At 35.8% G+C, this 141,375-nt stretch overlaps 12 protein-coding genes and 1 pseudogene across 12 annotated transcripts; 8 read left to right on the plus strand and 5 right to left on the minus strand.

The window, feature by feature from the left end:
- Positions 1-2,717: 2,717 nt before the first annotated feature.
- Positions 2,718-3,674, minus strand: LOC112542288 (olfactory receptor 14A16-like). Its single transcript, XM_025174784.2, has one exon. It carries the CDS (start codon positions 3,672-3,674, stop codon positions 2,718-2,720), a length of 957 nt encoding a protein of 318 aa, XP_025030552.1.
- A 3,747-nt stretch (positions 3,675-7,421) lies between these two features.
- Positions 7,422-8,018, minus strand: LOC148215543 (olfactory receptor 14J1-like; annotated as a pseudogene).
- Positions 8,019-14,133: 6,115 nt separating this feature from the next.
- LOC148215544 (olfactory receptor 14A2-like) lies at positions 14,134-15,054 on the plus strand. Its single transcript, XM_088142944.1, has one exon. The coding sequence runs from the start codon at positions 14,137-14,139 to the stop codon at positions 15,052-15,054; it is 918 nt and encodes a 305-aa protein (XP_087999070.1). The 5' UTR covers positions 14,134-14,136.
- Positions 15,055-18,141: 3,087 nt separating this feature from the next.
- Positions 18,142-19,059, minus strand: LOC112543302 (olfactory receptor 14C36-like). Its single transcript, XM_025177543.2, has one exon. The coding sequence runs from the start codon at positions 19,057-19,059 to the stop codon at positions 18,142-18,144; it is 918 nt and encodes a 305-aa protein (XP_025033311.2).
- Positions 19,060-29,750: 10,691 nt separating this feature from the next.
- On the minus strand, positions 29,751-30,668 carry LOC148215545 (olfactory receptor 14J1-like). Its single transcript, XM_088142945.1, has one exon. The coding sequence runs from the start codon at positions 30,666-30,668 to the stop codon at positions 29,751-29,753; it is 918 nt and encodes a 305-aa protein (XP_087999071.1).
- A 10,818-nt stretch (positions 30,669-41,486) lies between these two features.
- LOC148215546 (olfactory receptor 14A16-like) lies at positions 41,487-42,422 on the minus strand. The gene has a single exon (XM_088142946.1). It carries the CDS (start codon positions 42,420-42,422, stop codon positions 41,487-41,489), a length of 936 nt encoding a protein of 311 aa, XP_087999072.1.
- A 20,113-nt stretch (positions 42,423-62,535) lies between these two features.
- On the plus strand, positions 62,536-63,522 carry LOC148215547 (olfactory receptor 14I1-like). Its single transcript, XM_088142947.1, has one exon. It carries the CDS (start codon positions 62,536-62,538, stop codon positions 63,520-63,522), a length of 987 nt encoding a protein of 328 aa, XP_087999073.1.
- A 4,701-nt stretch (positions 63,523-68,223) lies between these two features.
- Positions 68,224-69,180, plus strand: LOC148215548 (olfactory receptor 14A16-like). The gene has a single exon (XM_088142948.1). The coding sequence runs from the start codon at positions 68,224-68,226 to the stop codon at positions 69,178-69,180; it is 957 nt and encodes a 318-aa protein (XP_087999074.1).
- A 6,540-nt stretch (positions 69,181-75,720) lies between these two features.
- LOC148215549 (olfactory receptor 14C36-like) lies at positions 75,721-76,683 on the plus strand. Its single transcript, XM_088142950.1, has one exon. The coding sequence runs from the start codon at positions 75,724-75,726 to the stop codon at positions 76,681-76,683; it is 960 nt and encodes a 319-aa protein (XP_087999076.1). The 5' UTR covers positions 75,721-75,723.
- A 10,116-nt stretch (positions 76,684-86,799) lies between these two features.
- Positions 86,800-87,732, plus strand: LOC148215550 (olfactory receptor 14A16-like). The gene has a single exon (XM_088142951.1). It carries the CDS (start codon positions 86,800-86,802, stop codon positions 87,730-87,732), a length of 933 nt encoding a protein of 310 aa, XP_087999077.1.
- A 7,235-nt stretch (positions 87,733-94,967) lies between these two features.
- Positions 94,968-95,900, plus strand: LOC148215551 (olfactory receptor 14I1-like). The gene has a single exon (XM_088142952.1). The coding sequence runs from the start codon at positions 94,968-94,970 to the stop codon at positions 95,898-95,900; it is 933 nt and encodes a 310-aa protein (XP_087999078.1).
- A 4,645-nt stretch (positions 95,901-100,545) lies between these two features.
- On the plus strand, positions 100,546-103,241 carry LOC148215552 (olfactory receptor 14I1-like). Its single transcript, XM_088142954.1, has 2 exons — positions 100,546-100,558; positions 102,238-103,241. The coding sequence occupies exons 1-2, from the start codon at positions 100,546-100,548 to the stop codon at positions 103,239-103,241; spliced, it is 1,017 nt and encodes a 338-aa protein (XP_087999080.1).
- A 24,175-nt stretch (positions 103,242-127,416) lies between these two features.
- Positions 127,417-128,376, plus strand: LOC148215553 (olfactory receptor 14I1-like). Its single transcript, XM_088142955.1, has one exon. The coding sequence runs from the start codon at positions 127,417-127,419 to the stop codon at positions 128,374-128,376; it is 960 nt and encodes a 319-aa protein (XP_087999081.1).
- The last annotated feature ends 12,999 nt before the right edge of the window (positions 128,377-141,375 follow it).

Raw genomic sequence — 141,375 nt, forward strand, 5'->3', positions numbered from 1 at the left:
ATGGCTGCATGGATGAAGGGCTATGTGAATTCATTGTCATTATTATTCTGGTCTTCCTATCCAGAGCTTCTACCTCAGTCAGTCTGCAGATTATTCTTTTTTTTTTTTCCAGAGGAGAAAGGAAACATTGTGGTTTGCTTTTGCTTAGGAGAGTTGTTAATCCAATCATGGATTCTGCTTCAGACAAAAATCCCCAAAATTCCACATATTGGAATTTGTAATTCTTTTGCACCTCCATACAAGTAGCTTGTACTATGTACAAAGCACATTGGTGACATTATCATTATTATTTTCAAATTCAGTGAATATGATATGTGAGAAATACTTTTTAAAAAAGTTGTTCAAGTGTGTGACAAACCGTGCAAGAGGTGGTCTTTCATATCAAAAGTGTAATAAATAGATTTTATTTTTTGCCCAAGATAGGTTGATAGAATAAAGTAATATCACATTCCAAATCATTTAAGAATGCACCTATGTGTTACATTTGAAAGTGCTCAAAGAGTTCAAAACATCTATTGTGTAATGCATTCTGAAAATATTCCTCATGCTTTGCATGACTGGATTTCACATAGAAAGAAGAATAGCATATATCCAAGGGCATCCATGGGGAAGGGTGAGTTAAGTCTTCCCCCATTAGATTGGCTCTGGACTTGTTGCCCTTCATAAGCCTTGAAGCCAGGGCTAAATCACCAGGAATCAGGGTTGGAACATTTGGCAGAACCCGTGAGATGGTTATGTTGGTGGCTATTTGTAGTTTTATCTCACCTGCTGAATATGTATTTATTGCTGTGTATATTACACTGGGTTTTATCTGTTTTCAGTTGCCAATATCATGAGATTGGCAGCCATCTATCTATCTATCTATCTATCTATCTATCTATCTATCTATCTATCTATCTATCTTATCTATCTGGATCTGGATCTGGATCTGGATCTGGATCTGGATCTGGATCTGGATCTGGATCTGGATCTATCTATCCAGCCAGCCAGCCAGCCAGCCAGCCAGCCAGCCAGCCAGCCATGAGCTCATGATTGAAGCCCCAACCCTTTCTTTTCTTTTCTTTTTTTTTAAAGGAAAACCATGTTTGAATAATATTCAAATAAGTTTGGGATATCTACTTTACTTTTTTCTGAGGTACATATTTCCTGACCTGCTATTAGGAGCTTAAAAAGTCATACTTTGGATTGGACATGGAAAGAAGCATCTTGAAGCATTCAGCCATTGAAGTCTGATTTAACCTTCTTGAGATGTAATCAAATTGGATTCTAACCTTTGTTCATTGGCTGACATGCGTCAAGAGCAAACACTATTAGACTTTAGAGATAAATATGGCTTTGTGTTAATGATTTATGTAACAGGAGACAGAGCTTCAGTTTCAGAATAATAATGTGCAGCCATCTGGATCTGAAGGGTGGGAATATATTATTTGTGATACACTTGTTCATTTATGTAGCCCCTGTTGGGGGGAAAAAACTCTTAAAAACTTTATAAAATAGAGAAAGAGTTATAACCTATCTCAATTCATTCCCATTTTGTTTTCTTTCCTGGGGGGGGGGGAACTTGTGAGGGACAGAGGTAAATTCCCATAAATAACTAAAATAAGCTTCCTAAATTAAGATAATATGAGTGTATTGGAGGGTGGGGATGTATAGGAGCAAAGCCAGGCAAATACACACAGAGCTAACAAGTGAAGACAGTGCTGTTAATTACTATACAAATGTAGTGCAAGGTGGATGTATAAAACTTTATGTATATAAATGTTTATATATAAAAATATTTGTCTCTCTGTGTATAGGGAGACTAAGCATAAATATGCACTCTAATACCTAACTTAACTTAATATTTAGAATTTGATTAAATGATTTAAATTTGTTTATTTATTAAACAAATTTATATGCCCACCCAACTCACACATCTGGATGGCTTACAGAATTAAAACCCATAATACAAACCAATAAAACCACCCCCACTTCCCTGGTGGCAACAACACACTCAGACCAACCATTTGATCAGTTCCATATCATCCTGGGGTCCTCAGGCCCACTGACAAACCCACTTCCTCAAGGGCTCCCAGAAAAGTATAAAAATGTCTACTACTTTGTTTACAATACAAAAAAAGTTTCACAGCTAGTTTCTTCCTTCATCTTTACTTATCAACAGACTTAGTGATGCTAACAGATTCTCTTCTTAATACTCTCTTGACCAGTTGTCCAGTGCCTGAGCCATGTGGAATTTGGTCTACCACCATCTAGAATCCAGGGCTGCATATGCTCTTTTCTGCACACTCTTCTTTTGCTTCAGTTGTTGTAGGAATCTTCCTGCTTCTTCTCACTGGCCATGGTTCCTTTGGTTTCTGGCTCCCCCAGCCATGGCTTCCTCTGCTCCATGTCTTGTCCATTCACCTCTCACTCCAGCAGCATCTCTTGTCAAACCTAGGAGACTCCCACCCTCCCTTTTTATTTACTTGTTGTGGCTTCTTTTACAGTTCTCTTTTTTGAATCCTGCATGCCAGCTTGTAGGTGATTCTAAGGAATTTTAAACTTTGTTTCCCGTTCTCTGTAAGTACCTAGGTGCCACATAGGTGCATTCTAAGCTGGGCCACTGGAAAGAGGGGGGGGGGAGTTGACCTTGACAGTTGCATGCAACATTCTTTCTGTTTCAGGACAGTTCATCCTTCCACACAGTATGAAACTGTGGGATGGTCTTCACATTATGCCTAAATCTCCATATGTCTGCTCCTACTCTTGTCAACTGAAATAAGAGTCTTCAGACCAAAAAGTCGTGAAAGAGCAACGTTGATGTCCTTGTTTCTCAAGCTGTATATTAAAGGATTTAACATGGGTGGAACAATGGCATACATTATTGTAATCGCAAAATCAAAGTGTGATGGTGCATCAGATGGAGTCCTCAGGTAAGCAAATGAAGAAGTAAACAAGAATAAAGAGAAAACTGTAAGGTGAGGGAAGCAAGTGGAGAAGGCCTTTTTCCTTCCCTGAACAGAAGGGATTTTTGAAACAGCAATGAAGATCTGTATGTAAGTAACAATGATGAAGGCAAAACAACCAAATGCTAATGTAAAACTAAATACTATACCTCCAATTTCAATTACATATGAATCTGAGCAGGCCAGCTTAAGTAACTGTGGGACTTCACAGTAAAACTGATTGATCACATTAGAGCAGAAAGAAGTAGTAAAAGTTCCAATAGTGTTTAATACAGCATTGAGAAAGCTGGCACTCCACACGCTGCCAATCATTTGGGTGCAAGCCTTCCTGTTCATTATCATTTCATATCGTAAAGGATTGCAAATGGCAACAAACCGATCATACGACATGACAGTAAGAAGAGAAATATCAGAGTCTGCAAAGAAGACAAACAAGAGGACTTGAGCAACACATCCAGAATAAGAAATATGTTGTGTATTAATAATGGAATTGATAATAGACTTGGGGACAATGAGTGAAACAGAGCCAATGTCTTGTAGGGCTAAGTTCACCAGGAAGAAGTACATGGGAGTGTGAAGATGGGAGTCAAAAGCAACTGCAGAGATAATGAGAACATTCCCTGTTATTGTCATTAAATACAGAATCAGAAATATAGCTGTGTACATAACCTTTAGTTCCCAAATCTTTGAGAATTCCAGTAGAAGAAACACAGATGTGTCATTATCCATTGTTTGGTCACAAATATCAGAACCCTAGAAGAAAAGGGAGATCTGTTAAAATATTTCTCTTGAAGACATTTGAATAGCAAATTCAATATGTTCAGTGAAGATTAAACTAAAACATAATTTTCCAAATATCTACAAACAGTTCCAAATATAAACATCCTTTCCTTACCACTTCAGTTGTCTTACATTAATTTAAAGTTTAGAAGTGCTGTGTCAATCACTTCTATCTAACAGTAATCATGCCTCATGTCAGCGCTTATGGTCTTGAATTCAAAGACAGTCGAGAATCTCATTTCTGTTTCTTTTAAATAATAAGATAATTGCAAATTTATGCATAGGTAGTATGGAAAAAGTCAAAATTTCAGCGGTGAGAAAACGAAAACTAACAAAGGCAGATGGCTTTGAATCTTTAGTTGCTGAGAATTTGGATTGGAATTTCAGTAGTGCAACCATGTCAGTGTTTCTGAATTAGGAATGCCATCCCTTTACCCCTCCCCCTTTCCTTCCTTAACAGCCACCTGGCAGAGCCATATAATGTGCTCCCCTCCAGCTCCATTTGGTTTATTTCTGGAAAGAATTTGCAGCAAAATATACAATTTTCTTCAGAAACCCAAAAGAAAGAATTGGAGATTTTGAAAGAATGAAAAGAGAAATCTTCAAATGTATCCTGAAGGGAAGGTTTAGGTCTCAAATGACATGGCTTGAATGTTTGTGAATTCTGCCATATTCAGAATTACAACCTCTAATTTTTTCTATTAATTCCCTTACCTTAATAGCTGTAGGAGCAAATTAATTCTGTCCATGTTGTGGCTAGCTGCATGAAATTAATTAGTCACATCATCTTAATCATCTTAACATTTCTCTGTAAATGGCCTTGAGAAAAGACTTCAGAGAGAGAAAAATAATGTTTTTGTTTGCCTGCATCTGAACCATATGATAATCAAACAGATTTAAAATAATCTGTAGGAGTCAGTTTTAATATAATCTATACCCCAGTGGAGTTCCTACTGCACAGAACAGAAAATAACTCTAAAGAGAACACAGATGTAATTTTAGTTTACATGAATTTGACTTCTCTACAATTTGAACTCACTAATGCAGCTTGTAGATGAGAAATGTAAAAATATAATGAGACCTGAATATGTCCCCCCAGCACCCCAAAATGGAGGGACAGTAGAAAGGCCTGAATTGAGGGAAGGGAAGGGGAGAAATGTTTTCTGCATTGAACAGCCCTGAAATGTGGAGGCCACTCATTCCATTCCAACAGTTTCTTTTGCTTGTCACATCAACAATGCAAATAAGTAGATTTATTTAGCAAGAATTAGAGAAGGGAGAGGAAGAGAAAAAAAAATGAGAGAAATAAATAAATTGCTAAATGGATGGATATATAGATAGCCTTAGAATATGAGTATGTGAATGTGAAAGGTGGCAAAAATGGAAAAGACATTGGTTTACCCTCCTCTTCAAATCTAATTTTAGGTTATTAGGTGTTCATTTTCATCTGTTCCTGGAAGCTCTTTTATTCCTCCTCTAAAACTTATTGTTGTATATGTATTTTCCACCTATAAATATTGGTTTAAAAAGGTTTTCTGTATCAGAATAGTTTTACCAGCTCTTCTCTGTCTCGTCAGAGACTTGCTTAGCTCCCAGGTGTCCTGCACAGCAGATCAAAATGAGCTCTAGGGCCTTTTTTTCCCTTTCTTTCCCTTTGTTTTTGCTTTAGTTTTCCTAATTAACATAATAAGCTAATAAGCATTAGAATTCATGTAATTAAGGAGATTGTTATGCAAACTAATAAGCCTAGTATCTATCCAATTCAGGATACTATTCAGGATACTATTATATCATTCTAAAGGCCAAGAGATCTCTTGGCATTATGATCTAAGCAGTGAGATCTTCTCCAGATTTTACTGAGAGAAACACAAATGCAGATGTGGCTTTGCAAGGCCATTCCAGGAAATGCTGGAGAAGGGTGGAGGCCTCACTTCAGTTATATGAATGATGGGCTTTAAAAAGATTGCCCCAAACTTATAAGATGCATCTCCCTCCAATTAATTTTAAAAACTGGGGGGGGGGGGGCAGAATGCATATCCAAGTCAGTCTGCAGAGTCACCCCCCACCCCCAGCGGAGAAAGGAAACACTGTAGTTTGCTTTGGCTCATGGCAAGATTTTATCCAACTCATGGATCCTGCTTAAGATGAAATCCCCAAAATTCCTCTTCAGATTCCCCTTTATATATCTACCAAATTACATTGTACTGAGCAGAAATTACCTTGCTGGCAGATCATTTTTCAACCTCAGTTAGCATAATATGTGAGAAATCTACAAAGATTCTTTTTTAGGAGAATAAGAAACTCTGCAAGACATACAATTCCAAGGGAAAGTTTTATTGAATAGATTTCCCCTCCCCCAAAACTTCATAGAATATTCTGAAGAAGTAAGATGTTCACATTTAAACTCATTTAAGAACAAATCTATATGTTACAACTGAGAACTATCAAAGATTTTAAAACATCCACAATTCCTTCTAAAACTCTTTTAGAAGACTAAATATTCAAACAACTACTATCTTCCAAATGTATTCAAACAGGAATGATTCCTTTTGATACAATGTTTCAAACAACAAAACAAGCCAAGACACTTTTTTTCTGAAGAAAACAAAGTAACTGTTTAAATCATTGTCATCCTCATCCTCACCAAAATGATCCAAACAGAAATGTGTTACAATGTCCAAAGTAAAAATATTCAGCTAGTATTTAGTAGCTGAGAGGAAAAAAAGGAGGAGGCAGAAAGAGAGGGGCTATGAGAATACCCTTTAGAATGATTTTCTTTTTAATTTTTTGTTTTGCTTTTTGAAAAAAAATCTTTAAAAAATCTTTTATAACTATTATTTACATATGCATGTGTATCTCCTTTCTCCTTTTTGCTTTTTTGGTTCTTTGTATGTTTTACTTAACTATTAAAAATATGTTTTAAAAAATACTAAAAACTTCAATAGATTTTAGATTACAACTTTTTCAACAAGAAAAAGTTCAGATATGATTCCAATGCATTTATATAGAAAAGGCCTGAGTATATGGTTATGTTGTTGAAGATGCAGTGAAAATAATGCTTTATTTAAATATATGATTTCACAATGTCTGACAAATGTTCCATTTGGAAAAGAGGTTTTTATGTCCTTTAACTCAACTTTGAGATTCAATATTTTCAGATGCAGATATAATATTTTGGAGTTTATTCCTATCACATGGGAGGTGATACCAGATAAAGAAAGTGGATTTTATGTAAATGTAAAACTAAAAAAAAAAAAAAAAAAAGGATTGTTCAGCATTGGAAAGATAAGCATATGGCTTCCACTATTTAGTGGCCTGCAGAATTGATCAATATAAATTAACTATGGATGGCTGTAACAAATTATGATTTCCATCCATTGAAGTGTTCACAGACCAACTTCATATGTCTGTGAATATGTACCCTATATGGGTTTTTTTTTTTGCTTGTTTGTCCCCCCCCTTTTTTTTTAGCTTTTCTCCCCTTCTTTTATCATTCTTTATCATCTTTTCCTTTGTTTTTTTAAAATGTTTAGTTAATTAAAAAGTTACGATAATAAAAACAATAAAGTAAATAAAGTAAAATATTGACAAATAGGACACTATTCTTATCCTTTTTTTTTTTTTTTAAAGAACTTTCAAAATTAAGTTAAACATGTGAGATGGAATTCACACTAGTCTTTCTCTTTGGTTTTATTTTCAAAATGTGTTTCTACTCTTTCCCATTGATAAAAATGACCTCAGATCAAAAAGCCTTGAAATATCAACTTTGATGTCCTTGTTTCTCAGGCTATAGATTAATGGATTCAACATAGGTGGAATAATGGAATACATTACTGTAAATATGAAATCAAAGTGTGATGGTGTGTCAGATGGCCTCCTTAGATAAGCAAAGGAAACAGTAAACAAAAAAACAAAAAATGGATAAGATAATGAGGTGTGGTAGGCAAGTGAAGAAAATCTTTTTATTTCCACTGACAGAAGGAATTCTCAGAATGGCAAGGAAGATCTCCACATAAGTAAGAACAATAAAGACAAAACAACCAAATGTTATTGTGATAATAAATACTACAACTCCAGTTTCAGTTACATATAAATCTGAGCAAGCAATCTTAAGTAAATGTGGGATTTCACAAGAAAACTCATGGATAATATTAAAGCATAAATAGTGTTTAATACAGCAACAAGAAAGCTGGCAATCCATATGCTACCGACCATTTGGGTGCAAACCTCCTTGTTTGTTATCATTTCATAATGTAAAGGATTGCAAATGGCAACATACCGATCATATGCCATGACAGTAAGAAGAGAAATATCAGAGTCTACAAAGAATAGAAACAAAAGGTCTCGAGTTACACATTCAGAATAAGAAATCTACCGTATGTTCATAAATGAATTGTTAATGGACTTGGGAACAATGACTAAAACCAAACCAAAGTTCTGCAGGGCTAAATTCATTAGGAAGAGCTACAATTTTTACTTCATAATTTTAAGAATATTTTTTTCTAGCCCCTACTAAAGTTTTGTAATATCTGGATGCTTCCCCCCCCCCCAACAATGCATTCCTCAAAGAGAGATGGATGTCAAGCAATCATAAGAAGTTAAAACTGAACAAAAAGCAGTAGGTACTGCTATGGTAGAAATGAAGAAGGAACGAAATGAGACAGAGCCAAGAGAGGAAAGGGTCAAAAGATAATGGCAAAATAAAAGAGGATAAAGAAAATACCTATTTCACATTGTAAAGGGTTGCAAATGGCAACATACCGATCATAGGCCATGACAGTAAAGAAGGAAATATCAGAGTCTACAAAGAATACAAATAAAAGTACTTTGTTACACATTCAGCATAAGAAATATTCCTTATGTCCATAATTGAATTAAAAACAGCTTTGGGTATAATACCTGAAACAGAATCTTATGTTATCTTTTGTTTATTTTCAACGCCAAAACTTTCCAACAATAAGTTTTCTTAAAATTAAGTACAAAATCATCTGCTCTATATTTATACATTTAAAACAGTCCATTAAAAAAAAAATCTTTCAAATCCATTTGGCCCCTTAACTGTCACCAATCAGCATTCTTAACTCCCTTTTGCTGTTTCCAAAAATTAAGATTTTTCTTTTTAATCTTTAAACTTACTTAAATCTTCTTTCTTCCAGGATAGAAGGAAATTCTCCCGATGTACAGAAACTTGCCTTTCAGAAGGTTTTTAATTTCCAAGTAAATCATTAATAAGCCATTTCTGATGGTAATTAAAAGAGGAAGTAAAAGCAAATCTAGGGTCTTTTTGGAGGCTCTGAGCTGTGGCTTGGGCTCAGTGTTTCCCGCAACTCCCAGAGTGCTCAACCTGCTGCAGTTATCTAAAAAGCTTTCAAATTAACATGTGTTTGAAAGCTCAGTTAATGTATCAGGCCCTTATTCATGAGAAACTGAAATATCATATATCCTATCCTATCCTATCCTATCCTATCCTATCCTATCCTATCCTATCCTATCCTATCCTATTATTATAATGTGGTCTACATGGGGCTGCCTTTGAGGACCACCCACAAGCTTCAACTGGTCCAGAATGCAGTGGCAGAGGCAGTGATGGGCTTGCCTCGTGAGCCACACTTGTTGCCAGTTTGGATCCAGGAGTGATTCAAGGTGTTGGTCACTCCCTCTAAAGCCTTACATGGCATAGGGCCTGATACCTGAACTGACAGGTGACTCAGCTGAGTTGTAGTGCTCTTTGGTCTGAAGTGTACAGAACAGAGCACTGTGGTATGGTCAATTTAAGCAGCTAGTTATTTGAGGTGTCAGCACTGTTACCATTGTGGATGGTAACAAAAGGAACACAGCAGAAACATACTGAAGTCTAAGGAGCAATGCAGGGCCAGAACAATGTAATGTGTTCTTGCTTGTGAGTGGAGTGGCATTGCTTATCTGGATTTGGGGCAGGAAGACCAAAGCAAGGTGGAATATATCAGGGTTACTTGTACTGTTCGATATTACTCCCAATGATTTCCAGCCTTTCTAAATCTTGATCAACCTCGGTATTGCTTTACCTTTGCCGTTAAATAAGGAAGTCATATCTGAAAAATAAGGATGTAAAGACAGTGTGCATGTTCAAAGAGATGGGCTGTGATCACACAGTTTGAAGTTGTCATCTTGGTGTTTTACATGCACACACACTCATGCACACACATACAATAACACCTGGGTGAGATCCATTCATTTGAGGATGGATTCTCAGCAGCAAATGCAATAAAAAAACAGAAGATCTAATTTTTCTGGGTTTAGGCCACAGAAAAACCTACTAAGTTTGCTCATGATTTTAGAAAGAAAAGCAGAACTATAGTACACTTGAACTTGATTTTAAAGAGGCAAACAATTCATTGAACAGCTATAACACAAATTTAGATCAAATATTCAGTTTAGATCAGTGTTGCTCAAACCTGGCAACTTTAAGATGTGTGGACTTCAACTCCCAGAATTCTCCAGACAGCCAAGTTTGAGAAACACTGATTTAGATAAACATAATTATATTGTCAAGAGAGTTCTTTAGCATTAAAAGTATAATCACTAAAATAAAAGACAAATAAATTTTTGCAATTGAAAAATAGCTTTTTAATGTTCTAAGTAAGAAGAGATGACTTTTCCTGCCTCCTACTGTGGTGTTCATTAATATTTCATTGGGAATTGCCTGTTACGTGGTAAAGGTCAGTAAGAGAAATGAGCAATGAACATGAACAATGATGATCAGAACAAGGCCCATGACTTCATCCCATTTCAGAGCATATTACTAAAGTTAATTTTGCCAGTTAGATCTAGCCCTGAAGAATAATGAAGAAAATGTTTGTTTTAATCATATATGGTTCTGCTTTAATGTTTCTTCATTTGAAGTAGAAGAAATAAGAGTCCTTGAAGCATGATTCTATCCTATATCTACATGCACACACAGAGACAAAATATGAGAACCCCATAAATGAGTGTGTGTGTGTGAGAGAGAGAGATTGTTTAGTTCTTATTTTTAACATTTTTGACATTTTTGTTTCTTTTTTATTTCTATTTAATTAAATAAAAATAAATTAAAGAAACAATGGCAACATTTTTATTTAAAGATGCAGAGATGTGAGGTCTATGGTACAGAACTAGGGAAGATAAAATTCCTACCTTAACTTTAGGTGGAAGCTCATTAAATTTCTTCATAATTCAGGGAACCAGAAGGGGAGGGGGGAAACAGTACATTGGACATACAACAGGATCTGTACTTTATAGAAGACGAAGAAAGCATTTTTAGAATTATTTCCAGTTACTTTATCAGCAGTGTTTATATGTTTGTGTGTATGTGTATTCTGAGAAGCATAGAGTGAGTTGTATAAACTCTGCCTTTGAACATATGCCTCTAAGGGAAGAGAAAGGGGGACCTAAAGAGAGTTGTCAATAACATATACCATGTTGCTGTCCAACTGCCACTCCCATAAGGATGTATTGGGGAAATTGCAGGGAATATTTCAGTCAGTTTCCTATGGACACAATAATACAGTTTTGAAAATTATCCTGCTAAAGACATATTTGTACATACAAGAACCAGGCTTCCTTTGAATTGATAAGCCTTTACTTCTGTTGATGCCAGATATAATCCCCAGAATTTTCACTTCACTTCTACTGGAATTTCTTTCATAAAAATATATCTTTACACTATAGATAGTGCATAGAAAATACATAGCTGACATTAAACTCAGCTTTTCTAAAAAAAACTCAGACCACAAATGTGAAAAACATACGTACAGAGAACAATTAAAAAGGTAAAAGCCCCTGAATAACAGAATGCCAGGTAACAGAAACAAAGTATTCCCCAAGTTTTTAAAAAATGAAGAACCATTTCTAATCAGCTCTGAAGGACTCTTGGGAACTGAAGATGTTTCTAAGAAGTCAAAGCAGACATGATGAAACTTGCTTCAGATGCAGCGAATCCTTCAAATCCCACATTGATTGGAGGAAGCAGCATGAATAATGTGACAATTTTCAAAGGAAGAATAACAATGCTTCAGTGAACAGAAAGGCATGTGCTGAATTACCTAAAGCAACACTGAACTGGAATTGCAAATATCCTTGAGTGAAATTTACAAGGAAAGTAAGTAAATATCTTCATCATTTATTATCTTTATGTATTTATTATCTGAGACTTTGACCATTCATCTTTTATTTGTTATATCTTTCCAAGTATTCTGCTAAATAATAAAGTCAAGTCCTATTCATAATAATGGCCTAGGTGTGTGGTAACTTGCAAAATGCTTTTTCTACACACCACTGCATCACAATATAATGGAGCTGGTCAGTACAATGAACAAGATTGTTGCTACTGTCCCGTCAGATTTTATGACTGCATTGCACACCAGATCAATGGCCGCAGAGGTGGCTGCTTCTTGGTCTAAGAAATACATATAAGATTTGATAAATTACATAATTTGGCAGCTTTTGAATACGTTGTTCCTAAAATAAGAATCTCCGTTTACATGTATCATATCATACTTAGAGTTACAGGTAAAATTGAACTATTAAAATGCATCTTTTGTAAATTGTTGTGGTACAAGGTAAGACTACTACCAGGAAACTATGCTGGTCAGAAACCGAAATAAAATTCCTGAATGATTGCATGAATGCAGTGAGAATGGATTACTTAAGAAACTTGCGTGGTAAGTAGGAGACAACTATGAACAGCTGATGAATAAATATGGACTGAATATAAAGTGGAGAGACTAGTAGATGTGCGTTGGTATGGAGACAATGAATGAAGATCGAATTGCCAAACGAATGAAGAAGATGTGAATGGGCAAGAGAATGGTGAACAAGCAGAAAGTTGTGGCTGGATGGAACTGATGAGATCCTCAAAAATAGAGAGGTGAGAAGCTTAACTAAAACAAGCAACAACAATAAAGACAGTGTAAAAATGATGTGTAATGGAAGTAGCAATTGTTTATAAGGTTAAAAATATAAGAAGTATAGTGAATCTAAGTTCAGTGAGATTTCCTTTTTTTTTTTTTCCTCTCATGCCTTAGTTTATTTTGCTGACTACTTCTCATTCTTCTTCTGTGCTTTGCATAACACAACATAACACTGTTTACCAAGAATGGGAATAGCAAGATTGCTATGCATGTACATATGTAGATTTAATACATGCCAACTGATCTTTGAAACTCTCAGTTATGCAGAATATTGTGGTATATAACTGTTTGTCCATCAATGTCAAAAGAAAAACTTCTGGTCTTAATTGTATCTTAATCTTTAAAATCCTCTGAATCATTTTCTCTATTTGAATCCAAAATTTTCTAGCTTTTTTACATGTCCACCAAGTATGATAAAATGTCCCTTCTTGTTGTTCACATTTCCAACACAAATTTGAGATGCCTTTATACATTCTAGACAATTTCTCTAATGACATATACCAATGGTACATCATTTTATAAAAAATCTCTTTATAATTATAACAGAGTGTAAATTTCAACCCTTTCAACCACATATTTTCCCGTTATTCCATCTGTATATTATAACCAAAAATGTTAACCCACTTTATCATACTTTCTTTCACTTCTTCTTCTTCTGTTTCAAATTTCAATAAAAGTTTATTCAATTTATCAATTACATGTTCATCATTTGTACACAATTCTATTTAAATAAGAAAAACATTGACATGTTACCCAGATATTTTACTTTCTTCTCTATCTTAAAAGTCATTTTATTCATCAATTCTGTTTGAACTATTTTCATATTTTTTGTGAACATCTTCATCTTCTGTTTATTAATCTTGAAACCTGTTAATGCAACAATTTCTTTTATTTTGCCCATTAATATTTCCATTTCCTTTAAAGGATCTTTGGGTTTTAAGGGCTGATAGGAATAGACTAATTTGATTTTTGTGGTGCTGCTACATTTCAGATGTTCACCAAGTAGGTACTGTGAGCCAATAAAAGAACAAATGGACAAGTGGAAAAATTGCCCAACTTAATTCTTCTATCATGGTGATGAAATGGTGATTTCTTTCAGTGTCAAACTTGGACTAATATTTTATTTATATGTAGTAATATATGATATTTAAATATTATTTATATATAATATCTAAATATTTTTAAGATATCTAAAATATTTTTAATATTAAAAAACACATTAGTCCACTGTCACCTTGTTCAGAAATCTCCCTTATGAAAATATTATAGCCAAATAAATTGACAGAGTGGAAATTTCCAGTGACTGAAATACTGTTCATTTATCAAGAAGATAAAACTGATTTAAACATCAACCTTTCTCCTAGCCTGGATTTTTCATCTCATTAGTCAACATAAATTAAATTATTCAATGTAAGAGCTTTGTATTAACAGAGCAATCAATTTCTACTAATCCCGTTTGCTCTTCTTCCCACAGAGAGCACAGAATGCCAAATCTTACATCCAACTCTGGGTTCCTACTTCTGGAATTTTCTCAAGTTCGAGAGTTACAGATCTTACACTTCTTCCTATTTCTAGCCGTATACCTGATCACCCTGCTGGGGAATGTTTTCACCATCATTTTGATTATCCTTGACCATCATCTGCACACACCAATGTACTTCTTCTTAATGAACTTAGCAATGATTGATATAGGTTCCATTTCAGCCATTGTACCCAAATCCATGCTGAATTCACTCATGAACCAGAGTTTCATTTCTTATTCTGAATGTGCCATTCAAGTTTTCCTTTTCTTTTTCTTTGATGCATCTGAAATCTTTCTCTTAACAGTAATGGCATATGACCGTCATGTTGCTATTTGCAATCCATTACAATATGAAGCAATAATGAACAATGGAGCCTGCATTGAAATGGCAGCCATTGTGTGGGTAGCTGGTTTTCTTCATGGCATATTGCACACCAGTGGCACATTTTCAACAACTTTCTGTTCAAATAAAGTTGACCAATTTTTCTGTGAAATCCCCAAGCTACTGAAACTTTCTTGCTCTGACCTATACCTAGTAGAAATTGTTCTTCTTGTAGTGAGTTCTAGCCTAGGGATGGGATGCTGTATCTTCATCATTACAAGTTATGTGTGGATCTTCAGAGCTGTACTTCAAATCCCTTCTGTACAGGGACGGCAAAAGGCCCTCTCCACTTGCCTCCCACACCTCATTGTTGTCTCGCTGCTCGTTTGCATTGCTTTTTTTGTCTATGCCAGACCTCCCAGCAATAGTTCATCTGATTTAGACTTAGCTCTTGCCATGATGTATGCGATTATTCCTCCTATGATGAATCCATTTATTTACAGCATTAGAAATAAAGAATTTCAGAATGCCTTGTGTAAGTTCTTAAATCGTAGGTAACGTTTCGACATTCTTTCTAGGTTTATTCCAAAATTACTGGGAATGTAGGGGTTTTTTTTCCAAACAGACCTCCTCCCTGCATTATACGTATATTTCATAGTTTGTTTTGAAAGATAATTACTATTGTTTGTAGGTATAGTCAGTGTATTCTGGACACTAATAAAACTCAATATTAATTCCACTTAATCTGCAAAATGAGAAAAAAAGAAAGGAGAATGGAATGGAATGGGAGGGGAGGGGAGGGGAGGGGAATGGAAGAGAAGAGAAGAGAAGAGAAGAGAAGAGAAGAGAAGAGAAGAGAAGAGAATAGAAGAGAAGAGAAGAGAAGAGAAGAGAAGAGAAAAGAAGAGAAGAGAAGAGAAGAGAAGAACTTGGGGACATATTTTGTTTTGTCGGCCACGTTATTTTCCATGGAATTTTATTTCATTTTTTTATTTATTAGTTTCACATTTGCATACTTCCAAAAGTTGAATATTGAAAAAAATAAAATGAAATAATATAATACTCCAATATTTATTTTAAAGGATGCTACAATATACTTGGGGTAGGGCCAAGGGCAGGGAGAAGAGATTTTAAAAACAGTGTATGATCTTTTGTCAAAATGCAGTGGTGGATCTGGTCAAGTTGTATGTTCATTTGTTTTTCCTTATGCATCAAAATCAATCTGGCCAATCATTTAGAAAAAGAAGTAACATAGGAAAAGAATCCTATCCCACTAGTTTGGTTCAGTAGATGAGTTTTAACTTTAGACGGAAAACCAAAAGAAGGTACCAGAAAATCTTCAGAAATGGTATGTCAGCTTCTTTAATAATATTTCGCAATTGTTGTTTGTGGGGGCTGGGGGAAGTGTCAACACAGACAAGATGATGGGCTATGCTAGCACAATCTAAGTCCCAGACCCTTTGCATATGTGTGTGACGTCCACTCACTGGCAAGGCACTCTTTTCCCTTGCTTCAGCCTTCCTTAGAGAAGAAAAACAAATGCCACAAGATAAAAGCAAAATGAAGATTGATATTTAGTGTAATGAAAATCCACCAAAGAGGAAAAACTCACTGTCCTGGTTAGGTCTTTGTGATTTTCACTTTTCTGAATCTCATCCAATGAGGTTAGAATAGAAGAAGAGAAAGGTTTACCCCTCTAAGGGTAAGGTAGAAATTCACGGACATTGAGAAGCCAGCCAGAAAAGGCTTTGAGTTTGTGGTTGCAAAATAGGATAACATCTTTAGTTCACATTTAAAATCACATAAACTGACTTTCTTTTCTGGAGAATGCCTAGTGAAATATTTCACTGTGAGTATGGACTTTACTTCTGAAGGCTTGCCCAACTGAAGATCTGCTCATCCACTGAAGCACAAATCAACCTGATGTACAGTACTTTTCACCTTGTCACGTTTCACTGAGTTATAAAAGTAAGCACAGAACTATGTACTTCCTGAGATTGAACAAAAGTCATTCCTATCAGCTCATGTGGAGAAGTATAGTAGAAAAGTTAGATGAACTGTGTGGAATGGAAAATTCCCAGATCCTTGAGGATGAAAGATAATCCTCCACATATTGTCAAGTGTTTATTCAAGTGCTGAAGTAACTGAAATTGAAGCCACCATTAGGGAGTCAACCCATCCAAAATATGTGAGCAAAACTCCACAATATGGCAACCCCCCCTTCCCCCCCCCCAAGGTATATTTTGTGAAGAGGTGAGAGAGAAACAACCCTGAAATTCATTTCATTGGCTCCTGTCAAAGCCTGCTGAAAAGCAAGAACCGGACTCTCAAATATAATGAGAAGTATTGTGTGTAGGCTACTTACACTTAGGTTCTTGGCTAATTTTGGGGGGATGGCTTGCAGAACATTCATGGGCATTAGTTGCTGCTGTTGATGGGCTGCATATCTGTAGTGGGATTGGCTGCAGCTATGTAGTTTGCAAGGAATCCAAGGCCCCCAAAGACTCACTGTAATTCCTTTCACAACCTGTTTCATCTCCAACTTCTTATTCTGTGCTGTAGTCTTTTTGGCCTTAGATAATCTTGCTATACTAGTAACAGCAAGGAGACTCTACCAGCCATTTTTTTCCTGGGTCTACAGATGATGGCATAAGAGCACCATTCTACCCAAGGTTTTGACTTCTGCTTGCTAGGTGGCTGAAGCAGATTTCCATGTCACCTGGAGCTATAGAGAGCTTGACAGTAAAGACAAAGTCCAACTTAGAGCGTGCATATTGAAAGACATCTCAGTAGTGGTTGAATGCTGCAGGAAGATATGTCATGTACAAAGCTGAATCTTTAACATTTGTAAGCCATTGGTTTGGGGCATCAAATTTAGTCCCTTCTGCCATGATATTGCTGTGGGCCTGGGAATAAGCACCAAGAACATACAAACATAAACCTGGATTGATTAATTTAGTTTCTTGACTTTGGGATGTGTGTTCTGATTTCTCAAGGATAAACATAGGCCATGTCGGGATCATCAGAAAAAATTAAACACTAATTGCTTTCTGAATTTGATGTGAACAACATATTTTACCATTGCCAACAATGAAGACAATACCGCACATCATACAATTGAAAAGCAGCAGGTACAGCAAGAAAAATAGAATAAAAGTAAGAACTGCAAGACTACTTAAGAAATTACAGCTGTATTAGCAGCAAACATAACTGCACACAAATAAAGTAAGATAAAAACACTTCATTTTAAGACACATTCTACTTATCTAAAATGTAACAATAAATGTCACTTTAGTTTGGTACAACTTTACATAGGTTTGTCTGGATATGTTGTCATTCCTCAGAACATGTGAAGAGGGGCTTACAAAAAACCACCAGTGTCATGTTCAGTCCAAAGAACTCCCCGAGACAGTGCAGATACAGTTCTGTTGCGTTTATTAGCTTCCACCTCAAGACAGAAATCTCTTCAGACTGAATCTGACTTCCCAAGCCAGTAAGCCAAAATACTGTGAATTCCTTAGGGTGGTGCCAGTCTTATCTTCTTAAACTTCCCACACTCCTGTTGGGGGCTAAGGGAATGCTTATCTCCTCAAGCGTGGCCTTCATCCAACTATTCCTTCACAACCAGGAACAGTTAGCTATTTTCTACAAAAAGTTCCCCACTTTTAATAGTTTTGACAGGGCAAACCTGATGTCCTTGTTTCTCATACTATAGATGATGGGATTCAATAGAGGTGGGATAAAGCAATACAGTACAGTTGTTGCTAAATCCAGTATGCTGGAGGGTGGCTTCATATATGCAATGAGTGCAGTTATAAGGAATATGGAAACAACAGTAAGATGGGGCAAGCAAGTGGAGAAGACTTTTTTCCTTCCTTCCTTGGAGGGAATTTTTATCACAGTAGTGAAGATAGACACATAAGAAATCAGGATAAAGAAAAAACAACCTGTGCCTAAGACACAAATGACCACAATTAGTTTAATTTCATGTTGGTTTAAGCCTGTACAGGTGAGTTTAAGTAACTCTGGAATTTCACAGAAAAACTGATTGATCGTGTTGGAACAAAAAGGAGCTGCAAAGGTAAAACAGGTGTTCAACAATGCGTTAAGTAGGCTGCTGACCCATACAGCAAGAATCATGTAAATGCAGGTTTGTTTGTTCATTATTCTTTCATAGAGTAATGGATTGCAAACGGCAACATAGCGATCATATGCCATGACTGTGAGGATCCAAAAATCACATCCCATAAAAAAAGCAACAAAGAAAACTTGAAAAACACATCCAAAATAAGAAATGTGTTTTGTGCTCATGAGTATATTGGCCATGGATTTAGGAACAATGACGGAAATGGCACCAAGGTCTTGTATGGCCAAGTTCATCAGGAAGAAGTACATGGGAATATGCAGATGTTGGTCGAAAAGTATTGCAGAGATGATAATGAGATTCCCTGTCAGAATTGCCAAATATAATACAATGAAAACAAAGAAGTAAAGCATCTGCAGTTCTTGTACCTCTGAGAAGTCAAAAAGCATAAAATCAGATATAGTGGATTGATTATCCATGTTTTACAATATGGCACATGATGTTTCTAGGAAAAAAAAAAAAAAAGAACAGAAGGATGGTTATTTTATCTGGATTCATCCTAAAACATTCTTTTAGGTGTTTGTCTTTAAGGAGAACACACACACACACACACACACACAGAAACACATGTATGTATGTATGTATGTATGTATGTATGTATGTATGTATATATGAATCAGTTTCATCCTAAACTGTTAGATCTCCCATTCATTTTTGGATTTTTGGATTTGATCTGTGTATATTTACTAGTTTCCATTTCTTTAAATTTTCAAGAAAAGACAAGTGGTGTTAATGGTGAAGCACATTATGCTAGTTCTTGGTGTCATTTCTGCCAAATTTCAATAGTACATTTTAGAGGATTTCCCCCCTCTCATATTAAATGCAAGTACATCCATCCATTTCCCTTGTAACTGAAGGGAACTGTATTCTTCAATCTCTATTCATTTTTTAAAATGAGTCTTTCCAAACAATGGAAATAGTGTGTTTCATTTGGAAATCTATAAACCTTAACATTAGCAAAATCCCATCCCTTTCTGAGGTTTAAGATAAGATGATTTTCTATTTATGTGTGGCTTTTTAATACATATTTTGTAAATATTTTTGCCACAAAATTAAGGTTTTTCAAGTTAAGGAGAATCACATTGTTTAAGAAATATATAGTAACATTTTTTAATTATTTTATTTGATACCAAGCATCATTGCAAGGGCATTTTGGGGAGAATTAGAAAGGCTGGGAGCCATTTCTCCACTGCCCTGCAAGAACAAAAGTGCTTTAAAAAGATCCTTGTATTATTTCCACATGTTTGATTTTGGTGTTATTATTAAACTTTAGGAATCAAGATAAAATTTCAGATAAAAACTCACACCCCAAAATAAAATGAATAGCAAGTTCTCCTTCCCTCCCCATACTGAAAGCATTAATTTTCACAGCAAGCCACATGTTACAGCAATAAATAAACTTGATTATATAACTTCTAGTGATGACATGATGAGGTAGATGTCACCGAAGGAGTGGGGACCGCATAATGGCCGAAATCGGTGGCCAGAGGATGGCTTCTGGTCAGCAAAATCTCTCCGGAAAAAGGAAAGATTGTGGGATCACCCAGATATATTCTGGACAGGTACTACTTGTGGACAGACAGCAGGAATCAGGATTTGAGTGGTTGGCTGGTGAGTTTTTATCTTCTTAAAAAAGAAGATAAAAACTAATACAGACTAATATAAAATAAACAAGAAAAGAGGGAAAGCAAAGAGAAAGCAAAAAGTGCAAGAAAAAAAAAAGTAGAAAAAAAAAAGATACAAAGCAGGGCTTCCAATATTCTTCACAGCAGTTATAAGTACAATTATATTTTAACCTCTGTAAAGTTACATCATAATATTCTTCTTCTATAAGCTATCCTGTCTAATCATCAAAACCATAAATCACAAGTTCATTTTTTTTTATTTTTATGCAAAAAATCCATAAGAGGTTTCCAGTCACCAATAAATGTAGATAGTGTCAGGATCTGTGCAAGTTAGAAATTTAAGCTTAATTAAATTTAGTCTAGTAATGTATAGTTGACAGGGTTAAATGTTATAACTCTTAATTGGAGGCCTGGTTGCTTGTTCCTGCCATCAAAGTTAGGAGTGAAGGGGGGAGGAAGCTTCCAAGCCAGGTTCTCCCTTATCTCTGCAGAGGCGCCCACAAGGTCAAGCAACCGTGAGACCAGGAGAAAGGCACCAGGAATTTCAAGTGGGAAAAGAAAGTGTGGGGGCGGGAAGGGCTTAAAAGGGAAGGTTTTGCTTAGCAATGCTTAGACTCAACAACCTATAGATGCTGTACATTTCTCTCAATAAAGAAATCTTTAATGGAACTAATTAGAGTCCAGAGGATTTACTTGAACTTTGGGAATGAGTGTGCAGACTCTGACAGATAGTGTCTTTTGTCTAATCAAAGAAGTTAGTTTATCCTTCTCAGCAAAATCTGTCAGTTTCACCAACCATTCTTCCATAGTGGATAGTGTTGAATCTTTCCACCTCTGTGCATGTAATAATCTCACCACAGTAATCATATATTGAAATTATCTTCAATGGATTTTTTTCTGTTTATCCATTCGTCCTAAAGGGAAAAGTTCTGGCTTCAATTAAATATTAATCTTTAAAATCCTCTGTACCAAAGTATGTATTTGAATCCAAGTTTTTTTAGCTATTTACTATTTTTCAAATATTAAGAACTTTGAAACAGCAAGTTTGATTACATTCACTGGATGAGTTTCCTACAATCTTCAATTAAAGAAGCTTTTAAATACAAGTTTAAGGACTTGGCAATTTTGGGGAATAAATGGCAGAAGGGTGATTGGAGTGTTGTTTTTTGTAAGTTATAATGGACTAAGAGTCTAGATGGATTTTAAATGGGTTTTTTGAAATTATTTGAAATAATCCTTCCCATGGAAAACAGCTGATGTTTAAAATTCTGGGCGGGGGGGGGGGGACATGATAGGATGGGATTTTGAAGACCAGACTCTAGAAGGGAGCTAGAAGGAAGTAAAGGTTATAATTAAAGAAGAAGACCACCTATTCAACTTGTTAACACAGAATGGAGCAAAATACCTTAACATTGGATATTGTGGAGGATATCTGTGAACAATGGACTCAGAAGTTAATTTTAAGAATGTCTGTCATCATAGATAGACTGTGTGTGAATAATGTTATGGAAGAGGAACATGTTCTACTGGATAAGATGGAAATAGATTGGAACATGGATTTAAAAATGATTGATTACAAGAATGATCTTGAAAAATGATGAAGTACTGGAAATATAAATGAAACTGTTTTATTAAATAAAAAGGACATACAAATATCAAACCAGGAAACTGACTTGGATAATATTCCTATATTGAATTTACAAAGGAGACCTGTTAAAGTTTTGAAAGACTTGTTGAGAAGTGACAAAGGAAAAAGAAAAAAAAAAGAAAGAAAAGAAATCAAGTTTTAGGACATTATTTGAAGGGATTAAAGACTAGGATTAATAAAAATAAAGGGAAGGAATATAAAGTTGGCTTATTTGATCAGTGTTAAACTAGATATTGTTATTTTTGGTAACCCTTAATGGACTTTTGTTGACCAGGACTGAACAAGGAGGTTTTAAGGATTTGTCTATAGATAAGAGATGTGTTATGGGATGAAGTGTTTATTGTATTCTAAGAGAAAGTGACAAGTTGTTAACATTGTTTATACCTGTTGTGATGAAGGGGGGAATTACTTTTTTATATTTTCTTTTCTTTATTATATTCTTATTTTTTCTTTCTATTCTTCCTTTTCTATTATTCTCCTTTCTTTCTATTCTTCCTTTTCTATTATTCTCCTTTCTTTCTTTCTTTCTTTCTTTCTTTCTTTCTTTCTTTCTTTCTTTCTTTCTTTCTTTCTTTCTTCCTTTCTTCTTTCTTTGTCTATCCAAGATTGTTTATCCATTGATTTTCACAACAAGCCTGAAATGGTTCATTATAGTAATAAGTAAGCTTGATAAATAAATAAATAAATAAATAAATAAATAAATAAATAAATAAAAGTGCATCTCCTCATAATAAATACAGTTGTAAGAATTCAGAAGGGGCTCTATGCAACGCTTTTTAAAAAACGAGTAAATTTATTTAATAAATTTTAAAATATAAAAGCTTAATTAAATACACATTTTTCCCATTTTGAAACAATCAAAAATTTCATATGGATTTGACTCAGGTGTGTTTTCAATGACCAATTCTTCATAGTTTAAAGACTATTGACTCATTTTTAATTACTTATTATAAGTCAACTATTCAGTGACTGGAGGAAGTATTTGTTTATGTATTTACTTGTTTACTTATATTCTTACTTATTTGATATGATGGCCAATAAAATATATAGTTAAAAGATCCCTGCCCCCACCCCAAACGCATAGTTTCAGTTTATCAGAATAAGTAACTTGTAAATCTCCTCCATGGAACATTAATTTGTAGGAGCTTCAATGTCAAAATTAGCTTCACATTTGAAAATAAAACAAAATTGATAAAAACAGTTATATTTACTTCAAAATTCCTGGATTACATTTTCACAAATGGGCTTGTACCACAACCAACGTTCAAATGTCTCCCAGCTTAAGGTTATAACATACAAGTTGATTCATGATTTGTTAAATAAGGACATAATTTTCAGTTTAAGCAGATATTATTATAAATTTAATTTTGGTTTATACTTGATAGTATATTGGCAACCAAATTTTTTTATTGCACTTTAATTCTAATACTAATTTGAAGTTTTAAACTTTGAAAATAATTCTCTTGTTGCTTCTCTATATTTATATAAATTAACACAAATACACAAAGAGAGAAAGAGAGAGAGCAATATAACAGAGGTAAATACATTCCTAAGTATACATTTATGTTCATTGTCTGAGGAAGCCAGTAATAGCTGTACTGCTCATTCAATAAATATATAGAAAACTTACACACTTCCTTCTCAAACAGGTTTCTTTTGAGTCTGATGCAGTTTCAGTTCCCAGCATTAAGTGCTCATCTGATCAGAAATGATGTTGCTAAAATCTCTCGGACAATAAGAGTTAAGAAAATGAAATGAATTTATTAATATCTCTCCTTGTCTCTCTGGTGATTTCTACTCATCCAACAGGGCTTTAGTTTGTCTAAATCATGTAACAGGGTTCAAACCTCAAGCAAATTCTAAAATTTTAAAAAAATGTTTCTGCTTCTATAATGAAGATATAATTTCTGTGTGTGGTCCCATGATGACAATAAGGAATTAATAACAATCACAGCATACTATTTCTCTGTCTTCGAAAATGTCTTGGAAAATGTCCAAGATTCAATTCAGCTCTAACTTTTAACAAATAACAAGAACAAACCTGCTAAATGTCATTTTAAACTATTAAAGAAAAAGCTATAGACATTAGAACACAAAACTAATAGACAAAAAAGAAAAAGGCAACAAAAACTAACACTAAAATAATAAAATAGAAAAAAAAATGTATTTCAAATTTTCAGAAAGACATTATTATTATTGTTGTTGTATTAAAATGCATTTTAAAGAACGTATTAAATCTAAACCATACAAAATTACATTGTCCAATCTTGCCTCCCCATCAATGTGAAGCCAGTTGAAAGGTTGAGAGATAATAGATTAAGCCATGGTTTAGCAGTTCGTACACATGTATCTTTCCAGGAATAGAAGATCTCCTTCTTCACTATTGTTCACACATAATATTTCCAAAGCTGTTCAGAAATAGACAAATTCCACATTTTCAGAATATAATTTAACAGCAAATTAAAATCTTTGTATTTCTTCCAAGAACCTGGCTCACTATAGTAATAAGTAATAATATCTAACCAGTGAGGAACTATCACTGGAGATGTTAGTAATGTTTGTTTAAATCAACATGACAAACATTTTATTTATTTAATTAATTCAGTGGCCACCCATCTGACTAAACATGACTGTGGGTGGCATACAAGCAACAATTAACAGAATATCACATCTGTTAAAAACATCAACATTGACTGGTACTGGCCCAGTAGGAAGAAGGAGAATCAGCCCAATACTTTGCTGTCTACTCCCAACCTATACAGACAATCTAGAAGGATACCATTGTTGGTGGTATCAAAGGCTACTGAGAGGTCAAGGAGAGCAAGGACAATTGTACTATGCCTGTCCCACTTCCTCCAGAGATCATCCAAAAGCATGATCAATGCCATTTCCATCCTATGCCAGGCCTAAATCCTGAATGAAAGGGGTCCAAATAATCTGCTTCATCCAGGGTCTGCTGAATCTGCTCTGCAACCACCTTCTCTACAACCTTCCCTAAGAATGGGAAGTTAGATACCAGATGAAAATTGTCCAATATAGTGGGATCCAGCAATAGCTTCTTGAGGAGGGGGCAAACCAAAGTCTCCTTAAGGGAAGCTAGGAAAAAAACTCAAGGATGAATTAACCACCACTAGAACCCAACCACACGACACAGCCCAAGCAACCTTAACTAGCCAGGAAGGGGATGGAACTAAGGAGCAAGTTGGTGAGCTCACAGCCATAAGGACCCAGACCACTTCCTCAGGTCTAACAGGTTCAAACCTCCTGTACATGGATGACATCAAGCTGTATGCTAGGGTTAGGGTTAGACCAGCTATGAGTACCTTGGTATCCCATATCACATGGGAACCACAATGAGGAGGCAAGGAAGACAGCAACATCCAAGTACCATCAAGCTACAGGACCATATTGTCCTGTTTCAGGCCACCACACATACACATACAAAGAGGTGTTTGAAATACTTTTCTAAAAAAAAATGGCTTGGTAAAGTAAATACAAGTGCAAGCAGAGAGAGAGAGAGAGAGAGAGAGTAAAGCAACAAGTCCCAACACTTAGGAACAAGTCCCAATGTTTAGCAAGCTTGCCTTAGCGAGCACACTACAAAAGAGTAGGCAGAGAGAGAGAGTAGTCAGGCAAAGTCCAAAGGTCAAAATGGGTACAAGGTTCATCAGCTGGTCTGGGTCTAGAGCCAGGATCTTGAGATTTGCAGGCCCAAAATCATGGTACATGGAGCAGGGGTTAAGAGACAGTGATCGTCAAGAGGGAAATTTAACTTGCTGCTCATTTTAATAGAAGTGGCCCTTGTGTAGCTCATTTAGTTGGGTGAGACTCCTTCCTCGTGAGTAATCTCAGAGAGCACCTTTGCTCTGCTCTCTTTGCTGCCTGCCATGACCTTGCATTTGGAGACCATGGTAATTTTTCTCCTTCATCTTCAGAAAGTGGGGACATCTGTGTCTGATTACTGGCCAGCCCCACCTCCTCTGCCTGCTCAGACAGCAGTCCATTCAGTGCCTCTGGAGCTGATGGTTCCTTGTCTGTGGGCACTTCTGATACTAATTATTCATCAGTCTCCTCCTCTGACTCCGACTCTGAGCCCACCATGACACATATGGACTCACAAGATGGGCCAGTACGTGAGCACAACTCAGAAGGGTATTGGGAACAACACCAGAGGCTCAAACACCAGTTGCTCATAGATAGAGCTGTCGCCCGAGACTCAAGATCTAGACAAACCAATCTGAGCACAGCCTGGATTGACTATAGGAAAGCCTACAATTCAATGCCACACACATGGATCTGTGAATGCCTGGCACTATACAAAGTCAACAGGACACTAAGGACCAATACTGGAAGTCAACTCAACACAGCTCACACAAGTGGACATTAAGTGCAGCATATACCAAGGTGGTACATTGTCCTTGCTGCTGTTCTGCATAGGCTTGAACTTCCTCAGCCAGATAATCACAAGGACTGAATACGGATACAAGTTCAAGAGTGGAATTACCATCAGCCACTGTCATGGCCAGCTCTGAGTTGGATTCAGAGACAGAGTCTGAGGAGCAGGTGCTTTTAGAAGTTCCAGTAGAAGAGGAGCTGGGGCAGTCAGAAGCACCAGACGAACAGCTGTCTGGGCAGTCAGAGAAGGTGTGGCAGGGCAGTGAGCACCAGACCCAAATGGATCCAGTCTCCGATAATGAGGCAGAGAGTCTGTGACCACCTGATGCCAGAGCAAGACATGCTGAGAAAGGAGCTCAGCAGAGACGCTCAGCGAGGCTACTCACAAGAAGGGAACCTCACCCTCAAAAATGAGCAATACCAGGTGACTATTATAAAAGAGGCTCGGCAAATGGGTGTTTCTTTGGTAACAACAATCCTCTAGTTACCCTGCTTCTGTCTCATTTTGTGAAATCGCTATCCTGTGAAACCTCGAACCAGACTGATTGACGACCTACGATCTTGTGTTGATTTTGACTGGACTTGATGGACCGACTCTGTGTTACTGTTAACAGGCAAGCCCTATAGACTTTGGACTTGTTGGAACTTTGTCTCTGTATCCAAAGTAAAAAGGGAAACAAACTCCGTCATGAGTGTGTGTGTGCAGCAGGATCAGGACAGCCACCTCTTCTACATGGATGACATCAAGCTATATGGTAAGAGCGAACAAGACATTGACTCACTGACTACCTGACATGGATCAAGATTGAGGACATTGGGATGTCATTTGGACTGGAGAAGTGTGGCTGGATGATAGTAAAGAGAGGGAAGGTAGTTAAGACTGAAGGGGTGGAACTACCAGTGAGCCACATAGCAGACATACAGACCAGCTACAAGTACCTTCGTATCCTACAGTCACATGGGAACCAAGACGAGGAGGCAAGGAAGACAGCAACATCCAAGTACCACCGAAGGATAAGACAGTTCCTGAACAGCCAGCTCAATGGGAAGAACAAGATCCATGCCATCAACACACACACCCTGCCAGTCATCAGATAACCTGCTGGTATAGTGAGCTGGCCAAAGCAGGACATAGAGGCTGCCAACGTGAAGGCCCAGAAGCTCCCCACAATGTACAGAGGTTTCCATCCCAAGTCCAACACCCAGAAACGACACCAGCCAGAAAGAGGGTGGCAGGGTCTGATGAGTGTCCAAGCCACTGTCCTGGATGAAAGCCAGAGCATCCAGGAGTACATCAGTAAGATGGCATCCAAAGATGAGCTGCTGAGAGAATGCCTCAGGCAGCAGCAGACATGGGAGGAAGTTCAAGTGGAGGAAGTGCCATGGCAAGACAAGCTCCTGCATGGGATGTACCTGTTAGGCAGAGCAGAGGTATGATTACATTCCACACCAAAAATACACACCAGCGTTAGAGAGATTTAAAGAATGCAATGTCCCTATCTTGTTCTCCAAATAAATCCAGCCAGAAGTTATAAAACATATCTGGTTGTTTATTGAGAAAAATAAAACTACATAAAATACAAGTTTCATGCAAAACATAGAAAAATCGCTTCTTCTCATTTATGTGGCATCCAGGACTTATCCAATACACAAGTTCAACAAAGTCTCGAGCCAAAAACTCTCAGAGAAGAGGTACTTAGTTATTAGTTACAACTACATAACCTATAAAACTGATTACATGATGACTAAAAACCTACTGGTACAGGAGCATACAATCACCCACAGTTTATTAGAACTATGCACCTCCCCTTAGGTAACTAGCATGAAGACACCAATAGGTGGCAGTAAATAGCAGTATACATGCAAACTAGAAGGCCAATACAGGTGGCGTGACTTCTGCAGCCATAACAATTTTGTTTGAAGATAAGCAATTTGTTCTTCTTCCCATGAGAACATCTTAACAGTACCATCTACAGATAGCTGAGGTGGCTGACATTGGGAAATCCTACGAGTAGCTGGAAAGGGCTGGACTAAAAGACAGCACTGAGGGACTCATCATAGCAGCAGAAGAACAGGCACTAAGCATCAGATCCATAGAAGCAGGGGTTTACCACACTAGTCAGGACCCAAGGTGCAGACCGTGCAGAGAGGCCTCAGAGACAGTCCAACACATAGTGACAAAGTGCAAGATGCAAGCAGGAACAGCATACACCAAACATCACAACCAAGTAGCTGACATTGTGTACAGGAATATCTGCACAGTGTATGGGCTAGACCCTTCCAAGCCCAGATGGGAGATTCCACAGAAGGTCATGGAGAATTACATGGCTAAGATCCTGTGGGACTTCCAGATCCAGATGGACAGGCAGATACTGGCCAATCAACCAGACATCATGGTAGTAGACAAGGACCAGAAGATAGTGGTGATGATAGATGTAGCAATGCCAAGTGACAGCAACATCAGGAGGAAGGAATGTGAGAAGATGGAGGGCCTGAAGGAAGAACTAGAGAGGATGTGGTAAGTAAAGACCAAAGTAGTCCCAGTGGTAGTAGGAGCACTCAGGGCTATGACTCCCAAGCTGGGAGAGTGGCTCCAATAGATCCCAGAAACACTATCAGAGCTCTATGTCCAGAAGAGTGCAGTGCTAGGAACAGCTAAGATACTGTGCAGAACCCTCAGGCCTCTAGTAGAGGACCCGAGATTGAGGAAGATAATACCACCCATAGAAGTGAGAGGGAAGATGATAGGCAGACAGACAGAGAGACAGACATTATCTATCTATCTATGAACATGGAGCAGGAGAAGAGTTTAATCACTTTTTTTTTTTTTTTTAATGGAGGCTGGACCAAATAAAATGTTCTCATTCCAACTGCCATGAATGTGCCAAATGTCCAGGATTTTATAATTGGGGTAAACAGCGATGACCTGATTCTCCTGTTTGTGCATCAAGTCAGTCAAATTCTCATTTTTATTTTGCCAAAATTTTAGTGCAGAGGTAGGCAACCTGGTGCCTTCAATTCCCTTTTGGAATCAGCTTTTATTATCCATCCTCTAGAAATGAAGACAGTGGTGCAAAACATCTGGAAACATTTTAATTTTCCTGTAGTTGCTTTATTAGTGTTTCATGTAAATATTAAAGAAATTTTAATATTTCTGGGCCTCAAAGCTCCAATTTTAGTGAGAATAACCAAACAGTTTTGGAAAAAACTCAGCTTTTTCAAACGTAGTGACCATATATGTGAAAAATATACAGAAAATATTTATTGGAATATGACAAATTATACAGGAGCTGCACATTAAAAATTTAGTACAATAGATTTTATTATTTACACAGAGAGAGAGACAACCCCCACCCCCAAGGCTTGGTAAAATATTCTGATAAAGCAAGAAAATCACTTTCCCAAACAATTAAGAACGCACCTTTTAAGTTGTATTTGGAAATTACCACAGGTTGAATAAATTCCACAAGGCATTTTGGAACTCCTTATTTCTCATGCTGTAAATAAATGGATTCAGCATAGGAGGAAGGATTGCATATATCACTGCAAAGGTTAATTCCAGATCAGATGAAGTATTACTGGGTGGCCTTAAATAAACAAAGAGTCCAGTGGACATCATCAAAGAGAAGACACTGAGGTGAGGGAAGCATGTGCGGATGGCTTTTTTCTGTCCATGTACAGAAGGAATTTTGAGTACAGCAGTGAAAATCCACACATACGTTGCAGCAACAAAGACAAAACATCCAAATATTATAATACCACAAAAGGCAAGAAATCCAACTTCAACTAGATATAAGTCAGAGCAAGAGAGTTTAAGTAATTTGGGAATTTCACAGAAAAACTGATCAACCTTATTGGAACAGAACCTTATTGAAAATGTGCCACTTGTATGCAATATCGCATAAAGAAGACTAACAATCCAGACAATGGCTACCATCTGGATACAGGCTTCTTTATTCATGATGGTCTCATATTGGAGAGGATTACAAATCGCAACATGACGGTCATGAGCCATTACTGTTAAAAGGAAGTATTCAGAGGTTTCAAAAAACAGAAAGAAAAAAACTTGAGCAATGCATTCAGAATAAGAAATGAGCCTGCTGTTCATGAGTGAATTAACCATAGATTTGGGTACAATGACTGAAATGGAACCTATATCCATAAGGGCCAAATTCATTAAGAATAAATACATTGGAGAGTGCAAACGATGGTCCATGATGATTACAATAACAAGGAAAATGTTGGCTGCAAGGGAGACTATGTACATTGCTAGAAACAGGAGAAAGTGTAAGATCTGTAGTTTATAGACTTGAGAAAACTCCAGGAGTAGGAATTCAGTAGGAGTGGTAAGATTTGGCATCCTGGGTGGAAGTTTAAAGTGTGTCATTATCTATAGGAGAAAAAAAAATACAAATTATTTGCAAATAATTAGTACTTACGACTGATTCCCCATTGTTGAAAACTTTTATGCAGATCCATTCAGTTCTTGATCCTTGAAAGCTGAAGAATAGAGAAGAATGGGGATCATAATTTCATATATTCTCCTTATTCTCATAGAAGGTAGCAGTCATATTTTTAAGTCTGATAAAATTTCAGAAGGCAGAATTTTAAGCATAACAATCCATTAAGACATTTCTGTAACTAGTGTTATTTTAACATCCAGCCGTCCCATCACCAAGAATCACAAATACACATGAGGTATTCAACAGATTGACTGAACTTGCTCAGCTCTAGTTTGTCATAGCTAATTAAGTTTTCCTGATTCATCATGTGAAAAAGAAAAGAGGCCAAGCTGTAGTTTCTTCTCTTAGAATGGTATAATGTTTTCTATATTTTTAATGTATTTTACTGTTTTTAACTTTGTTGTATGCCGCCCAGAGTCACCTGTGGTGAGATGGGCAGATATATAAATTGATTTAATAAATAATAAATAAATAAATAAATAAATAAATAAATAAATAAATAAATGAAATATTGTCTAAATACTGTAATAAAAACAACTTCTATAGGAACACTGTCCTTGGTGACAAGAGAAAGATACAGAAATAAGGATGTGCAGACATAAAATTTATACAGTACTTTTTGAAAAGTCTTACAAGAATTCTCATTCAAATTTCTGATCATTCTAGAAATAACTATCTGTTATGAAGGGTGAAATTGCTATTTTATGTAATACTTCTTTGCAGCAATAATGTGTTCAAAAACAGAACTATTTAGTTCAACAAGTTTTATCAGAATAAATACAATATATGATGAACTCAAAGCATTATATCTTTGCAATCTAATGTGCAGATCTAGACCCACACAAGCAGTTTTACACTGGTTGCCACACAAACAAGGCAATATATAAGCTAAATGTATATTGTGGAAAATATAGAAATAGAGATGATAGATAGATAGATAGATAGATAGATAGATAGATAGATAGATAGATAGATAGATAGAATGAGCATTTGATTAGCAGAAAGAAAGGCATTGACTTACTTTGCTCATAATCAAGAATAAATGTAATCCTACTTCTAACCTGGTTTTTCCTCAATAGGCTTTCACATTTATCCATTAATTGAAGCATCTAAATTCCTTCTTTGAAACTGGGCATTGTGTGTATAATCTCTTCCAGGCAAAATTGGCTCTAATTTATCTTCTGCGTGGGAAGATAGATAGATAGATAGATAGATAGATAGATAGATAGATAGATAGATAGATAGATAGATAGATAGATAGATAGATGCATGCTGTATTTTTTAGATTTGCTCAGTCCCCAGGAGTTCTGCATAGCTGCTCCCAAAAGTATTTTTGTCCCTCCCATTCCCCACCACAATAGATTTGGTTCCGTTTTCTTACTGAACATAATCAGCTAATAACCATGGGAACATGCATATTTCAGGAGACCTTTTCCCACTGAGTATAACTGATCAGTTACTATTGTTATATTGTGACTTGTTACCATTGTCTGCAAATGAATAAAAATATAAATGTTTTTCAGTCAATTGGCCTATGGTGGAAATCTATGGATTTTTTTTACTGATTTTATGGAATCTATAGAAACTTTTTTTTCCTACCCTTGATCAGGACATGTGAATGTATTCGTTTTGGTTTGTTTGTTTATTCACTATGACAGAAATACCAATTGTGGAGTATGTGTACTGGTGTATTAGAGCATCTGTAAATTCATATCTGTCACCTCATCAGCAACTAATATGATTATAAATTCCTTTGACATAACCCCCACCCCCACATCTAAAAACAAACGAACAAACAGAAACTTTATCTTCCCTTCTGCAGGACTTTAAGAAACAGGCTACTGTAAGCGTTTTCACATTTTGTGATACCACAGCCCTATCGATTAATACATTAATATTGCTAACTCCCTCATGAATAAAACTAATGGTTTCATTGGGCTCAGGGTTGTGCAAAAATAAATATCCCATTTCCTAAAAGATAAATAACGTCCATCATACTTCCTTCCATACTTCCCATACTTAGTTTATCAGCAGTACTGTTCATCAACTTTAGCTTTTTTCCGACCATCCAGCAAATCTATTTCTATTATAAAAGATGGCCTGCTGCACGGTCCATCTGAAGCCTTGGTCGCTGCCTGGAATAAAGGGTCAGCTGAGACTTTGGATCAGATCGCACCTATCCAACTTCTCTCCTCTCGAGGATCCCGTCACTCCCTGGGATCCCACTCTAGAAGAGATGTCTAGAGCATCTAATCATGAACTCAACCAAACATGGGTTAAGGCCACTATTGAGGCCTTACACGTGGTGGTAAGGGTGGTGAAGTGATAGTACTCTTGTGTGCAATCTGGGGCAGTGCAACCCCATCCATAATCAAAGATAGTAAAGTCCTAGAACCAGAGGGGACCAAAAACCCAAAGCCACTCAGTCTTGCCAGGGTTCAGCTGAAGCCTATTGATTCCCATCCAGACCCTCACAGCCTCCAGACACCAGGATGTCCACAGCATTGCTTAATTCACCAGAGGTGGAGATGTACAATTGAGCATCATCAGCATACTTGATGATGATGGTGTTATACTTGATGATCCAATACAGCATCCCTGATGATCTGAACTTGCGACTCCTGCTCGATGAGCAGGTGGCAGTTGTGGCAAGGAGGGCCTTTCCACAACTTCGTATTGTGTGTCAGTTGTGCCTGTTCCTAGATTGGGGGACCTCATGGTCATTCATACCCTGGCCACCTCCAAGTTAGACTACTGCAATGAGCTTTACAGTATATAGGGCTGCCCTTGAAGAGTATTGGGAAACTTCATTTTGCACCAGTGCGAGCAGTTATGTGTTCTTCTGGTAGAACACACATCACACCTCTGCTTCATGAGCTGCATTGGTTATCACTTTATTTCTGGGTCCAATTCAAGGTGCTGGTGTTGATCGTTAAAGCCCTTCATGACATGGGATTGGGTTACTTGAGGGATGGCCACTCTCCAAATTAATCTGCCCGTCCTACCAGATCCAATAGAGAGGGCATGTTATGGGTTCCAAAGACTAGGGAGCTACATTAGGCATGCTCTACAGGGCAGGACTTTTCTGCTGTGGCATCCATGCTGTGGAATCTTCTTCCCCTTGAGGTGAGGTTGAGATCATCACTGTTGAGCTTCTGGACTTGGTTGTGCAAGCAGGCTGGATGGCTACATTATTTTTAACATCCCTTCACCTATTATCTTCTGTTTTAGTTTGTTCTTTTGTGTTTTTTATACTTTTTAATGTATTTATTGACTGTTTTCTAAGGTGTTAACCTGTTGTATGCTCAGTCACTTGAAAAAGTAAGACAGGCAGCTAATAAATTGTGCAAATAAATAAACAAACAAACATAAGAAAGAATCAACAGAGTATGGAGTATCTTACCATAAGAGTTAACTCTACTAGTTCTGGACTACTTATATGTTTGTAAATTTCATGGATATAAGTCAGCCTTTTCTAGAGTACAAATGTACCCTCTCCCTGATCTTGCTTACAAGTGACATTGTTTTCACCAGGTATCTACTAAATGAGAGTTGCATTTACGTTATTGGCCCCCTTTGTATGATGAATGTCTAAGGTACAGATAATATCTAGGACAACTTATTTGAAGATGATAGATACTAAGCAGAGAAGAATCTGAAAGATTTTCACCAGGAACCTTCTTGGAATGGATACAAAATATTTGTTTTGAATCAAACCATAACTGCAAATATAGCTAGCTTTCCTCCCCACAAAAAAATCATTTTTGAAAAAAGTACCAAGTAGCTATTATGTCTTTAGTTTCATGGCAAAAAAGCCCCTGTGCTAGCAACAGTATCGGTCTCCCCTCAGATGTTGTTTTCCCTCTGCAGAACTTCTTAGAATGACTATGTAGCAATGTCATATTGGCTGTATGTCAACTCATTATACAGTGTGTCATTCCTAAGGACTAACTCTACCAACTGTGGACTGCTCATGCAATGTTTGCAAATCTCATGTATATAAACCAGTGTTTCCCAGTCAACACTTTCCAGAAGACTTGGACTATGATTTTTTGAATTTCTCAGGAAGGATGGTCTTTGGCCATATACTTCATGAAATTCTGAAAGTCCTATTGTTACATATCAGGAGAGTGTTTGGTGGGCAAAACCAGGTAAGTGGATAAAGCTGTGATCTTAGCTTTCTTAATAGTGCTTTGAAGGATTACACATTTTGTGGAGTCCTTGGGGTTCTCTGAGCTTGGTTGTTTTCTTGCAAACATTTTGTTATTCAATGCCAGAAAGGAGTGGGATTTGCTCTCTGTTTATGTACAATAGCTTGCCCTACCAGTGTTGGTGGGGATGGGTTCCCCCCTCCCCGATAGTTCCTTGATTAGGGCATTGTTTACTGCTTGTTTGTCTCATGTTAATATTGGTTAAAAAAACAACAATGATGGAATCATCTCCTGCCAGAAGAAAAGGCCAAGCAGTTGATGGTCTATAAATGCAAAGGAAGCCTGGTTCTCGTATTTACAAATATGTCTATCCTTTAGCAGGATAATTTTCAAAAACTGCACAGAAAAGGACTATAGTTAGTGTTGAGGGGGAAAGATTCAACAACAGGCCAAATCAGGAAACTGACTGAAATATTCCCCCCAATTTCCCCAGTACATCCCTATAGGAAAGGCAGTTGGACAGCTACATGTATGTTATTGACAGCTTTCTTTAGGTCCCCTCTGTCCTCCCTCAGAGACACATGACCAACAGCAAAGTGTACATAACTCACACAATGTTTCTCAAAAACACACTTTGAGACAAGCATATAATCATTGCTGATTTAAAAAAATGGAGCAAATTCTAGAAATGCTTTCTCCATTTTCTATAAATTTAGATCTGGTTGTATGTCCAATTTACATGTCCTGTTTTTTTCCTCCTTCTGGTTCCCTGAATTACAAGCAAATTTAATGAGCTTCCACCTAGAGTAATTTGCCTTTCTGAGTGCACTATTCCTTCAATACAAATCCCAATATATTTCATGTCACATCAAACAAAAAGCCTAAAGTTGAATTCCTGAAAAAGCTTCTTCTGTCAATTGATCTAGTACAAGATAAAATTGCTAGCAGGAATTTGTGATGATGATTTCATGGACACTCAAAAAAAAAAAAAAAAAAAGCTAAAGCTCTGAATAAATATAGTCTTCAGCCTACCCCCTAAATGAAAATAAGAAGAAGAATCATCTTCATGGTTCATCTTTAAAATGCTGAAAAAAGAGTTTCAGGGTTTATGAATACACATATAACTCAGATAATTGTCCTCAGTATTAAAGAATGTGGAAGCAAATAAAGTTCAAAGGGCTTCTGTATTCTTGGAGAAAATGTGTTAATCCCCTCCCCCAGCCTATCTCAGTGAATTCATCTACATCTCCCTCCCTCCCTCTTTAGTTCAGATTGAGGACCAACTCAAATTTATGAAGATTTGGCTCTTTTACCATTTCACAGATCATAGATTCATAGAATCATTGGGTTGGAAGGATCCTTCTAGCCCAATCCCCTGCCCAAGATAGAATCCCAAACAAATGGCTGTCTAGATAAAGACTAGAAGATTTTCCCCTTTGAAATCTCAAAACCTGTTCTTATTTTATGCTGAATTTAGAGAGGAAGTCCATTTTTCTTTTAATAAAGTGACCATTAAAAGTAATTTACAAGTTGGGTAATCTTATTCAAATTATCTCAAGTTGATTAAGGATGTTCTGTAGAACAACAGGACTAGTAAAAATGAAAATACATTAATATAGAAATTGTAATAATGCCATTTCTACCCTAAACACTATTGCAATCAAATCAAAGATGATTGAAATCATTAACCAGAAAAAAGTAAATATAATAGTATACATAAAGGTAAAACTAAAAGAATTGAAATAAATTATGGAGGGTAAATAAAAAAAATAGCTAAATAGAGAAAATATTTATAGTAAAAGATTACACTTAAAATGAAAGACGTTTTGGCTAATAAAATCCTAAACCTGGGGCTAAGAGTAAGCCATATTCCACAGATGATAATCAAGCAGGCTCAGTTAATATTTGCCTTATTTTACATGCAACCATGAAGAAGCTGATCATGTTACTTGGTGTCAGATGGCAGAAACTGTGTATATTGCTGGATGGTAAAACCTGAAATATTATTTGGAATGAACCTGGGTTTTCTGTAACATTAACAAAAGAGGAAGAACTGTGCAGTTGATTCTACCTATCCTGATTATCAGGGTCATATACTCTTTATAGTTATGATATCTTTCCAAAGGAAGGGCATTGCAATGAGCTATGAAGAAAGCCCTCCTCTGCCTTGAAACATCCAATATCATGAGATATGTAGCTAGTGTCATGATATTTTAGCAGATTGTCAACTATGAAGAGATGGAGGGTTTTTTTCTGCATCAATGTGGTGTACTGTATCCAATAGGAAATGATTTGTTGTTTTATTAGATTATAGAATATAAATAGTAGCTAAGCACAGTGGTATTTATACAATAGGAAGTTTTGAGCATCACTGTTGCTTGTTCAGAGTCCTTAGAATGTAAGGTGAAAGCCCTATGACTGAGAATTTACTGTGAATTGTTAGCTTCCTTAGAGTTTGAAATCCATCCTCTAACATTAAGGAGGCTATATATGTAGGAAGAAGTGATAGTCACAGATAGTAATTTAATGTAGCCTGCATATTTGAACCATATTATAATATTCCAATATTCTGATAAATATTTGTTTGAACAAAATTACTTCTGAATTGTTTATCCTTAACTTAATGTTAAAATTTTGTTATAGAACCTGGTCTCTTGTCTTCTTCCTGACAAAACACACCAGTATATCTCTAGGTAAATTTCTTTCTTAGTTTTGCATATCTTGTATTAATTCTGTGTACTTTGTCCACTTCTGCATCCATATTTTCTTCATACCATTCCAAAAATTTTACTAAGGTTTCAACAATTCTCTCTCTAATATCTTCACCAAGTTCCTCTGGAACTGCTTTCAGTCTAGAACAAAATTCTTTCTCTCTTAATTCCAGTAGTGCCAAATTTTCCAAATCTTTTTTTTTTCCATTTCTCTATTTATTATTTCTGTCTTATTTTCCAAAATTTTCATTTTTTTTCTTTAAATTGTTTAACCTCTCCACTCATCTGTGTTATAGATTCTTTAACTTCTTGTTCACCTTTTCTTCCATATTTGCAAATCTTTTCTCTATTCTTCCTTCTAATAAAGCCAGGTCTCTTTTAACTTATGCAGTCACAGCTGCAGTTACAGGCTCAGTCACTGATGCTGTCATTAATGCTGTGACATTCTTCCCCATTTCTTCAAATATCTTTTGTAAAATTTCTGGCGTAATTCCCTTTTCTGTTATTTGGTCTATAAATAATCCTCTTCTCCCTTCTGCAATTTTTGCTGCTTTGTTAGTTATAGCCATTTTTCTTTTTTAATTTGTAATCCAGAAAGAAGAGGTAGAAAACAAAGAGAGCATTGTTTTTTTTTCTTAAATCCTTAACTCTTTAATCCCTTTCGCCACTCTGTAGTTCTATAGTCATGTGGTCTTTCACAGCTTCCAGTTTCCCTTGTCTCTTTATGGAAATCAACCAATCACCCTTCTTAACCAATTTAAATAATCCTCTTTCCCATGGAGGCATGTATTATTTATTTAATTAGTTCACAAGTATTTTAATAAACAATATTCCAAATTCAGTTATCCCTTTAATCCATTTTAAACTTCCTTAATTTCCATTCTTGGCAAAGTTTTTGCATTTAATTCTTTTTAAATCCATATACAGTAATTATTTCTTTACTTTTACCTTAATCCTTCAGGTTGGAGGTACACTCACCAGGTGGTTTAGATGTTCTGCTGGTCTGAAGATTTCTAGAGTTTTTAAAATCTTTCTCACTCTAACATGCTGTAGAAAGTAGAATAGGCAAATTCAGTGTCCTTTAAGCAGGCTCTACTTGAGGTTGTGAGCTTCAACTTTCTTCCTCGGCTCCCAGCAGAGTCCCTCTATCAGCAAGTCTATTCGCAAGTCACTCACAGGGCCCCCTGGATCCTGTGAGTTTACTAACAAGGGGCTCCCTTTCAGAGCACAGGTGGGTGATCTCAAGGCTTCTCCTTGTCTGGAAAAGCTTCGCAGGTCCAGGCTTGCTGCCTGGCTGCCATTTTCTACCTCAGTATCATCTCTGCAATACAAAGGCATGTTTGTTTTCCATTTCTCCACCTGGAAGTTGTCCTGCTCCACATTCCCAAGCAAATGTAAAAAGCTTAAAACTAATTATTACAGAGAATTAGAAAGACATAATAGTGTACAAAGCACCCAGAATCCAGTCATGTACTTTTGTTAGTGTCTTGATTTAAATCCTGGGGATTTTCCTCAGGCCTTTTCAAGACTATTGCTATTTACCATCTGCTTACCCATTCTACTATTTGTTCCTATTTATAAAATAGCTTTTTCTATCATGAGAATCAGATTTTGCCTTATTAGTCTGAATCCTTATACATTTGCATTTTGCTGACAGTATTGCATATTTTCTACCAAGTCTCACATCTTCAGATCTGTTATCCTCCCTCTCCTCCCCATCCTCTGTACAGTTAATCAGACAATAAATTTCTTTAATTTAATTGATTGTTTATGCGTATGCTTCAGTACCAATAGAAGTGAATATGTGTAGCTCAGGGTTGAACTGTGGAGTCCTTGGGGTTCTCTGAGCTTGGTTGCACTGAAGATGTTACCTAGCCAGGTAATGAAATGTTTGCAAGAAAACAACCAAGCTCAGAGAACCCCAAGGACTCTTATGCTTCAGTCTCCAAATATCAGTTTCATCTCATTTAGGAAGGGGTGTCAATATTTCTTATGACTTGTACTTCTCCTTGCACCCATTTCTTCAATCTCTGTCTGGATTTTGGATACACTTCACCACAGGAAATGTCTTTGTGACAAATTGTATCATATTCTGATCACAGAAATATACACAAAATGATGGTCTCTTAAACAAAGAAACAAACAAAAGATTAAGAAGTTCATAAATAGAAATCTATTACTCTGATTTCTGTCCAGTTAGACACGGTGTATTCACCCATAATTGTGTGGTCAGTCTACAATTTTTGTCATATTCTGAGAAAAATCAAAATAATTTGAAATAAGCCATTTCATTTTATCCCATGCATTACCTTGATAATTTGATATAATTTTAATGGCCATCTATCTCACATACAGTAACAATCCCACTATGCAAACCACAACACTTGAGATTAAATCAGTAATCCCAATTTATTAAACAACAACAACAACTTTAACAAAGAAAGCTCACCTAAACCTCTGGCCCAAATGCCTAGGGGAATGAGCAGGCTTTCAGTGCCTTATGAAAGACTAACAGAGTCAGAGCTATCCAGATTTTGGGAAGGATTCTATTCCACAGAGAGAGTAGAAATCTGCTTTTCTGAATCATGTTCCAGAACCAAAAATAAATCTTATTGACAAATGTGTAGGCAGTTCAGAACATACCATATCATTTGTACAATTCCAGATCTGGTCTTCGAAACAGATTAGTTCATTAATATATATCCCTTGGAGCTGAACTGTCAGTAAAAAAAAAAAAAAAAAAGGAAGGCAGGCATGCCTATTGAAAAGAGAGATTTTGGATATGAGAATTATACTTGTGATGTGGTGAAATTACTTTCCACAACACAATCCACAAATACTGTATCTTTCCAAAAAAAAGTATATTTTAATTAGATATTCATAAATTACATTATCCAATCTGAATTTTCGTTTGATATAAGACATAGATATATCACTTTCATAAGAACAATGTCAATGACCTGGAATCCAGGTTTAATTCTAGGGAGTTAAAACAGAGGTCAGAACTCTATTTATCATTACATCACATGATGAAATAGCATGTATGTTTCAGAGAAGATGGGGTCGCAACTTCAAAGGCTATTCAAGTAAATGGAACCGCAAAAGAAATGATCAAATAGAGGAGGATTAGACATGAGTTATCCCAATTACAGTACCAAACTTTCTATTTATGCCTTCAAAAGTAACAAATACTTCCCTGTGCAAGCATTCATAAGTATATCTCTTCCACAGATATCATGGTATATTAAACTGATCTCTTTTGGGGGAAAAAATGTCTATAAGATGGATGGATGTCTTCCATATGAGACATTATCTATACTTTTCATAAAACAGTATTGAATGATGTGTGATACTGTTTTTATAGCTGTTCACATCAAATCCTCAAATTAATTAGAGTTTAGTATTTTCTGATGATTACCAATATGGGCTATCGTTCTCCTTGAGAAATTAGAGGGATTGGATTTCCTTAATGTCAAAGTAATAAAATTAATCAATCCAGGGTTATTTGGATGTTCTTAATTCTTAGTCCCAGACCCATAGCAATATTGTGAGAGAGGGAACCAAATTTGTTGCACAAAACCAATAACTTACAAACGTTAAAGATTCAGATTAATTCCTGATATATTTTCCTGCTGCAATCAAGCACTACTGAGATGTCTTTCAATATGCACATTCAAAGGTTTTTACTTTCCAAATTTAATGACTTTGAAGGAAAAGGTAAAGCAAATTCTTTTTCAACATCCTAAATTAAAATTGGTAGGAAACATGAAGACTTTCTTTGCCTAGCAATAAATAGTACCTCCAACATATCCCAATAAACTGATGTTATTTCTGTTGTTTCCTAACTCCAAATTTAGAAAGAAAATTTGACAGAAGGATTGAGACCTAATAGTTTTGTTAAGGCAAGTTTGATGTCTTTATTTCTCAGACCATAAATAATTGGGTTCAGTAGGGAGGGAATGATAGAATATATAACAGTAAATAACAAATTCAGATGTGGCTCAATATTAAAATTTGGCTTCAAATAAGCAAACGTTGTAGTTAACACAAATATGCAAAATACAATGAGATGTGGAAAGCAAGTTGAGAATACTTTTTTTCTTCCATGAACTGAGGGCATTCTCAACACTATAATCAAAATCTTCATATAAGAGATAATGACAAAAATAAAGAAAACTAAAGCTATACTACAACTTAATAAAATAATTACAATTTCATCAAAATACCTGTTGGAGCAGGAAAGGGCAAGCAAATGTGGTATTTCACAGAAAAATTGATTGACAACATTAGAACAGAAGGAATTTGCAAATGTGCCTGCAGTGTGTAATACTGCATAGAGAAGACCACATATCCATACACTAGCAAATATTTGCTTGCAGGCTGTCCTGCTCATGACCATCTCATAATGTAAAGGTTTGCAAATGGCAACATAACGATCATATGCCATGACCGTGAGCAAAGAAAAATCAGATTCAATGAAAAAGATAAGGAAGAGGACTTGAGCAACACATCCAGAATAAGAAATGTACCTAGTATTCTTGAGAGAATTGATCATGGATTTAGGGATTATGACTGAAACTTGGCCAATGTCCTGTATGGCCAAGTTCATCAGAAAGAAGTACATGGGACTATGCAAGTGATAGTCAAAAATTACTGCAGAGATTATAAGAATATTTCCCAATACTATTCCCAAATATAGTATCAGGAACACAGCAAAGTGTAGTAGCTGAAGTTCTGAATTTGTTGCAAATTCAAGAAGGAGAAATCCAGAGACTGTTTGGTTACTCATTGCTTCATGAGATATTTTCTGTTCCTGGGAAGAAATGAAATGAAACATTTTTGCAATTATAATCTTATTTAAGACTATAAATTGAATTAGATTAATTTTGGAGAGATGGTATATATATATATATATATATATATATATATATACACATATATATATATACACATACCATTTTCCTTTACATGGCAAGCCTTGACTCAAATAGAATTCCTTACTTCCCTTTGCCTCTTGGAACTTAAAAGCAGAATCTCATATGAATCAAACTTGACCCATGGTTATTTGATGGACACAGCCACACCGTTTCCTGAGAACAATTTGGAAGTTGCTTTTAATTGTCTTTTTCCCATATGTATTTTTTCACTACTTAGTCAAGCCCTCAGCCCTGGGATTTTTTTCCATTCAGGTTATAACAAGGTTCAAATATCAGCGAAGTTAGTCTAATACTTCAAAAAGAAAATAAAATGAAAGGGTGCCTTATATTGAGTCACATTGTTGAGAGAGCTAGGATAATATGGTTGACCCTGACTAGAAATCCTTTCCTGGGCTTGAAACTAGAGTTTTTCCAATTCAACTTGAGCAATTAAGTTGTAAGTTTCTGCTTGCCATGGTGCTTCTACAAATCATTTAGAGTCTAAAAGTGTTTGGATTGTCTATTAGTGTTTTAACACAATAAGCTAAGTCATAACTGTTACTTATTATATGTACATGTTTTCTGTGTAATAACCTTTTACACAGTATTTAATAATATAGGAAGAAAACATGTACATATAATAAGTAACAGTCATGACTTAGCTTATTGTGTGAAATAGACACACAAACACTTTTAGACTCTAAATGATTTGTAGAAGCACCATGGCAAGCAGAAACTTACAACTTAATTGCTCAAGTTGAATTGGAAAAACTCTAGTTTCAAGCCCAGGAAAGGATTTCTAGTCAGGGTCAACCATATTATCCTAGCTCTCTCAACAATGTGACTCAATATAAGGCACTCTTTCATTTTTAATCAGAGTTGTAGTGGTAGAAGGGTGATCTTCCTCCTTAACAGTCCCTTTTCAATATTCCAACCTCCATGAATGTAAAAAATGAAACAGGAAGACAGAGATCCTGGAACTAGAATAGCCCAATTCTGTGGCTGTGGCAGCCCCTTCTGCTTCTCTCTGATAGCTGAGAATTAATTATCACTTCCTTTTGAAAGCTTCTCAGAAATCATGGTTAAAATTATGATTAAGGTATTAGATCTCAAATTTGGTGGTGTGTCATGTAAGCCAGATTAATATGTATATAAATAGATTTAATGTCATTTAAAAGGTCCACATGTAGAACTGAAATCTAGTCTTGCAATAATTTGTGTAAGAATGACTTTGCTAAAAAGTTCCACCTCCAAAGGAATATATTTGTTTTAATTTCTTAAATCTGAATTATTTTTAGTCTCTTAGTTTACTAATGAAAAATAGCATTTTCACTGATCCATCTGACTTTTTCAAATTTCTCACAGAAATGGATAATCAAGAATCTACTCTCAATTTTCTATCCAAAATGTTTTCTAAATCATACCCCAGTATGTATAAATGTCTGCTATCCAACTCAGTGAGTTGTATTCTTTTTTTTAAAACTCTCAGTATTGAATTATGATTCAATATGCATTGCAATCAACAATTTATAAGCTCACTAAATGTGTTTTAAATATGTCAACTGCTTAAAAATATTATGGACATCAATGGAACAAGTAAAAGATTTCTCAAAGAAATAGTAATAATGTTGTTTCTATGCTAATCACTACTATTACACCCATCTAAATATTATCCCTGAGTTCTAAATCAAACCAGGTATGATTTGTATGATAAGGACATTTTTCTGCTAGATCTATAACCATAATCCCCAAAGTGATTGGGGGATTGCCTATCTTTATTTAATTAATCTGCAACATATCTGTAGGATTTTAAAGATTTGAGAAATATTCCAGTGGTGTTTATATAAGGAAAATAAGAAATTGAGCAAGGGATTACTACGCTGATAAATATATTAAATTACTTACATATTTTGCTTGATGGATTTCATTCCTAGATTACAATTATGCATTTTTCCAGTTATGCAAGATATTTTATGCTCTTTTATCCATACCTTTCCAAGAGATGGAAAGTGTGCTACCACACTTGACAGAAAACTATAGGAAATAAATTTATTGCATCTTTGAGGATTTGATTTTAGTATTCCAAAAGAATTTCAAGATTACATGTCTATGGGAAAATAAATTATTTTCTGATTGTAGTTCTTCTTCTACAATCCAATTAGATGAGAATTATTTCCAAAAGACTGCAACAGACTCATAAAACAATAATAATGTTTGCATTCCTGATCATATTTTAAATCTTTCCCAGGGATCTTAATGCAAATGAATTGTGCTCAATTAATTTCAGTACTATTGCAAAATGTTTCTCAACTTTCACTTGAGCATAAAATGTAACAAAATGGGAGAATCGTTTTAGCAATTATCTGTATAAACTCAAGGTTACTAGAAGTAAAACTCACCTCTCTGTGAGCTGAAAGGAAGGTGTACTGTATACACCATTTTGATAGATGCTATTTATCCCTTCCTACAGCACCACTAAGTGTCAGAAACAAGGTAGATCCTAAAGCTAGTGCATTGTATATAGTTCATAGTGTATTGTCTGTGAGTTTAATTTCCCATAGAGGATTGGAATCCCATAGAATAACATCTAGTTATATATGTCTCAAGAGTCCCTAATAGGATGAAGCCAGTCATGTACAGTCTCCTCTGGTTATTATAGGAGAAACTCAGTGGTTCACCATTCCTTCTTTTGTTGCAGCCCTCTAGAATTATATATTTCCTTTTGGTAGTATTCCAAAGACAACGGGTTTTGAAGCGTTGGAACTGAAACTTCAAGAATTCACATCCATATCTGGAGACCACTAGGCTAGGAAAGGCTACTGCATATTACATTTATTTCACATTACAGGTAGTCATTTCAATCAAAGGATGCTGAAAGTTTTCATTTTTTTCAAATAACCCATGTATCAAGAGAATACCTAGTAAATGTAACAAAGCATAAAATCATGAGAGAGAGAGAGAGAGAGAGAGAGAGAGAGAGAGAGAGAGAGAGAGAGAGAGAAATTAAGTTAGCCAAGTAATGCTTGGAAACTACCAAACAATCCAAACTGCTACACAAGATAGTCATGTAAAGGAGACACGAACTATGTGGGTAGGAGGAAATAGCAGGACAAAAAATGAAGACATAGGTAAACTTCGGTACCAATGGCAATGGAATGTTCATAATATAACCAATTGTGATACAAGTGTTTGTGTGTGTGTGTGTGTGTACATATATATATATATATATATATATATATATATATATATATATATAAACATTCCCCTCTCACCCCTATTGGTGGTACGTGTCTTCCTCAATCTCGGGTCCTCTACCTGGGAGTTTGAGAGTTCTGCACAGTATCTTAGCTGTTCCTAGCACTGCACGCTTCTGGACAGAGACTTCTGATGTTCCTGGGATCTGTTGGAGCCACTCTTCCAGCTTAGGAGTCATGGCCCCGAGTGCTCCTACCACCACTGGGACAACTTTGGCCTTTACTTTCCACGTCTTCTCTATTTCTTCCTTCAGGCCCTGATACTTCTTCAGCTTCTCATGCTCCTTCTTCCTGATGTTGCTGTCACTTGGCACTGCTACATCTATCACTACTGCTGTCTTCTGGTCTTTGTCTACTACCATGATGTCTGGTTGATTGGCCAGTACCTGCCTGTCCATCTGGATCTGGAAGTCCCACAGGATCTTAGCCCTATTATTCTCCATGACTTTCTTGGAATCTCCCATCTGGACCTGGGAGGGTCTAGCCCATACACTGTGCAGATGTTCCTGTACACAATGCCAGCTACTTGGTTGTGCCGTTCAGTACATGCTGTTCCTGCCTGCATCTTACACCCTGCCACTATGTTTTGGACTGTCTCTGAGGCCTCTTTACCCAATCTGCACCTTGAGTCCTATTTCATGTGGTAGATCCCTGCTTCTGTGGATCTGGTGCTTAGTGCCTGTTCTTGTGCTGCTATGATCAGCGCCTCAGTGCTGTCTTTTAGTCCGGCCCTTTCCAGCCAGTGATAGGATTTCCCAATGTCAGCCACCTCAGCTGTCTGTCGATGGTACATCCCATGCAGGGTCTTGTCTTGCCATGGTATTTCCCCCACTTGAACTTCCTCCCATGTCTGCTGCTGCCTCAGGCATTCTCTCAGCAGCTCATCTTTGGGTGCCATCTTACTGATGTACTCCTGGCTACTCCGGGTTTCATCCAGGACAGTGGCTTTGATGCTCATCAGACCCCGCCTGCCCTTTTTGCGGCTGGTGTACAGTCTCTGAGTGTTGGACTTGGGGTGGAAACCTCCGTGCATTGTGAGGAGCTTCCGGGTCTTCACATTGGCAGCCTCCATGACTTCCTTTGGCCAGCTCACTACACTGGCAGGGTATCTGATGACTGGCAGGACGTACACGTTGATGGCATAGATCTTGTTCTTCCCATTGAGCTGGCTCTTCAGGACCTGTCTTATCCTTTGGTGATTCTTGAATGTTGCCATCTTCCTTGCTTCCTCATCATGGTTCCCATGTGACTGTGGGACACCAAGATATTTATAGCTGGTCTCTATGTCTGCTATGTGGCCCACTGGTAGTTCCACTCCATCGGTCTTAACTACCTTCCCTCTCTATTACTATCATCCTGCCACACTTCTCCAGTCTGAATGACATCCCAATATCCTCGCTGTAGATCTGTGTCAGGTGGATCAGTGAGTCGATGTCTTGTTCACTCTTAGCATACAGCTTGATGTCATCCATGTAGAGAAGATGGCTGATGGTGATTCCACTCTTAAACTTGTACCCATATCCAGTTCTTGTGATTATCTGGCTGAGGGGGTTTAAGCCTATGCAGAACAGCAGTGGGGACAGTGCATCACCTTGGTATATGCCGCACTTGATGGCCACTTGTGTGAGCTCTCTTGAGTTCACTTCCAATGTTGTCTTCCACAGTCCCATTGAGTTCTTGAGGAAGGTCCTTAATGTCCTGTTGACTTTGTACAGTGCCAGGCATTCACAGATCCATGTGTGTGGCATTGAGTCATAGGCTTTCCTGTAGTCAATTCAGGCTGTGCTCAGATTGGTCTGCCTAGTCCTTGAGTCTCAGGCGACTGCTCTATCTGTGAGTAACTGGTGGTTTGAGCCTCTGGTGTTGTTCCCAATGCCCTTCTGAGCTGTGCTCATGTACTGGCCCATATGGTATTGTAGCTTGGCAGCTAGGATGCCTGATAGAACTTCCCATGTTGTGGGGAGGCAGGTTATTGGCCGGTAGTTGGATGGTGCTGTTCCTTTGTGATCAGAACTGTCCTTCCTTGTGTTAGCCACTCTGGGTGGGAGCCTGCTGCTAGCAGTTGGTTCATCTGTGCTGCTAGGCATTCATGCACTGCTGTTAGTTTCTTTAGCCAGTAGGTGTGGATCATGTCCAGGCCAAGTGCTGTCAAGCTTTTCATGTTTTTACCTGCTGTTGGATGTCTGCTACTGTGATGGTGACAGGTTCCTGTTCTGGGAGATTGCTGTGGTCTGCTTTCAGGTCCTGCAGCCACTTTGCACTGGTGTTATGTGTCTTCTCTTTCTCCCATATGTTCTTCCAGTACTGTTCAGTTTCTGCTGCTGGTGGCTCAGCTATTACTGTGTGGTTGCACTGCAGTTGGGAGTACACTTTGGATGGTTCTTTGGAGAACAGGGCATTTATCTGCTTTTCTAGTGTATCTCCGTAGCCTGGCAGCCAGTACTGTGAACCTTTGTTTAGCAGTCTCTAGGGCTTCATATGGAGTCAGGCCCATATATTTTTTCAGTAGCCAAGTCTTTTCCTTGTCTCATCCATGTATGGTTTATTCCAGTAGCCCACTTAATATCAGATTGTCCTGGTTCCCCAACATCTGACGCGGACCTTGTTAATTGGGGTGAAGTCTGAGCCGGCATGACTCTCTTAGTTTGTGTCACTCTCATATTTGAGGTAGGCACGTGAAGCATTGGGGAGTCTTTGCTCAAGAACCCCTACTGTTAAGGTAGGTACCAGCCGGGATTTGAACCCCAGTCTCCTGCATCAAAGGTGGTGTTCTAACCACTATGCTATCCAGCGTATATATAATAGTTAAATAAGAAATCATATAAAACTGCCTATTCTGAAGGACATTCCATCATGGCTGGAGGTGTAAGCCAGCTAGGATCACTTATACAGTGAGATGGGTGGCAAATTAATTAATTAATTAATTAATTAATTAATTAATTAATTAATTATGTGCCATTAATTTCGTGTTGACTCATAGTGACCATATAGATAGATTTTCTCTAGGTATATATACTCTGTGCAGGGTTTACCAAAAGTCAGACCCCATAGGCTAATCACAATATAATTATTTTATTTTTTTATTATATATTTAGAAAATTGTTACTGTACTTTGTTCAAAAATGATGAGTCAAATGAGCCTGGAAGTGTTTAGAAGAGAATGGCAGCCAATTTGAACATTTAATGTAATTTATATAATAAATTGTCTTTGGGTCTTGACTTTTAGTGCTACCTATATATCTATCTACACAGAAAGAGAGAGAGAGAGAGAGAGAAACACCCCAATGCAGCAAAGTCTCTCTCTCTCTCTCTCCCTCTCCGTCTCTCCCCCCCCCCCCCATCCCTGGGTTGGGGATTTTCTTTTTATGCCCACACAAACACACACACACAATGCCAGAAATAGTTCATTGTTTGATTTTTTTTTTTAAATAGAAGGAACAAATACCCAGATTTGCCTGTATCACTTGCACATGATAATGGTTACTTTGATTTTCCTGATTTTAAGTATGCCATTTACTTATTTTAATAACATATTGGGATAATTCTTCTTGTAGTCAGTTTCATCTAGTGATTAAGGTGCCAGACTTACACCAGGAGTTCTAATCCTGCCTTATACATGGAAGGGAGCTGGATGACTCTGAACTACTCACTCTGTCTCAGCCCTACAAAGAAGGAAATTAAAACAAACAAACAAACAAACAAACAAACTTCTGAACAATGTTGCCTAGAAAACTGCATGGAATGGCTCCAAGGACTTAATAACAATAACAATAACAGTAGTAGTAGTAGTAGTAATAGTAACTGGAGAAAATCACAAAATATAAAGACCTGCAAATAGAAGTAGAACTATGGCAAAAGAAAGGAAAGATAAGACCAATAGTTATAGACACCTTAGGTGCAATCCCAAAATGTCTGGAGCACCACTTGAACACCATCAGCATTGACAAAATCACCATCAGTCAATTGCAAAAGGCACCTTTACTTGTAACAGCTTACATTCTGCAACGATACTTTTAACACCATCAAACAACATCTGCCTATTCCAGGTCCTTGGGAAGGACTCGAGAGCTGGATAAAAATGCCAAATCCAGTCTAAACATCTGGCTGACTGTACAACCAACCATAATAATAATATTACATGGCCAGTACACAAAAAAATCCATTGACATGGTTGAATATACCTGGATTGAAATCCAACTTACAGCAACTTTTATCAAACTTGAGGGGGAAAAAATCTGTTTATTTTAGGTTCCCACTAATGAAGAAATTAGTCTTAGAAGCTGCTATTAAAAACAAACTGTAATTATCTGTAACCTCTAGACTATAAAATAATACCATATGATTTGATAGTGGTTAAATATCTCTAACAGTCATCACACTGATCTTTAAGCAAAGAGAAGGATGTAATGCTGTTCCTCACATTGTTTTACATAAATGTGGAGAACTAGGTTTTAATATAATATTTATTAAAGGTTGATCCATCACTCTTCAAATTACTCCAAACAGTACTGAATAGGACATATTTTAACAATTCTCCTTTTTCTTCCAGGGATATCATTATTAAGATTGCAAAATGACACATATGAGTTTCTTCTCTGGGAATAATCAAAGATTTGGGAGCTAACAGTAACAGGGAACCTTCTTATGATCACTGCTGTTATTTTTAACCACCACCTTCACAGCCCCATGTATTTCTTCCTGATCAATGTAGTGTTGCAAGACATTAGTTCAGTTTCAGTCATTATCCGCAATGCTGTTTTCAATTCTCTTATGAAAATTAGCACAATTTCTCATTCTGGAGGTGTTGTCCAAGTTATGTTCTTCTTATTATTTTTTTTCCCTGAGCTGTTATGTTTCCCTCCTTACTGTCATGGAATATGACTGGTATATCATGTATAACCCTGGTATAACCCTATCCACTTCCTCAGGTCCAACAGGTTCAAATTGTTCCCAGATAACCGGGCAAGAGTCTACCCTAGACATCTCCCCCAGATCTGTAGCAAAGCCATCGTCCAGCTGTGAATGGTTCTCTGGGACTCTTTTACCCAAGAGTGCTCATATCACCCAAAACAGGGCTTTGGGGTGGCAATCTGTGGATGCAAAAAGAGCAGAGGAGTACTCTTGTTTTGCCACCCATACCACCACAAGGTAGGCCTTAATAGTGGCCTTAATCCATGTTTGGTCTAGTCCAGCTGTGTCATCCAGGAATCTCTTACAGCTTTCAGGGGTGCCACCCCACAGGTCACTGGATGTGAGACCCTGTTCCTGAAGTTGGGCCCATGAGCATAATCAACACATAACAGATGTTGTTACTGTACCAGCAACCCTGCTATGTAGCAACTTCCCTTCCTGAGCTGCTAGAAGCTGTTGTGGGGCTGGTGGTACAGTTCCCCAGACTTATGGTCTTGGGTGATTTCAATCCACCTTCCCTGGGAGTGAGGTCTGAGGTGGCTTAGGAGTTCATGGCTATCATGTCATCCTATCCCAGCTCATCCAGAGCCCAACATGGGACAGTGGTCACACACTGGATCTGGTGTTCCTGTCAGAGTAGTGGTTATGTGATCTGCAACTGGGGGAAATTTTGGTGTCCCCTTTGTCATGGTCAGATCACACACTGATTACCATGGGATTCTCTGGTGCCATGATCCACCACAGATGAGCTCCAGCAATGCTCTAGATATCTCTTCTCTTGTTTCATCTCCCTCTGTAAACCACAGGGAGTGACAGGATCCTCAAGAGGGGAGAGGTCACATAAGTGCAATCCAATCTAAAGCCTCAGCTGCTCCTTTATTCCAGGCAGCAACCAAGGCTTCAGGTGGACCATGCAGCAGAGCAGCAGGAACAACCCCAGCTCCCTCTGGAACCCCTCCCGGTCCATTAGTCACTGGAGGCGGGGGAGGGGAACTAATCTAATATGTCAAGATTCTCTGCGGTGGATCATGGCACCAGAGAATCCCATGGTAATCAGTGTGTGATCTGACCATGACAAAGGGGACACCAAAATTTCCTCCAGTTGCAGATCACATAACCACTACTCTGACAGGAACACCAGATCCAGTGTGTGACCACTGTCCCAAGTTGGGCTCTGGATGAGCTGGGATAGGATGTCATGATAGCCATGAACTCCTAAGCCACCTCAGACCTCACTCCCAGGGAAGGTGGATTGAAATCACCCAAGACCATAAGTCTGGGGAACTGTACCACCAGCCCCACAACAGCTTCTAGCAGCTCAGGAAGGGAAGTTGCTACGCAGCAGGGTGGCTGGTACAGTAACAACATCTGTTATGTGTTGACTATGCTCGTGGGCCCAACTTCAGGAACAGGGTCTCACATCCTGTTCCTGTGGGGTGGCGCCCTTGAAAGCCGTAAGAGATTCCTGGATGACAATTGCCACACCTTCACCCCTGCCCTAGTTTTTCAATTGGTGCCAAACTCAAAACCCAGCTGGGCGCATCTCCAAGAGGGGCACCCAGGTTTCTGGGCCTATCCATGTCTCAGTAATACATGCCAGGTCAGCCCTCTCATCCATGATCAAGTTGTACATGAGGGAGGCCTTATATTAGAGAAATTAGTCCTCTCTCTCTCCCTCTCTCCCTCCCTCTCTCTCTCTCTCCCTCTCTTTCTCTCCCCCCTACCCCATTATAATAATTAAGACACTTGGGTAATGACTTCATGAGTTTTTCTAAGACTTTTTTTTTTAATCCATTCTACAGTAGCTTTTTTATACTATCAATAGAGACAGATATATTTTTTTTAATCTTTGGAGGAATGGCAAGAAAAATTAGATGAAATCTCATGGAAATGCAGCACAGTATAAAATCTTACATTGCTGTAAGATTGCTTTAGAAAGACAATCAGGAAAAAGAAAGAAATCTGCATGAATAAATACGGATAAAAATGGTGAGTCATTCACTTATTTTTATTTTGAATTATCCATTATTTCTCCCTTTCTTCCTTTACATATTCATAAGTCCTTCCCTTTCCTTTGCAATTACACTTCCAATAAAATATAGATTATAGTACAAGTGTTAGCTGCCTATAGATAAATGATTCATCAGGAATATTTATTTAAAGAGAGAGATGGGAATAAACAGTGCTAGAACTTAATACATCTTAAATTAATCAAGTGACAACAAAGAAAGGAATTCCTTTCCCTCAATTTCTCACCCCCTCCTTCAGTTATTGTACAAACATTCTTCACTTATTCAGGTTAATGGCTGTGATTTGGCTGAGTATGAAGGTTTATCATGGCTCCATGTAATTTTATTTCAAGTTCTTTTCCTTTAATATGCCCTCATTTTCACTTTTTCTTAAAATCTAGGGCTGTATCAAGATTTAAATTGGAGTCTTTGAAAACATTTTCATTCACTTTCTAAACAAAATGACCATATAGATAGAGTTCTTAACTCAGATTAGGTTGTCAGATAGAATTGAAGGTTCTAATTTGAAGTCATTCTTCACAATCCTTATTTTGTGTAGAACAAGGTAGAGATGAGAAGGTCATTCAAATGATTAAAAAAAAAAAAAGCCATAATCGGAATCCTGTACTTCTTTGAGGGACATTCATTAAGAAACTTTAAAATGATGGCTTAAAAAATAATGAAACAAAAGCAGTTATATCCATCCACATTTGCCAAAATAATTACATGTGGCTAATCCCAACACAAATAAGATATTTCTATAACAATTAATGAAAGAGTTTACCAAAGATGGTAATATTGAGTCTGGCTGAATTTACAAAGCTCCAATACATAATTCTAGATCTTTTCCTGTAAAAAAATCAAAATCTGTTGTATGAATGTAAAAAATGTGTGAATTATGGTACCTTGAATTCATTTCAACAAGTATCAGTAGCATATAAACCTGCCTGAACTGTGCCAGTCAAAGATGAAGAAACTGAAAAAAAGAGAAAGAGAAAGGGAGGGAGGGAGAGATAGAAACCTCAGTTATGTCAGAATTAACTTGTGACTTGATTAAAAAAAAAATCTGCTTGCTTTAGGGTCCCAGTTCTGATGAAATTAGTCTTAGAAAATGCTATTTAAAAAAACAATGCCCAAGACTATAAAATAATGCCATTAGGCTTGACAATGAACTGTAAAAGTCATCACGCTGAACTTTAAGCAAATACAACTACATAATGCTATTGCTGAGAATATTTTATTTAATTTGGAGAACCAGGTTTTAATATAATTTTCACTATAAATGTTGATCCAGTACTCTCCAAATCACTCCAAACATTATTGAATAGGAAATATTTTAACAATTCTTTTTTTTTTTCCCCTTTCTTTTCTAGGGGTGCAATTATTAAGAATGGATAATGACACATCTGAGTTTCTTCTCTGGGAATTCTCAAAAATTTGGGAGCTACACATTACGCACATAGTTTTACTACTAATGTTTTATTTAATGATGGTAACAGGGAACCTTCTGCTCATCTCTGCTGTTATTTCTGACCATCACCTTCATACCCCCATGTACTTCTTCTTGATGAATTTAGCCATTCAAGACATTGGTTCAGTTTCAGTTACTATCCCCAAAGCTGTTTTTAATTCTCTGATGAAGATAAGGACTATTTCTCATTCTGGATGTGTTGCCCAAGTCCTGTTCCTCTTGTCTTTCCTGAGCTGTGATGTTTTTCTCCTTACTGTCATGGCCTATGACCGGTATGTTGCCATTTGTAATCCTTTGCGATATGAAATGATAATGAACAGGAAGGCCTGCACCAAAATAGTTGGCAGTGTATGGACTGCCAGCCTTCTCCATGCTTCAATACACACTACTGTCACTTTTATTATTCCTTTCTGCTCTAATATTATCAACCAGTTCTTCTGTGAAATCCCATATTTACTTAACATTGCCTGCTCTGGTTTATATGTAAGTGAAATTGGAGTTATTGTCTTCAGTGCTACATTAGGAATTGGCTGTTTTGCATTTGTCATTGTCACTTATGTGCATGTCTTCTCTGCTGTACTGAGAATTCCTTCTGCTCAGGGAAGGAAAAAGGTCTTCTCTACTTGCTTACCACACATCATTGTCTTCTCCCTATTTGTGGTTACTTCTTGTTTTGCTTACCTAAAGCCTATAGCTGACTGTCCATCACATCTTGACTTCATAATAACAATAACTTATTCCATTATTCCATCTTTGTTGAATCCATTAGTCTACAGCATGAGAAACAAAGATATCAAAGTTGCTCTTTTTAGACCTTTTCGTCAGAAGTTATTGTTTTTTAAGGAGAATGGGCTGTGCATCTACCTATTTTTGAGTTTCAACAGGAAAGTAAGAAAGCAAACATAGGGCATAAATACATAGGTAGCCATCTCCCAGTTTCCAATACATTACCTGAAGTTGGAAAGTTTGTTTTATTCATTTATGGGATTGGACTCATCTCAGGGTCATCTAACAATATTCAGTTATGGTTCACAGAGACAGCCCTGACTTATGGTGAATATGTTGATCTGTGCATTTTTCCTGGCAAATGTCCTGTGCCTGACCCATTTTGTTCTTTTTCCTCCCTCTTGCAGAGCAGAGCAATTGCCTAAACAATCTCTTCCTGAGCTGTTTTTCTCTGCAGTGCAGCATGTCCCTAAAAAAGTGCTTAGCACAAGTTAACAAGCTCAGCTCTGTTACCTTAAGGAGTTGATTAGAACCTAACCAGCTTAACTGTGACTTGGCATATAAAAAGTTCACGTTTGTTATGGTGCACTGAGCCACCTCTGACTCTTGGTGTCTTTAAGGAGATGTCCATGAAATGTTCTTGCCAATATTTAAATTCCTGAGAGAGAATGGTTGTGGCAAAAACAACCAGCTGGGTAGGGCAGGACCAAGACTCAATTTCTCCCAATCCTTTGACTTAACCATCAGATCATAGAGGACCATGCTTTCTCTGTTACAATACTTTGACTAAAACATATATCTTTTGCTTGATGTTTCAACTTCAGAAATGATTATCACAACAGAAGCTCTGTGAAAAACAGCTAACTAACAGATGTGAAATTAGAGTTAACGGATATGGAATATTTAATTGAATGGAACTTTTGTATTTCCAATATAAATGTAGTACCAAAAATCTATTTTATATATATATATATATATTAGGAGAATGCATTACTAAATGTATTTCAAAGTAAATAATCCTGTTTGTTTCCTTTAAGGAAAATTATTAAGTATTTAAGAATTCTATATGAGAAATGTTTAAAAATGCATATGAATATTGATGTGGCATTCCTAATAAATCTTAAACTTATGGCTGGACAAATGAGAAACTTATCTAACATGAACTGTTCACCATCCCTCTTTAGTGAGGTTTTAATTCTTTGTATTGTTTAACATTTATTTATTAATATGTTTCCTCAATCACAACAGCAGCTCTAGGCAGCTTATATAGTAGGGTCAGAATAATCCTTAAAACAATAAGGATTGTATAAAATACCTCTCTATATCAGTTATAAAGAAGGAAGTTTATGAATCAAGAGAGCTACCACTTTTTGAAGCACCAAATAAACCTTTCCAACCCACTCTTTATGCCAAAAGTTTATCTTCTTCTATTAAGAGAGTCTCTGTAAAAAAAAAAAAAAAAGGAGGGGGGAGGCAAATTTGGCTTAAGCAGGATTTGATTAGTTTACTTTTCTGCAATATTTACCTTGCTTGTTGAGGAAAATATGGTTAAAGTAAATACTTTTTTTTCCAATGAGATCTGAACCTGTTTTCCTTATCTTTAATAGGAACAACACATTAAACCACTCCAGCTGATCTTCTGCTGGTCTCCATTAGGTGTTTAATTATGTTTGGTATTTGCTCCTCCATTAGATATTCTGAGTAAATTTGGCGCAGGTGCCATAATGAGAATTTGGAAACAATTTGTAACCAAGATTTCAAATATTAGTCAGTGTTAGCAGTAATGGAAGCATGGCATTTTAATTCAAGGAAAAACCAAGTGTGGTTAAGAGTAGAGTAAAGAGATCATGCAGACATTTCTATTCACTAGCTGGAGTGGTTTAATATAATTCAACCTATTTTGTGATGTGTGACTGTAATGTCAGGCCATCTTTCCCTACAATTGAGATTCATGAATGGTAGTTTGTCTTTCCAAATAATATTAGCACATCACATTTCTAAAGTAAACATAATCTCAGGACTCATTTACACATCACAAAATGGCTCATTTTTTAAAAGGTTTCTAGAGGGAAATATAGAGAATTTGGTACAATAATATCTAATCTAATTCTTTATCTTTAGCATCCAAACTTACTTCTAGTAACAAAGATAATTTCTCTGTTTTTTAAAGTATTATGACATCTATGCAAAAATGAAACATATTCTGTAGTTTTTATTTAATTAAAGAAAAGACTTTTCCTAAATGGAGAGGTTAGACATTTTTTTCTCTTTTCTTTTCTTTTCTTTTCTTTTCTTTTCTTTTCTTTTCTTTTCTTTTCTTTTCTTTTCTTTTCTTTTCTTTTCTTTTCTTTTCTTTTCTCTTTTTCTCCTCCTCCTCCTCCTCCTCCTCCTCCTCCTCCTCCTCCTCCTCCTCCTCCTCCTCCTCCTCCTTCTTCTTCTTGGAATATATATTGAGGGAAGCTGGATTGGAAGAAATCCAGCTGGATTGGAAGGCATACAAATTTGAAAATAAAAAAAAATAAAAAAAGGAGTGTGGCTTTAAAATTGTAGGAAAAAGCATCAATAACCTGCACTATGCTGATGACACTACCCTGCTAGCTGAAAATGCAGATGATCTGCACCCTCTAATAATGAAAGTCAAGGAGCACAGCAAATAATAATAATAATAATAATAATAATAATAATAATAATAATAATAGACGTAACTTATCCAACACATTGTTTCCAGGACAGGGAGAGTTACAAAAACTTAGTACAACTAAGGGAGCAGTGACCCCAAAACGTTTGGGAAATTCTGCTCTAGAGCAATGATCCAAGCAGTTTAAAGAACTGAATAACTCCATAGTGGCTTTTTTGTCCTGCCAATGGAGACAGTTTTTTTTTTTTTTTTTTTAATGTCTGCCAATAGAAATTGGATGAAATCTCAGTTCTGGCTGCCCAAGTTAAAATCTCATTGATGGCTGATATAATTCCAGAAAAAGCAGATTATAAGATAAGCATCTATGGAAAGAGGAATGATTCCTCAGACACTTTTATTTAAGGAGTGATGAAAATAAGCAACACTAGAACTTAACACATCTTAAATTAATCAAGCAACAATATAGAAAACAATCCCTTTCCCCATAGTCCCCATCCCCAACCCAGTTAGTATATAGACATTATTTACTTATTCAGTTAAGATTTTCTTTTCTTAAAAATCCACTAAAGGCTGAGATTCTACTTAATTTCAAAGCTTATCATGTAATTTAATTTCAAGTTATTTCCCTTTAATCACATTAAGTATGCCCTCATTTTCACTTTTAATATATCCTTAAAACCTAGGGCTGTGTCAATATTCCATATGGATATTCCATATGGATATTCCCTTTTAAAGCATTTTTCTTCCCTTTCTATACCAGAGAGACCTGATTGGATCATAGATTGAATTTAAATTGTTAAATAGAATTGACTGATCCAAACCCTTTTTTGCATGCACACATTGGTTTTAGGATTGTAATAAGTTCAAATGTAAGAGACTAGACCAAATTTGGATGCTTTGATCTGAATCAATTTCAATCAAATCAATTCAATAATTAAATAAATGGTTTGAATATGATCAGACTTGATGCATGAGCACTTCAGAAATACTTTAATATTTAAAATAGCTTAGGCAGGTCCTGACCTGAGATTATTCTTCCAAAGGCCCTTTTTGTGTATCACAGTGTAATACTGAGAAGAGCTGGCCATTGAAATAATCGTCCTTCCTTCCTTCCTTCCTTCCTTCCTTCCTTCCTTCCTTCCTTCCTTCCTTCCTTCCTTCCTTTTATTTTTTAGTGACTGCCAAAATTTAACGCCTAAAGTTTTTTTAGAGTAATTTCTGAAGGAACTTTAAAACAATGGTTTGAAAAAAAAAATCTCCATCTTCACTTTGTACCAGCCTAAAATGTGCCCATACAAGATGAAGAGGCTGTTAGAAAACAGAGAAAGAGAAAGGAATGGCAACCCTAATCCTGTAACACTGACATGGTTTGATGTACTTGGACTGATATACAACTTTGAGATGGCTGAAGATTGAAAAGTGTCTGTGTGTGTGTGTGTGTGTATTCCTCCAAAAGTATATGGGTACATTTCTCCTTATGGTTGCTCCTCATGATGAGACTGCAAGACAGTAGTTTCTGGAGGGGGAGAAACTCCGCAAATGGACCCTTTTCAAAGGACACTAAGTTTGCACACTTTCCTTGCTGAAGACCTTTGGAAATTGCCTATTAACTTTTTCAAAGAAGTTACACACCCTCAAAGTGACAAGTTCATTAAAACCGGGTGAGTGCCTTCAATCATTAATATAAGCAAGTGAAGATCTATCCTTATACTCTTTAATAATTTAAAATAAACAGCAAAAAGGAAGACAAGGTTTTGGCTATAGAAAGTTTTAAATGGATTAAGGGCTCAGAAAACATTGGAATATTGGAGTTGGAATATTAAGACTTTGAAATCACTTTTAAAGAATAAATGCATTCTTGTGAGAAAGAAAAAAATGTTTTTGATATCAGAGCCATAATAAGTCAAGTAACATATAATGGCGTTCAGAGATATCTTTGAGGAATTGCATCAGGAATTTGAATCAATACTGTCAGTTATGTTGTGTCTTCCTGAGAACAGCCTCTTCCCAGAAGATGTTCCAGAAAAAGATATCCAACAAATTCCACTTGAGAACAACATGAATGAGATTCTGAATAAGAATGTGTCATCAGATATCAAGAGAAAATTGGATGAGGCTTTAAAAATCAAGAAAGAAATACAAATGACAATCCCAGAGAGCAGTTGGAGCAATTTCTTTTCTTGGACTCACAAAAGAGACTGCTTAAAGTATTGAAGCAATTTGTAACAGGGATTAATAATCATTTGAATGGATTGCAGAAACAGTTTTATATATATATATATATATATATATATATATATATATATACACACACACACACACACATACATACACACACACACACACACATACATACATACATACATACAAACATATATACACACACACACACACACACACACACACAGTCAATTTGACCAGGGTTAAAAGGGGATATTGTATTATTAAATATATATAATAGGACAATATGCATTGAAACATTGCAACTGTAAATTGTACTAAAATACTATACCATGGAGATATTGGAGGTCTCCATTATTTTAAAACTGACAGACAATTTGGTGCCCAACAATGTAATTTCTACTATTGTTGAGCCTCCAGTTCAGAAGGCCAGCCTTTTTTTTACTCTATAGAACTCTTCATCTCAAATAATATGGTTCTAGGGAGTACAGAAAAACCTTCACTCCACAATGGCTATTCTGAGCTGCCAAAGAAGACTGACTTGTTAACAACTTTGGGGAAAATCACAAGGGAACTTAGATTAAAAAAAAGTCACTAATGGATGCAGAAGATAAAATCTCACTGACAGAGGCAAGAACACAATGGAAAAAAATAAAGAAATCTGCATGAATAAAGATGGTGAGTAATTTTATCTTGAATAAGTTATTTCTCTTTTCATCTTTTCACTATTGATCCTAGGCTTTCCTTTCCTTTGCCAGCAATTACGGTTCCAGTTAAAACAAACAGATTATACTGTCAGCCATTATTCATTTAATCATTATTGTTCAGGCAGTGTTTTTAGGAAGAGATGAAAATAAGCAGGACTAAAACTAAATAACACATGAAGATGATCTACCATGAACCATAAAATATTATTCTCCACAAAGGTAATTTCCAATTACTGAAGAAGAGACTGCAAATTTATTCAGATAAAAATTTCACTAACTTGGGTAAATGTTATTCTCTGAAGTTAAAGTTAAAGGTTGAGGTTAATCTCTCTCAATTTGCAGATTTACCATATCTTCATTTAAACTACTTACAGGACCTTTCCCTGTCATTTCTTTAAATATGTGCTCATTTTCCATTTTAATACATAGTTAAATATTCATTTGGAGATTCTCTTCAAATGCAAAATCATTTAAACTCAAAGTCATATTCACTTCCAATTTGATTTACTAATGCAATTTAAGGTGTTAAAGAGAATGCATCATTCCAAATCCTTTTGCTCATGCACACCATCAAAATGAATTGTTCTGACCATATTTGGATGGTTTAAACTGATTCAGTTAATCAGCTCTTATTCAATGATATGAATGATATTTGGTATTATCCATTTGGGTCTATCAAATAGTTTTAATTCATAAGCAGGTAAAATAAACTCCAATTTGCATATCATAAAGGAAGAATGAGAAGTGCTGGACATCAAAAGATTTCTTTGAGGAATGCCAAAACATAAATCCTTAAGTCTATACAGAGCCATTGATGAAAATAAATAAATAAATAAATAAATAAATAAATAAATAAATAAATTTCCTTTTTTTAAAATTTATTTTTAAAAAGCATCAAAGAAAATTCTATGTATATACATTGTAACCTGCTGGAAATTCCTATCATTTCTTTAAGTATACCCTCATTTTCAATTTTAGCATGTCCTTAAAACCTAGGGCTGTGCCAATATTCAATGTGGACTCTTTAAAAACATTTTCATTCACTTTCAAGGTATCCATCTAGATCAGTGTTTCACAAGCTTGGGAACTTTAAGATGTGTGGACTTCAGCTCCCAGAATTCTGGGGAAGTCCACACATCTTATAGTTCCCAAGGCTGAGAAACACTGATCTAGACAGAGGGATTGATTCAAATTAAGTTGTCAAATAGAATTGAAGGTTCTGATTTGAAGCTATTCTTTATAGTCCCTATTTTTTGTATCACAAGGTAGAGATGAGAAGCTCATTCAAAGGAATTTTTAAAGAAATATCATGATTTAAATCCCACAATTAACTGAGGAACTTTAAAATGATGGCTTAAAAATAATGAAACAAAAACATTTATCTCCATCCACACTTACCAAAATAATTAAACGTGGCTACTTCTAACATAAATAAAATGTTTCTATGACAATTAAAGAAAAGAAAGGAGCATAGCAAAGATGGTAATTACAAGTTGGGTTGAATTCATAAAATTCAAATACGTCACTGTACAGCTATTCCTGCAAACAACCAAAATGGCACACTGAATTCATTTCAACAAAGAACCAGAATAGATGGTAGCACATTATACCAGCCTCAACTGGGCCAGTTAAAGATGAAGAAACTGGAAAGAGAGAGAGGGAGAGGGAAGGACGGAGGGAAGGAGATGGTAACATTAATTATAACACATTGACATGGTTGGATATACCTGGATTCAAATCCAACTTCCAACAGCTTTTATCTAATTTGAGGGAAAAAAATAATCTGTTTTAGGTTCCCAATAATGAACAAATTAGTCTTAACTATCTGTCACCTCTAGATTATAAAATAATGTCATATTATCTGATACTGGCTAAGTATCTATAAGAGTCATCACACTGAACTGTCAGCAAATAGAAGGATGTAATGTTGTTCCTCAGATTCTTTTACTTAAATTTGGAGAACTAGGTTTTAACATTAATTTTCACTAAAGGTTGATCCATCACTCTTCAAATGCACTCCAAACATTACTGAATAGGAAATATTTTAACTTTCTTTTTTCTTTTTCTTCTAGGGATATCATTGTTAAGAATGCATAATGACACATCTGAGTTTATTCTCTGGGAATTCTCAAAAATTTGGGAGCTACAGATTATGCATGCAGCTTTATTACTGATACTGTATTTAATGATGGGAACAGGAAACCTTCTCATCATCGCTGCTATTATTTCTGACCACCACCTGCACACCCCCATGTACTTCTTCCTGATGAACTTAGCCATGCAGGACATTGGTTCAGTTTCAGTCATTATCCCCAAAGCTGTTTTTAATTGTCTGATGAAGATAAGGACTATTTCTCATTCTGGATGTGTTGCCCAAGTCATATTATTTGTCTTTTTCCTGAGCTCTGATATTCCCCTTCTTACTGTCATGGCCTATGATCGGTATGTTGCCATTTGTAACCCTTTACAATATGAAATGATAATGAACAGGAAGGCTTGCACCATAATGATTGGCAGTGTGTGGACTGCCGGCCTTCTCAATGCTTCATTACACACTACTGTCACTTTTAATACTCCTTTCTGCTCTAATACTATTGATCAGTTCTACTGTGAAATCCCATATTTACTTAAGATTGCCTGCTCTGGTTTATATGTAAGTGAAATTGGAGTTATTGTCTTCAGTGCTACATTAGGAATTGGGTGTTTTGCATTTGTCATTGTCACTTATGTGTATATCTTCTCTGCTGTACTGAGAATTCCTTCTGGTCAGGGAAGGAAAAAGGTCTTCTCTACTTGCTTACCACACATCATTGTCTTCTCCCTCTTCATGTTTACTTCTTGCTTTGCTTACCTAAAGCCTATAGCTGACAGTCCATCATTCCTTGATTTTATAATAACAATACTCTATTCCATTATTCCATCTTTGTTGAATCCATTAGTCTACAGCATGAGAAACAAAGATATCAAAGTTGCTCTTTTTAGACTTTTTGGTCAGAAGTTATTGTTTTTTAAGGAGAATGGGTTGTGCATCTACCTATTTTTGAGTTTCAACAGGAAAGTAAGAAAGCAGACTTAGGGCATAAATACATAGGCAGCCATCTCCCAGTTTCCAATACATTACCTTAAGTTGGAAAGTTTGTTTTATTCATTTATGGGATTGGACTCATCTCAGGGTCATCTAACAATATTCAGTTATGGTCCACAAAGCTCTTCAAAGCTTCAAAGATATCAAAGCTGCTCTTTCAAGAATTTTTGGTCAGAAGTTGTTTCATTTTAAGGAACTATGAATTGCATAGTTACCTATTTTTCTATTTGAATGGGAAAGAGAAAAATAGACATAAGATGCAAATTTTTCGTATTTTTATTTAACTCAAAAAAATATTACATGCTCTGTAGGAGTTTAGATTTGGTCTACCATCCAAATATAAATGTCTAAAGCAGTTGTCTTAATTTTCTGAGGCGAGCCAAGATTAGCCTAGCTGTTGACTTCCATCTACACCTCTTTCTTAATTGCTAAAACCTTTGAAAGCCTATCTTCTGAAAATATATATTTGCCTTTTTTTTTCCAGGATATGTGAAAAGATGCTGAAAGGGCATAAAAATAATAGACAGATATTGTCAGTTAGATAGTGAATTTCAAAAACTAAAATCTTGGGGATTCCTAATTTAGCCTGTAATTGTACATGTATACACAGAGAATAGGGAAACGTTTGGTTCTGTTAACATTTTAGTACTTGGAAAATAGAGTCACGTGATTCAATTCACTTTATGTATGAGGTATTTTACTTTAGAAATGTAGCTTAAATGTAGCTTAAATCTGAATGCTTTTCTCAGTGATCTGTATGGGGAAACAGATAGATGCAACAGTTTAAAATAAATTTTGAAACAACTAGATGAAATTCCTGTACCTCATAAATACGAAGACTGTGCAAATAAATATAAAGAAGTGTAAATGTTTCAGTGTATCTCAGCTTTTCATGGTTTGGCTTTTGGCAATAATGAGAATAATCATCCATTTTTCAGCGTACAGTTTTAAGGGTTTAAACTATCCAAGTCCAAAGATTTAAACATACCTCTTTCTGCATTGTGAGCCTTTAAAACAGATTCTAATAGCTAGCTCTTATCTCTTTGGTCTTAAAAAAAGTTAATTGAGACTCTAATATCTACCTCTTTCCTGGTTATATAGTCTATATTATACACACACATGCACACACATATACATATTCATTCAGCATGCACTATATGGCAGAACCAAGTAGCTGGCATTGTGTATAGGAACATCTGCACAGTGTATGGGCTCCTGTTCCATAGGAGGTCATGGACAGGGCTGAGATCCTGTGGACTTCCAGATCCAGACAGAAAGGCAGATGCTTTCTGCCAATCAACCAGACATTGTGGTAGTATCCAAGGGCTAGAAGACAGCGGTGATGATAAATGTAGTGGTGCCAAGTGACAGCAACATCCGGAAGAAGGAGTATGAGAAGCTGGGCCTGAAGGAGGGACTAGAGGGCCTGAAGGAGGGACTAGAGGGGATGTGGAAAGTCAAGGCCAAAGTGGTCCCAGTGGTGGTAGGAGCACTCGGGGCTATGACTCCTTAGTTGGGAATATGGCTCCAACAGATCGCAGAAACATCATGAGAGCTCTCTGTCCAGAAGTGTGCATTGCCAGGAACAGCTAAGATACTGCTCAAAATTCTCAAACTCCCAGGCCTCTGGGAGAGGACCCAAGATTCAGGATGCCACATAGCATGCATAGGGATCAGACAAATTGTATTTCAGAGACATATGCATATGTTTACATACTTCATTAAAATGAAGTTTTAATCTTCATTAAAAGTTGATCCAGTAATCTCCAAATCAATCCAAATAGTACTGAATATAAAACATTTTAACAATTCTCCTTTTCTTCTAGAGGTATTATTCCTGAGAATGCATAATGACACATCTGAGTTTCTTCTCTGGGAATTATAATGAACAGGAAAGTCTGCTCCATAATGGTTGGCAGTGTGTGGATTGCCAGTTTACTCAATACTACATTACACACTATTGTCACTTTCATTACTCCTTTCTACTCTAATACTATCAACCAGTTCTTCTGTGAAATCCCATATCTACTTAAGATTGCTTGTTCTGGTTTATATGTAAGTGAAATTGGAGTTCTAATTTTCAGTGCTACCAATCCTGGAGGTGGCTTGCACTTTGAAGATGATCCCATATGTTAATATCTTTTTGATCACCAGCATTTTGGAAGATATTATTTATGTATGTATTTGGTTTTATTTTATTTTTATACTATTTTTATTCTATTTTACCTGATATTTATTTGTTGTTTTTACTATAAACTGCCCAGAGTCACTTCCTTGTGAGATGGGTAGTGTCTAAATCTGAAATGCAAATAAATAAATAAATAAATAAATAAATAAATAAATAAATAAAACGTGTTATATCACCTATAAGCATAATATGTTTCCATGGTATTTTCATGATCAATCTTCCCATTGTGATTGCCTCCTCTCCAAAAATGGCTGGGAACAGCTCCTACCCAGTGAAATGTTTGCCACTCTCTGATTTTCAGGATAATACACAGCAAATATGCTTGAAAAGAGCTGACAGGTATTTTTTGGGATTACTTATACCACAAAGAACTCAGAACACACCTTCATGTCATCATCCTGTTGCTATTTAAAGAAGAATCCGAAGCATCTCATTTTCTAGGACAACTGGACAATGTGCTCAGAAGAACATTCTTCTGAGTATTAAGTAACAGTAAATATGCTGAAGTTGAACCTCCCACCCCATAAAACCCAAATAAATGATAGAAGGTATTGATAACATGCCATCCTTCATCTACAAATAAAACATAAAACTGAGACAGCTTTGATTTTCATTACTTAAAAACTGATGAAGTCATATTTATTGCTCTTCTAACTTTCATTACCGAGCTTGCAAATTAGTCCTCTCTGTCTCTCTCTCTCCTCCCACCCTCCCCCCATATTATAGTAATAAAGACACTTGGGCAATGAATTAAGGAGTTTCATTTGCTGTTGTTTTTTTTTTTTAATCCACTCCACAGTAGCATTTTTGGACACAGCTCTTTAAAAAACAAAATCTTTGGGGGAGTAGCAAGAAAAATTAGATAAGATCTCATGGAAATGCAGCACAGCATAAAATCTTACTGATGGCTTTAGAAAGACAGTAAAAAATAAAGAAAGAAATCTGCATGAATAAACATGGATAAAGTTGGTGAGTCATTCACTTGTTTATATTTTGAATTATCCATTATTTCTCCCTTTCTTCCTTTAAATATTCATAAGTCTTTCCTTCCCTTTCCTTTGCAATTACAATTCCAACAAAATACAGATTATAATATAAGTGTTAGCTGCCTATTCAGAAATTATTCTTCAGGCACTTTTATTTAAGGAGAGAATGAAAATAAACAGCACTTGATTAATACAACTTAGATTCATCAAGTGACAACATAGAAAATGATTCCTTTCCCCAGAGTTCCCACCCCCACCCCAAACTTCAGTTATTTTACAGACATTCTTCACTTATTCGGGTTAAAGGCTCAGATTTGGCTGAGTATGAAGGCTTACTATGGCTTCATGTAATTTAAATTCAATTTATTTTCCTTTAATCACTTTAAACATGCCTTTATTTTCACGTTTCATATCCTTAAAACCTAGGGTTGTATCAATTTTAAAATGGACGTTTTGAAAACATTTTCATTCACTTTCTAAACAAAGTGACAATATAGATATAGTTCTTAATTCAAAATAAGTTGTCACATAGAACTGAAAACTTGGATTTGAAGCTATTCTTCACAGTCCTCATTTATTGTGGAAGAAAGTAGAGATTAGTCATTTAAATGATTAGAAAAAAAATACAAATGCCATAATTAAAGTCATGTAGTCCATTGAGGGCCATATATTAAGAAAATTTAAAATGGTGGCTTAAAAAATAATTAAACAAAAAAAATTATCTCCATCCACATTTGCCAAAATAGTTAAATCTGGCCACTCCCAACACAAATAAGATGTTTCTATAACAAAAGAAACAGTTTTAGTGGAGAGGGTCATTGTGAGTTGGACTGAATTTACAAAACTCAAATACATAATTCTAGACCTATTCCTGTAAAAATCAAAGCCTACTCATTGAAAACATCTATCTCTATCTCTATCTCTATCTCTATCTCTATCTCTATCTCTATCTCTAACTCTATCTCTATATCTATGTCTGGGTGTGGGTGTGGGTGCGTATTATGGTACATTGTATTCATTTCAACAAATAGCGGTAGCTTATTCTACCTGCCTGACCTGTTCCAGTTAAAGATGAAGAAACTGTTTGGAAAAAAGGGAAAGAGAGAGGGAGGAAGAGAGAGACAGAGGGAAACCTCAGTTATGTCACATTGACTGGTGACTTGATAAAGAAAGCTTTGTTTGCTATAGGGTCCCTAGTTCTGATTAATCTTAGAAAATGCTATTAAACAAACAATCAAACTCAGTATCTCTATATCCAAGAGTATAAAATTATATCATAAGATTTGACAGTGGTTAAAGATTTCTAAGATTCATCAGATTCATCCTGAAATTTAAGCAAACACAATTACATAACGCGATGGCTCAGAATATTTTAATGAATTTGGAGAACCAAGGTTTAATATAATTTTCACTAAATATTGATCCAGTACTCTCCAGATCACTCCAAACATTATTGAACAGGAAATATTTTAACAATTTTTTTTTTTTCTTTTTCTTCTAGGGGTGTAACTATTAAGAATGGATAATGACACTTCTGAGTTTCTTCTCTGGGAATTCTCAAAGATTTGGGAGCTACAGATTATGCACGTAGCTTTACTACTGATACTGTATTTAATGACGGTAACAGGGAACCTTCTGCTCATCTCTGCTGTAATTTCTGACCACCACCTTCACACCCCCATGTACTTCTTCCTGATGAATTTAGCCATGCAGGACATTGGTTCAGTTTCAGTCATTCTCCCCAAAGCGGTTTTTAATTCTCTGATGAAGATAAGGACTATTTCTCATTCTGGATGTGTTGCCCAAGTCCTGCTGTTCTTGTTTTTCCTGAGCTGTGATATTTCCCTCCTTACTGTCATGGCCTATGATCGGTATGTTGCCATTTGTAATCCTTTACGATATGAAATGATAATGAACAGAAAAGCTTGCACCAAAATGATTGGTAGTGTATGGACTGCCAGCCTTCTCAATGCTTCATTACACACTGTTGCCACTTTTATTACTCCTTTCTGCTCTAATATTATCAACCAGTTCTACTGTGAAATCCCATATTTACTTAAAATTGCCTGCTCTGATTTATATGTAAGTGAAATTGGAGTTCTATTCTTTAGTGCTACATTAACATTCAGCTGTTTTGCCTTTGTCATTGTGACTTACGTGCATGTCTTCTCTGCTGTACTGAGAATTCCTTCTGTTCAGGGAAGGAAAAAGGCCTTCTCCACTTGTCTGCCACACCTCGTTGTCTTCTGCCTATTTTTATTTACTGGTGCCTTTGCTTATCTAAGGGACATATCTGATAGTCCATCATTCCTTGACTTCATAACAACAATACTCTATTCCATTATTCCGTCTATGTTGAATCCATTAATCTACAGTATGAGAAACAAGGACATCAGAGTTGCTCTTTCAAGAATTTTTGGACAGAAGTCACTTCATTTTAAAGAAGTTGAGTTGTGTAACTATTTTTGCATTTGAACAGGAAAGAGGAAAAAATAGGAATATGATACAAAGCTTATATAAACATCCCTCTGCTTGCAAGCAACTTACCTTAGGTTAGAAAGTTTATTTTATTGATTTATGAAATTGATCTCATCTTTGCTAAGGCTGAGGTTGTTATAGTCCATTGAGTCATCAGGGACCCCTGGTGAGCATGGGTCACGTCACTGCAGTTTTCCTGGCAACATTTTCAAAATTTGCTTGCCAGTAGCTTCTTTCATTTCCCAATCTCATACAGGCAGTCTCCTTCAACTCAAGTTCGATTCCAGCAAATTCAGGCAGGGCTGTATTAAGATCTTTGTATTCCCTGGGCACATTTATCTTTATCAGCCCTCAATATGGTTCCATAATAAATAAGACATTTATATTTCTTTACTTTTTTTGCCAACATTTTAGTTTCAAAGTGCAGTAAGTATAAGCAGAATTATTTAACTTTAAGTTGCTACAGGCTCTGTAGGAACTTATATTTTGGTCTACCATCCAAGTATAAACAGTCAAAGTAGCCATCTTAATTTTCTGAAAAGAGCTAAGATTGGCCGGCTGCTGACTCCCAGTTAGACCTGTTTCTTAATTGCTTAAGCATTTGAAAGCCAATCTTCAGTAAATATTTATTTGATAGTATTTTATTTTTCAAGGTATGTGAAAAGATGCTGAAAAGGAATGGAAAAGATAGTGCCAGTTATATCAAATACTAAAATATTAGGGATGGCTAATTTAGCCCATGATTATATTGCTATATAAAGAGAATAGGGAAAAGTTTGGTTCTATTAATCTGTCAGTACTTGGAAAATAGAGACTTTTAATTCAATTCACTTTAGGCATGAGGTATGTTATCTTGGAAATGTAGTTTTGATTAAATCTGAAAGTTTTTCTTATACCTTTGCATAGAGAAACAGACAGATGCAAAGGTTTAAAATAAATTTTGATAGAACTGGATGAAGTTCTGCTACCTAATAAAAATGAAGACTGTCAGATTTGTGCATAGATTTCTGCACTGGGTGCCTTTTGAATCTTTCTTAAAGACAAGATTCTAGCCCACTGTGTTTATACATGTATATACATACATGTACACATATAAAGACTTTTGGAGAAGATGGCAGGACAGCAGTCAATCAATATTTGTTTATAAATATCTATTAAAAATGAAGGATGCAAAAATATTGCCTTTTATTTGTTTACACATTTCTGGATTAAAAAAAATAAAGGAAAATAATATGTATTTATTTGATATGTATGTAATTCTCAATGCTTTGCATATTCCAAAAAAAGAAATTCAGCCAGGAAAATTGCTGTCTGTTCAAGGTTGTTTCCAGATAAAAAGATTCAGAAATATGTATGTATGTGTGTGTGTGTATATGTATATGCATATGCATATGCATATGTGTGTGTGTGCGTGTATGTGTACATATACATACAACTGTAAATGTTTCGATTGCTGCCTGTGCAAGGTTGACTTACAGTTAAAAGGATTCAGAAATATTTATATTTCTATATGTATATGTATATAAACAACGGTAAATATTTCAATATTTATTAACTTATGTTTTGTCATTCAGCTATAATGAGAAGAATCATCCTATTATTCTGTATTATCTCTTTGGTTTTTAAAAAACTTTCTTGAGGCAACAATGAGTACTGCTTCCTAATATATGTACCCCTTTCCCTGGTTAAATGTTCTTTTTAAGATCAAAGACACAAGGAGAAGTTCACATATTCCCTTTTTGAAGACAAAAAATGGATGCAAGAAAATAGTATCTAAATAAAAAGGAAAGCCAACTTCAAACTAGCCCACAAAGCCTTGATTACTTTTTTTGAATGCCTTTCATTAATTAGACAGAATAGAGAAAGATTAAAAAAGCAAAGTGATATGTGTGTGTTTCTGTACATATATGTATAGATGTATATAATGTTTTCAACATCAGTTTCAATGAAGGATTGCCATGCTTCAATGCAATTGTCCATCCATAACCTACATCTGTGGCCAAGTATTTCCTAACTCTCAACTCCATCAGGTCTTCAATACCTTAGAAAACTGGGATCACAAATTTATATTTCCGTTGTTGAAGTTGTCAGAATTTTCTTTCTCATGGGAAAGGATTCATCCCGTTATCTTTACAACAATAACAAATAATATTTTGGATATAGAGATCATGTGAAAAACACCTGTTATTGTGTGTTGTGTATTGTGCTATTTACTGCCACCTATTGGCGTGTGTATGCTAGGTACCCAGTGGGGGTGGCATAGAGCTATAATACAAGGAGAGGAAAATGTTCAGCCTCTCAGAGTAGTTGCTAGTTGTTTTAGTGTTAGCCACTATGTAGGTTTTATGGGCTACATAGTTGTAACAAAGTACCAAGTAGTGTACCTCTTCTCTAAGAGTTTGTAGCTAGAGATTTTGTTAAGCTTGTGTTGCTAATAAGTCTTGGATGCTACAATATAATGAAAAGATGTGTTTTTCTTTATATTTTGTATGATATTTGCATTTTATGGAGTTTTTTGCATTTTTATCAATAAACACCAGTTAGTATATATTTTTTGATTGGATTTCTTTGGGAAACAAGAAGTAGACATTGCATTGTGAATAGCTGCACTGTTGATGTGTTTGCTTTCATGGCTAATATTTTCCTAGAGTTTTTGCTGCGCTCTGCACAAACAGGAGTGTTTGTGATTATCACTCGGCACGACAGAAGTGCCAGTCTTTTAACAACAAGAACAGCTCAGAGAATCTATTTCTGCTGTACAGCCATCAATTTCCCTGTAACAGATGTGTAGTTCAAAGTAATATCAATGTCTGCAAATATTAAAAAATATCTCAAATCAAATAATATATGCAATTACTTCTTTCCAGAACAGACCAACTTTAGGACATTGCAAAGACATACATGTTAATGAAGCATTATTCTCACTGAATCACCAAGAAAGCATTGTTTACTGATTTCTATACTATATAAATGTGGTGGAGTTCAATAAATGAGAAATAATTTAACATCTATTGAAACTTTTTATACAGATTTTAAATTAGGTTTCCAATATACAGACAAAATGTGAATCTGCAATTCCCTATTCCATGCAGTCTTTAAAATCTGCAAAACAAATTTATTTATCAATTACAAGTATTTATAATAAATAATTGGGGGGTTGTCTCATAAAGTTTAGTGATTATTTTTAATAATGTATGTGTCTCTGTAGCTAAAAATAACACTGCTCCAAAAGTCAATTAATGTTGTAGTTATAATTACTACCAGTGGGTGACAACACAAAAATGACCTTTAGCCTTTAACATAGGAAATGATCAAAACTTTTTGTAACACCCAATAATTGTTCTAAAATTAAAATCATGGCATCTATATACTTTCCCATATAACAGGTGCTTTTATCAATACTAAGGTCTCCATGACCCCATTTTGGCATGAGAAAAAGCATCATTTTGGCATTAGAAAAAGAATCAAATGTAAATTTCCAAAAATGACATATCACAATTTTTAAATAGATTTAATAGTGTCAGGAGACTTATCCATTCTACTACAGTTTGAACCCCAAATGCTGCAATTAATTCTATGTATCAAAATTTCAAAAGAGCCATGGAAGGAGATTTTATACCAAGTGAAGCCATCCAATACCATACAATTTGGTATTGATCAAAAGGTAGATAACATGAAGAACGGTACATTTCTAGATTAGGGATACCAAAGGTCCCATCTTCAACTAACAACTCCACCTTTTTCAATTTCTAAACTGAAGAACCTATAGCACTGAGGCTCTATTGAGTTTTAAAAAAATCTTTTCCAGATGGGAATTCTCCATACAGTCTAAATTTGATCTATAAACATCAATCAAAACAATAGTTATATCAGAGGATTTAAAACATCTGTTTATATCAGCTATGTGTTCAACCTGTAAAGTATACCTTGGTGACTTCTCTGGGTTACTGAGGTATATATGCTATGGTACTACCTCACAAAACCACTCAGAATTTTCAGCAGGTACAGAATGAGGTGGCACAAGTAGTTATGGATATGCCAGGAGAATGCCCTCATAAAACCTTTGCTGCTTAACATAAAATAACAATTTCATACAAATGTGCATTTGCAGCACAATTTCCTGACATTCTGAAGTGTGGAGGACAAACTCTGCAAATGTTTCTTGAAGTGTAAGAGACAGATAGATGATCGATATACTGTAGATAGATCAATATGTTATATCACCTACAAACATAATTTGTTTCCATTCTATTTTCCTGATCAATCTTCCCATCATAATTGCCACCTCTCCAAAAGATGGCTGGGAATCTTTCCCAATCTCTGATTTCCAGGATAATATTCAGCAAATTGTTTGAATAGGGCTGACAGGTATTTTTAGGGATTACTTATACCACAAAGAACTCAGAATACATCTTCATGTCACCATCCTGTCATTATTTAAAGAAGAATCCAAAACATCTTATTTTACAAGGACAACTGGACAATATGCTTCTTGGACAGCAACCACATTCTTCTGAATATTAAGTAATAGTGTGCTGAAGTTGAACCTCCCACCCCATGAAACCCAAATAAATAATATAAGAGTTTGATAACACACCATTCTTTATGAGAGAGAGCTTAGATTTTCTTTACTTAAAAACTGATAAAGTCAGATTTACTGCTCATCAATTTTTCATTATTGAACAGGCAAATTAATTCTCTCTCTCTCTCTCTCTCTCTCCCCCTCCCTCCCTCCCAATTATAATAATAAAGACACATGGGCAATGATTTAAGGAGTTTTGGTTGCTTTTTTTTTTTTTTTAATCCACTCCACAATTGTTTTTTTATACTCTCAATGGAGATAGTCTTTTTTTTTTTTTTTAATCTTTGGGGAAATGGCAAGAAAAATAAAATCTCATGGAAATACAGCATGGCATAAAATCTTACTGACGGCTTCAGAAAGACAATAAGAAAAAAAAAAAGAAATAAAGAAATCTGGATGAATAAATATGGGTCAGGTTGGTGAGTCATTCACTTATTTCGATTTTGAATGATCCATTATTTCTCCCTTTCTTCCTTTAAATATTCATAAGTCTTCCCTTCCCTTCCCTTCCCTTCCCTTCCCTTCCCTTCCCTTCCCTTCCCTTCCCTTCCCTTCCCTTCCCTTCCCTTCCCTTCCCTGTGCAATTACAATTCCAACAAAATACAGATTATAATATAAAAGTTAGCTGCCTATGGAGAAATGATTCTTCAGGCACTTTTATTTAAGGAGAGACGTGAAAATAAACAACACTAGAACTTACTACATCTTAAATCAATCAGCTTCCCAACCCCACCTTCAGTTATTGTACAGACATTCTTTACTTATTCAGGTTAAAGGCTGAGATTTGGCTGAGTATGAATGTTTACCATGGCTTCATATAATTTAATTTCAATTTATTTTCCTTTAATCACTTTAAATATGCCCTCGTTTTCACTTTTAATATATCCTTGAAACCTAGGGCTGTATGAATATTTAAATTGGACTCTTTGAAAACATGTTCATTCACTTTCTAAACAAGGTGACCATCTAGATAGAGTGATTGATTCAAATTAAGTTGTCAAATAAAATTAAAAGCTATGATTTGAAGCCATTCTTCATAATCCTCATTTTGTACAGAACAAGGTAGAGATGAGAAGGTAATTCAAAGCATTTAAAAAATATAATAATAATTCAAATACTGCAGTTCATTGTGACCATTTAACAATACAATACAAAAAATATAAAATACTTTAATGACCAAGTATAAAATATATACAAGCTTTAAAATGATAGCTTAAAAAGTAATGAAACAAGAACAGCTTTCTCCATCCTCATTTGCCAAAATAATTAAATGTGGTGAATTCCAACACAGATAAGATGTTTCTATAGCAATTAAAGAAAGGAGTTTAGCAGAGATGGAAATTCTGAGTTGGGATGAGTTTACAAAACTCAAATGCCTAATTCTAGAGGTATTCCTGTAAAACAATCAAAGCCTGTTTTATGAATATAAATATTTGTGTATTATGGTAGATTGAACTCATGTCAACAAATAATGGTAGCATATTATACCTGCCTGAACTGTTCCAGTTAAAGATGAAGAAACTGTTTGGAAAAGGGCGGGGGGGGGGGGGGGAGAGCAACCTCAGTCATGTCACATTGACATGGTTGAATATACCTCAGTGGAAATCCAATTTCCATCAACTTTTTTCTGACTTGATTACAAAGATCTGTTTGCTTTAGCCTCCCGGTTCTGATGAAATTTGTGTTAGAAAATGCTATTAAACAAACAACTCAAATATCTCTAAGCCCAGGACTAAAAAAATAATGCCATAAGACTTGACAGTGATTAAACATCTGTAAGAATCATCACCCTGAACTTAAGTAAACACAATTCATAATACTGTTGCTCAGAAACTTTTATTAAAGGATTTAATGAATTCTTCACTAAATATTGATCCAAATCAGTCCAAACATTATTGAACAGGATTTCTTTTTAACAATTCTTTTCCCTTTTTCTTCTAAGGGTGTAATTATTAAGAATGGATAATGAAACATCTGAGTTTCTTCTCTGGGAATTCTCAAAGATCTGGGAGCTACAGCTTATACATATAGCTTTACTACTGATACTGTATTTAATGACGGTAACTGGGAACCTTCTCATCATCACTGCTGTTGTTTGTGACCACCACCTTCACACCCCCATGTACTTCTTCCTGATGAATTTAGCCATGCAGGACATTGGTTCAGTTTCAGTTACTATCCCCAAAGCTGTTTTTAATTCTCTGATGAAGATAAGGACTATTTCTCGTTCTGGGTGTGTTGCCCAAGTCCTGTTGTTCTTCTTTTTCCTGAGCTGTGATGTTTCCCTCCTTACTGTCATGGCATATGATCGATATGTTGCAATTTGTAATCCTTTACGTTATGAAATTATAATGAACAGGAAGGCCTGCACCAAAATGGTTGGCAGTGTATGGACTGCCAGCCTTCTCAATACTACATTACACACTATTGTCACTTTCATTACTCCTTTCTGCTCTAATATTATCAACCAGTTCTTCTGTGAAATCCCATATTTACTTAAGATTGCCTGCTCTGGTTTATATGTAAGTGAAATTGCAGTTATAATCTTCAGTGCTACATTAGCAATTGGTTGTTTTGCCTTTGTCATTTTCACTTATGTGCATGTCTTCTCTGCTGTACTGCGAATTCCTTCTGTTCAAGGACGGAGAAAGGCCTTCTCTACTTGCCTACCACATCTCATTGTCTTCTCCCTATTCATGTTTACTTCTTGCTTTGCTTACCTAAAGCCTATAGCTGACAGTCCATCAATTCTTGACTTTATAATAACAATAATGTATTCCATTATTCCACCTTTGTTGAATCCATTAATCTACAGCATGAGAAACAAAGATATCAAAGTTGCTCTATCCAGACATTTTGGTCAGAAGTTCTTATTATTATTTTTAAGGAGAATGAGCTGTGCATCTACCTATTTTTGAATTTTAACAGGAAGGTATGAAAGCAAACATGGGATTTTTATGAAGCCATCTTCCATTTTCTAATACATTACCTTATATTGGAAATTTTATTTTATTTCATTCATTTATGAGATTGGACTCATCTCAGTTAAGACTGAATATTGTTATGGTCCACTAAGACAGCCCTGAACCATGGTGAGTATGGGGACAAGTCTGTGAAATTTTCTTGGTAACCTTCCTGTGCCTGACCAATTCCCCCTGCCCCCTGTAGAGCAGAGAGATTGCCTAAATGATCTATGTCTATCTGAGCTGATTTTCTCTGCACTGCAGCATGTCCTTAAAAAATCCTTACCACAAGTTAATAAGCTCAGCTTTGTTACCTTAAGGAGTTGATTAGAACTCAACTGGCTTAATTATGACTGGGCATATAATAACTGAAATGAAATGTAGAATTTACCATCTCTGATTCCTCTGTATAGTGTCTGATGTTAATGATTGCCAAATTAACCAAAACAAGTTAGAAAGAGTATATTAATGGGAGAGATAGAGAAATACAGTAGCATCATTTCCCAATCATTATGGGGAAGGGGGAGTACATAGTCTGTAATTTTCTGTAATAGTTTAATCAATTCTGCAGTTGTGTAACCAATTCTATAATCAAGCTGTATTTCTCCTAGCAGCACATAATATATCACTAAGGTTAGTACATGTACATTGCCTGAGATTGTTCTTGATACATGTAAGCCGATGTGGATAGATTTGAGCCCAGATGAAATAGCAAATTCGGAGATACAGTACGTACCTATAAGAAGGTAAACTGGAAATCCAAAAAAAGAAAAAAAGGAGAGGAGAGGAGAGGAGAGGAGAGGAGAGGAGAGGAGAGGAGAGGAGAGGAGAGGAGAGGAGAGGAGAGGAGAGGAGAGGAGAGGAGAGGAGAGGAGAAAATTTAAATTAAATAAGAGATTTTAAAAAATAAATAATATTTTTCATTTTTTTAAAAAAATAATATATATGGTTTAGAGTTTAGCAAAATATAGTGATGAAATATTTAATTACCTTGCATGTGTATGTGACAATCCATCATGTGTTAACTTCATAACATCAATAATGTACAGTATTCCATTATTTCATCTATTTTGAATCCATTAATTTGTAGCTTGAAAAAAGTGCTTATCACAAGATAACAAGCTCAGCTTTGTTACCTTAAGTAGTTGATTAGAACTCAACCAGCGACATCAAAGTCAGTCTTTCAAGAGTCTTTGGTCAAAAGTTGTTTTTTTAAGAAGAATGAACTGTGCAGCTACCTGTTTTTGAATTTCAACAAGAAAGTGAAAACACAGACATAGGGTATAAAAACTTACTGTATGTAGCAGTCTTCCAATCTGCAATACATTATGTTAAATTAGAAAGTTTATTTTATTAGTTTATTAGATTGAACTCAACTCTGTTAAGACTGAACGTTGTTATGGTGCACTGAGCCATCTCGGATTTTGGGTGACTGTAGGGACATGGCCATGCAATTTTCTTGCCAACATGTTAAAAACGGGCCTGAGAGAGAGCATTCGCTGCAAGGACACATGGCTGGATAGGGCAGGAGGAAGACTCATTTTCTCCTAGCTTCTAATCCATTGATTAACCACTAGACTGTACTGGTTCTTTTTGTTACAACTCTTTCACTCTATCTTTTGTCTGACGTTTCAGATTCAAAATTATCATCACAACAATACTCTGGCAATAACATGTAACCAAGAGATATGAAATTAGAATTAACTGATGTGAAGTATTTAATTGAATGGAAGTTTATATATTTCCAATATGGATGTACTACAGAACATTAATTTATTTTATTTACAGGACTTATATGGCCACCTGTCTCATACAATGACTCTAGGTGGCTCACAACTATCCATAGAGCATAATTTAAAAAATACCCTTCCCCCCAGATGCCAGAGCAAAAATCCTTACAGCTCAATCCCCCCTCCTAGCCCAATGCTTGGAGAAGAGCCAGGTTTTCACAGCCCTCCAGAAGTCTTAAAAGGTAGGGATCCCTCTGATCTCTGGTGGGAGGCTGTTCCAAAGGATTGGGATAGCCACCGAGAATGCATGCCTCTGAGGATCCATCAGATGGCAACATTTAAGGGAGGGAACCTGGAGTCCACCCACCCTATCCAACTAGTAGGACAGGCAGATACCTTCAGGGGGAGGTAGACTCACCAGTAACCTGGTCCTGTGCCATGAAGGCTTTAAAGGTAAGAGCCAGTACCTTGAGTTGCACCCAGAAAGCAACTGGAAGCCAGGGCAGCTCACACAGCAGTGGTGTGATCTGGGTGAATTTTTGACCAGTTGCAGCTTCTGTGTAGTCTTCAAGGGCAACCCCATGTAGAGTGTATTGCAGTAATCCAATGTGTAATATGTGTAAGCAATGTATTTATTATGAGAAGGCATTGATGAAATGCATTTGAAAGTAAATACACTTGTTTGCCTGCTTTTAGGAAAATTATTGCAAATTGTACTTAAGAATTCCACATGAGAAATGTTGAAAAATTCTTTTTAACAGTGATGTGGAGTTCCTAATAAATCATAAACATGTGGCTGCACAAATGAGAAACTCATTAAACATGAATTATTCACCATCTCTCTTTAGTAAGTTTTTAATTCTTTGTATTTTTAAATATCATTTACAGTGGAACCTCGGGTTACAAACTTAATTCGTTCCGTGACTCTGGTCACATCCCGAATTGGTCGCAACCTGAAGGAAATTTCCCCATAAGGTTCAATGTAATTAACCTTATATTGTAGTTAATCCGTTCTGGCATGGAGGACAGGGAGGCGGCTATTGCTTGGAGGGAGAGTCCTCCTCCCTACGACCACGTGTCAGGGGCGGAAAATGGCCACGGACTACATGTCAGGGGTGGAAAAATGGCCCCGGACCATGTGTCAGGAGTGGAAAAATGGCCCCGGACCGCATGTCAGGGATGGAAAATGGCCGCGGACCCGTCTCAGGGGTGGAAAAATGGGTGCAGACCGTGTCACGGGACGGAAAATGGCCGCATATCCTGTTCGTACCCCGAGGCGGAGTTCGCAAACCGAGGCAAATTTTTGTGGCCGGAGCTGGTCGTAACCCGAAAAGTTCATTAACAGAGGCATTCGTAACCTGAGGTGCCACTGTATATACTTCCTCAATTGCCAAAGTAGCTCTAGGAAGCTTACAAAACAGGGTGAAAACAATCTTTAAAACAATATGGATTGTATATAAACATCTCTCTATATCAGTTATAAAGAAGGAAGTTTATGAATCAAGAGAGCTACCTCTTTTTGAAACCTCAACTAACCCGTCCAACTCACTCTTTATGCAAAAAGTTTATCTTCTTCTATTAAGAGAGTCTCCATAAAAAAAAAAGGAAAAAAATTGGCTTAAACAGGATTTGATCAGTTTACTTATCTGCAGTATTTAACTTGGCATACTTCTTGCTTTTTCAAGAAAATATGGTTAAAATAAATCTGGAGTTTCCCATGACATCTGCACTTTTTTCTTTATCTTTAATAGGAATGACACTTTAAAACACTCCAGTTGATCTTCTGCTGGTCTCCATTACATTTTTAATCATGTTTTGTGATTGCTCCTCCATGTAATATTCTGAGTAAATTTGATACAGGTACTGTAATGAGAATTTGGAAACAACTGATAACCAAGATCTCAAATATTATTTAGTATTAGCAGTAATGGAAGCATGATGTTTTAGTTAAGAGGAACCAAGTGTGTTTAAGAGTAGAGTAACGAGATCCTGCAGACATTTTTATTCACTAGCTGGAGTGGTTTCATATGTCATTCAACTTATTTGGCAATGTATGAATGTAGTGTCAGGCCATCTTTCCCTACAATTCTGATGCATGAATGGTAGTTTGTCTTCCCAAATAATATGAGTGCATCACTTTTCTAAGTAAACATGGTCTCAGGACTCATTCAAACATTACAAAATGACTCATTTTTTAAAAAGGTTTCTAAAGGGAAATATAGCGAATGTGGTGCAATAATATCTCACTAATTCTTTAACCTTTGCATCCAAACTTACTTCTAGTAGCATACACATGACATGAAGCCAAGGTGCAAATCAAACAAGTTCTCCACATGCATTTCAGTAAAAGCATGGCAAGAAGATCACAATGGTTAAACACACTTATTGTATTGTGCCTGTCTCCTTCTCTGTCATTCTCTCTAATTTTATTCAATTTTTTAAAAAGAAATACAGAGAAATCAATATACAAAAGGGTATTTTAAAAAGCAATAACATACATACATTCAAAAAATTAATTACTTATTAAGATATAATACCCAAGGTAAGGGAAAAATGAAGGCCTTGAGAAAGATATTCAGAAGCTGACATGTGCCTATACCTGTGATGAACAGAAATGTACAGACAAGGGTTTTTTCCTGCAAACTTCATGTGAGCAAAAGGTGGACTTTTGAGAAGCAGAATGGAAGCAGTATTGACTTTTCTCACTTTAGTGTTGGAGAAGACTACCATGGACAGCCAAGAAAACAAACAAATGAATAATTGAAAAAACAACTGAGAAAAATCAACCATAATACGGCTGAGATTATCATGTTAGCAAAACATTATGTGAAGACATAGCTCTTTGGAAAAGTAATCAATCTATCAGTCAATCTGTCAAAACATTTGTTGCAGAAGTAGGCATATGTTTATTCTTCCATTGAATCTATAGGCCATAATATAAAACGATCATTTTATACACATGAATCATGGAATGGCAACCAAATTGCCTGACATTCTATAGTGGGAACCACAAACGCAGTAAATCTTTTCTTGCAAAATGAGAACTAGAAATGTGTCAGTTCACATACAAGCAAAAGATTTTACCAGATCCACTTTTCCATTGTGACCCCCACCTTTTCAAAAAAATGGCTAGGTACAGCGCCTATGCAGTAAAGGTTTGGCAACCCCTGATTTTCAGGATAATATAGCAAAGTTGTTTGAATAGCAATAATAAAGATTGTTACAGATTCCTAATACCACAATGAACTCAGAATACACAGAATCCTCAGCATCTTATTTCTTACAACATTGGTACAGCATTCTCAACAAATAGCAACAATTTTTTTTTCTGAGTTGAGTTATTTTAGATTTCCATAATATGAACATTGAGAGTGTCATGTCTTAGTGTTCCTCAATTTTGATATAACCTGTTCCATTTCTGAGCCCGAAAAATACTTCCTCCCCACCACCAAATTGTTTACAAAGAAATAATAAATGTGCAATCAAGAATTTTTAAATTTTGTTTTTTAATTCACCCACACCTAGTGCAGGGAGTGTTACAAAAAACTTGGTATAACTGAGGGGGCGGTGACCCAACAAAGTTTGAGAAATGCTGCTCTAGAGCAATGATCCAAGGAGTTTAAAAAATAAACCAACTAACTCACTCCACAGCGGCTTTTTTCTCCTGCCAAAGGAAGCTTAAAAAAAAAAATCTCTGGCAATAGAGATTGAATGAGTTCTCCATCCTGCCTCCCTAAGTTAAAATCTCACTGATGGCTGCATAAACATGAATAAAGATGTTGAGTTATTTTTACACTTATTTTATTTTGAATGTGTCCATTATTTCTCCTTTTTTCCCTTAAATATTGTAACCATCTTTCCTTCTCTTTCCCTTCTAATTACAATTCCACGTCTTCTCTCCCTGCACACTTCCAAAGCAGAGGTCAGAGCTGTTCTGTAGCCTGCTCTGCCAAATGTATAGCACTTCATTTTAATTAATTATTTTTATTTGAGAGATCTCATTTCCTTGTAATGATCTTTTCCTTGTAACAGACCATTTCCCCATTTTCTTTGTGGATTGTGTTTTGACCTTTCCCATGCAGACTACAGCATGGGTATTTCCTGGGGGTCTCCCATCCAAGTACACATGAGGTCCTAACCTGTCTGCCTGACATTCTGAAATCAGCCAAGAATGGAGAGATGCTACCTCCTTGCCAGGCATAATGTGGTGCTTGCTTATGTTCTAAACTGTATCTGTGGTATAGTCCCTGGGCCCATCTTTTTGTGATCCCTAGGTGGCCCCTTGAAAACTTTCCATGACACAGATGATCTGAATCCTTTACAGTCAGGATTAGATTGGTTATTTTGGTCGATAACCTCCATTAGGTCTCAGTTAGAAAAATGTGCCCTTCCTTCACCTCTTAGATCCCTCTGTGGCTTTTGATATCTTTGATCATGCTTTCCTAGTGAATCATCTGCAGGGCTTGCAAGCTGGGGGCACTGTTTTAAGATGGCTCTGCTCCTTCCTCTGTGGGCATTTCTAATTGGTGACAATGAGGGAATGCAACCCACAAATCTGAAGAAGGTACAGAGGGAGGACAGGAAGGGATAATTGCATGAATAGAAATGCAAGATCTGAAAACTCTGCATGAGGCAATTTGGCTATATGGATGGAAGAATATTTTAGCCCACTTAAGAATCCATATATCCTACAATTCAAGGGGGAAATGCGGACTTTGTGACATTTACTCACTTATGCATCCCTTTCTTGATAGGGAAGAATAAAGAGTGGCTGCAACAATATTTATTCAGTAGTGAGCTGTGTGTTTCTGCATTGCATCCCCACCCCAATTCACGGAACTCTCTTATATTTTCATGGGGTGTTCATGTCTTCTTATCTACATATGCCTGGAAGTGATTGTTGGCAGTGACATTTCTCATGGGTTTCCTAAAACTATAATTTTATACAGCAACATACACACACATTTCCACATTATTTCTGCAGAAGAAGAAGGTTTAAAAGTATTCTGAGAAGCCTGTCAGAAACCAAGCATTTCTCACAACATGGATCAACAGGTATTGAATGGGGTTTAAGAACCTGTGGGCTACCATCATTCCCCATCTCATGTTCAGCTCTTTATCTGTGATGTGAAGAAACATGGCAGCACAATTTCTCATAATTTTCTGGTAGGAAATACAACTAACTTGTAATCTACAAGAAGGCTTAAGAACAATCTGACACAAAACTTCCATTCTAAAATGAGGAAAAATAGGAAACAGCCCTGCAAAATCATCATCATCATCGTCATCATCCCTGAAATGATGATGAAGATGATGATGATGATGATGATGATGATGATGATGATGATGTCGTCACTGAATTTTCAACTTTCCCACTGTGTCATACTCACTCCTCCTAGAAATGCTGGGTGTAGCTACTTCTGAGCAAAGCTTGGAAATCCTGATATAGAGGATACCCAGCAAACTGATAATTTCTTACCGTTGTAGATTACGTGTGGGCAATTACTAGAAATATAGTTGTCTTCCTTTGTTTGTTGTTGTTATTTAACCTTTTAAGGCTATTTGCTGATGTGTAGATTATTCTGCACAACTAGCAACAACAGTGTCCTGGGCTTTAATGCCTAGAAATAATGATGTTGCGCCTTGCAATAGTACACAAATAGGACAATATTTTTCTGTTCTTCCTGGTTCTAGTATTATTGTTTTGATTTTTTTGGGGGGGGTCATCCATATACTATGTTTTTCTTATGGTTGGGATATAAGCCACCAGAGTTTGGTTTTAGGATGGGCAGCTGCACAAATGTTTAAAAAAATAAAAACAAACAAACAAACAAATAAATAAATAAGCATCAAAACATGGCAACCTTAAACTTATACGAAATTGCAGTAGTGCGTAGAGATTTCAGATCTCCATTAGTTTAAAACTGACGGAGAGTTTGGTGCCCAACAATTATTCTCTATTATTATTGAGCCCCCAAATCAGATCAGCATTTGTTCTCTATCGAACTCTTCATCTAGAATAATACAGTCCTAGGGAGTACAGAAAAACCTCTAATCGTCAATGGCTGTTCTGTGCTGCCAATGGAGACTGACCTGTTAACAACTTTGGGCAAAATCACAAGGGAAATTAAATAGAAAGTCACTAATGGATGCAGAAGATAAAATCTCACTGAGAGAGGCACAAAGACAATGGAAACATTATAGACATCTGCATGAATAAAGATGGTGAGTAATTTTACCTTGAATAAGTTATTCCTCTCTTCATCTTTTCATTATTGAGCATAAGCATTCCTTCCCTTTTCCAGCAATTACAGTTCCAGTTAAAACAAAGAGATTTCAATGTTAGCCATTATTCATTTAATCATGATTGTTCAGGCAATGTTATTTAGGAAGAGATGAAAATAAGCAGCACTAAAACCTAGGAACACATGAAGATGATTTACCACCAACCATAAAATATTACTGTCCACAAAGGTAATTTCCAGTTACTGAAGAAGAGACTGCTGATTTCTTCAGATAAAAATTTCACTAACTTGGGTAAATGTAATTCTCTGAAGTTAAAGCTAAAGGCTGAGGTTAATCTCTATCAATTTGCAGATTTACCATATCTTCATTTAAACTACATTTTCCTATCATTTCTTTAATTATGTGCCCATTTTCCATTTTAATACATAGTTAAAAATTCATTTGGAGATTCTCTTCAAATGCAAAATCATTTAAACTCAAAGTCATATTCACTTCCAATTTGATTAAATTACTAAGGCAATTTAAGTTGTTAAACAGAACTTATAATTCTAAATCCTTTTGCTCATGCATACCTTAGTTATCTGAAATCAATTAAAGTGAGTTGTTCTGACCATCTTTGGATGGTTTAATCTGATTCAGTTAATCAACTCTAGTTCAGTGATTTGAATGGTATTAAATATTATCCATTTGGGTTTATCAAATACTTTTAATTTCATAAGCAGGTTAAATAAACTCTAATTTGCATATCTAAAGGAAGAATGAGAAGTGCAAGACTTCAAAAGATTTCTCTGAGGAATGCCAAAATGTAAATAATTAAGTCTAATTAAGAGCCAATGATATAAATAAATAAATAAATAAATAAATAAATAAATATGTATTTGTTTTTTAAAATTAATTTTTAAAAAGCTCAAAGAAAATTCTATCCATATACATTGTAACCTGCTGGAAATTCCTATCCTTTCTTTAAATATACACTCATTTTCAATTTTAATATGTCCTTAAAACCTAGGGCTGTGCCAAAATTCAATGTGGACTCTGAAAAAAATTTCATTCATTTTCTAAAGCAAGGTATCCATCTAGATCAGTGTTTCACAAGCTTGGGAACTTTAAGATGTGTGCACTTCAACTCCCAGAATTCTGGGCAAGTCCACACATCTTATAGTTCCCAAGGTTGAGAAACACTGATCTACATAGAGGGACTGATTCAAATTAATTTGTCAAATAGAATTGAAGGCTCTGATTTGAAGCTATTCTTTACAGTCCCTATTTTTTGTATCACAAGGTAGAGATGAGAAGCTTATTCATTTTTAAAGTAATGCCATAATTTAAACCCCACAGTTAACTGAGGAACTTTAAAATGATGGCTCAAAAATAATGAAAGAAAAACATTTAATCTCCATCCACACTAAAAAATAATTAAATGGGTCTAATTCTAACATAAATAAGATGCTTCTATGACAATTAAAGAAAAGAAAGGAGCATAGCAGAGATGGTAATTCCAAGTTGGGTTTAATTTCTAAAATTCAAATACATCACTGTACAGCTATTCCTGCAAACAACCAAAATGAATTCAGTGGCATACTGAATTCATTTCAACAAAGAACCAGAATAGATGGTCGCACATTATAGCAGCCACAACTTGGTCAGCTAAAGATGGAGAAACTGGAAAGAGAGGGAAAGAGACGGATGGAAGGAGGGAGATGGTAACATTAATTAATTATATTATGGTTGAATATACCTGGATTCAAATCCAACTTCCAGCAGCTTTTACTAACTTGAGGGGAAAAAAATCTGTTTTAGGTTCCCAATATTGAAGAAATTAGTGTTAACTATCTGTCACCTCAAGATTATAAAATAAGGTCATATTATCTGATAGTGGTTAAATATCTGTAAGAGTCATCATGCTGAAATGTAAGCAAATAGAAGGATATAATGCTGTCCCTCAGATTGTTTCAGATAAATTTGGAGAACTAGCTTTTAACATAGTTTTGACTAAAGGTTGATCCATCACTCTTCAAATCACTCCGAACAGTACTGAATAGGAAATATTTGAACAATTATTTTCTTTTTTCTTCTAGGGTTATCATTATTAAGAATGCATAATGACACATCTGAGTTTCTTCTCTGGAAATTCTCAAAAATCTGGGAGCTACAGATTATGCATGCAGCTTTATTACTGATACTGTATTTAATGACAGTAACAGGGAACCTTCTCCTCATCTCTGCTGTTATTTCTGACCACCACCTGCACACACCCATGTACTTCTTCCTGATGAATTTAGCCATGCAGGACATTGGTTCAGTTACAATCATTATCCCCAAAGCTGTTTTTAATTCTCTGATGAATATCAGATATATTTCTTATTCTGGATGTGTTGCCCAAGTCATGTTGTTTGTCTTTTTCCTGAGCTCTGATATTCCCCTTCTTACTGTCATGGCCTATGATCGGTATGTTGCCATTTGTAACCCTTTACAATATGAAATGATAATGAACAGGAAGGCTTGCACAAAATTGGTTGGCAGTGTATGGACTGCCGGCCTTCTTAATGCTTCATTACACACCACTCTCACTTTTAATACTCCTTTCTGTTCTAATACTATCAATCAGTTCTACTGTGAAATCCCATATTTACTTAAGATTGCCTGCTCTGGTTCATACAGAACTGAAATTGGAGTTCTACTCTTTGGTGCTACTTTAACAATGGGCTGTTTTGCTTTTGTCATTGTCACTTATGTGCATGCCTTCTCTGCTGTTCTCAGAATCCCTTCAGTTCAAGGAAGGAAAAAGGCCTTCTCTACTTGTCTGCCACACCTCATTGTCTTCTCCATATTTTTGTTTACTGCTTGCTTTGCTTACCTAAAACCTGTAGCTGACAGTCCATCGCATCTTGACTTCATAATAACAATAATGTATTCCACTATTCCACCCATGCTGAATCCGTTAATCTACAGTATGAGAAACAAAGACATCAAAGCTGCTCTTTCAAGAATTTTTGGTCAGAAGTTGTTTTATTTTAAGGAAATATGAACTGTTTAGTTACCTATTTTTCTATTTGAACATGAAAGAAAGAAATAGACATAAGATGCAAATGTTATGTAACTGTCCCTCATTTGCAAGCACCCCACCTTGGGTTAGAATCGTTATTTCATTGATTAATGAAATTGATCTCATCTCTGCTAAGACTGAGGTTGTCATGGTCCATTGAGCCAACACTGGCCCCTGGTGTGTGTGGTAAAAGTTCCTTCAGTTTTCTTGGCAACATTTTTAAAAGTGACTTGCCAATGTCTTCTTTCATTTCCCTATCCCATATGGGCAGTCTCCATCAAGTCAAATTCAAATCCAGGCAAATTCATGCAGGGCTGCATTAAGACTTTTGTATGCCCTGGGCACATTAATCTTGATTGACTCTCCAGAGGGGCTTATAATAAATAAGAGATTTATATTTCCTCATGTTTTTCCCAACATTTTACTTTCAAAGTGCAGTATGTATAAGCCCCAAAAAGCAACAGAAATATTTATAAAATGTAATTGGTTTTAGGATATCCAACTTGTGATTTCACTATTATTTTTCATATTTTATTTAAATATTACATGCTCTGTAGTTTAGATTTGGTCTATCATCCAAATATAAATGTCTCAAGCAGTCGTCTTAATTTTCTGAGGTGAGCCAAGATTAGCCTAGCTGTTGACTTCCATCTACACCTCTTTCTTAATTGCTAAAACCTTTGAAAGTCTATCTTCTGAAAATATATATTTGGCTTTTTTTTTTTCCAGGATGTGTGAAAAGATGCTGAAAAGGCATGAAAATAATAGACAGATATTGTCAGTTAGATAGTGAATTTCAAAAACTAAAATCTTGGGGATTCCTAATGTAGCCTGTAATTGTACATGTATACACAGAGAATAGGGAAACGTTTGGTTCTGTTAACATTTTAGTACTTGGAAAATAGAGTCACGTGATTCAATTCACTTTATGCATGAGGTATTTTATCTTTGAAATGTAGCTTTGGTTAAATCTGAATGTTTTTCTCAGTGATCTGTATGGGGAAACAGATAGATGCAACAGTTTAAAATAAATTTTGAAAGAACTAGATGAAATTCCTGTACCTAATAAATATGAAGACTGTCAGATTTATGCAGATTTCTGCACTGGGTGCTTTTAGAATTTTTTAAAGGCAATGTTAAGATTCTAGCTTATTCTGTATATTCATGTATAGTATATACATACATGTATACATATGAAGACATTGGATGGAGGGACAGCAGTCAATTAATGAAATGTTTGTTTATAAAAATCTATTAGTGATCAAGGATGCAAAGAATGTTTTCATTCTTTTCTTCACACATTTTGGAAAAAAAACTGGGGCAAAAGAATATGTACTTACTGTATATGAATATGTGATTCTTAGCTTTGCAAATTCCAAAAGAAGAAATTCAGTCAGTAAAATGCTGCCTATTCAAGGCTGCCTCATGCCAAAAGTATTCACAAAAATGGATATAAAGAAGTATAAATGTTTCAGTGTATCTCAGCTTTTCATGGTTTGGCTTTTGGCAATAATGAGAATAATCATCCAGTTTTCAGCGTACAGTTTTAAGGGTTTAAACTATCCAAGTCCAAAGATTTAAATCTACCTTTTTCTGCATTGTGAGCCTTAAAAAGAGATTCTAATAGCTAGCTGTTAGCTCTTTGGTCTTAAAAAAATTTAATTGAAGCAACAGCTAGTACTAGTTTCTAATATCTACCCCTTTCCTGGTTATATAGTCTACATTATACACACACATACACACACATATACATATACATATTCATTCAGCATGCACTGTATGGCATAGCCAAGTAGCTGGCATTGTGTACAGGAACATCTGCACAGTGTATGGGCTAGGCCCTCCCAAATCTAGATGGGAGATTCCATAGGAGGTTGTGGACAGGGCTAAGGTCCTGTGGACTTCCAGATCCAGACAGACAGGCAGATACCAGCCAATCAACCAGATCTTGTGGTAGTAGACAAGGGCCAGAAGACAGCAGTGATGATAAATGTAGTGGTGCCAAATGAGAGCAATATCCGGAAGAAGGAGTATGAGAAGCTGGAGAAGTACCACGGCCTGAAGGAGGAACTAGAGAGGATGTGGAAAGTCAAGGCCAAAGTGGTCCCAGTGGTGGTAGGAGCACTTGGGGCTATGACTCCTAAGCTGGGAAAGTGGCTCCAACAGATCCTAGCAACATCATGAGAGCTCTCTGTCCAGAGAAGTCCAGTGCCAGGAACAGCTAAGATACTGCTCAATATCCTCAAACTCCCAGGCTCTGGGAGAGGACCCAAGATTGAGGAAGACACATACCATGCAAAGGGAACAGACAAATTGTATTTCAGAGACATATGCATATATTTACATACTTCCTTTCTGATGTCAGAAGATGGATGTAAGAGAATAGTATCTAAAGAAGAAGGAAAGCAAATTTCAAAGTGGTCCAAAGAAGTCTTGAATTCTTTTTAAAATACCCTTTTTAAATAAATAAATAGAATATAAAGAATTATAAGGATTTAAAACTAATTGAAAGCAAAAAACTTATTAATTTGAATTATGACAATTTAAAACGGATTGAGGGGCCACTTAAATTTGGAATATTGATTATTGTAAAGTACTTTGGACTTAATTAAACAAATGAAATATCTTCAAAGGAAAAGAATTTTTAAGTCGACTGATTGGTGGATTTTCTTAAACAAAAAGATAAGGGCCATGTGACTATAGAATCATGGAGAGCTGGAAGGGTTTAAAGAGTTAAGAAAAAAAGGGCTCTCTTATTTTTGTTGCTTTATCTAGTTGATTATAAAATTTAAGGAGAGAAATGGCTAATATTAGGAAAGCCACAAAAGAAGGGAGGAAAGGACCATCAACCGGGCAAATAGCGATTACTCCAGAGGCTATACAAAGGATGTTGGAAAAATCTGAAAAGAATATTTCAATGGCAGCTGTAGTCTCACTGACTGAGTCTGTTAAGTAGCTACAGATCAGCCTGGTGAAGACATTAAAGAAGGGGTTGTTGAAGCCCCCACTTTTTTTTTTTTTTTAAAGAATGGGAGGAAAATGACACGAATGTAAAAGTTGACAAGGTGTACAGAATTAACACAAGAAATGAAAAGTTAAGAAATGTACTGAGGAATACACTTGTGCACCTTGTCAGGAAGAAGATAAAAAACCAGGTTCTATGACAACATCTTAACGCTACACTAAGGATTAATAATATCAGAATTAATTGTATAAGAGAAAAAAATATAAAATTGACTCGTTTGATTAGGGATAAGATAATAAGTACTTTTGTAAAACATTGGAAACCCTTGATGGACCTTCATAGAAGTGGTAAGTGGTTTCTGGATTTGCGAAATGAACTGTGTATTGTAATCTTAAAGGTAGTAGAGGGATACTTATTTTGTTTGTAACTGCTGCAAAGCATATAGGAAGTCACTTCTTTAAATATCTTTTTCCTTCTTTCTTTTTTAGTTTCTGCACTTTTCCTCTATCTTTCATTCTTTCTTAATCTCATTTTCTACATTTTTTCATGTTTATGTTTTAATGTGTAAAAATCTCTAATAAAAGATAGATAGATAGATAGATAGATAGATAGATAGATAGATAGATAGATAGATAGATAGATGATAGATATAGAATAGACCTTCATGTCATCATCCTCTGTCATAATTTGAATTAGAATCCAGAGCGTCTTATTTTCGAAGGACAACTGTACAATATGTTGCATAGAGAGCAACAAAATTCTTCTGAGTATTAAGTAACAGTAATTATGCTGAAGTTGAACCTCCCAATCCATAATAGCAAAATATATCATAGAACGGGGCAACAACATGCCATCCTTAATGTTATAATAAAGCACTATAAAATTGAGACATTTTAAATTTTCATTACTTAAAAACTGACAAATTTAGTGTATGTGTGTGTTTATAATTGAGCCTGCAAATTAATCTGATAGAGTTATTTTTTGCTGTTCTTGTTCAATAGTTATAGCTCATGGCTTCACTGAGTTGCGCAAGCCCCTTCGCCACGACAAGGCAGTGATCCATGAACGGGAGAGTTATATTTAGTGAGTATATATATATATATATATATATATATATATATATATATATATAATATATATAATATTATTGAGCCTGCAAATTAGTCCTGCCCTCAACATTAAAATAATACAGACCCTTGGGCAATGACCTCAGGAGAGTTTGTTGTTGTTGTTTATTGTTTTGTTTTTGAATCCATAACACAGTGGCTATTTTGTTCTGTCTAAGGAGACAACTTTTGTTTCTGTTTTTCCCTTTAAATCCTTGGGGAAATAATAAGAAAAATGAGATCCAGTCTTATTGAAATGCTACACAGTATAAGATCTTACTGGTACTTTTAAAAAGACAATAGGAAAAAGATAAAGACATCTCTATGAATAAAGATGGATGAAGATCGTAAGTCATGCACTTACCTTTATTTTGAATTATACACTATTCCCCCCCTTTTTTTCCTTTAAATATTCATAAGTCTTCCCTTCCCTTTCCTTTTCAATTTCAGTGACAATAAAATACCTTATATGTTTCAGTTGTTATAGAGGAATGATTGTTCAGGTACTTTTATTTAAGGAGAGAGAGAGATGAAAATAAGCAGCAGCAGAACTTAAAACACCTTAATTTAGCTAAGCAACAGCATAGAAAGCAAAGCCTTTCCCCACAGTGTTTCGTTTTGCTTTTCCCTTGTTGCCATATAGATCTTCTTTACTTCTTTACTTATTCAGCCTTACTCAGCCAAAGTTTCTTTTTTCCCCCCAGCGTAATCCGCTTGACAAAAAAATGGAATCTGGCTAATCCCAACCTGAATAAGATATTTCCATAACTATTAAAAAAAAAAAAAATAGCAGAGATGGTGATTCTGAGTCAGGCTGAATTTACAAACTCAAATACATAACTCTAGAGCTAATTCTGTAAAAAATCAAAACGTGTTCGATGAATATCAAATGTTGTGTATTATGGTATATTGAACTCATTTCAACAGACAACTAGAATAGATGGTAGAACATTATAGCAGCCTCAACAGTGCCAGTGAAACATGAAGAAACTGAAGAAGAGAGAGAGAGAGAGAGGGACAACCTTTTCTGAGCACAGCTTGGAAATCCTGATATAGAGGATACCCAGCAAACTGATAATTTCTTACCGTTGTAGATTACGTGTGGACAATTACTAGAAATATAGTTGTCTTCCTTTGTTTGTTGTTGTTATTTAACCTTTTAAAGCTATTTGCTGATGTGTAGATTATTCTGCACAAGTAGCAACAACATTGTCCTGGGCTTTTATGCCTAGAAATAATGATGTTGCACCTTGCAATAGTACACAAATAGGACAATATTGTTCTGTTCTTCCTGGTTCTAGTTTCATCGTTTTGAGTTTTTTTGGGGGGGAGGGTCATCCATATACTATGTTTTTCTTATGGTTGGGATATAAGCCACCAGAGTTTGGTTTTAAGATGGGCAGCTGCACAAATGTTTAAAAAAATAAAAACAAACAAACAAACAAATAAATAAATAAGCATCAAAACACGGCAACCTTAAACTTATACAAAATTGCAGTAGTGCGTAGAGATTTCAGATCTCCATTAGTTTAAAACTGATGGAGAGTTTGGTGCCCAACAATTATTCTCTATTATTATTGAGCCCCCAAATCAGATCAGCATTTGTTCTCTATCGAACTCTTCATCTAGAATAATACGGTCCTAGGGAGTACAGAAAAACCTCTAATCGTCAATGGCTGTTCTGTGCTGCCAATGGAGACTGACCTGTTAATAACTTTGGGCAAAATCACAAAGGAAATTAAATAGAAAGTCACTAATGGATGTAGAAGATAAAATCTCACTGAGAGAGGCACAAAGACAATGAAAACAATACAGAAATCTGCATGAATAAAGATGGTGAGTAATTTTACCTTGAATAAGTTATTTCTCTCTTCATCTTTTCATTATTGAGCATAAGCATTCCTTCCCTTTTCCAGCAATTACAGTTCCAGTTAAAACAAACAGATTTCAGTGTCAGCCATTATTCATTTAATCATGATTGTTCAAGCAATGTTATTTAGGAAGAGATGAAAATAAGCAGCACTAAAACTTAGTAACATATGAAGAAGATCTACCACCAACCATAAAACATTACTCTCCACAAAGGTAATTTCCAGCTGCTGACAAAGGGATTGCTGACTTATTTAGATAAAAATTTCACTAACTTGGGTAAATGTAATTCTCTGAAGTTAAAGCTAAAGGCTGAGGTTAATCTCTATCAATTTGCAGATTTACCATTTCTTCGTTTGAACTAATTACAGAACATTTTCCTATTACCTTTTAAAAATATGCACTCATGTTCCATTTTAGTACACACCCACACACAACCCCCCCACCCCTTAATACTGGGGATTCTCTTCAAATGCAAAATAAATTAAACTCAAAATCGCATTCACTTCCAATTTTATTTTTGATGCAATTTTAGTTATTAAACAGAACTGATCATTTCAAATCCTTTTGCTTATGCACACCTTAGTTATCTTAAATGGTTGAAAGTGAAATGTTCTTACCATATTTGCATGGTTTAGTTTGATTGCTCTGTAAGCAAGTCAATCAGTTGTTTGAATCATACTAAACATATTCATCTGGGTCTATCCAATACCTTTAGTTTCATAAGCAGCTTAAATAGGCTCCAATTTGTGTTTTATGAAGTAAGAATGGGAAGTGCAGGACCCCACTCCAGAAAAAAGTTTTCTTCATGGAATGCCAGAATGTAAATTCTTGAGTCCATTCAGAGCCATTTATGAAGAAAATTTAAAATAATATTAATAATAAATAAGTCAATGAAAGAAAAAAAATATACAAATTCTTAGTGCTTAATGTCTCAAACCAACTGTTGGAAAGAATTTTCTTTCCCAAAGAGATTTAAAAATCTTGGGCTTTCCATTCCACTTCAATGGGCATTGTCATTTATATCTGACTTCAAGCCAAATACAGCAATAAAGCTTGATTGCTGCTGAAATTACACTGAGGTACCTGACCCCTGAACTTTACAAAAAAGCAAGATAATTGACTGAGGAGGATGTTTAATTTTGTAGCTTAAATGTTAATGTTAGGTCAAAGGAAAAATTCTTATTTACCTTTGAAATCTCTCTAAAAGGCACTACATAGAAAATATTTAACAGCTCTCCTTTTTCTTCTAGGGATGTCATGATTCCTGATGAAACATGGATAATGACACATCAGGGTTTCTGCTTTTGGAATTTTCAGCGATTTGGGAACTACAAATTATGTACATAACTTTACTACTGACACTGTATCTCATGATGGTAACAGGAAACCTTATCATCATCACTGCTGTTGTTTGTGACCACCACCTTCACACTCCCATGTACTTCTTCCTGATGAATTTAGCCACGCAAGACATTGGTTCAGTTTCAGTCATTCTCCCCAAAGCTGTTTGGAATTCTCTGATGAGTATAAAGACTATTTCTTATTCTGGATGTGTTGCCCAAGTCCTCTTGTGTTTCTTTTTCTGGACTTGCAATTTTTCCCTCCTTACCATTATGGCCTATGATCGGTATGTTGCCATTTGCAGACCTTTACAATATGAAATGGTAATGAACAGGAAGGCTTGCACCAAAATGATTGGCAGCGTGTGGAGTGCCGGGTTTCTTAATGCTTCATTACACACTATTGGAACTTTTCTTACTCATTTCTGCTCTAATGTGATCCATCAGTTTTATTGTGAAACCCCACAGTTACTTAAGCTTGCCTGCTCAGATTCATATGTAATTGAAAATGGAAGTTTAATATTTAGTACTACGTTAGTATTTGGTTGTTTTGTCTTCATCATTGCTACATACGTACAGATCCTCTCTGCTGTTTTAAGAATCCCTTCTGTTCAGGGTAGGAAAAAGGCCTTCTCCACTTGCCTACCACATCTGACTGTCATTTCCATATTTTTGTTTACTGCTGCCTTTGCTTATCTAAGAGACGTATCTGACAGTCCATCCCACCTTGATTTCATAATTACAATAATGTATTCCATTATTCCCCCCCTGATGAATCCATTAATCTACAGCATGAGAAACAGGGACATCAAAGTTGCTCTTTCAAGACTTTTTGGTCAGAGGTCATGTCATTTTAAAAAAGTGTGAATTGGATTCTTTTGGATATTTTTGCATTTGATCAGGAAAGAGAAAAATAGACATATGATGTGTGCCTTATGTAACCATGCCCCACTTGTCAGGACCATATCTTAGGTTAGAAAGTTTATGTTACTGACTTATGAGATTGGCCTCGCCTCTGCTAAGACTGAGGCTCTCATGGTCCATTGAACCAACAGTGACCCCTGGTGAGTGTGGCACAAGTCCCTATAGTTTTCTTGGCAACATTATTGAAAGTAACTTGCCAATTCCTTCCTTCATTTCCCCATCTCATATGGGCAGTCTCCTTCAAGTCAAGTTCAATTCCAGGCAAATTCATGCAGGGCTACCTTTAGACACCTGTACGCCCTGGGCACATTTAGATTTATTGACTCCCCATAGTGCATCATAAGAAATAAGAGATTTTTATTTCTTGAGCTATTTTTTGCAATAATTCAGCTTCAAAGTGCAGTAATTATAGGCATAACAATAGCAATATTGACATAATTATAATAGATGTTCGGATATTCAAATTGTGATTTTACTGGTATTTTCATACTTTTACTTTAAAAATATTGCAGGCTCTTTGGGAGGTTATATCTGGTCTACCTTCCAAGTATAATGGCCAAAACAGTTCACTTAGTTTTCTGAGACAAGCCATGATTGAGTAGGGTGTGCCTCCCAGTTTGTTAATGGCTTAACTATTTGAAAGCCTTTCTTCAGAAAATATCTATTTGTTTTTACTTTTGTCAGGGCATGTAAAATATACTGAAAAGGAATGTAAAATATCAACCCTGTCAATATGAGAGTTGATTGCAAAAACTAAATTGTTAGGGGATGCTAAATTAGCCTATAATTATACTGATATACACCAAGTCTAGGGAAAAGTTTGGTTCTGTTAACATTTCAGTATATGGAAAATAGAGTCATTTGATTCAATTCACTTTAAGCATGAGGTATTCTATGCTGGAAATATAGCTTTGGTTAAATGTGAAAACTATTGTCTTTTATTGTTCACACATTCCTGTTTAAAAAAATAAAGCAAATAATATGTATTTATTTAAATATCTAATTCTCAATGCTTTGCGTATTCCAAAAGAAGAATTTCAGCCAGTAAAATTGCTGCCTATTCAAGGTTGCTTCACAGATAAAAGGATTCAGAAGTACAGTATGTATATGTATATGTATATCTATATGTATAAGTGTATGCATATACATACAACTGTAAATGTTTCAATTGCTGCCTGTTCAGGACAGACTCACAGGCAAAAGGATTCAGAAATATTCATATTTATATATGTATATGTATATAAACAACTGTAAATGCTTCAAAATGTCTTAACTTATCATGGATTGGCATTTAGCTATAATGAGAATAATCATCCCATTTCCAACCAGCCATTTTAGGGGCTTTAATTATTCAAGTCCATCGGTTTAAATATACGTCTTTCTGCCTTGCGAGCGTTTAAAATAGATTCTAATAACCAGCTGTTATCTCTTTGGTTTTAAAATAGGTACCCGAGGCAACAATGAGTACTACTTCCTTATGTATGTACCAATGTGTTAACAATAAGAAGAGTTCAGAGAATCTATTTCTGCTGTACAGCCATCAATTTACATGTGTAGATGTGTAGTTCAAAGTAATATCAATGTCTGCAAATGTGAAAAATATCTCCAATCAAATAATTTTTATTTATTCATTTATAAATCAAATTTATATCACTGCCCAACTCCCCCACAAGGAGGGACTCTGGGCGGTTCACAACCCAACAATTTAAAACCAATAAAAACATAAATAATACAGCATGAAATACAATTATTAAATATGATGAAATCCAACCGATGGTGGTATTGTTGCAGCCTGTGACCAGATAATATTAGTCAGTCAGGACTAAAGAACCAGCCAGCCCCAAAACTGACCACTCCCATCCCCACCCCATGCATGATGACAAAACCAGGTCTTCAGTTTCTTTCTGAAGTCTAAGAGGGAGGGGGCCAACCTCACTTCTGGGGGAAGAGTGTTCCAAAAAGCGGGGGGGATGCTGCAGAGAAGGCTCACCTCCTGGACCCCGTCAGATGAAATTCTCTTGCAGACGGGGTCCGTTGCATGCCCTCTCTGCATGACCGGGTGGGACAGGTTGATGTGACGGGCATGAGACGGTCCTTCAGGTACCCTGGACCCATGCCATGTAGGGCTTTAAAAGTAATAACCAACGCCTTGAATTGGACCCGGAGGCAAACTGGCATCCAGTGCAGCTCACAGAGCAAAGGTGTTATATGTGCTGATCTTGATGTACCTAAAATCATCCGTGCTGCTGCATTCTGGACCAGTTGAAGCTTCCGGATACTCTTCGAGGGTAGCCCCATGAAGAGCGTGTTACAATAGTCTATATGGGAGATGAATATATGCAACTACTTCTTCCCAGAACAGAACAATTTTAGGACACTGCAAAAACCTAGATTTTTTCTTGCTGCGTCACCAAGAAAGCATTGATTACTGATTCCTACACTGTGTAAATGCACTTGAGTTTAATTAGTCAGAAACAGCCTAAAGGCTACTCATTTTTTGATACAGATGTTAAGTTAGTTTTCCAATGTTTAGACAAAATGTGAGTCTCCAATTCCCAATTCCAAAGAGTCTTTAGAATCTGCATATCAAATTTATTTATCAATTAAAAGTATTTTTAATAAATATTTCGGGGGTTGTCTCATAAAGTTTACTGATTATTTTTAGTAATGTATCTGCCTCTGTAGCTAAAAATAACACTGGTCCAAAGGTAAATTAATGTTGTAGTTAGAATTACTACCAGTGGGTAACAACACGAAAATAACCTTTAGCCTTTAACATAGGAAATGATCAAAACTTTTTGTAACACCCAATAATTGCTCTAAAATTAAAATCACAGCATCTATATAATTTCCCATATAACAGGTGTTTTTATCAAGAGTAAGGTCTGCAGGACCCCATGGTGTCATTTTGGCATGAGAAAAAGAATCAAATGTAAATTTCCAAAAATGCCATATCACCATTTTCAAATAGATTTAATAGTGTCAGGAGACTTATCCATTCTACTACAGTCTGAACCCCAAATGCTGCAATTAATGCTATGTATCAAAATTTCAAAAGAGCCAGGGAAGGAGAATTTATGCCAAGTGAAACCACCCTATACCATACAATTTGGTATTCATCAAAAGGTAGGTAACGTGAAGAACGATACATTTCTAGGTTAGAAATACCAAAGGTCCTATCTTTGACTAACAACTCCACTTTTTTCAATTTCTGAACTGAAGAATCCATAGCACTGAGGGTATATTGAGTTTTTGAAAATCTTTTCCAGATGGGAATTCTCCATACAGTCTAAATTTGATCTACATCGAACACAATAGCTATATCAGAGGATTAAAACATCTGTTTATATCAGTTATGTGTTCAACCTGTAAAGCATGCCTTGGTGACTTCTCTGGGTAACTGAGATATATGTCATATGGTGCTACCTTACAAAACCACTCAGAATTTTCAACAGGTACAGAATGAGGTGGCAGAAGTATTTATGGATATGCCATGATAATGCCCTGGTAAAACCTTTGCTGCTTAACATAAAATAACAATTTCATACAAATGGTGAGTTTGCATCACAATTTCCTGACATTCTGAGGTGTGGAGGACAACCTATGCAAATGTTTCTCGAAACGTAAGAGACACATAGATGATCGATATAATAGATCAATATGTTACATCACCAGAAGCATAAGATGTTTCCATTCTATTTTCCTGATCAATCTTCCCATCGTGTTTTCATTATCCAATAATTCCACATTTCCTTCTTGAATTTTAGTAATCATTTTCTTCACTCTCTCTTTCCTTCATTTATGTGCTAACCATCTTCCTGGTTTATTAGCAAATTCAAAATGTCTCTCCAAAAGATGGCTGGGAACAGCTCCTACTCAGTAAAATCTTTCCCAATCTTTGATTTCCAGGATAATACACAGCAAACTGTTTGAAAAGGGCTGACAGGTATTTTTAGGGATTATTTATACCACGAGGAACTCAGAATACATCTGCATGTCACCATCATGTCATTATTTAAAGAAGAATCCAAAGCATCTTATTTTCTAATGATAAATGGACAATGTGCTGCCTGAACACCAACAACATTCTTCTGAGTATTAAGTCACAGTAATTATGCTGAAGTTGAACCTCCCATCCCATAAAAAGCAAAATAAATGATAGAAGGATTTGATAACCTGCCATCCTTTATCTGAAATAAATAAATAAACAAAATAATAAAAGCTTAGATTTTCATTACCTAAAAACTGTTGAAGTCAGATTTACTTCTCATCTAACTTTCATTATTAAGCATGCAAATTAGTTGCCTCTCTTTCTCTCTCTCTCTTTCTCTCCCCCCCCCCCCCCCAATTATTATAATAAAGACACATGGGCAATGAATTAAGGAGTTTTAGTTGCTTTTTTTTTTTTTTAATCACTCCACAGTAGCTTTTTTGTACTATCAATGGAGGGAGCTCTTTCACAAAAGCCTTTGGGGAAATGGCAAGAAAAATTATATAAAATCTCATGGAAATGCATCACAGCATAAAACCTTACTGATGGCTCCAGAAAGACAATTAAAAATAAAATAAGAAATCTGCATGAATAAGCATGGTTGAAGATGGTGAGTCATTCACTTACTCTATTTTGAATTATCCATAATTTCTCCCTTTCTTCTTTTAAATATTCATACGTCTTTCCCTCCATACTTTTTTTTTGCAATCACAGTTCCAATAAGATACAGATTATAATATAAGTGTTAGCTGCCTGTAGAGAAATTATTCTTCAGGCACTTTTATTTGGAGAGAGAGATGAAAATAAACAGCACAAGAACTTAATACATCTTAAATAAATCAAGCAACAACAAAGAAAGGAAGTCCTTTCCCCCACAGTTCTCACCCCCTCCCTCAGTTATTGTACAGACATTCTTCACTTATTCAGGTTAAAGGCTGAGATTTGGCTGAATATGAAGGTTTACCATGGCTTCATGTAATTATTTTTCAAGTTCTTTTCCTTTAATCAGTTTAATTATGCCCTCATTTTCACTTCTAATATATCCTTGAAACCTAGGGCTGTATGAATATTTAAATTGGACTCTTTGAAAACATTTTCATCACTTTCTAAACAAGGTGACCATCTAGATAGAGTGATTGATTCAAATTAAGTTGTCAAATAAAATTAAAAGCTATGATTTGAAGCCATTCTTCATAATCCTCATTTTGTACAGAACAAGGTAGAGATGAGAAGGTCATTCAAAGCATTTAAAAATATAATAATAATTCAAATACTGCAGTTCATTGTGACCATTTAACAAGAAGCTTTAAAATGATAGCTTAAAAAGTAATGAAACAAAAACAGCTATCTTCATCCACACTTGCCAAAATAATTAAATGTGGTGAATTCTCACACAAATGAGATGTTTCTATAGCAATTAAAGAAAGGAGTTTAGATAGAATTCTTAATTCGAATTAAGTAGTCAAATAAATATGTAGGCTCTGATCTGAAACCATTCTTCACAATCCTCATTTCTTGTAGAACAAAGTAGAGATGGGAAGGTCATCCAAAGGATTATTGGTTTGTTGTTTTTGTAAATATGAAGGCCATAATTTATCAATAATAATAATAATAATAATAATAATAATAATAATAATAATAACCCTTTAAAACAGTGGTTTAAAAAATAATGAGACAAAAACAATTACTTCATCCACTTTTGCCAAAAAAGTTAAATGTGGCTACTCCCAAAACAAATAATATGTTTCTATAACAACAATTAAAATTTGTGTATTATGGTACATTGAATTCATTTCAACAAATAACGGTAGCATATTATACCTGCCCAAGCTGTTCCAGTTAAAGATGTTTGGAAAGAGAGATGGAGAGAGGGAGAAGGAGGGAGATAGCAACCTCAAAAATGTCACATTGACATCTTTGAATACCTGGATTCAAATCCAACTTCCAGCAGCTTTTATCTGACTAGATAAAAAAGATTTGTCTACTTTAGGTTCCTAGTTCTGATTATCTTTGGGTTAGAAAATGCTATTAAACAAACAAGCAAACAGAGTCAAAAGTCTCTAAGCCCAAGACTATAAGATAATGCCCTAAGGGTTGAGGGTGATTAAAGATCTGTAAGAGTCATCACTCTTAAGTTTCAACACAAATGCTATTTCTCAGAATGTTTTACATAAATCTGGAGAATTAGGTTTTAATGCAATAATCACTAAAAGCTGACCCATCACTCTACAAATCACTCCAAACAGTACTGAATAGGAATTTTTTTAACAATACTCCTCTTTCTTCCAGGTGTATCATTATTAAGACTGGATAATGACACATCCGAGTTTCTTCTCTGGGAGTTCTCAAAGGTTTGGGAGTTACAGTTGATGCAAATAGCTTTACTGCTGATACTGTATTTAATGACAGTAACAGGGAACCTTCTCCTCATCTCTGCTGTTATTTTGGACCACCACCTTCATACCCCCATGTACTTCTTCCTGATGAATTTAGCCATGCAGGACATCAGTTCGGTTTCAATCATTATCCCCAAAGCTGTTTTTAATACCCTCATGAAGATAAGGACTATTTCTCATTCTGGATGTGTTGCCCAAGTCCTGTTGTTCGTCTTTTTCCTGGGCTGTGATGTTTCCCTCCTTACTGTCATGGCCTATGATCGGTATGTTGCCATTTGTAATCCTTTACGATATGAAATGATAATGAACAGGAAGTCTTGCACCAAAATGGTTGGTAATGTATGGACTGCCAGCCTTCTCAATGCTTCATTACACACTACTGTCACTTTTATTACTCCTTTCTGCTCTAATATGATCAACCAGTTCTTCTGTGAAATCCCGTATTTACTTAAGATTGCCTGCCCTGATTTATATGTAACTGAAATTGGAGTTATAATCTTCAGTGCTTCATTAGTACTTGGTTGCTTTGCCTTTGTCATTGTGACTTATGTGCATGTCTTTTCTGCTGTACTGCGAATTCCTTCTGATCAAGGAAGGAAAAAGGCCTTCTCCACTTGCCTACCTCACCTCATTGTCTTCTCCCTATTTGTGTTTACTGCTTGCTTTGCTTATCTAAAGCCTGTAGCTGACTGTCCATCACATCTTGACTTCGTAATAACAATAATGTATTCCATTATTCCCCCCATGATGAATCCATTAATCTACAGCTTGAGAAACAAGGACATCAAAGTTGCTATTTCCAGACTTTTTGGTCAGAGGTTATTGTTCTTTAAGGAGAATGGGCTGTGCATTTACCAATTTTTGAATTTGAAAAGGAAAGTAAGAAAGCAGACATAGGGTATAAATACTTATGAAACCGTCTCCCACTTTCCAATACATTAGCTTAAGTTGGAAAGTTTATTTTATTCATTGATGAGATTGGAACGATCTCAGATAAGACTGAATATTGCTATGGTCCACTGAGACAGCCCTGACTTATGGTGAATATGTTGACAAATCTCTGCAATTTTTTTTGCTAACAATCCTGTGCGTGACCCATTTTTTTTTCTTTTTCCCCCTTCTTGCAGAGCAGAGCAAGTGCCTAACCAATCTCTTCCTGAGCTGATTTTCTCTGCACTGCAACATGTCCCTAAAAAGTGCTTACCACAAGTTAACAAGCTGAGCTGTGTTACCTTGATTGCTGTTTTGAACCCGACCGGCTAAATTATGAAAGAGTGTAGAATAATTGAAATGAAAAGTAGAATTTACCACCTCTGATTCTTCTGTATAGTATCTCATGTTAACAATTGCCAAAGTCACCAGGATGAGTTAGAAAGAATATCACTAATAAGAGAGAGATGAAAATTCAGTATCCCCATTTCCCAATCATTATGGAGAGGGGGGAGTACATAGTCTGTAATTTTTGGTAATTGTTTAATCAATTCTGTAACCGCGTAACCAACTCCATAATTCTGAATCAGTCTATATTTCTCCTAGAAGCACATAACACATCACTAAGGTTAGTCCATATACATTGCCTGAGGTTGTTCTTGATACGTGTAAATTCATGTGGATAGATCTGAGCTCAGATGAAATAGTAACTTAGGAAATACAGTACATATTTATAAGAAAATAAAATAGAAATCCAAGAAAAGGAAAGGAAAGGAAAGGAAAGGAAAGGAAAGGAAAGGAAAGGAAAGGAAAGGAAAGGAAAGGAAAGGAAAGGAAAGGAAAGGAAAGGAAAGGAAAGGAAAGGAAAGGAAAGGAAAGAACGTGGGAGGGAGGGAGGAAGGATGGAGAGGAGAGGAGAGGAGAGGAGAGGAGAGGAGAGGAGAGGAGAGGAGAGGAGAGGAGAGGAGAGGAGAGGAGAGGAGAGGAGAGGAGAGGAGAGGAGAGGAGAGGAGAGAATGAAAATTAAAAAAAAGATTTAAAAATAATAAAAAAAACTTTTTTATCTTGTTTTTCATTTTTTTAAAAAAATACGATGTGATTTAGAGTATAGCTAAATATAGCAATCAAATATTTAATCACATTGTATGTGTCTGTGACAGTCCATGACACCTTATCTTCATAACATCAGTAATGTATTCCATTAATCCTTCTATTTTGAATCCATTAATCTATAGTTTGAAAAAAGTGCTTACCACAAAATAACAAGCTCAGCTTTGTTACCTTAAATAGTTGATTAGAACTCGACCAGGGACATCAAAGTCAGTCTTTCACGAGTTTTTGGTCAAGAGTTATTGTTTTTTTAAGAAGAATGAACTGCGCAGCTACCTGTTTTTGAATTTCAACAAGAAAGTGAAAGCACAGACATGGGGTATAAAAGCTTACTGTATGTAGCATCTCCAAATCTGCAATACATTACGTTAAATTAGAAAGTTTGTTTTATTAGTTTATTAGATTGAACTATCTCTGTTAAGGCTGAACGTTATTATGGTGCACTGAGCCATCTCGGATTCTTGGTGACTATAGGGACATGTCCGTGCAATTTTTTTGCCAACATGTTAAGAACTGGCCTGAGAGAGAGCATTCACTGCAAGGACATCCGGCTGGATAGGGCAGGAGCAAGACTAATTTTTCCTAGGTTCTAATACATTGCCTTAACTACTAGACTATACTGGTTGTTTTTGTTACAATTCTCTCACTAAAGTTTATCTCTTTTGTCTAGTGTTTCAGATTCAAAATTGATTCTCACAGCAATACTCTGGCAATAACATGTAACTAAGAGAGATGAAATTAGAATTAAATGATATGAAATATTTAATTGAATGAAAATTTATATATTTCCAATACAGTTGCACTACAGAACATTTGTTTGTTTGTTTGTTTGTTTGTTTGTTTACAGGACAAGAGAGCTACCACTTTTTGAAACATCAAATAACCCATCCAACTCACTCTTTATGCAAAAAGTTTACCTTCTTCTATTAAGAGAGTCTCCGTAAAAAAAGGGAAGAAAAGGAAAAAGCAAATTTGGCTTAAACAGGATTTGATCAGTTTACTTATCTGCAGTATTTAACTTGGTATATTTCTTGCTTGTTCAAGGAAATATGGTTAAAATAAAAATGGAGTTTCCCATGACATCTGAACCTTTTTTCTTTATCTTTAATAGAAATGACACTTTATACCATTCCAGCTGATTTTCTGCTGGTCTCCATTACATTTTTAATCATAATTTGTGATTGCTCCTCCATGTAATATTCTGAGTAAATTTGATACAGGTACTGTAATGAGAATTTGGAAACAACTGATAACCAAGATCTCAAATATTATTTAGTATTAGCAGTACTGGAAGCATGGTGTTTTAGTTAAGAGGAACCAAGTGTGTTTAAGAGTAGAGTAACGAGATCATGCAGACATTTTTATTCACTAGCTGGAGTGGTTTCATATGTCATTCAACTTATTTGCAATGTATGTATGTAGTGTCAGGCCATCTTTCCCTACAATTCTGATGCATGAATGGTAGTTCGTCTTCCCAAATAATATGAGTGCATCACTTTTCTAAGTAAACATGGTCTCAGGACTCATTCAAACATTACAAAACGACTCATTTTTTAAAAAGGTTTCTAAAGGGAAATATAGCGAATGTGGTGCAATAATATCTCACTAATTCTTTAACCTTTGCATCCAAACTTACTTCTAGTAGCATACACATGACATGAAGCCAAGGTGCAAATCAAACAAGTTCTCCACATGCATTTCAGTAAAAGCATGACAAGAAGATCACAATGGTTAAACACACTTATTGTATTGTGCCTGTCTCCTTCTCTGTCATTCTCTCTAATTTTATTCAATTTTTTAAAAAGAAATACAGAGAAATCAATATACAAAAGGGTATTTTAAAAAGCAATAACATACATACATTCAAAAAATTAATTACTTATTAAGATATAATACCCAAGGTAAGGGAAAAATGAAGGCCTTGAGAAAGATATTCAGAAGCTGACATGTGCCTATACCTGTGATGAACAGAAATGTACAGACAAGGGTTTTTTCCTGCAAACTTCATGTGAGCAAAAGGTGGACTTTTGAGAAGCAGAATGGAAGCAGTATTGACTTTTCTCACTTTAGTGTTGGAGAAGACTACCATGGACAGCCAAGAAAACAAACAAATGAATAATTGAAAAAACAACTGAGAAAAATCAACCATAATACGGCTGAGATTATCATGTTAGCAAAACATTATGTGAAGACATAGCTCTTTGGAAAAGTAATCAATCTATCAGTCAATCCGTCAAAACATTTGTTGCAGAAGTAGGCATATGTTTATTCTTCCATTGAATCTATTGGCCATAATATAAAACGATCATTTTATACACATGAATCATGGAATGGCAACCCAATTACCTGACATTCTATAGTGGAAAGTACAAACGCAGTAAATCTTTTCTTGCAAAATGAGAACTAGAAACATGTCAGTTTGTTTCACATACAAGCAAAAGATTTTGCCAGATCCACTTTTCCATTGTGACCCCCACCTTTTAAAAAAAATGGCTAGGTACAGCTGCCAGACAGAAATGGCTGACACTTCAGCAGTTCGAGTCCAGCCTTCGCGCTAAACAGGGTGAGCTCCTGTTTCCTCCCCAGCTCCTGTCAACCCAACAGGTCGAAAACTCATGTGAGTAGATAAATGGGTACTCCCACTCCGGTGGGAGGAAAAATGCTGGCGGCGCCTTGCACGGGAGTCGGGAGCAGCTGCCGGTAAGCGCGAAACTGCACTCGCCTGAAAAGGGCGCGAAGCAATGGAAACCCCGCCTCCTGCGCTCGCCAGCTGGGCTCTGTTCTAGGAAGGAGGCTCTGGCAAACCACTTCCGAAACAATTGCCTTGAAAACTGCAAAGGACTCATCCAAAGCAGTCACTGCAGGGTCAGTAACGACTGAGTGCAGACAAAAAAAAAAAAAAAAACAGCGCCTATGCAGTAAAAGTTTGGCAACCCCTGATTTTCAGAATAATATAGCAAAGTTGTTTGAATAGCAATAATAAAGATTGTTAGGGATTCCTTATACCACAATGAACTCAGAATAGACAGAAAACTCTGTCATTATTTCAAGAACAATCCTCAGCATCTTATTTCTTACAATATCGGTACAGCATTCTCAACAAATAGCAACAATTTTTTTTTCTGAGTTGAGTTATTTTAGATTTCCATAATATGAACATTGAGAGTGTCATGTCTTAGTGTTCCTCAATTTTGATATAACCTGTTCCATTTCTGAGCCCGAAAAATACTTCCTCCCCACCACCAAATTGTTTACAAAGAAATAATAAATGTGCAATCAAGAATTTTTAAATTTTGTTTTTTAATTCACCCACACCTAGTGCACGGAGTGTTACAAAAAACTTGGTATAACTGAGGGGGCGGTGACCCAACAAAGTTTGAGAAATGCTGCTCTAGAGCAATGATCCAAGGAGTTTAAAAAATAAACCAACTAACTCACTCCACAGCGGCTTTTTTCTCCTGCCAATGGAGGCTTAAAAAAAAAAATCTCTGGCAATAGAAATTGGATGAATTCTCCTTCCTGCCTCCCTAAGTTAAAATCTCACTGATGGCTGCATAAACATGGATAAAGATGTTGAGTTATCTTTACACTTATTTTATTTTGAATGTGTCCATTATTTCTCCTTTTTTCCCTTTAAATACTTGTAACCATCTTTCCTTCTCTTTCCCTTCTAATTACAATTCCACATCTTCTCTCCCTGCACACTTCCAAAGCAGAGGTCAGAGCTGTTCTGTAGCCTGCTCTGCCAAATGTATAGCATTTCATTTTAATTAATTAATTTTACTTGAGAGATCTCATTTCCTTGTAATGATCTTTTCCTTGTAACAGACCATTTCCCCATTTTCTTTGTGGATTGTGTTTTGACCTTTCCCATGCAGACTACAGCATGGGTATTTCCTGGGGGTCTCCCATCCAAGTACACATGAGGTCCTAACCTGTCTGCCTGACATTCTGAAATCAGCCAAGGATGGAGAGATGCTACCTCCTTGCCAGGCATAATGTGGTGCTTGCTTATGCTCTAAACTGTATCTGCGGTCTAGCCCCTGGGCCCCTCTTTTTGTGATCCCTAGGTGGCCCCTTGAAAACTTTCCATGACACAGATGATCTGAATCCTTTACAGTCAGGATTAGATTGGTTATTCTGGTCGATAACCTCCATTAGGTCTCAGTTAGAAAATGTGCCCTTCCTTCACCTCTTAGATCCCTCTGTGGCTTTTGATATCTTTGATCATGCTTTCCTAGTGAATCATCTGCAGGGCTTGCAAGCTGGGAGCGCTGTTTTAAGATGGCTCTGCTCCTTCCTCTGTGGGCATTTCTAGTTGGTGACAATGAGGGAATGCAACCCACAAATCTGAAGAAGGAACAGAGGGAGGACAGGAAGGGATAATTGCATGAATAGAAATGCAAGATCTGAAAACTCTGCATGAGGCAATTTGGCTATATGGATGGAAGAATATTTTAGCCCACTTAAGAATCCATATATCCTACAATTCAAGGGGGAAATGTGGACTTTGTGCCATTTCCTCCCTTATGGATCCCTTTCTTGATAGGGAAGAATAAAGAGTGGCTGCAACAATATTTATTCAGTAGTGAGCTGTGTGTTTCTGCATTGCATCTCCACCCCAATTCATGGAACTCTCTTATATTTTCATGGGTTGTTCATGTGTTCTTATCTACCCATGCCTGGAAGTGATTGTTGGCAGTGACATTTCTCATGGCTTTCCTAAAACTATAATTTTATACAACAACGTACACACACATTTGCACATTATTTCTGCAAAAGAAGAAGGTTTAAAAGTATTCTAAGAAGCCTGTCAGAAACCAAGCATTTCTCACAACATGGATCAAATGGGGTTTAAGAACCTGTGGGCTACCATCATTCCCACAGCTCTTTATCTGTGATGTGAAGAAACATGGCAACACAATTTCTCATAATTTTCTGGTAGGAAATACAACTAACTTGTAATCTACAAGAAGGCTTAAGAACAATCGGACACAAAAGTTCCATTCTAAAATGAGGAAAAATAAGAAACAGCCCTGCAAAATCATCATCGTCGTCATCATCATCATCATCATCATTATCCCTGAAATGATGATGATGATGATGATGATGTCATCACTGAATTTTGTTACGTGTGGACAACTACTAGAAATATAATTGTCCTCCTTTGTTTGTTGCTGTTGTTTAACCTTTTAAGGCTATTTGCTGATGTGTAGATTGTTCTGCACAAGTAGCAACAACATTGTCCTGGGCTTTAATGCCTAGAAATAATGATGTTGCACCTTGCAATAGTACACAAATAGGACAATATTGTTCTGTTCTTCCTGGTTCTAGTTTTATTGTTTTGATTTTTTTTGGGGGGGGGGGGGAGGGTCGTCCATATATGTTTTTCTTATGGTTGGGATATAAGCCACCAGAGTTTGCAGTAGTGCGTAGAGATTTCAGATCTCCATTAGCTTAAAACTGAAGGACAGATTGGTGGCCAACAATTATTCTCTATTATTATTGAGCCTCCAAATCAGGTCAGCATTTGTTCTCTATCAAACTCTTCATCTAGAATAGTATGGTCCTAGGGAGTACAGAACAACCTCTAATCATCAATGGCTGTTCTGTGCTGCCAATGGAGACTGACCTGTTAAGAACTTTGGGCAAAATCACAAGGGAAATTAAATAGAAAGTCACTAATGGATGCAGAAGATAAAATCTCATGGAGAGAGGCACAAAGACAATGGAAACATTACAGAAATCTGCATGAATAAAGATGGTGAGTAATTTTACCTTGAATAAGTTATTTCTCTCTTCATCTTTTCATTATTGAGCATAAGCATTCCTTCCCTTTTCCAGCAATTACAGTTCCAGTTAAAACAAAGAGATTGCAATCTCAGCCATTCATTTAATCATGATTTTTCAGGCAATGTTATTTAGGAAGAGATGAAAATAAGCAGCACTAAAACCTAGGAACACATGAAGATGATCTACCACCAACCATAAAATATTCCTGTCCACAAAGGTAATTTCCAGTTACTGAAGAACAGACCACTGATTTATTCAGGTAAAAATTTCACTAACTTGGGTAAATGTAATTCTCTGAAGTTAAAGTTAAAGGCTGAGGTTAATCTCTATCAATTTGCAGATTTACCATGTGTTCATTTAAACTACTTACAGGACATTTTCCTATCATTTCTTTAAATATGTGCCCATTTTCCATTTCAATACATAGTTAAATATTCATTTGGAGATTCTCTTCAAAGGCAAAACCATTTAAACTCAAAGTCATATTCACTTCCAAATTTGATTAAATTACTAAGGCAATTTAAGTTGTTAAACAGAACTTATAATTCTAAATCCCTTTGCTCATGCATACCTTAGTTATCTGAAGTCAATTAAAGTGAGTTGTTCTGACCATATTTGGATGGTTTAATCTGATTCAGTTAATCAACTCTAGTTCAATGATTTGAATGATATTAGATATTATCCATTTGGGTTTATCAAATACTTTTAATTTCATAAGCAGGTTAAATAAACTCTAATTTGCGTATCTAAAGGAAGAATGAGAAGTGCAAGACTTCAAAAGATTTCTCTGAGGAATGCCAAAATGTAAATAATTAAGTCTGTTCAGAGCCAATGATATAAATAAATAAATAAATAAATAAATAAATATGTATTTGTTTTTTAAAATTAATTTTTAAAAAGCATCAAAGAAAATTCTATCCATATACATTGTAACCTGCTGGAAATTCCTATCCTTTCTTTAAATATACACTCATTTTCAATTTTAATATGTCCTTAAAACCTAGGTCTGTGCCAATATCCAATGTGGACTTTTTGAAAACATTTTCATTCACTTTCTAAAGCAAGGTATCCATCTAGATCAGTGTTTGACAAGCTTGGGAACTTTAAGATGTGTGCACTTCAACTCCCAGAATTCTGGGCAAGTCCACACATCTTATAGTTCCCAAGGTTGAGAAACACTGATCTACATAGAGGGACTGATTCAAATTAACTTGTCAAATAGAATTGAAGGCTCTGATTTGAAGCTATTCTTTACAGTCCCTATTTTTTGTATCACAAGGTAGAGATGAGAAGCTTATTCATTTTTAAAGTAATGCCATAATTTAAACCCCACAGTTAACTGAGGAACTTTAAAATGATGGCTCAAAAATAATGAAAGAAAAACATTTATCTCCATCCACACTTACCAAAATAATTAAATGGGTCTAATTCTAACAGAAATAAAATGCTTCTATCACAATTAAAGAAAAGAAAGGAGCATAGCAGAGATGGTGATTCCAAGTTGGGTTTAATTTCTAAAATTCAAATATGACACTGTACAGCTATTCCTGCAAACAACCAAAATGAATTCAGTGGCACTTTGAATTCATTTCAACAAAGAACCAGAACAGATGGTAGCACATTATAGCAGCCTCAACTGGGCCAGTTAAAGACAGAGAAACTTGAAAGAGAGTGCAAGAGAAGGAGGGAGGGAGGGAGGGAGGGAGGGAGGGAGGGAGGGAGGGAGATGGTAACATTAATTATAACACATTGACATGGTTGGATATACCTGGATTCAAATCCAACTTCCAGTAGCTTTTATCTAACTTGAGGGGAAAAAAACCTGTTTTAGGTTCCCAATATTGAAGAAATTAGTGTTAATTATCTGTCACCTCAAGATTATAAAATAATTTCATTTTATCTGCTAGTGGTTAAATATCTGTAAGAGTCATCATGCTGAAATGTCAGCAAATAGAAGGATAAAATGCTGTCCCTCAGATTGTTTCATGTGCATTTGGAGAACTAGCTTTTAACATAGCTTTGACTAAAGGTTGATCCATCACTCTTCAAATCACTCCAAACAGTACTGAATAGGAAATATTTGAACAATTCTTTCTCTTTTTCTTCTAGGGTTATCATTATTAAGAATGCATAATGACACATCTGAGTTTCTTCTCTGGGAATTCTCAAAAATTTGGGAGCTACAGATTATGCATGCAGCTTTATTACTGATACTGTATTTAATGACGGTAACAGGGAACCTTCTCCTCATCTCTGCTGTTATTTCTGACAACCACCTTCACACCCCCATGTACTTCTTCCTAATCAATCTAGCATGGCAAGACATTGGTTCAGTTTCAGTCATTATCCCCAAAGCTGTTTTTAATTGTCTGATGAATATCAGATATATTTCTTATTCTGGATGTGTTGCCCAAGTCATGTTGTTTGTGTTTTTCCTGAGCTCTGATGTTTCTCTCCTTACTGTCATGGCCTATGATCGGTATGTTGCCATTTGTAACCCTTTACAGTATAAAATGATAATGAACAGGAAGGCTTGCACCAAAATGATTGGCAGTGTATGGACTGCTGGCCTTCTCAATGCTTCATTACACACTATTGTTATTTTTATTACTCCTTTCTGTTCTAATACTATCGATCAATTCTACTGTGAAATCCCATATTTACTGAAGATTACCTGCTCTAGTTTATACGTAACTGAAACTGGAGTTCTAGTCTTCAGTGCTACATTAGGAATTGTTTGTTTTGCATTTGTCATTGTCACTTATGTGCATGTCTTCTCTGCTGTACTACAAATTTCTTCTGTTCAAGGAAGGAAAAAGGCCTTCTCTACTTGCCTACCACACCTCATTGTCTTCTCCACATTTTTGTTTACTGCTTCCTTTGCTTACCTAAAACCTATAGTTGACAGTCGATCGCATCCTGACTTCCTAATAACGATAATGTATTCCACTATTCCCCCCATGCTGAATCCGTTAATCTACAGTATGAGAAACAAAGACATCAAAGCTGCTCTTTCAAGAATTTTTTGTCAGAAGTTGTTTCATTTTAGGGAAATATGAACTGTGCAGTTACCTATTTTTCTATTTGAATGGGAAAGAAAAAAATAGACATAAGATGCAAATGTTACGTAACTGTCCCCCATTTGCAGGGACCCCACCTTGGGTTAGAATCGTTATTTTATTGATTAATGAAATTGATCTCATCTCTGCTAAGACTGAGGTTGTCATGGTCCATTGAGCCAACACTGGCCCCTGGTGTGTGTGGCACAAGTTCCTTCAGTTTTCTTGGCAACATTTTTGAAAGTGACTTGCCAATGTCTTCTTTCATTTCCCTATCCCATATGGGCAGTCTCCATGAAGTCAAATTCAAATCCAGGCAAATTCATGCAGGGCTGCATTAAGACCTTTGTATGCCCTGGGCACATTAATCTTGATTGACTCTCCATGGGGACTCATAATAAATAAGAGATTTATATTTCTTCATGTTTTCCCCAACATTTTACTTTCAAAGTGCAGTACGTATAAGCCGAACAAAGCAACAGAAATATTTATATAAATGTAATTGATTTTAGGATATCCAAATTGTGATTTCACTATTATTTTTCATATTTTTATTTAACTTAAAAAAATATGACATGCTCTCTTGGAGTTTAGATTTGGTCTACCATCCAAATATAAATGTCTAAAGCAGTCGCCTTAATTTTCTGAGGTGAGCCAAGATTAGCCTAGCTGCTGACTTCCATCTACACCTCTTCCTTAATTGCTAAAACCTTTGAAAGCCTATCTTCCGAAAATATATATCTGGCTTTTTTTTTTCCACAGGAAAGGTGAATAGATGCTGAAAAGGCATGAAAATAATAGACAGATATTGTCAGATAGTGAATTTCAAAAACTAAAATCTTGGGGATTCCTAATTTAGCCTGTAATTGTACATGTATACACAGAGAATAGGGAAACGTTTGGTTCTGTTGACATTTTAGTACTTGGAAAATAGAGTCACTTGATTCAATTCACTTTATGAATGAGGTATTTTACCTTGGAAATGTAGCTTTAGTTAAATCTGAATGTTTTTCTCATTGATCTGTATGGGGAAACAGATAGATGCAACAGTTTAAAATAAATTTTGAAACAACTATATGAAATTCCTGTACCTCATAAATACGAAGACTGTGCAAATAAATATAAAGAAGTGTAAATGTTTCAGTGTATCTCAGCTTTTCATGGTTTGGCTTTTGGCAATAATGAGAATAATCATCCATTTTTCAGCGTACAGTTTTAAGGGTTTAAACTATCCAAGTCCAAAGATTTAAACATACCTCTTTCTGCATTGTGAGCCTTTAAAACAGATTCTAATAGCTTCTATTTCTAATAGTACTCTTTGCTCTTTGGTCTTAAAAAAAGTTAATTGAGACTCTAATATCTACCTCTTTCCTGGTTATATAGTCTATATTATACACACACATGCACACACATATACATATTCATTCAGCATGCACTATATGGCAGAACCAAGTAGCTGGCATTGTGTATAGGAACATCTGCACAGTGTATGGGCTCCTGTTCCATAGGAGGTCATGGACAGGGCTGAGTTCCTGTGGACTTCCAGATCCAGACAGAAAGGCAGATGCTTTCTGCCAATCAACCAGACATTGTGGTAGTATCCAAGGGCTAGAAGACAGCGGTGATGATAAATGTAGTGGTGCCAAGTGACAGCAACATCCGGAAGAAGGAGTATGAGAAGCTGGAGAAGTACCAGGGCCTGAAGGAGGGACTAGAGGGGATGTGGAAAGTCAAGGCCAAAGTGGTCCCAGTGGTGGTAGGAGCACTCGGGGCTATGACTCCTTAGTTGGGAATATGGCTCCAACAGATCGCAGAAACATCATGAGAGCTCTCTGTCCAGAAGTGTGCATTGCCAGGAACAGCTAAGATACTGCTCAAAATTCTCAAACTCCCAGGCCTCTGGGAGAGGACCCAAGATTGAGGATGCTACATAGCATGCATAGGGATCAGACAAATTGTATTTCAGAGACATATGCATATGTTTACATACTTCATTAAAATGAAGTTTTAATCTTCATTAAAAGTTGATCCAGTAATCTCCAAATCAATCCAAATAGTACTGAATATAAAACATTTTAAGAATTCTCCTTTTCTTCTAGAGTTGTTATTCCTGAGAATGCATAATGACACATCTGAGTTTCTTCTCTGGGTTTTCTTCTCTATAATGTTTATATAAGTTTTCTTCTCTATAAGTTTTCTTCTCTATAATGAACAGGAAAGTCTGCTCCATAATGGTTGGCAGTGTGTGGATTGCCAGTTTACTCAATACTACATTATACACTATTCTTACTTTCATTACTCCTTTCTGCTTTAATACTATCAACCAGTTCCTCTGTGAAATCCCATATCTACTTAAGATTGCCTGTTCTGGTTTATATGTAACTGATATTGGAGTTCTAATTTTCAGTGCTACATTAGGAATTAGTTGTTTTGCCTTTGTCATTGTCACTTACGTGCATGTTTTCTCTGCTGTACTGAGAATTCCTTCTGTTCAAGGAAGGAAAAAGGCCTTCTCCACTTGTCTGCCACACCTCATTGTCTTCTCCCTATTCATGTTTACCAGTTCCTTTGCTTATATAAGGGACATGTCTGACAGTCTATCCCACTCTGACTTCATGATAACAATAACCTATTCCATTATTCTATCTATGTTAAATCCATTAATTTACAGTATGAGAAAGAAGGACATCAAAGTTGCTCTTTCAAGAATTTTTGGTCATGTGTCATTTCATTTTAAAGAAGTGTGAATTGTGTAACTATTCTTGCATTTGAACAGGAAAGAGAAAAAATAGGCATATGATACAAAGCTTATATAACCATCCCTCTGCTTGCAGGCACCTTACCTTAGGTTAGAAAGTATATTTTATTGATTTATGAGAATGGCCTCATCTGTGCTAAAACTGAAGTTGTTATGGACCCATTGAGCTTGTATCTACCCAATGGACCCATTGAACTTGTATCTACCCAGTTGGATGGCAAGCATACGGCATGGTCTGTGGAGATGCCCAGGGTACATACCTACCCTGTTATCTGGGAACAGTTTGATCCTGTTGGACCAGAGGAAGTGGACAGGGTCCTCTGGGCTGTAAATGCCACCACCTGTCAATTAGATCCATGCCCCTCCTGGCTGGTTAAGGCAGCTCAGGAGGTAACAAGCAGGTGGGTCCAGACGATGGTGAATTCATCCTTGAGAGAGGGAGTGTTTCCAGTGGCCTTTTAATAGGCACTGGTACACCCCCTCCTCAAGAAACCATCACTGGATCTCATTGTATTGGACAAATTTCACCCAGTCTCCCACCTCCCCTTTTTAGGGAAGGTGGTTGAGAAGGTGGTGGCATTGCAGCTCCAGAGGATCCTGGATGAAATGGATTATCTGGACCTTTTTCAGTTGGATTTCAGGCCCGGATATGGGACAGAAACAGCATTGGTCACCCTTTTGGATGATCTCTGGCAGGAGTGGGATGGGGGTAGTACATCCATCCTTGCTCCTCTTGACCTCTCAGCAGCTTTTGATACCATCAACCATGGTATCCTTTTGAGTTGGCTCGGGGAGTTGGGGGTGGGTGGCACAGTTTTGTCTGGTTCACTGCCTTCCTCCAGGGCTGGTCCCATTCAGTGTTGATAGGGAGCGAGAGGTCCAGCCCATGGCCCCTCCTTTGTGGAGTACTGCAGGGTTCAGTACTTTCCCCAATTGTTTTTAACATCTACATGAAACCACTGAGTGAGATCATCTGCCACCATGGGATGAGGTATCATCAATATGCTTATAATACCCAGTTAGACATCTCCATCCCAGGTGATCTGAGTGATGTTGTGACTACCCTTTTGTGGTGCCTGGAGGCTAAGGGGGTCTGGATAGGGAACAGCAGGCTTCAGCTGAACCCTGGTAAGACAGAGTGGCTATGGGTTGGGGGCTCCTCTATATCCAGAAGTTTACCATCTTTTGTTCTAGATGGGGTAGCACTACCCCAGACAGACCTGGTACATAATCTGGGGTTCCTCCTGGACTCATGACTCCTGTTCGAAGAGCAGGTGGCAGACATGGGCAGGAGGGCCTTTGCTCAACTACATGTTGTGTGCCAGTTATGCCCTTTCCTGGATCAGGAGGCCCTCCAGTCAGTCACTCATGCCCTAGTTATCTCCCATATAGACTATTCCAATACGGTTTCCATGGGGCTACACTTGAAAAGTATCCAGAAGCTACAGCTGGTTCAAAATACAGCTGTGTGGGCAATTTTGGGTGCCCCAAAGATGGCACATGTTACACCTTTGCTGCATGAGCTGCACTGGGTCCCAGTTTGCTTCCAAGTCCAATTCAAGGTTTAGTTATCACCTTTAAAGCCCTACATGGCATGGGACTGGGTTACCTGAGGGACTGTCTCATCCCCATTATATCAAGCGGTCCCACCCGGTCAGGCAGGGACGGTATGCTGTGGACCCTGTTGATGAAAGAATGTCAACTGGTGGGGCCCAGAAGACAGTCTTTAATGCTGTGGCCTCTGCCCTATGGAATACCCTTCCCCCAGAGGTGAGGCAGGCCCCTACTGTCTTGACCTTCCAGAATGCAGTTAAGACTTGGCTCTGCCAAATTGCATGGACGAGAAAAGGGGCAACCAATCCTGGGGGTGGCTTGCACCTTGAAGATGCTCCCATGTGTTAATATCTTTTCGATCACCAGCATTTTGGAAGATATTATTATTATTTATGTATGTTTTTGGTTTTATTTTATTTTTATACTATTTTTATTGTATTTTAACTGATATTTATTTGTTGTTTTTACCGTAAACTGCCCAGAGTCACTTCCCTGTCAGATGGGTGGTGTCTAAATCTGAAATGCAAATAAATAAATAAATAAATAAATAAATAAATAAATAAATAAATAAAACATGTTATGTCACCTATAAGCATAATATGTTTCCATTGTATTTTCATGATCAATCTTCCCATTGTGATTGCCTCCTCTCCAGAAATTGCTGGGAACAGCTCCTACTCAGTGAAATGTTTTCCACTCTCTGATTTTCAGGATAATATGCTTGAAAAGAGCTGACAGGTATTTTTTGGGATTACTTATACCACAAAGAACTCAGAGTACATCTGCATGTCACCATCCTGTCATTATTTAAAGAAGAATTCAAAGCATCTTATTTTCTAATGATAATTGGACAACGTGCTCAGAAGAACATTCTTCTGAGTATTAAGTAACAGTAATTATGCTGAAGTAGAACCTCCCACCCCATAAAACCCAAATAAATGTCAGAAGGTATTGATAACATGCCATCCTTAATCTACAAATAAAACATAAAATTGAGACAGCTTTGATTTTCATTACTTAAAAACTGATGAAGTCAGATTTATTGCTCATCTAACTTTCATTACTGAGCCTGCAAATTAGTCCTCTCTGTCTCTCTCTCTCCTAATAAAGACACTTGGGCAATGACTTAAGGAGTTTCATTTGCTGTGTGTGTGTGTGTGTGTGTTTAAATCCATGCCACAGTAGCATTTTTGGAGACGGCTCTTTAAAAAAAAATCTTTGGGGGAATGGCAAGAAAAATTAGATAAGATCTCATGGAAATGTAGCCAGCATAAAATCTTACTGATGGCTTTAGAAAGACAGTAAAAAATAAAGAAAGGAAGAAATCTGCATGAATAAACATGGATAAAGTTGGTGAGTCATTCACTTGTTTATATTTTGAATTATCCATTATTTCTCTCTTTCTTCCTTTAAATATTCATAAGTCTTTCCTTTCCTTTGCAATTACAATTCCAACAAAATGCAGATTATAATATAAGTGTTACTGCCTATACAGAAATGATTCTTCAGGCACTTTTATTTAAGGAGAGAATGAAAATAAACAGCACTTGATTAATACAACTTACATTAATCAAGTGACAACATAGAAAACGATTCCTTTCCCCAGAGTTCCCACCCCCACCCCAACCTTCAGTTATTGTACAGACATTCTTCACTTATTTCCATTTAAATATGCCTTCATTTTCATGTTGAATATATCCTTAAAGCCTAGGGTTGTATCAATATTTAAAATGGACATTTTGAAAACATTTTCATTCACTTTCTAAACAAGGTGACAATATAGATATAGTTCTTAATACAAACTAAGTTGTCAAATAGAACTGAAGACTTGGATTTGAAGTTATTCTTCACAATCCTCATTTATTGTGGAAGAAAGTAGAGATTAGTCATTCAAATGATTAAAAAAAAATACAAATGCCATAATTAAAGTCATGTAGTCCATTGAGGGCCATATATTAAGAAAATTTAAAATGGTGGCTTAAAAAATAATTAAACAAAAAAAATTATCTTCATCCACATTTGCCAAAATAGTTAAATCTGGCCACTCCCAACACAAATAAGATGTTTCTATAACAAAAGAAACAGGTTTAGCGGAGAGGGTCATTGTGAGTTGGACTGAATTTACAAAACTCAAATACATAATTCTAGACCTATTCCTGTAAAAATCAAAGCCCACTCATTGAAAACATCTATCTCTATCTCTATCTCTATCTCTATCTCTATCTCTATCTCTATCTCTATCTCTATCTCTATCTCTATCTCTATCTCTATCTCTATCTCTATGTCTGGGTGTGGGTGTGGGTGTGGGTGTGGGTGTGGGTTATGGTACATTGAATTCATTTCAACAAATAGTGGTAGCTTATTCTACCTGCCTGACCTGTTCCAGTTAAAGATGAAGAAACTGTTTGGAAAAAAGGGAAAGAGAGAGGGAGGAAGAGAGAGACAGAGAGAAACCTCAATTATGTCACATTGACTGGTGACTTGATAAAAAAAGCTTTGTTTGCTATAGGGTCCTAGTTCTGATTAATCTTAGAAAATGCTATTAAACAAACAAACAGACTCAGTATCTCTATGTCCAGGAGTATAAAAGTATATCATAAGATTTGACAGTGGTTAAAGATTTCTAAGATTCATCAGATTCATCCTGAAATTTAAGCAAACACAATTACATAACGCGATTGCTCAGAATATTTTAATGAATTTGGAGAACCAAGGTTTAATATAATTTTCACTAAATATTGATCCAGTACTCTCCAGATCACTCCAAACATTATTGAACAGGAAATATTTTAACAATTTTTTTTTCCTTTTTCTTCTAGGGTGTAACTATTAAGAATGGATAATGACACTTCTGAGTTTCTTCTCTGGGAATTCTCAAAGATTTGGGAGCTACAGATTATGCACGTAGCTTTACTACTGATACTGTATTTAATGACGGTAACAGGGAACCTTTTCCTCATCTCTGCTGTAATTTCTGACCACCACCTTCACACCCCCATGTACTTCTTCCTGATGAATTTAGCCATGCAGGACATTGGTTCAGTTTCAGTTACTATCCCCAAAGCCGTTTTTAATTCTCTGATGAAGATAAGGACTATCTCTCGTTCTGGATGTGTTGCCCAAGTCATGTTGTTCGTCTTTTTCCTGAGCTGTGATGTTTCCCTCCTTACTGTCATGGCCTATGATCGGTATGTTGCCATTTGTAATCCTTTACGATATGAAATGATAATGAACAGAAAAGCTTGCACCAAAATGGTTGGCAGTGCATAGATTGCCAGCCTTCTCAATGCTTCATTACACACTGTTGCCACTTTTATTACATCTTTCTGCTCTAATATTATCAACCAGTTCTACTGTGAAATCCCATATTTACTTAACATTGCCTGCTCTGATTTATATGTAAGTGAAATTGGAGTTCTAATCTTTAGTGTTACATTAACATTCAGCTGTTTTGCCTTTGTCATTGTGACTTAAGTGCATGTCTTCTCTGCTGTACTGAGAATTCTTTCTGTTCAGGGAAGGAAAAAGGCCTTCTCCACTTGTCTGCCACACCTCGTTGTCTTCTGCCTATTTTTATTTACTGGTGCCTTTGCTTATCTAAGGGACATATCTGACAGTCCATCATTCCTTGACTTCATAACAACAATACTCTATTCCATTATTCCGTCTATGTTGAATCCATTAATCTACAGTATGAGAAACAAGGACATCAGAGTTGCTCTTTCAAGAATTTTTGGACAGAAGTCACTTCATTTTAAAGTTGAATTGTGTAACTATTTTTGCATTTGAATAGGAAAGAGGAAAAAACAGATATATGATACAAAGCTTATATAACCACCCCTCTGCTTGCAAGCAACTTACCTTAGGTTAGAAAGTTTATTTTATTGATTTATGAAATTGATCTCATCTTTGCTAAGGCTGAGGTTGTTATGGTCCATTGAGTCATCAATGACCCCTGGTGAGCATGGGTCACATCGCTGCAGTTTTCCTGGCAACATTTTCAAAAGTCGCTTGCCAGTAGCGTCTTTCATTTCCCAATCTCATAGAGGCAGTCTCCTTCAACTCAAGTTCGATTCGACCAAATTCAGGCAGGGCTGTATTAAGATCTTTGTATTCCCTGGGCACATTTATCTCTATCAGCCCTCAATATGGTCCCATAATAGATAAGACATTTATATTTCTTTACTTTTTTTGCCAACATTTTAGTTTCAAAGTGCAGTAAGTATAAGCAGAATTATTTAACTTTAAAGTTGCTACAGGCTCTGTAGGAACTTATATTTTGGTCTACCATCCAAGTATAAACACTCAAGCAGCCATCTTAATTTTCTGAGATGAGCTAAGATTGGCTAGCTGCTGACTCCCAGCTAGGCCTGTTTCTTAATCGCTTAAGCATTAGAAAGCCAATCTTCAGAAAATATATATTTGATAATATTTTATTTTTCAGGGTATGTGAAAAGATCCTGAAAAGGAATGGAAAAGATAGACAGTATCAGATCAAAAACTAAAATATTAGGGATGGCTAATTTGGCCCATGATTATATTGCTATATAAAGAGAATAGGGAAAAGTTTGGTTCTATTAATCTTTCAGTACTTGGAAAATAGAGACATTTAATTCAATTCACTTTAGGTATGAGGTATCTTATCTTGGAAATGTAGCTTTGATTAAATCTTAAAGTTTTTCTTATTTATTTGCATGGGGAAACAGGCAGATGCAATGGTTTAAAATAAATTTTGATAGAACTGGATGAAGTTCCCATACCTTATAAAAATGAAGACTGTCAGATCTGTGCATAGATTTCTGCACTGGGTGCCTTCAGAACCTTTCTTAAAGACAAGGTTAAGTTTCTAGTCCATTGTGTTTATATGTGTATATGCATACATGTGCACATATGAAGACTTTTGGAGATGATGGAAGGACAGCAGTCAATTAAGATTTGTTCATAAAAATCTATTAAAGATGAAGGATGCAAAAATATTGCCTTTCATTGTTCACACATTTCTGGTTAAAAAAAAAAAGAAGGCAAATAATATGTATTTATTTGAATATGTAATTCTCAATGCTTTGCATATTCCAAAAAAAGAAAATCAGCCAGTAAGATTACTGTCTATTCAACATTGTTTCCAGATAAAAAGATTCAGAAATGTATGTGTGTGTGTGTGTGTATACATACATACACACACACATACATATACACATATATACATACATACACATATATGCATATGTGCATGTCTGTGTGTGTGTGTGTGTGTGTGTGTGCGCATATACATAGAACTGTAAATGTTTCAATTGCTGCCTATGCAAGGTTGACTTACAGTTAAAAGGATTCAGAAATATTTATATATGTATATGTATATAAACAACTGCAAATGTTTCAGTATTTATTAACTTATCATGTTTTGGTGTTCAGCTGTAATGAGAAGAATTATCCTATTATTCTGTATTATCTCTTTGGTTTTTAAAAAACTTTCTTGAGTCAACAATTAGTACTGCTTCCTAATATATGTACCCCTTTCCCTGTTTAAATGTTCTTTTTAATATCAAAGACACAAGGAGAAGTTCACATATTCCCTTTTTGAAGTCAAAAAATGGATGCAAGAAAATAGTATCTAATAAAAAGGAAAGCCAACTTCAAACTAGCCCACAAAGCCTTGATTACTTTTTTTGAATGCCTTTCATTAATTAGACAGAATAGAGAAAGATTAAAAAAGCAAAGTGATATGTGTGTGTTTCTGTACATATATATATAGATGTATATGTTTTCAACATCAGTTTCAATGAAGGATTGCCATGCTTCAATGCAATTGTCCATCCATAACCTACATCTGTGGCCAAGTATTTCCTAACTCTCAAGTAACATCAGGTCTTCAATACATTAGATAACTGGGATCATAAATTTATATTTCTATTGTTGAAGTGCCAGTCTTTTAACAACAAGAACAGCTCAGAGAATCTATTTCTGCTGTACAGCCATCAATTTCCCTGTAATAGATGTGTAGTTCAAAGTAATATCAATGTCTGCAAATATTAAAAAATATCTCAGATCAAATAATATATGCAATTACTTCTTTCCAGAACAGACCAACTTTAGGACATTGCAAAGACATACATGTTAATGAAGCATTATTCTCACTGAATCACCAAGAAAGCAGTATTTACTGATTTCTATACTATATAAATGTGAAGAGAGATCTCTTTGGAGAAGACCCTGATGCTGGGAAAGATTGAAGGCAAAAGGAGAAGAGGACGGCAGAGGATGAGATGGTTAGATAGCATCACTGAAGCAATGAGCATGAAACTGAGCAAACTCAGGGAGGCAGTGAAGGACAGGAAGGCCTGGCGCAATATGGTTCATGGGGTCACGAAGAGTCGGACACGACTTAATGACTAAACAACAACAACAAATACTATATAAATGTGGTGGAGTTCAATAAATGAAAAATAGTTTAACAGCTATTGAAACTTTTTATACAGATTTTAAATTAGGTTTCCAATATTCAGACAAAATGAGAATCTGCAATTCCCTATTCCATGCAGTCTTTAAAATCTGCACATCAAATTTATTTATCAATTACAAGTATTTATAATAAATACTTGGGGGGTTGTCTCATAAAGTTTAGTGATTATTTTTAATAATGTATGTGTCTCTGTAGCTAAAAATAACACTGCTCCAAATGTCAATTAATGTTGTAGTTATAATTACTACCAGCGGGTGACAACACAAAAATGACATTTAGCCTTTAACATAGGAAATGATCAAAACTTTTTGTAACACCCAATAATTGTTCTAAAATTAAAATCATGGCATCTATATACTTTCCCATATAACAGGCACTTTTATCAATACTAAGGTCTCCATGACCCCATTTTGGCATGAGAAAAAGCATCATTTTGGCATGACAAAAAGAATCCAATGTAGATTTCCAAAAATGACATATCACCATTTTCAAATAGATTTAATAGTGTCAGGAGACTTATCCATTCTACTACAGTCTGAACCCCAAATGCTACAGTTAATGCTGTGTATCAAAATTTCAAAAGAGCCAGGGAAGGAGACTTTATACCAAGTGAAGCCATCCAATACCATACAATTTTGTACTGATCAAAGTTAGATAACATGAAGAATGGTACATTTCTAGATTAGGGATACCAAAGGTCCCATCTTTAACTAACAACTCCACCTTTTTCAATTTCTGAGGCTGTATTGAGTTTTTAAAAATCTTTTCCAGATGGGAATTCTCCATACAGTCTAAATTTGATCTATAAACATCAATCAAAACAATAGTTATATCAGAGGATTTAAAACATCTGTTTATATCAGCTATGTGTTCAACCTGTAAAGTATACCTTGGTGACTTCTCTGGGTTACTGAGGTATACATGATATGGTGCTACCTTACAAAACCACTCAGAATTTTCAGCAGGTACAGAATGAGGTGGCACAAGTATTTATGGATATGTCAGGAGAATGCCCTGGTAAAACCTTTGTTGCTTAACGTAAAATAACAATTTCATACAAATGGTGGGTTTGCAGCACAATTTCCTGACATTCTGAGGTGTGGAGGACAAACTCTGCAAATGTTTCTTGAAGTGTAAGAGACAGATAGATGATCGATATAAATAGATCAATATGTTATATCACTTACAAGCATAATTTGTTTCCATTCTATTTTCCTGATCAATCTTCCCATTGTAATTGCCACCTCTCTAAAAGATGGATGGGAATCTTTCCCAATCTCTGATTTCCAGGATAATATTCAGCAAATTGTTTGAATAGGGCTGACAGGTATTTTTAGGGATTACTTCTACCACAAAGAACTCAGAATACATCTTCATGTTACCATCCTGTCATTATTCAAAGAAGAATCCAAAACATCTTATTTTACAAGGACAACTGGACAATATGCTGCTTGGACAGCAACCACGTTTTTCTGGGTATTAAGTAATAGTGTGCTGAAGTTGAACCTCCTACCCCATAAAACCCAAATAAATAATATAAGAGTTTGATAACACACCATTCTTTATGAGAGAGAGAACTTAGATTTTCCTTACTTAAAAACTGATAAAGTCAGATTTACTGTTCATCAATTTTTCATTATTGTACAGGCAAATTAATTCTCTCTCTCTCTCTCCCCCCTCCCTCCCTCCCAATTATAATAATCAAGACACATGGGCAATGATTTAAGGAGGTTTGGTTCCTTTTTTTTTTTAATCCACTCCACAGTTGTTTTTTTATACTGTCAATGGAGATAGTCTTTTTTTTTTTTTTAATCTTTAGGGAAATGGCAAGAAAAATAAAATCTCATGGAAATACAACACAGCATAAAATCTTACTGATGGCTTCAGAAAGACAATAAGAAAAAAAAAAAGAAATAGAGAAATCTGCATGAATAAATATGGATAAAGATGGTGAGTCATTCACTTATTTCAATTATGAATGATCCATTATTTCTCCCTTTCTTCCTTTAAATATTCATAACTTCCCTTCCCTTCCCTTTGCAATTACAATTCCAAGAAAATACAGATTATAATATAAAAGTTAGCTGCCTATAGAGAAATGATTCTTCAGACACTATTATTTAAGGAAAGATATAAAAATAAACAGCACTAGAACTTACTACATCTTAAATCAATCAGCTTCCCAACCCCACCTTCAGTTATTGTACAGACATTCTTCACTTATTCAGGTTAAAGGCTGAGATTTGGCTGAGCATGAATGTTTACCATGGCTTCATATAATTTAATTTCAATTTATTTTCCTTTAATCACTTTAAACATGCCCTCATTTTCACTTTCAATATATTCTTGAAACCTAGGGCTGTATGAATATTTAAATTGGACTCTTTGAAAACATTTTCATTCACTTTCTAAACGTGATCATCTAGACAGAGTGATTGATTCAAATTAACTTGTCAAATAAAATTAAAAGCTAGGATTTGAAGCCATTCTTCATAATCCTCATTTTGTACAGAACAAGGTAGAGATGAGAAGGTAATTCAAAGCATTTAAAAAATATAATAATAATTCAAATACTGCAGTTCATTGTGACCATTTAACAATACAATACAAAAAATATAAAATACTTTAATGACCAAGTATAAAATATATACAAGCTTTAAAATGATAGCTTAAAAAGTAATGAAACAAGAACAGCTTTCTCCATCCTCATTTGCCAAAATAATTAAATGTGGTGAATTCCAACACAGATAAGATGTTTCTATAGCAATTAAAGAAAGGCGTTTAGCAGAGATGGAAATTCTGAGTTGGGATGAATTTACAAAACTCAAATGCATAATTCTAGAGGTATTCCTGTAAAACAGTCAAAGCCTGTTTTATGAATATAAATATTTGTGTATTATGGTAGATTGAACTCAAGTCAGCAAATAATGGTAGCATATTATACCTGCCTGAACTGTTCCAGTTAAAGATGAAGAAACTGTTTGGAAAAGGGCGGGGGGAGAGCAACCTCAGTCATGTCACATTGACATGGTTGAATATACCTCAGTGGAAATCCAATTTCCATCAACATTTATATGACTTGATTACAAAGATCTGTTTGCTTTAGCCTCCTATTTCTGATGAAATTTGTGTTAGAAAATGCTATTAAACAAACAAACTCAAATATCTCTAAGCCCAGGACTAAAAAAATAATGCCATAAGACTTGACAGTGATTAAATATCAGTAAGAATCATAACCCTGAACTTTAAGTAAACACAATTACATAATACTATTGCTCAGAATCTTTTATTAAAAGATTTAATGCATTCTTCACTAAATATTGATCCAAACCAGTACAAACATTATTGAATAGGATTTTTTTTTAACAATTCTTTTCCCTTTTCCTTCTAAGGCTGTAATTATTAAGAATGGATAATGAAACAACTCAGTTTCTTCTCCTGGAATTCTCAAAGATCTGGGAGCTACAGATTATGCATGCAGCTTTACTTCTGATACTGTATTTCATGACGGTAACAGGGAACCTTCTCCTCATCTCTGCTGTTATTTCTGACCACCACCTTCACACCCCCATGTACTTCTTCCTGATGAATTTAGCCATGCAAGACATTGGTTCAGTTTCAGTTACTATCCCCAAAGCTGTTTTTAATTCTCTGATGAAGATAAGGACTATTTCTCGTTCTGGGTGTGTTGCCCAAGTCCTGTTGTTCTTCTTTTTCGTGAGCTGTGGTGTTTCCCTCCTTACTGTCATGGCCTATGATCGATATGTTGCCATTTGCAATCCTTTACGATATGAAATGATAATGAACAGGAAGGCCTGCACCAAAATGGTTGGCAGTGTATGGACTGCCAGCCTTCTCAATACTACATTACACACTATTGTCACTTTTACTACTCCTTTCTGCTCTAATATTATCAACCAGTTCTTCTGTGAAATCCCATATTTACTTAAGATTGCCTGCTCTGATTTATATGTAAATGAAATTGGAGTTATTTTCTTCAGTGCTACATTAGCAATTGGTTGTTTTACCTTTGTCATTTTCACTTATGTGCATGTCTTCTCTGCTGTACTGCGAATTCCTTCTGTTCAGGGACGGAGAAAGGCCTTCTCTACTTGCCTACCACACCTCATAGTCTTCTCCCTATTCATGTTTACTTCTTGCTTTGCTTACCTAAAGCCTATAGCTGACAGTCCATCAATTCTTGACTTTATAATAACAATAATGTATTCCATTATTCCACCTTTGTTGAATCCATTAATCTACAGCATGAGAAACCAAGATATCAAAGTTGCTCTTTCCAGACATTTTGGTCAGAATTTCTTCTTCTTATTTTTAAGGAGAATGAGCTGTGCATCTACCGATTTTTGAATTTCAACAGGAAAGTATGAAAGCAAACATGGGCTATTTATGAAGCCATCTTCCACTTTCCAATACATTACCTTATATTGGAAAGTTACTTTATTTTATTCATTTATGAGATTGGACTCATCTCAGTTTAGACGGAATATTGTTATGGTCCACTAAGACAGCCCTGAACCATGGTGAGTATGGGGACAAGTCTGTGAAATTTTCTTGGTAACCTTCCTGTGGCTGGCCAAATCCCCCCCCCTCCCCCCCGGTAGAGCAGAGAGGTTGCCTAAATGATCTATATCTTCCTGAGCTGATTTTCTCTGCACTGCAACATGTTGTTAAAAAATCCTTACCACAAGTTAATAAGCTCACCTTTGTTACCTTAAGGAGTTGATTAGAACTCAACTGGCTTAATTACGACTGGGCATATAATAACTGAAATGAAATGTAGAATTTACCATCTCTGATTCCTCTGTATAGTGTCTGATGTTAATGATTGCCAAGGTAGCCAAAACAAGTTAGAAAGACTATATTAATGGGAAAGATATAGAAATACAGTAGCCTCATTTCCCAATCATTATGGAGAAGGGGGAGTACATAGTCTGTACTTTTCTGTAATTGTTTAATGAATTCTGCAATTGTGTAACCAATTCTATAATCAAGCTGTATTTCTCCTAGCAGCACATAGTATATCACTAAGGTTAGTACATATACATTGCCTGAGATTGTTCTTGATACATGTAAGCTGATATCGATAGATTTGAGCCCAGATGAAATAGCAAATTAGGAAATACACTATATACCTATAAGAAAGTAAACTGGAAATCCCCCCCCCCAAAAAAAAGGAGAGGAGAGGAGAGGAGAGGTGAGGAGAGGAGAGGAGAGGAGAGGAGAGGAGAGGAGAGGAGAGGAGAGGAGGGGAGGGGAGAGGAGAGGAGAGGAGAGGAGAGGAGAGGAGAGGAGAGGAGAGGAGAGGAGAGGAGAGGAGAGGAGAGGAGAGGAGAGGAGAGGAGAGGAGAGGAGAGGAGAGGAGAGGAGAAAATTTAAATTAAATAAGAGATTTTAAAAAATAAACAATATTTTTCATTTTTGTTAAAAAATAATATATATGGTGTAGAGTTTAGTTAAATATAGTGATGAAATATTTAATCACCTTGCATGTGTATGTGACAGCCCATCATGCCTTAACTTCATAACATCAATCATGTATTCCATTATTCCATCTATTTTGAATCCATTAATCTATAGTTTGAAAAAAGTGCTTATCACAAGATAACAAGCTCAGCTTTTTTACCTTAAGTAGTTGATTAGAACTCAACCAGCGACATCAAAGTCAGTCTTTCAAGAGTTTTTGGTCAAAAGTTATTGTTTTTTTAAGAAGAATGAACTGTGCAGCTACCTGTTTTTGAATTTCAACAAGAAAGTGAAAACACAGACATAGGGTATAAAAACTTACTGTATGTAGCAGTCTCCCAATTTGCAATACATTGTTAAATTAGAAAGTTTATTTTATTCATTTATGAGATTGAACTCATCTCTGTTAAGACTGAACGTTGTTATGGTGCACTGAGCCATCTCGCATTCTTGGTGACTGTAGGGACATGGCCATGCAATTTTCTTGCCAACATGTTAAAAACTGGCCTGGGAGAGAGCATTCACTGCAAGGACACATGGCTGGATAGGGCAGGAGCAAGACTCATTTTCTCCTAGCTTCTAATCCATTGATTAACCACTAGACTGTACTGGTTCTTTTTGTTACAACTCTTTCACTTTTGTCTGATGTTTCAGGTTCAAAATTATTATCACAATACTCTGGCAATAACACGTAACTAAGAGATATGAAATTAGAATTAACTGATGTGAAGTATCTAATTGAATGGAAGTTTATATATTTCCAATATGGATGTACTACAGAACATTTATTTATTTTATTTATAAGACTTATATGGCCACCTATCTCATACAATGACTCTAGATGGCTCACAACTATCCATAAAGCATAGTTAAAAAAATATCCTTCCCTCCAGATGCCAGAGAAAAAATCCTTACAGCTCAACCCCCCATTGTAGCCCAATGCTTGGAGAAGAACCAGGTTTTCACAGCCCTCCAGAACTCTTAAAAGGTAGGGACCCCACTGATCTCTGGTGAGAGGCTGTTCCAAAGGACTGGGACAGCTACCGAGAAGGCATGCTTCTGAGGATCCATCAGATGGTAACATTTAAAGGAGGGGACCTGGAGGGAACCCACCCTATTTAACCTAGTAGGACAGGAAGATACATTCAGAGGGAGGAGGTCTCACCAGTAACCTGCCCCTGTGCCATGTAAGCTTTAAAGGTAATAACCAACACCTTGAATTGTACCCAGGAAGCAAATGGAAGCCAGTGCAGCTCATGCAGCAGTGGTGTTACTTGGGTGAATTGTGGCACACCCAGAGTTGTTCATGTCATTGTATTTTGGACCAGTTGCAGCTTCTGCATAATCTTCAAGGGTAACCCCATGAGGAGCATATTGCAGTAATCCAATGTGTAACATGTGTAAACGATGTATTTATTAGGAGAAGGCATTGATGAAATGCATTTGAAAGTAAATAAACTTGTTTGTCTGCTTTATGGAAAATTATTGCAAATAGTATTTAAGAATTCCATGTGAGAAATGTTGAAAATGCATGTTAATAGTAATGTGGAGCTCCTAATAGATCATAAACATATGGCTGGACAAATGAGAAGCCTAGTAAACATGAGCTGTTCACCATCCCTCTTTAGTGGTGTTTTAATTGTTTGTTTGTTTGTTTATTTATATATATGCTTCCTCAATTGCCAAAGTAGCTCTAGGCAGCTTATATAGTACGGCAAAAGCAATTTTTGCTTTAAAACAATTCAGATTATACAAAATATCTCCCTATATCAGTTATAAAGAAGGAAGTTTATGAATCATGAGAACTACCACTTTTTAAAACATCAGATAAACCTGTCCAGCCCATTCTTTATGCCAAAAGTTCTTCATCTATTAAAAGAGTATCTGTAAAGAAAAAAAAGGGTGGGGGGAAGGCAAATTTGGTTTAAACAGGATCTGATTAGCTTACTGATCTGCAGTATTTACCTTGGGCTATTTCTTGCTGATTCAAGAAAATGTGGTTAAAATAAATATGGAGTTTTCCAATGACATCTGAACCTGTTCCAAGTCTTTAATAGGAATGACACATTAAACCACTTCAGCTGGTCACCATTATATTTTTAATCATGTTTTGTGATTGCTCCTCCATTTAATATTCTGAATAAATTTGGCACAGGTACTGTAATGAGAATTTGCAAACAATTTATAACCAAAGTTTCAAATATTAGTCAGTAATGGAAGCATGGCATTTTAATTCAAAGAAAAACCAATTGTGGTTAAGACGAGGGTAAAGAGTTCATGCAAACATTTGTATTAACTAGCTGGAGTAGTTTAATATGTCATTCAACTTATTTTGTGATATGTGAATATAGTGTCAGGCCATCTTTTCCTACAAATGTGATACATGAATGGTAGTTCATCGTCCCAAATTATATGAGTACACCACATTTCTAAGTAAACAAATTCTCAGGCCTTGTTCAAATATCATAAAATGGTTCATTAAAAAAAAAAAATCTAAAGGGAAATATAGAAAATTTGGTGCAATAGCGTCTAACCAGTTCTTTATCCTTAGCATCCAAACTTACTTCTAGTAACATACACATGAAATGAAACCAAGGTGCAGATCAAATGAGTTCTCCACATAGATTTCAGTAAAAGCATGACAAGAAGATAATGATGGTTAAATACACTTATTGCATTGTGTCTGTCTCCTTGTTTGTCACTCTATTTTTTTTTCAAATTTTTAGAAAGAAATACAGAGAAATCAATATACGAAAAGAAAATTTAAAAAAGTAATAATATACATACATCCAACAAATCAATTATTTATGAAGATATAATATCCAACCAGACAAAATAAATAAATAAATAAATAAAAACAAGCAAACAACCCCTCAAGAATTAACTTGATGTAAGTCACCAAATATACCACATACTCATTTAATGATAGAACAAATTACACATATTTTCTGTTCTTTAAATATTATGACATCTATGCAAAAGTGAAATACATTTTGTCATGTTTTAATTAATTAAAGAAAATACTTTTCCAAAATGGAGAGGTTAGACATTTTTTGTGGAATATGTATTGAGGGAAGCTGGATTGGAAGAAAAGGAGTGTGGCTTTAAAATCATAGGAAAAAGCATCAATAACCTGCACTACGCTGATGACACTTCTCTGATAGCTGAAAATGCAGATGATCTGTAGCCTCTAGTAATGAAAATCAAGGAGCACAATAAAAAAAGAAAAAAGAAAAAGAAAAACAACTATCCAGGACAAAGAATAACAAACCAATGGCAACAGGTACAGTAGTCAGCTTTAGAATTGACAGTGAAGATACTGAAATGGTAGATAGTTGATGCTAAAAGGCAGAAGCTATCAACAGTACAGGAACCAGAAATCAATAAATATTCATAAACTAGCACTTGGTAAGGTAGCAATGAAGGCCTTGAAAAAGATATTCAGAAGCTGGGATGTGCCTACGCCTGTGAAAATCAGAAATTTACAGACAATGATTTTTCCTATAAACTTCATGAAAGCAAATGTTGGACTTTTGAAGAAGCAGAATAGAAGGAATATTGCCATTTTCTCACTTTAGTGTTGGAGAAGACTTCTGAGAATACCACAGACAGCCAAGAATACAAACAAATGAATGATTGAAAAAATCAGGCTCAGAAAAAACAACCATATTATGTCTCAGATTTTCATATTAGGGAGACATTATGTGAAGGCATATCTCTTTGGAATAGAGTAATCTATTGATTACTTTGGAGTAATCAATCAATTAATAAGTAAACCAGTCAAAGCTTTTGTTGGAGAACTACGCACATGTTTATTCTTCCATTGAATCTATAGGGCGTAATATAAAATAATCATTTTATACACATGAACAGTGGCATGGCAAAACAATTGCCTGACATTTTATAGTAGAAAGCACAAACTCTGTAAATCTACTCTTGCAAAATGAGGGGAAAAATATAAACATGTCACTTCACTTACAAGCAAAGGATATTCCCATTGAATTTGTCAGATCAACCTTTCCATTGTGACCCCCACCTATTCAAAAAATGGTTAGGTACAGCTCCTATGCAGTAAACGTTTGCCAACCCCTGATTGTTAGGATAATATAGCAAAGTTGTTTGTATAGGACTAGCAAATATTGTTAGGGGTTAGTTATACTACAATGAACTCAAAATAGATCCTCTCTCATTAAAGAACAATCCATAATATTTTATTTCTAACAACATCTGTACAGCATTCTCAACAAAGAGCAACATTTTTTTTTTCCTGAGTTGAGGCATTTTAGATTTCTATAATATGAAAACTGACAGAATCATATTTAGTGTTCATCTATTTTGATACACCTTTTCCCACTATTGAGCCTAAAAAATACTTCCCCCCCCCATTCCAATAATACAGACTCTAGAGCAGTGTTTCTCAAAGTGGGCAATACCACCCCTTGGAGGGCATTTGAATTCAGAGGGCTGTTAGTTTACACATAATTTACCCAACAAATTGTTTACAAAGAAATAAAAAATGTGCAATCAATAATTTTTAACATTTTTTTTAAATAATTCACACACATGCAGGACAGGGAGCATTACAAAAACTTGGTATAACTAAGGGGGTGGTGACCCAAAGAAGTTTGAGAAATGCTGCTCTAGAGCAATGATCCAAGGAGTTTAAAAAATAAACCAAGTAACTCACTAGACAGTGGCTTTTTTGTCCTGCCAAAGGAGGAGGAGGAGAAGGAGAAGGAGAAGGAGAAGGAGAAGGAGAAGGAGAAGGAGAAGGAGAAGGAGAAGGAGAAGGAGAAGGAGAAGGAGAAGGAGAAGGAGAAGGAGAAGGAGAAGGAGATCTGGCAATAGAAATTGGATGAAATCTCAGTCTTGGCTGCCCAAGTTAAAATCTCACTGAAAGCTGCATAAACATGGATAAAGATGGCGTGTTATTTTTACACTTATTTTATTTTGAATGTGTCCATTATTTCTCCTTTTTTTCCCTTTACATATGTGTAACAGTCTTTCCTTCTCTTTCCCTTGTAATTACAATTCCATAAAAACAGATTATAAGATCAGCATCAGCTGCCTACAGAGGAATGACTCTTCAGGCACTTTTATTTAAGGAGCAAGATGCAAATAAACAACACTAGAATTTAATGGATCTTAAATTAATCAAGAAACAACATAGAACACAAAACTTTCCCTACAGTCCCCACCCCTACCCCTATTACTATATAGACTTTATTTACTTATATAGTCAAAGTTTTTCAAAATCCACTGAGGTTAAAAGCTCACATTCTGCTAAGTTTAAAGGTTCACCATGATCATTTAAATTCAGATTATTTCTCTTTAATCAGATTAAACATGTCATTGTTTTCACTTTTAATATAACCTTAAAGCCCAGGGCTGTGTCAATATTCCATATGGATATTCCCTTTTAAAGTATTTTCTTCCCTTTCTATACCAAAGTGACTAGATTGAATCATATGCTGAATTTAAATTGTTAAATAGAAGCGACTGATCCAAACTCTTTTTTCTCATCTACATATTAGTTTTAGTATTGTAATAAGTTCAAATGGAAGAGACTTGACCAAATTTGCATGCTTTGATCTGAATTAATTTGAATTGAATCAATTCAATAATTAAATAAATGGTTTGAATATGATCAGACTTGATACATGAGCACTTCAGAAATAATTTAGTATTTAAAATAGCTCAGGTAGGTCCTGAGAATATTCTTCAAAAGGTCCTTTTTGTGGGTCCCTCTTGATCACCCAAATGTATAAAGGCAGCTGGATGAAGTACAGTTTCTGATAATGATGTACTATTACTGATTTTTGTAAGTGACATTGCAAATCACTCAGTTGTAAGGAGGAAGCAAGACCTTCAAAATGCATAATTAATGCAAAACCATTGGTCCAAAAACTCTGCATGAGGGAATGGAAAAATATTATAGCCCCCTTAAGAATTCATACTGTATATCCTACAATTCAAGGGGGAAATAGGGATATTGTGACACTTCCTCCTTTATTAATCACTTTATTGATAGGATAGAATAAAGAGAGGCTGCAATAATATTTATTCAGTAGTGAGCTGTGTGTTTCTACATTGCATCCCTACCTCGATTCAGAGAACTCTTATATTTTCATGGGATCTTCATGTCTTCTTATCTACATATGCCTGGAAGTGATTGTTGGCAGTGACATTTCTCATGGCTTTCCTAAATTATAAATTTATAAAACCACATAGACACAAATTTACACATTATCTTTGGAGAATAAGAAGGTTTAAAAGTATTCTGAGAAGCCTGTCAGAAACCAAACATTTCCACAAAGTGGATCAATGGGTATTGAATAGGTTGTAAGCATCTGTGGGCTACCATCATCCCCAATCTCACATTCAGCTTTTTAAGTGTGATGTGGCATCACAATTGCTCATAATTTTCTGGTAGGAAATACAACTCACTTGTATTCTAAAAGAAAGCTTAAGAACGATCTGACACAAAACTTCCATTCTAAAATGAGGGAAAATAGGAAACAGCCCTACAAAATCCTCCTCCTCCTCCTCCTCCTCCTCCTCCTCATCATCATCCCTGAGATGATGATGATGATGATGATGATGATGATGATGATGATGATGTCACTGAATTTCCAACTTTCCCACTGTGTCACACCCACTCCTCCCAGAAATGCTGGGTGCAGCTCCTTCTCAGAAAAGTTTGCAAATCCTGATTTACAGGATAGCCAGCAAAGTTATAATTCCCTAAAGTTGTAGATTACGTTTGGACAATTATTAGAAATAAAGTTGTCTCCTTCATGTGTTGTTGTTGTTTAACCTTGTACGGCTATTAGCTGATGGGTGCGTTATTCTGCACAAGTAGCAACAGCTACGTTAAATTCGTAGAAATAATGATGTTGTACCTTGCAATATTATAAGAATAGGGCAATATTATTTCTGTTTTTCCTGGTTTTTGTTTCATTGTTTTGAATTTTTTTTTCTTTTTAGACATATATGTTGTTCCTATTGTTGGATTGTAAACCACCAGAGTTTGGTTTTAAGATGGGCAGCTGCACAAATGCTTTAAAAAAATAAAAACAGACAAATAAATAAATAAATAAACATTAAAACATGGCAACCTTAAACTTATACTAAAATACAGTACCATGGAGAGATTTCAGATCTCCATTATTTTAAAACTGACAGAAAATTTGGTGCCCAACAATATTTTCTCTCCTATTATTGAGCCCCCAAATCAGAAGATCAGCCTTTTTTCTCTATTGAACTCTTCTATTAAAATAATATGGTCCTGAGGGGTTCAGAAAAACCTCCACTCCACAATGGCTGTTCTGTGTTGCGAATGGGGACTGACTTTGGGGAAAATCACAAGGGAAATTAAATAGAAAGTCACTAATGGATGCAGAAGATAAAATCTCATTGAGAGAGGCACAAAGACAATGGAAACATTACAGAAATCTGTATGAATAAAGATGGTGAGTAATTTTACCTTGAATAAGTTATTTCTCTCTTCATCTTTTCATTATTGAGCATAAGCATTCCTTCCCTTTTCCAGCAATTACAGTTCCAGTTAAAACAAAGAGATTTCAATGTTAGCCATTATTCATTTAATCATGATTGTTCAGGCAATGTTATTTAGGAAGAGATGAAAATAAGCAGCACTAAAACTTAGTAACACATGAAGATGATCTACCACCAACCATAAAACATTCCTCTCCACAAAGGTAATTTCCAGTTACTGAAGAACAGACTGCTGATTTATTTAGATAAAAATTTCACTAACTTGGCTAATGTAATTCTCTGAAGTTAAAGTTAAAGGCTGAGGTTAATCTCTGTCAATCTGCAGATTTACCATATCTTTATTTAAACTACTTACGGGACATTTTCCTATCAGTTCTTTAAATATATGCTCATTTTCCATTTTAATACATAGTCAAATATTCATTTGGAGATTCTCTTCAAATGCAAAATCATTAAAACTCAAAGTCATATTCACTTCTAACTTTATTTAAGTTGTTAAACAGAACTTGTCATTTCAAATCCTTTTGCTCACGCACACCTTAGTTTTCTGAAGTGGATCAAAGTGAATTGTTCTGGCCATATTTGGATGGTTTAATCGGATTCAGTTAATCAACTCTGTAAGTAATTCAATGATTTAAATGACATTAGACATTATTCATTTGGGTCTATCAAATGCTTTTAATTTCATATGTAGGTGAAATAACCTCCAATTTGTATATCATAAAGGGAGAATGAGAAGTGCATGTCCTGAAAATATTTATTTGAGGAATGCCAAAATGCAAGTCCATTCAGAGCCATTGATGAAAATAATAATAATAATAATAATAATAATAATAATAATGATGATGATGATGATGATGATGATGATGATGATGATGCTCATTTTCAATTTTAATATGTCCTTAAATCTTAGGGCTATGCCAACATACAATATGGAGTCTTTGAAAACATTTTCATTCACTTTCTAAGGCAAGGTTAACCATCTATATAGAGTGGTTGATTCAAATTAAGTTGTCAAATAGAATTGAAGGCTATGATTTGAAGCCATTCTTTACAGTCCCCATTTTGTGGATCATAACGTAGAGATGAGAAGATCATTCAAAGGATTATTTTAAAGTAATGCCATAATTTACATCCTACAGTTAAATGAAGAACTTAAAAATGTTGGCTTAAAAATAATGTAACAATAACAGTTATCTCCATCCACACTTTCAAAAAGTTGTGACTAATCCCAGCATGGTATTTCTATAACTATTAAAGAAAAGAAAGGAGCTTAACAGAGTTAGTAATTACAAGTTGGACTATAGTTTCTAATTCAAAATGCATAACTGTACAGCTATTCCAGTAAACAAATAAACAGAATAGACAGTAACATATTACACCAGCCTCAGCCAGTTTAAAATGAAAAAAATGTTTGGAAAAAAGAGAAAGAGAAAGGGAAAGAGAAGGGAACATTAATTAAATCACATTTACTTGGTCAAATATACCTGGATTCAAATCCAACTTCCACCAGCTTTTATTTAACTTGAGGAAAAAAAATATGTTTGTTTTTGGCTCCTACTAATGAAGAAATTAGTCTTAGAAGCTGCTATTAAAAACAAAACAAACAAACCAGCTCAATTATATTTAAGATCAAGAATATAAAACAATGCCATACAGTTTGACAGAGGTTAAATAACTAAGAGTCATCATACTAAACTTGTAATGCTGTTGCTCAGATTGTTTTACATAACTTTGGAGAACTAGGCTTTAATATAATCTTCACTAAAAGTTGGTCCATCGCTCTACAAATCACTCCAAACAATACTGAATGGGAAATATTTTAATAATTCTCCTTTTTTTTATAGGGATCACATTATTAAGAATGCATAATGACACATCTGAGTTTCTTCTCTGGGAATTCTCAAAAATTTGGGAGCTACAGATTATGCATGTAGCTTTACTACTGATACTGTATTTAATGACAGTAACAGGGAACCTTCTCATCATCTCCGCTGTTATTTCTGACCACCACCTTCACAACCCCATGTACTTCTTCCTGATGAATTTAGCCATGCAGGACATTGGTCCAGTTTCAGTCATTATCCCTAAAGCTGTTGTTAATACCCTTATGAAGAAGAGGACTATTTCTCATTCTGGATGTGTTGCCCAAGTCCTGTTGTTTGGTGTTTTCGTGACCTGTGATGTTTTCCTTCTTACTGTCATGGCCTATGATCGGTATATTGCCATTTGCAATCCTTTACAATATGAAGTTATAATGAACTGAAAAGCATGCACCAAAATGATTGGTAGTGTATGGACTGCCAGCCTTCTCAATGCTTCATTACACACTGTTGCCACTTTTATTACATCTTTCTGCTCTAATATTATCAACCAGTTCTACTGTGAAATCCCATATTTACTTAACATTGCCTGCTCTGATTTATATGTAAGTGAAATTGGAGTTCTAATCTTTAGTGTTACATTAACATTCAGCTGTTTTGCCTTTGTCATTGTGACTTACGTGCATGTCTTCTCTGCTGTACTGAGAATTCCTTCTGTTCAAGGAAGGAAAAAGGCCTTCTCCACTTGTCTGCCACACCTCGTTGTCTTCTGCCTATTTTTATTTACTGGTGCCTTTGCTTATCTAAGGGACATATCTGACAGTCCATCATTCCTTGACTTCATAACAACAATACTCTATTCCATTATTCCATCTATGTTGAATCCATTAATCTACAGTATGAGAAACAAGGACATCAGAGTTGCTCTTTCAAGAATTTTTGGACAGAAGTCACTTCATTTTAAAGTTGAATTGTGTAATTATTTTTGCATTTGAATAGGAAAGAGGAAAAACAGACATATGATACAAAGCTTATATAACCACCCCTCTGCTTGCAGGCACCTTACCTTAGGTTAGAAAGTTTATTTTATTGATTTATGAAATTGATCTCATATTTGCTAAAGCTGAGGTTGTTATGGTCCATTGAGTCATCAGTGACCCCTGGTGAGCATGGGTCACATCGCTGCAGTTTTCCTGGCAACATTTTCAAAAGTCGCTTGCCAGTAGCATCTTTCATTTCCCAATCTCATAGAAGCAGTCTCCTTCAACTCAAGTTCAATTCCAACAAATTCAGGCAGGGCTGTATTAAGATCTTTGCTATGCCCTGGGCACATTTATCTTTATCAGCCCTCAGTATGATCCCATAATAAATAAGACATTTATATTTCTTCATTTTATTTCTTCACTTATATTTCTTAATACTTTAAAGTCCAGTAAGTATAAACCTAATAAAGCAATAGAAACATTTATATAAATATAATTGATTTTAGGATATTCAAACTGTGTTTTTACTATTATTTTTCATATTTTTATTTAACTTAAAAGTTGTTACAGGCTCTGTAGGAGCTTATATTTTGGACTACCATCCAAGTATAAACAGTCAAAGCAGCCATCTTAATTTTCTGAGGGAAGCTAAAATTGGCTAGCTGCTGGCTCCTAGCTAGACCTGTTTCTTAATCGCTTAAGCATTAGAAAGCCGATCTTCAGAAAATATATATTTAGACAGTTATTATCTCTTTGGTTTTTAAAAAAGGTACTTGAGGCAACAATGAGTACTGCTTCCTTATATACACCTTTTCCTGGTGATACGTTCTTTTTAAGGTCAAAGACACAAGAAGAAGTTTACATATTCCCTTTTTAAAGTCAAAAAATGGATGCAAGAAAATAGTATCTAAATCAGAATGAAAGTCAACTTCAAACTAGCCCACAAAGCCTTGAATATTTTTTTCTAATACCTTTCATTAATTAGATAGAATAGAGAAAGATTAGGAAGCAAAGCAGTGTGTGTGTGTGTGTGTGTGTGTTTCTGTACATGCATGTATATATGCATATAATATTTCAAACATCAGTCTCAGTGAAGGAGTATGATATTTCAATGCAATTTTCCATCCATAATCTACATCAGAAGCCAACTATTTCCTAACTCTCAATAACATCATGTCTTCAATTCATTAGGTAACTGGGATCATAAATTTATAATTCCAATGTTGAAGTACAGTGCCAGTCTGTTAACAATAAGAAGAGCTGAGAAAAACTATTTCTGCTGTATAGACATCAATTTCCCGGTAATAGATGTGTAGTTCAAAGTAATATCAATGTCTGCAAATATGAAAAATATCTCCAATGAATTATTATATGCAGCTACTTCTTCCTAGAACAGAACAATTTTGGATATTGCAAAAACATACATGTTAATGAAGCGTTATTCTGGCTGCGTCTCCAAGAAAGCATTGTTTACTGATTCCTACACTACATAAATGCAGTTGACTTCAATAAATCTAAAGTCTAAAGTCTATTGAAGTTTTTACACTACATAAATGCAG

This window comes from Python bivittatus, unplaced genomic scaffold (assembly GCF_059951505.1).
Source record: "Python bivittatus isolate LINGU-HERP-01145 unplaced genomic scaffold, Pbiv_v1 ctg000470_np1212, whole genome shotgun sequence".
Lineage (NCBI taxonomy): Eukaryota > Metazoa > Chordata > Lepidosauria > Squamata > Pythonidae > Python > Python bivittatus.

Coding starts and splice junctions, on each gene's coding strand:
- LOC148215550 (XM_088142951.1), top strand. CDS start 86,800: ATGCATAATGACACATCTGAGTTTCTTCTCTGGAAATTCTCAAAAATC.
- LOC148215551 (XM_088142952.1), top strand. CDS start 94,968: ATGGATAATGACACATCAGGGTTTCTGCTTTTGGAATTTTCAGCGATT.
- LOC148215549 (XM_088142950.1), top strand. CDS start 75,724: ATGGATAATGAAACATCTGAGTTTCTTCTCTGGGAATTCTCAAAGATC.
- LOC148215547 (XM_088142947.1), top strand. CDS start 62,536: ATGCATAATGACACATCTGAGTTTATTCTCTGGGAATTCTCAAAAATT.
- LOC148215548 (XM_088142948.1), top strand. CDS start 68,224: ATGGATAATGACACTTCTGAGTTTCTTCTCTGGGAATTCTCAAAGATT.
- LOC148215544 (XM_088142944.1), top strand. CDS start 14,137: ATGCCAAATCTTACATCCAACTCTGGGTTCCTACTTCTGGAATTTTCT.
- LOC112543302 (XM_025177543.2), bottom strand. CDS start 19,059: ATGGATAATCAATCCACTATATCTGATTTTATGCTTTTTGACTTCTCA.
- LOC112542288 (XM_025174784.2), bottom strand. CDS start 3,674: ATGGATAATGACACATCTGTGTTTCTTCTACTGGAATTCTCAAAGATT.
- LOC148215553 (XM_088142955.1), top strand. CDS start 127,417: ATGGATAATGAAACAACTCAGTTTCTTCTCCTGGAATTCTCAAAGATC.
- LOC148215545 (XM_088142945.1), bottom strand. CDS start 30,668: ATGCCAAATCTTACCACTCCTACTGAATTCCTACTCCTGGAGTTTTCT.
- LOC148215546 (XM_088142946.1), bottom strand. CDS start 42,422: ATGAGTAACCAAACAGTCTCTGGATTTCTCCTTCTTGAATTTGCAACA.